Source organism: Selaginella moellendorffii, unplaced genomic scaffold, assembly GCF_000143415.4.
Source record: "Selaginella moellendorffii unplaced genomic scaffold, v1.0 SELMOscaffold_13, whole genome shotgun sequence".
In the NCBI taxonomy this organism is placed as follows: domain Eukaryota; kingdom Viridiplantae; phylum Streptophyta; class Lycopodiopsida; order Selaginellales; family Selaginellaceae; genus Selaginella; species Selaginella moellendorffii.
Genome location: NW_003314274.1, coordinates 2400844 through 2522910, shown reverse-complemented (window position 1 = coordinate 2522910; position 122067 = coordinate 2400844). Strand labels below are relative to the sequence as shown.

The 122067-nt window shown below is 51.2% G+C and overlaps 35 protein-coding genes across 44 annotated transcripts; 18 read left to right on the top strand and 17 right to left on the bottom strand.

Moving 5' to 3' along the window:
• Positions 1-2601: 2601 nt before the first annotated feature.
• LOC9646390 (DNA-directed RNA polymerases IV and V subunit 2) lies at positions 2602-6208 on the bottom strand. The gene is made up of 5 exons (XM_024674783.1): positions 5846-6208; positions 5633-5797; positions 4695-5575; positions 4365-4638; positions 2602-4311 (listed from the first exon to the last, which is right to left on the bottom strand). Exons 1-5 carry the CDS (start codon positions 6185-6187, stop codon positions 2635-2637), a joined length of 3339 nt encoding a protein of 1112 aa, XP_024530551.1. The 5' UTR covers positions 6188-6208; the 3' UTR covers positions 2602-2634.
• On the top strand, positions 6179-10291 carry LOC9645714 (non-lysosomal glucosylceramidase). 2 transcript variants are annotated; one of them, XM_024674784.1, is made up of 18 exons: positions 6179-6339; positions 6395-6505; positions 6562-6618; positions 6674-6747; positions 6806-6905; positions 6972-7057; positions 7111-7214; positions 7274-7377; positions 7429-7482; positions 7538-7593; positions 7645-7683; positions 7732-7876; positions 7922-8103; positions 8159-8226; positions 8277-8349; positions 8406-8467; positions 8520-9849; positions 9910-10291. In XM_024674784.1, exons 1-18 carry the CDS (start codon positions 6274-6276, stop codon positions 10193-10195), a joined length of 2997 nt encoding a protein of 998 aa, XP_024530552.1. In that variant the 5' UTR covers positions 6179-6273; the 3' UTR covers positions 10196-10291. The 2 variants fall into 2 exon arrangements, with proteins under 2 accessions (XP_024530552.1, XP_024530553.1); XM_024674785.1 differs by lacking the exons at positions 6179-6339; positions 6395-6505; positions 6562-6618; ... (4 more) ...; positions 7274-7377; positions 7538-7593 and having other exon boundaries at positions 7428-7482; positions 7605-7683.
• Positions 10216-11793, bottom strand: LOC9646389 (monoacylglycerol lipase). Its single transcript, XM_002969837.2, has 7 exons — positions 11344-11793; positions 11240-11278; positions 11122-11192; positions 11013-11077; positions 10869-10958; positions 10731-10823; positions 10216-10675 (listed from the first exon to the last, which is right to left on the bottom strand). The coding sequence occupies exons 1-7, from the start codon at positions 11751-11753 to the stop codon at positions 10256-10258; spliced, it is 1188 nt and encodes a 395-aa protein (XP_002969883.2). The 5' UTR covers positions 11754-11793; the 3' UTR covers positions 10216-10255.
• Positions 11794-11810: 17 nt separating this feature from the next.
• Positions 11811-13572, top strand: LOC9646388 (SEC12-like protein 1). The gene is made up of 10 exons (XM_024674791.1): positions 11811-12024; positions 12071-12162; positions 12213-12342; positions 12395-12486; positions 12535-12634; positions 12698-12770; positions 12824-12944; positions 13001-13117; positions 13174-13244; positions 13315-13572. The coding sequence occupies exons 1-10, from the start codon at positions 11839-11841 to the stop codon at positions 13491-13493; spliced, it is 1161 nt and encodes a 386-aa protein (XP_024530559.1). The 5' UTR covers positions 11811-11838; the 3' UTR covers positions 13494-13572.
• A 130-nt stretch (positions 13573-13702) lies between these two features.
• On the top strand, positions 13703-14748 carry LOC9645713. Its single transcript, XM_024674792.1, has one exon. The coding sequence runs from the start codon at positions 13894-13896 to the stop codon at positions 14419-14421; it is 528 nt and encodes a 175-aa protein (XP_024530560.1). The 5' UTR covers positions 13703-13893; the 3' UTR covers positions 14422-14748.
• Positions 14443-16250, top strand: LOC112346239 (IRK-interacting protein-like). Its single transcript, XM_024674662.1, has 2 exons — positions 14443-14564; positions 14860-16250. The coding sequence occupies exons 1-2, from the start codon at positions 14443-14445 to the stop codon at positions 16082-16084; spliced, it is 1347 nt and encodes a 448-aa protein (XP_024530430.1). The 3' UTR covers positions 16085-16250.
• LOC9646387 (vacuolar protein sorting-associated protein 29) lies at positions 16126-16915 on the bottom strand. Its single transcript, XM_002969836.2, has 3 exons — positions 16745-16915; positions 16555-16692; positions 16126-16495 (listed from the first exon to the last, which is right to left on the bottom strand). Exons 1-3 carry the CDS (start codon positions 16874-16876, stop codon positions 16178-16180), a joined length of 588 nt encoding a protein of 195 aa, XP_002969882.1. The 5' UTR covers positions 16877-16915; the 3' UTR covers positions 16126-16177.
• A 10-nt stretch (positions 16916-16925) lies between these two features.
• On the top strand, positions 16926-18970 carry LOC9645712 (O-fucosyltransferase 16). 2 transcript variants are annotated; one of them, XM_024674789.1, is made up of 8 exons: positions 16926-17141; positions 17189-17341; positions 17389-17477; positions 17533-17707; positions 17768-17952; positions 18006-18108; positions 18176-18507; positions 18561-18970. In XM_024674789.1, the coding sequence occupies exons 1-8, from the start codon at positions 16941-16943 to the stop codon at positions 18856-18858; spliced, it is 1536 nt and encodes a 511-aa protein (XP_024530557.1). In that variant the 5' UTR covers positions 16926-16940; the 3' UTR covers positions 18859-18970. The 2 variants fall into 2 exon arrangements, with proteins under 2 accessions (XP_024530557.1, XP_024530558.1); XM_024674790.1 differs by having other exon boundaries at positions 16955-17141; positions 17194-17339.
• An 80-nt stretch (positions 18971-19050) lies between these two features.
• LOC9646311 (4-coumarate--CoA ligase) lies at positions 19051-21024 on the bottom strand. The gene is made up of 5 exons (XM_002969835.2): positions 19801-21024; positions 19594-19739; positions 19476-19543; positions 19303-19405; positions 19051-19231 (listed from the first exon to the last, which is right to left on the bottom strand). Exons 1-5 carry the CDS (start codon positions 20987-20989, stop codon positions 19124-19126), a joined length of 1614 nt encoding a protein of 537 aa, XP_002969881.1. The 5' UTR covers positions 20990-21024; the 3' UTR covers positions 19051-19123.
• Positions 21025-21570: 546 nt separating this feature from the next.
• LOC9646310 (DNA topoisomerase 2-binding protein 1) lies at positions 21571-25453 on the top strand. 3 transcript variants are annotated; one of them, XM_024674787.1, is made up of 20 exons: positions 21571-21677; positions 21722-21941; positions 21993-22035; positions 22083-22207; positions 22263-22370; positions 22428-22569; positions 22630-22721; positions 22777-22870; positions 22920-23241; positions 23302-23438; positions 23486-23670; positions 23719-23877; positions 23927-24217; positions 24261-24378; positions 24429-24703; positions 24758-24805; positions 24857-24921; positions 24971-25052; positions 25104-25270; positions 25316-25453. In XM_024674787.1, exons 2-19 carry the CDS (start codon positions 21771-21773, stop codon positions 25254-25256), a joined length of 2610 nt encoding a protein of 869 aa, XP_024530555.1. In that variant the 5' UTR covers positions 21571-21677; positions 21722-21770; the 3' UTR covers positions 25257-25270; positions 25316-25453. The 3 variants fall into 3 exon arrangements, with proteins under 3 accessions (XP_024530555.1, XP_024530554.1, XP_024530556.1); XM_024674786.1 differs by lacking the exon at positions 21571-21677 and having other exon boundaries at positions 21684-21941; XM_024674788.1 differs by lacking the exons at positions 21571-21677; positions 21722-21941; positions 21993-22035; positions 22083-22207 and having other exon boundaries at positions 22268-22370; positions 22428-22559.
• LOC112346238 lies at positions 25362-26498 on the bottom strand. Its single transcript, XM_024674661.1, has 4 exons — positions 26403-26498; positions 26293-26344; positions 25492-26241; positions 25362-25438 (listed from the first exon to the last, which is right to left on the bottom strand). Exons 1-4 carry the CDS (start codon positions 26403-26405, stop codon positions 25392-25394), a joined length of 852 nt encoding a protein of 283 aa, XP_024530429.1. The 5' UTR covers positions 26406-26498; the 3' UTR covers positions 25362-25391.
• A 138-nt stretch (positions 26499-26636) lies between these two features.
• On the top strand, positions 26637-27473 carry LOC9645711 (nudC domain-containing protein 2). Its single transcript, XM_002970089.2, has 5 exons — positions 26637-26755; positions 26806-26954; positions 27009-27057; positions 27110-27252; positions 27314-27473. Exons 1-5 carry the CDS (start codon positions 26707-26709, stop codon positions 27395-27397), a joined length of 474 nt encoding a protein of 157 aa, XP_002970135.1. The 5' UTR covers positions 26637-26706; the 3' UTR covers positions 27398-27473.
• Positions 27474-41730, bottom strand: LOC9646309 (dynein heavy chain 7, axonemal). Its single transcript, XM_024674923.1, has 41 exons — positions 41328-41730; positions 40815-41245; positions 40391-40750; positions 40122-40334; positions 39910-40061; positions 39644-39848; positions 39178-39582; positions 38870-39124; positions 38658-38810; positions 38351-38611; positions 38037-38300; positions 37725-37976; positions 37072-37662; positions 36855-37013; positions 36575-36805; positions 36022-36525; positions 35693-35965; positions 34689-35624; positions 34437-34634; positions 34166-34378; positions 33867-34114; positions 33522-33813; positions 33303-33473; positions 33008-33244; positions 32858-32956; positions 32702-32809; positions 32505-32648; positions 31715-32443; positions 31473-31654; positions 31201-31411; positions 30965-31147; positions 30665-30910; positions 30459-30608; positions 29615-30401; positions 29466-29561; positions 29258-29412; positions 28963-29201; positions 28803-28909; positions 28274-28742; positions 28122-28221; positions 27474-28066 (listed from the first exon to the last, which is right to left on the bottom strand). The coding sequence occupies exons 1-41, from the start codon at positions 41374-41376 to the stop codon at positions 27488-27490; spliced, it is 11637 nt and encodes a 3878-aa protein (XP_024530691.1). The 5' UTR covers positions 41377-41730; the 3' UTR covers positions 27474-27487.
• A 696-nt stretch (positions 41731-42426) lies between these two features.
• Positions 42427-44380, top strand: LOC112346282. Its single transcript, XM_024674896.1, has 2 exons — positions 42427-43988; positions 44043-44380. The coding sequence occupies exons 1-2, from the start codon at positions 42758-42760 to the stop codon at positions 44345-44347; spliced, it is 1536 nt and encodes a 511-aa protein (XP_024530664.1). The 5' UTR covers positions 42427-42757; the 3' UTR covers positions 44348-44380.
• A 29-nt stretch (positions 44381-44409) lies between these two features.
• LOC9645710 (probable histone H2A variant 3) lies at positions 44410-45114 on the top strand. Its single transcript, XM_002970088.2, has 2 exons — positions 44410-44644; positions 44711-45114. Exons 1-2 carry the CDS (start codon positions 44519-44521, stop codon positions 45008-45010), a joined length of 426 nt encoding a protein of 141 aa, XP_002970134.1. The 5' UTR covers positions 44410-44518; the 3' UTR covers positions 45011-45114.
• LOC9645709 (pyruvate kinase isozyme A, chloroplastic) lies at positions 45092-47571 on the bottom strand. Its single transcript, XM_002969833.2, has 7 exons — positions 46834-47571; positions 46672-46762; positions 46417-46610; positions 46240-46361; positions 45925-46168; positions 45622-45871; positions 45092-45559 (listed from the first exon to the last, which is right to left on the bottom strand). The coding sequence occupies exons 1-7, from the start codon at positions 47494-47496 to the stop codon at positions 45258-45260; spliced, it is 1866 nt and encodes a 621-aa protein (XP_002969879.2). The 5' UTR covers positions 47497-47571; the 3' UTR covers positions 45092-45257.
• Positions 47572-47688: 117 nt separating this feature from the next.
• LOC9646308 (isocitrate dehydrogenase [NAD] regulatory subunit 1, mitochondrial) lies at positions 47689-49384 on the bottom strand. Of its 2 annotated transcripts, XM_024674899.1 has the most exons (5): positions 49148-49384; positions 48631-49048; positions 48326-48565; positions 48189-48267; positions 47689-48123 (listed from the first exon to the last, which is right to left on the bottom strand). In XM_024674899.1, the coding sequence occupies exons 1-5, from the start codon at positions 49222-49224 to the stop codon at positions 47840-47842; spliced, it is 1098 nt and encodes a 365-aa protein (XP_024530667.1). In that variant the 5' UTR covers positions 49225-49384; the 3' UTR covers positions 47689-47839. The 2 variants fall into 2 exon arrangements, with proteins under 2 accessions (XP_024530667.1, XP_002969878.2); XM_002969832.2 differs by having other exon boundaries at positions 48631-49384.
• A 1096-nt stretch (positions 49385-50480) lies between these two features.
• Positions 50481-52480, top strand: LOC9645708 (pentatricopeptide repeat-containing protein At4g02750). 3 transcript variants are annotated; one of them, XM_024674893.1, is made up of 2 exons: positions 50481-50839; positions 50963-52480. In XM_024674893.1, the coding sequence occupies exons 1-2, from the start codon at positions 50588-50590 to the stop codon at positions 52406-52408; spliced, it is 1698 nt and encodes a 565-aa protein (XP_024530661.1). In that variant the 5' UTR covers positions 50481-50587; the 3' UTR covers positions 52409-52480. The 3 variants fall into 3 exon arrangements, with proteins under 3 accessions (XP_024530661.1, XP_024530663.1, XP_024530662.1); XM_024674895.1 differs by having other exon boundaries at positions 50792-50855; positions 51014-52480; XM_024674894.1 differs by having other exon boundaries at positions 50794-50850; positions 51009-52480.
• On the bottom strand, positions 52396-61713 carry LOC9645707 (spatacsin). Its single transcript, XM_024674888.1, has 24 exons — positions 60128-61713; positions 59996-60071; positions 59815-59937; positions 59581-59761; positions 59167-59520; positions 58932-59117; positions 58598-58882; positions 58030-58539; positions 57643-57976; positions 57464-57591; positions 57314-57409; positions 57117-57260; positions 56622-57068; positions 56510-56569; positions 56182-56453; positions 55795-56131; positions 55294-55743; positions 55126-55242; positions 54946-55067; positions 54224-54893; positions 53918-54172; positions 53668-53856; positions 53276-53614; positions 52396-53209 (listed from the first exon to the last, which is right to left on the bottom strand). The coding sequence occupies exons 1-24, from the start codon at positions 61650-61652 to the stop codon at positions 52478-52480; spliced, it is 7932 nt and encodes a 2643-aa protein (XP_024530656.1). The 5' UTR covers positions 61653-61713; the 3' UTR covers positions 52396-52477.
• On the top strand, positions 61709-67113 carry LOC112346281. The gene is made up of 14 exons (XM_024674890.1): positions 61709-61792; positions 61864-62548; positions 62631-62719; positions 62803-62901; positions 62952-63483; positions 63540-64214; positions 64265-64328; positions 64376-65782; positions 65834-66014; positions 66064-66147; positions 66202-66528; positions 66594-66689; positions 66750-66875; positions 66930-67113. Exons 1-14 carry the CDS (start codon positions 61736-61738, stop codon positions 66996-66998), a joined length of 4491 nt encoding a protein of 1496 aa, XP_024530658.1. The 5' UTR covers positions 61709-61735; the 3' UTR covers positions 66999-67113.
• Positions 66883-68906, bottom strand: LOC9646307 (3-oxoacyl-[acyl-carrier-protein] synthase I, chloroplastic). Of its 2 annotated transcripts, XM_002969829.2 has the most exons (7): positions 68415-68906; positions 67923-68354; positions 67660-67833; positions 67498-67611; positions 67348-67449; positions 67227-67296; positions 66883-67169 (listed from the first exon to the last, which is right to left on the bottom strand). In XM_002969829.2, exons 1-7 carry the CDS (start codon positions 68880-68882, stop codon positions 67102-67104), a joined length of 1428 nt encoding a protein of 475 aa, XP_002969875.2. In that variant the 5' UTR covers positions 68883-68906; the 3' UTR covers positions 66883-67101. The 2 variants fall into 2 exon arrangements, with proteins under 2 accessions (XP_002969875.2, XP_024530666.1); XM_024674898.1 differs by having other exon boundaries at positions 67227-67449.
• Positions 68907-68937: 31 nt separating this feature from the next.
• Positions 68938-70437, top strand: LOC9646306 (syntaxin-71). The gene is made up of 9 exons (XM_024674900.1): positions 68938-69173; positions 69229-69354; positions 69425-69602; positions 69668-69753; positions 69829-69897; positions 69958-70002; positions 70061-70123; positions 70183-70259; positions 70325-70437. The coding sequence occupies exons 1-9, from the start codon at positions 69018-69020 to the stop codon at positions 70338-70340; spliced, it is 816 nt and encodes a 271-aa protein (XP_024530668.1). The 5' UTR covers positions 68938-69017; the 3' UTR covers positions 70341-70437.
• Positions 70438-70480: 43 nt separating this feature from the next.
• On the top strand, positions 70481-74357 carry LOC9645705 (spliceosome-associated protein 130 A). The gene is made up of 3 exons (XM_002970085.2): positions 70481-73484; positions 73543-74034; positions 74106-74357. Exons 1-3 carry the CDS (start codon positions 70491-70493, stop codon positions 74241-74243), a joined length of 3624 nt encoding a protein of 1207 aa, XP_002970131.1. The 5' UTR covers positions 70481-70490; the 3' UTR covers positions 74244-74357.
• LOC9646305 lies at positions 74285-76801 on the bottom strand. Its single transcript, XM_024674892.1, has 11 exons — positions 76518-76801; positions 76362-76463; positions 76226-76306; positions 76060-76169; positions 75881-76010; positions 75705-75803; positions 75323-75643; positions 75110-75265; positions 74859-75056; positions 74527-74802; positions 74285-74464 (listed from the first exon to the last, which is right to left on the bottom strand). The coding sequence occupies exons 1-11, from the start codon at positions 76785-76787 to the stop codon at positions 74372-74374; spliced, it is 1836 nt and encodes a 611-aa protein (XP_024530660.1). The 5' UTR covers positions 76788-76801; the 3' UTR covers positions 74285-74371.
• A 661-nt stretch (positions 76802-77462) lies between these two features.
• Positions 77463-78644, top strand: LOC9645704. Its single transcript, XM_002970084.2, has 3 exons — positions 77463-77710; positions 77795-78411; positions 78475-78644. The coding sequence occupies exons 1-3, from the start codon at positions 77611-77613 to the stop codon at positions 78535-78537; spliced, it is 780 nt and encodes a 259-aa protein (XP_002970130.1). The 5' UTR covers positions 77463-77610; the 3' UTR covers positions 78538-78644.
• LOC9646304 (phosphatidylinositol 4-kinase alpha 1) lies at positions 78529-85708 on the bottom strand. The gene is made up of 26 exons (XM_024674889.1): positions 85019-85708; positions 84625-84948; positions 84422-84574; positions 84198-84368; positions 83993-84151; positions 83804-83931; positions 83436-83742; positions 83213-83381; positions 82955-83166; positions 82756-82905; positions 82523-82705; positions 81978-82469; positions 81575-81922; positions 81309-81520; positions 81072-81261; positions 80910-81016; positions 80709-80859; positions 80389-80655; positions 80258-80335; positions 80148-80207; positions 79926-80098; positions 79683-79878; positions 79495-79635; positions 79235-79443; positions 79016-79177; positions 78529-78930 (listed from the first exon to the last, which is right to left on the bottom strand). Exons 1-26 carry the CDS (start codon positions 85679-85681, stop codon positions 78672-78674), a joined length of 5664 nt encoding a protein of 1887 aa, XP_024530657.1. The 5' UTR covers positions 85682-85708; the 3' UTR covers positions 78529-78671.
• LOC9645703 (cleft lip and palate transmembrane protein 1 homolog) lies at positions 85699-88467 on the top strand. The gene is made up of 12 exons (XM_002970083.2): positions 85699-85976; positions 86042-86188; positions 86245-86362; positions 86417-86493; positions 86555-86649; positions 86712-86749; positions 86806-87041; positions 87096-87189; positions 87242-87432; positions 87490-87709; positions 87772-87939; positions 88068-88467. The coding sequence occupies exons 1-12, from the start codon at positions 85761-85763 to the stop codon at positions 88391-88393; spliced, it is 1926 nt and encodes a 641-aa protein (XP_002970129.2). The 5' UTR covers positions 85699-85760; the 3' UTR covers positions 88394-88467.
• On the bottom strand, positions 88401-90667 carry LOC9645702 (glucan endo-1,3-beta-glucosidase 5). Its single transcript, XM_002969826.2, has 2 exons — positions 90140-90667; positions 88401-89743 (listed from the first exon to the last, which is right to left on the bottom strand). The coding sequence occupies exons 1-2, from the start codon at positions 90511-90513 to the stop codon at positions 88627-88629; spliced, it is 1491 nt and encodes a 496-aa protein (XP_002969872.1). The 5' UTR covers positions 90514-90667; the 3' UTR covers positions 88401-88626.
• A 189-nt stretch (positions 90668-90856) lies between these two features.
• On the bottom strand, positions 90857-93691 carry LOC9646303 (E4 SUMO-protein ligase PIAL2). 2 transcript variants are annotated; one of them, XM_024674770.1, is made up of 15 exons: positions 93521-93691; positions 93393-93465; positions 93261-93326; positions 93137-93202; positions 92990-93084; positions 92880-92931; positions 92775-92828; positions 92615-92731; positions 92486-92570; positions 92342-92437; positions 92232-92283; positions 92126-92177; positions 91956-92072; positions 91483-91905; positions 90857-91426 (listed from the first exon to the last, which is right to left on the bottom strand). In XM_024674770.1, exons 1-15 carry the CDS (start codon positions 93631-93633, stop codon positions 90941-90943), a joined length of 1947 nt encoding a protein of 648 aa, XP_024530538.1. In that variant the 5' UTR covers positions 93634-93691; the 3' UTR covers positions 90857-90940. The 2 variants fall into 2 exon arrangements, with proteins under 2 accessions (XP_024530538.1, XP_024530539.1); XM_024674771.1 differs by having other exon boundaries at positions 92615-92728.
• A 31-nt stretch (positions 93692-93722) lies between these two features.
• LOC112346255 lies at positions 93723-95917 on the bottom strand. Its single transcript, XM_024674769.1, has 2 exons — positions 94355-95917; positions 93723-94287 (listed from the first exon to the last, which is right to left on the bottom strand). The coding sequence occupies exons 1-2, from the start codon at positions 95873-95875 to the stop codon at positions 93769-93771; spliced, it is 2040 nt and encodes a 679-aa protein (XP_024530537.1). The 5' UTR covers positions 95876-95917; the 3' UTR covers positions 93723-93768.
• Positions 95918-95958: 41 nt separating this feature from the next.
• LOC9645701 (conserved oligomeric Golgi complex subunit 1) lies at positions 95959-99794 on the top strand. The gene is made up of 6 exons (XM_024674768.1): positions 95959-98454; positions 98512-98703; positions 98759-98961; positions 99021-99203; positions 99269-99461; positions 99519-99794. The coding sequence occupies exons 1-6, from the start codon at positions 96346-96348 to the stop codon at positions 99705-99707; spliced, it is 3069 nt and encodes a 1022-aa protein (XP_024530536.1). The 5' UTR covers positions 95959-96345; the 3' UTR covers positions 99708-99794.
• A 1440-nt stretch (positions 99795-101234) lies between these two features.
• LOC112346237 (probable C-terminal domain small phosphatase) lies at positions 101235-102038 on the bottom strand. The gene has a single exon (XM_024674659.1). The coding sequence runs from the start codon at positions 102036-102038 to the stop codon at positions 101235-101237; it is 804 nt and encodes a 267-aa protein (XP_024530427.1).
• Positions 102039-102146: 108 nt separating this feature from the next.
• LOC9645700 (tRNA dimethylallyltransferase 9) lies at positions 102147-104216 on the top strand. Its single transcript, XM_024674852.1, has 11 exons — positions 102147-102317; positions 102385-102438; positions 102495-102537; positions 102604-102712; positions 102778-102979; positions 103032-103227; positions 103305-103411; positions 103474-103568; positions 103625-103700; positions 103784-103920; positions 103981-104216. Exons 1-11 carry the CDS (start codon positions 102177-102179, stop codon positions 104099-104101), a joined length of 1281 nt encoding a protein of 426 aa, XP_024530620.1. The 5' UTR covers positions 102147-102176; the 3' UTR covers positions 104102-104216.
• LOC9646301 (serine/threonine-protein kinase STY13) lies at positions 104132-105897 on the bottom strand. The gene is made up of 2 exons (XM_002969823.2): positions 104723-105897; positions 104132-104628 (listed from the first exon to the last, which is right to left on the bottom strand). The coding sequence occupies exons 1-2, from the start codon at positions 105607-105609 to the stop codon at positions 104286-104288; spliced, it is 1230 nt and encodes a 409-aa protein (XP_002969869.1). The 5' UTR covers positions 105610-105897; the 3' UTR covers positions 104132-104285.
• A 12573-nt stretch (positions 105898-118470) lies between these two features.
• Positions 118471-119828, top strand: LOC9646299. The gene is made up of 6 exons (XM_024674857.1): positions 118471-118578; positions 118686-118730; positions 118798-119220; positions 119288-119463; positions 119516-119612; positions 119659-119828. Exons 2-6 carry the CDS (start codon positions 118710-118712, stop codon positions 119683-119685), a joined length of 744 nt encoding a protein of 247 aa, XP_024530625.1. The 5' UTR covers positions 118471-118578; positions 118686-118709; the 3' UTR covers positions 119686-119828.
• The last annotated feature ends 2239 nt before the right edge of the window (positions 119829-122067 follow it).

The window sequence follows — 122067 nt, the reverse complement described above, 5'->3', positions numbered from 1 at the left end:
ATCCTTGCTAATGTTAGTACCATCATTGTAGTTTGGCTATGCTACTTTGGAAGGAAGCATTGATATTGGTTAAGCTATTGGTGGAAAGATCAGTTTGTATAATGGAGCAAGGTAGAGAAAAGCCATAGCTTTTCCTGTCTTGACACTACTTAAGATTTTCTGAACTCCTTATATGAGATTCAGAAATTTATCATGGATCTGCTCAACCAAATCCACCTATTGTCCTTTGTCCAGTAACTAGTAGAGTTTTGCAAGCTTGATGCTGACGCTCTTCGGATTCCTTTTGGCCTCAAGGATGATGGAGAGAAATTTCATTCTCTTCTAATGCTTCTTACAAATCCAAAAGATGCCCATCCCCTTCCCCTTTACATATGATGAGATCTTGTGTACCTAGATGTAGTCTATTGGGAATTTGAGATATTGCCATTTACCCATGTGTCCAAGGGTTTGGTTTTGCTTCATGGTTATTCTATGGTAAATCATCATAGGGTAAAGAGTGAAAACCATTTGCATTACAACTTGCCTATTTCTCAATGTTCCTTATTCCATTTAAAGAGCATGACTATGTAAATAAATCTAACTACTTGCTTATAATAGTTTATCTAAACCTTACTGATAAATTTAGTTTGTTTGCTCATGAGGGCTGGGGCTTCTCACTTCTCTCTTTATATCACCTATAGGCAAGGGTATATCATTTTTGCATATTGGGTGATACTTAGAGTGACAAGGGTGGCTAGCTTTGTTATTTTCTTGTTGACAACAACCAAAAAGAGTGGTAGTGCATTTGGATGAGCTAAAGAGGTTACCTATAACTCATTTAAGTTGATATATTTATCACAAAGTATGAACACCATAAACTTTTTATAAAGTTGTTTCTTTGGCAATGGTTTAAACTAGAGTATGCATTGACAAGGATGTCAATTTTCCCCAGGGAGGAGAGTGTTGCAAATGTGATTGTAGATATCGAAAGTTACCTATCGCAACATTTCTCTATAAGGATATTAAAAAAGTTTGTTTTTCATTTGTAGTGGTTCAGATGGTTAGTGATTAGTTGGGCTTATCGAAATAAAATATGCTCAAGAATTGTACAACTTTGCCACAATTAAATTGCTCCTAATTCAAAAAGTCAATTAAAGCATCTAGAGCTTGGTTACCTTTGGATTGTTCAAGTGTGACACCTCCATCCTCTTCCTCTCTGTGGCTCCACTCACAACCTAAAGACTCAAATGTGTGGAACACTTACAACAATATGGAATATTCTGAACCTCAAATATTCCATCACTCTCTTTAAAGATGCCCCAAATGGCAGCTTGACACTGTGCTGAAAGCCATAACTGAATGTAGAAGAAATCTAGAGCCTTTGGGGCATGTAATGCCAAGTCTAAGTATTTGATTATGAGTAAGGTGGTGGGGAGTGGTGGCAAGCCAAAGAAAGACAAAGTGAGTAGACAAGAGCAAATACCATAATGCATACGTGGTCCAAACAAAGAATGTTTGGAAGTCAAAATCTCATCAGCAGCAATGAATGCCACTGTTAAGCATGTGCATGGTTTGGCTGGCTCCAAAAAGAGGTGACTGGTTGGCCACCTATGGTGAATATAATGAGCTAGTGATGGGAAGTCTTCAGTGTAGTGCTCAGAATGGGGTGACTGGTCAGGTTCCTTCTTAGGCACATAAAAAATCATCTAGATAGAAACCCCAAGTGTGTTGGAAGTGAACTGCGCACGGTCTGAGGTTCAAAAGTGAACCTAAGGTACCCAACTTATTCTTGATCTCTCCCTAGTTGGGGTAAGGAGGCCAAACCAATTGTTCTTTTCTGCTGCAGCAAAACCTGTATCACTTGCCATTAGATATTAAGAATCCATGAATGATGTTAATGTTGAAGACCTCCATCTCTTGTAAGGAAAGGTTGTTGAGGGGTTCATGAAAGACAGCAGCTAGCTTGGTTGGTAAAGTTGAGCACTTTGGAGTTGGAGTAGGAATAGGGACTTGTGTTGGAGAAGGGGTAGGAGCCTTCTTCATCAGACAGAGGCCATGTCCATTGTATAGCTCTGCTTTGGTTATCTTGTCACTGATTTGCATCATCCCCTTCTTCCAATATATTTCAGCATCTACGTGGAGGTGCTAAGAGAATCCCAGAATCATGAAGTCCTTGAGGGAGGGTGAGTCAACATGCTGGAAATCCACTACCACAAAATCCACCAATGATAAGATCCCATCAATTGAAATTATGGTGTGGTTCACAAATTTTTTGAGGATGACTCCTAGGTCCTATGATGCCATGGTATCCACAATATGAATCTCCTAGCGAGCATGAAGAAAAGGCTCACCTGAACATGCAAGAGTCTCCAACTGTTGTCCAAAATCGCAAAAGTTCGCTAAGTGAAACTTCCTATTCCTAGCCAAATCTCTTAAAATTGAATTGAAAATCCTCATTGCATTTTGTCTCATAGCAAAGACTTTAAGCGCCCAACCCAAAATTATGGAGTAATATTCCAGTCTTGCCTTAGTGGCATGTACACTTCAAGGTTTAGACAATACAGTCATCAATCGTACCAAATGGTCAAATTAAATGTTCGAATTGACACAACTGATCAGACCAAGACAAGAAAAGATATTCTTCCATGACTTTTATTAGTGTTGTGATACTCGGAATCTCATGTCCACGCCCATGGATCTGAGCTCCATGCTCAAGAGCTTACACGCATGTGGCATGTCTAGTGTGGCAATGCGTTGCTGCGGGTTGCAAAAGAGGCAGCGAGGGTGCTGCTTGCAGTTGAGGATAGCAAGCCTATGGCAGTTTGTGCAGACTGGGACTAGGGACCTGTCACTAACAAAGAAGAGCCTCTCCTTGACAGTGGCAGAGGCACCATGGGAGATGAGGCAGTCCCTCTCCATCTCGCCAAACTTGGTTCCCCCCTCCCGCTTCCTGTCCTTGACTGGCTGGTGAGTAAGCGGGTGTACGGGTCCACTGGCACCCCTCCACTTCATCTTGTCCTCGGACAAGTGATGCAGACGCTGGTAGAAAGTGAGGCCAACCGTGGCCATGGCCTCCATCATCCTGCCACTGCGCCCGCTATAGACACGCTCTTGACCCCACTTGTTGTAACCACACGTGGCCAAGTGCTGCGCAATCTCCTCTGCGCGTGGGTGAGCGAAGGGAGTGGCCTGCACTCGAGCACAAGAAGCCGCGGCCGCCTTCCCCACCACGCTCTCGAGCATCTGAGCAAGTGTCTGTCGGCTGGCGAATGCATGCGGGTTGATCACCACGTCCGGCACGATCCCCTGCTGGGTGAAGAGGAGCTCCTCCTGCCTCAGCTTCATACCGACCACACCCTTCTGCCCGTGCATGCTGCTGAATTTGTCCCCGACTTGCGGACATCGGGCCTCTCGAAGCCTAACTCTGACGTGCCTCTCCCCTTCCTCGTCGCCGCCACTGCACACCACCTGGTCCACCCACCCCTGCTCCAGCTTCCGGAGCTTGCTGCTGTGGTCTACAAGCTTGGAAGCTGGCCTCCGCCCGGCCTTCCCTATAACCACGTCTGCCGCCTTCATCTCGGCACCAATGAAAGGCAGGCCATCACTGTCCAGCTTGTCAATGCCATCAGTGTTGCTCCGCGCAACTTCCGTCTCCGGCCTACAAAAGCGTATGTCCGAGGAGCTATAGTCGAGGGTGGCCCTGTGGACACGGAAGTGAGTGGAGCGGAACAGGCCCCTGTCGAGCGACGACTGGTTGAGGATGAGCGAGTCCTCCTGGTTGTATCCACCGTAGCAGGCAACCGCTACAACGCAGTTGACTCCGTTTGCGAGCTCGGGCCTGGCCAGGAGCTGCGCCAGGCGCGTGCACACCAGGGGCTGCTGCGGGTAGTAGAGCTGCCTCACGCTGGTATCCATTCTGGACAAGATGTCGCACATGTAGAATCCAATGGCCTGCTTCCCGTGCTTCTGCGCTTGGTGTGTGACCCTGGCGCTCTGGTTGTGGTTGAGGAAAGGTATGGCGCTTGCGCTCACCCCCAGGAGGGACGCCGGATGCATCTCCACGTGAGTGAAACTGCTGCTACTCTCGGCCTCCCTGCGTGTCACCGCGATCACGGCATTGCTCTCCTCTTGAGCTCCCAAGAGCTCCACCAAGCCGGTGTCGAGCATGTAGTCGAATCTCTCGTGCGCAGGCCTGGCCCGCAGCTCGCGCCTGTGCTCCCGTGTCGACAAAAGCACCCGTTGCTTGTCAACCACCAGGAGGGGTCTCAGCAAGCGGCCACCATCGGTGAAAATCCGTATCTCCGCCCGGCTGGGAGCCCGAGCCAGCTCGGTCTGCAAGCTTGGTCAGGAAACAAGAGACAAGCAGGGGAAACAAGCACGCCAACCTCTGGATGGATTAACTTGTTGCGCCGTAGGTTCCGCATTGCCTGCAGCAGCGTGCCTGGCTTGTCCGTCGCTCCCACCCATTCCCCATTCACAAACACATTGTCCCACCCCACCAACGGCCCCTGGGAGCTTTGCATTTGGCAGTGGGAGAGCTGCTCCAAGACATTGTCGTGGCTCCTGGGAGCAGACACGGTGGCGAAGACTGCCATGGTCTTAGCGAGGTGGTCGTCAGGAGTTTCCACGGGACATATCCTGCCATAGTGGGACGCGTTCCTGCACGGGGCGCCACAGTGAGCGGAGCTAACGGAGGAGATAGACAATCAACGTACGGAAGTCTAGCAGCGTTGGCAACAAAGCGCGATGCCGAGCGTAGCTGCCGCAACTGAGAGAGGGTGTGCATGGGATTGTCCCGCTGCAGGGTGGCGACAACCCCACTTGTGCAAGAGGAATACCTGTTGAGGGACCAGATCCCCGTGGAAAAGGCCGCACGCAGCCCATTGGTGATGACAGACTTGTCCACGATGAGATTGTCCGTGAGGCAATCTAGTCCCCCAGCCTCCACATGCTTGAGCACCCTCTTGAGCGTCGTCTTTCTGAAGCGAGCGCTCAAGTGTCTCATCTGCTTGAACATGCAGTCCCCGGCCAAGTCCACCCTCTTGTTCTTCAAGCTGTGGATATCGTCCGCCGTGCTCCTCCCGACCACGCACAGGCACAGGCAACGCACCATGTAGCCCATCAGCAGAGCCTTGTCTGCCGGCCTGCTGCTGCTCGTGTTGCACAGCAAGCTGACAAGCTTCTCTTGTGCAGGGCCTGCCAAGGGTGTGACCGGCTTGATCCTGCTCCCCACAAGCTCCACAGCCACGCTTGTAACGTCCCTGCCGCCGCCGTGGACACCGCTGCTGTTAACAAACTCTTGCATCTGCTCCCTAGCATGCACGATGGACGGCCGCACCAGCTCCGTCAGCTCCACGTCTTGAGTGTCATGGACCATCACCTCCAGCAGCTGCCTGTCCGTCGACACTCCGAGGGCTGCCAATACGATCACCAGCGGAATGGTGTCCAGCCCTGGCGCGGACAGTAACAAGACGCCATCGCCGCGCTCCAGGTCCACCTTGACTTGCTCCAGCTCCACTCTCCAGTTATCCGAGCCGGTCTTGGGGCACAGGACGCGCAGCGCCTGTGGCCACACCAGCTCCTGAGCAAGCACTACCTGGTTGCTCTCTCACAGAGAGTTTTAGTGTTGGTGGCAGGGAGCTATACGACTCACCTTGTCGACACCCTTGACGATGAAGTAGCCTCCACAGTCGAAGGCATCGGCGTCGTGACCGTTGCAGAGCAGGGAGTTGACCATGATGGGTATGTCGCCAATGTGCACGGCTGGGAAGACGCGGTTGACGACGGGGTTGCGCTGCTCTCCTGCGACCGCGTCAACCTAGGAAGGTAGCGTGTGTGACTGTGCCTGCCACTCTTGTCACCATACCATACCCACCTGGAGCTCAACGTCCGCGCAGAGGCGCGCCGAGTACGTGATGCCCCTGAGGCGCGCCTCGCGTGGGAAGAGGGGGCGGCCTGTGGTGGCATCTGCGGGCTTGTGGAGGACTAGGTTGCGGATACGGATGGTGGCGAGCGCGGGCACGGGGTCGCGGCATGGCGGCATGGCTGCCATCCTCACCTCGCCCTTGATGTCGGTGAAGTGGGCGGGGGAGCCAAAGAGGAGGGCCAGCGAATGGGCACCTGCGCCGCAGAAGCGATTGAACGAGTCGAGCTGGTGCGCCACCAGTCCCCGCGCTTGGAACCAGGCATCACACGCCTCCTCCTCCATCCTCTTTATTTAGGTCAAGTGAATCCCCGGCTAGGTAATGCTGCTGATGCTAGCAGAGGCGGAGGCGCAGCAGGAGGAAGCGCAGCATGTTTCACGGCCGAAGGCATTCCTGGCCGCTCTACGACTATGTGCCCAAGTCCACACTCCAGCTGGTACGATCCATCCCTCTTTTGTTTGCCTTAGCGGCCTTTGTTCCTCTTGTTTCAGCTGGAGAACGATCCAGGGGCTCCTCCCGCACACGCATGGAGGCGTAAGCTCAACTGTCACGCAAATTTTCTGACCGAGTTCCGGGTGACGTTCACCGAGGCACTCAAACTGGTAGTCTCTTCTTTGTCTTGGCGGCCATCTCGTCATTGTCATTGTCATTGTGGCAGCTCGGGCTGGGGCTGAGGTTGTGGAAGTTCATACAAGCCGAGCGCTCTCAGGGAAGAGTAAGCATCCCCTTGCTCATCACCCTTCCTTCTCACGTCTTGTGACACGTGACAGACACCTCCCATCGACCCGTTCAAGCGAGGAACCAAACCATCCGCTTGCCACGGCGTGCCACTTGGTGGAATGGGGTATGGTCCAGCAAGCAGCGCTTTTTTATTTCTTTTTCCTTTTTCTACTCTCAAACAGTGGTGGAAGCATTGGAAGGGGGTTTCGTGGCGAATTCAGGCGGTGGCAGCTGTTGCCTTCTGTCACCAGTGAAGCTGCAGTATTAGCAAATCAATTCTCAGTCGGTGCTGCCTGTTTCTTTTTTTCTTTTGATTACTGTCGTCACCACACTGACCGAGCATGGCAGGTTTTCGTCACTCGGGACAAGGACCATGGAGAAAAGAAAAAGATCGCATCTGTTCTTTCGCCTCGCCCCTCGGAGCTTGATGTCGGGTAAGCGTAAATGTTCTCTCTTTCGCTTGCTGGGAAACACATGGTGCACACAGGAAAAAGGCTCAAAGTCCAGAAATCTGTGCGTGGGACTGGAACCTTGACGGCCAAAATTCAACTTATCATGGCTTATTTCCGCGGGCGTGGACTATTTATGATGGTACGTAAGACCTTAGTCCTGATCAAATCATCTCTTTTCTGTGGTTTGTTGATCCGAAGGCGAGCCAGATCCGGATTTGAAGATCTCATGCCGCCAAGTCTCACCGTTTATTCCTCACGATTATCGAGAAAGCAGCTTGCCAGTCTGTGTCTTCTCTTACGTGGTACGTTTGTGTCCTCTCAAGGTCCGCTTCTGATTTGAACGCCCGTCGTAGATAGTAAACACGGGGAAGGAATCGGCGAGTGTTAGTCTGTTATTTACCTGGGCGGTAAGTCCACTTTGGAGTTTTCCCCAGTCACACTTACTTAGACGACGCGTCTCAGAATTCCGTTGGGGGAGACTCTCACTTATCCGGTGGACATTCTAACAAGCCTTTTCTGTGAGTGTCAGTTTCTTTTGTTACCAGGTCTGATCAAGTGATGTTATTCAGCGAGGACGATGGAGTTGCAGGTGTTGTCCTTCACCATCGGTAAGATGCTCTGCTAAATTTCCGCGAGATCATAACGTTGGATTACAGCACCGCGAAAGGACAGCCAAGTGTGGAGTTTGCGATTGCGGCCCGGCAAAACGCCGATGTCGCTGTTTCTGTTTGTCCGAGCTTCTTGGTTTCGGGAAAAGGAAGCACCATGACGGCGAAGGAAATGTGGAACCAAATGAGAGAGGTGAATGCAAATTGTTGATTTATCTTTTCCTCATTTGGTGTTCAGAAAGGATGTTTTGATACGGATACTGTCTGTGAGCCTTCTCTTCCTTCTCTCGTAAATTCATCACTTGGAGCTGCTGTGTCTGCTTCAGTTACCATTGCACCGCATGGAAAGAAGGTTATTGACTTCGCTCTGTCGTGGGATATACCAGAAGTCAAGTTCCCAAAGGGCAGATCATATCACAGGTAGGGGTAGGCGGCTATACCTGCTTGATAGTGAACCGTCTTGTGATGTTTGCAGGCGCTACACTCAATTTTATGGCTCTTATGGAGATGCTGCTCCAAGACTTGTCCACGATGCACTCTTGAGTACGCTGGCTTGCTTGCATGTAGATGAGCCTTGACTTTGATTTGAACAGACTATCCAAAGTGGGAGGCCGAAATTGAAAAGTGGCAGGAACCTGTGCTCAAGGACGCTAATCTTCCCGAATGGTATGGTTTTTGCTGTGTTTTAAGCGTGGCTAACCGTATTATGATGGCGGGTCCAGGTATAGATTCACGCTCTTCAACGAGCTTTACTATTTAGTCGCTGGCGGGACGGTGTGGACAGGTTGAGTATCACATCTCTGCGCTGGTTGGCGAGCTCTGAGTGAATTTTGCAGATGGCAATCCCCCGTTGCAAGGGAACGCGGAGCTGGCAGTCCCGGACACAGCGTTTGTCACACCCTCATTTCGATCAAACGGTTTCACGTCTAGAACAAACAGCGAGAGCAGTATCACTGGTGCTGTGGAAGAGCTTGTGGAGATGATCCCCCTGAACGGAGGAACTACCGGGAACGGTGGCGTCGATGCCATTCTGTCGGAGACAGAAGAGGAGATTGCGGAGAAGCTGGTGAAAGCGATGGAGGCTGCTATATTGGACAAGCAGATCAATTCGGCGCCTCGCGATTTCCCATATGGCACGTACTTGCTCGAGGACGGGGAGGAGAACGTTGGGCAGTTCCTCTACCTGGAGAGCGTAGAGTACGTCATGTGGTGCACGTACGATGTGCACTTCTATGCGTCCTTCGCTCTCATTAGCTTGTTTCCCAAGCTTGAGCTGAGCATCCAGCGAGATTATGCGGCCGCGACACTGTCTCACAACCCTGAGCTCGTCAAGTTCCTGGCTGGGGGCAAGTGGGGTATCAAGAAGGTGCTAGGGGCAGTGCCTCACGACCTGGGGATACACGACCCTTGGGTTGAGGTGAACGCGTACAACATCCACGACACGAGCCGGTGGAAGGACCTCAACTCCAAGTTCGTGCTGCAGATATACAGGGACGTAGTGGCGACGGAGGACCTCAACTTTGCGAGAGTGACATGGCCGGCCGTGTACACTGCAATGGCATACATGGACAGATTCGACCGGGACAGGGACGGCATGATAGAAAACGATGGTTTCCCAGACCAGACGTACGATACGTGGACCGTGCATGGAATCAGCGCCTACTGTGGGGGCCTCTGGCTGGCGGCGTTGCAAGCAGCAGCGGCCATGGCGGAGAAAGTGAACGAGCCCAACGCGGCGAACTACTTCCTCAGAAAGTTTCGTGATGCCAGAAAAGTATACGACAAGAAGCTGTGGAACGGTTCCTACTTCAACTACGACAGCGGCAGCAGCAGTAACAGCAACTCCATCCAGGCCGACCAGATGGCTGGCCAGTGGTACGCCTGGGCGTCGGGCTTGCCCCCCTTGTTTGACGACTACAAGGCGCGGAGTGCCCTGCAGAGGATCTACGACTACAACGTGATGAAGGTAAAAGGTGGCAAGCTGGGTGCTGTAAACGGGATGCACCCAAACGGAAGGGTGGACGAGACCGCGATGCAGTCGCGAGAGATTTGGAGCGGTGTCACGTACGCGGCTGCTGCGGCCATGATACACGAGGGGATGTTGGAGCAGGCCTTCACGACCGCAGAGGGCATCTACAATGCTGGCTGGTCAGACAGCGGCTACGGGTAAAGCGCCTTGGCTCTCTCATCACGCCCCTCTCACCATGCTGCTTGCTGCCTTTCCAGCTACTGGTTCCAAACTCCGGAGGCCTGGACTACCGACGGCCACTTCCGGGCGCTCACCTACATGAGGCCGCTTGCCATATGGGCCATGCAATGGGCACTCTACCCGCCAAATTGTGTCGCCGCTGGGCCTCGCATCCCGTCCAAGGAAGAATCTGCCGGCGGTTCCACTTCCTCGTCCTACCTCTATGCAGGGTTTGCGAAGGTGTCGGAAGCGCTCAAAAACGCTCCACCGCAGATTGAACAGATCCGCTCGCTCTTTCATCGCCTCTGCTGCTGCTGCTGCTAACCGGCACGTAGGCCAAGCAATAAAACAAGTGAACCATTTGTATTGTGTAACAATATTATTTTACATGGGCAGAGCGTTGAAGCTCTCCAACCAGTCGATGATGTCCTTGGTCACCACGTCCCTGTCTGTCTCGACTTCAAACAACAAGTCGTGTAACAGCCCCTCGTACAGCTTGAGCGTCTTGCGCTTGGAGCGAGCATGCTCGTACAACCTCTGCGATCCCGCTGGATCGGTAACCTTGTCGTCCGTCCCATGCAGCACCAAGAAGGGAGTGCTCACGTTTTGCAAGTTCTTTTGCAAGAAAGCGGTGATCTTCAGAATCTCGGTACCCGTTCGAACCCGGATGGGTCCAGTGTACACCAAGGGGTCGGTGTACTTAGCAACCTGTTCAACGGGATCACGAGTGACGGGCAAGCGCCGCCTGTTTGCAGCCTGAAACTGGTACCTGGGAAGTACCATGGAAAAAAAGGGTGCGACAAGCTGTAAATCTAAACGCGTGAGACGCTGCACAAAAGACTTCCTTTTTGCTGCCTACCTCTACAACCGGGTGAAACGATTGTACACGAAGTGCCGGAGATGTTAGTATTACCCCAGCCAGCAAGTCCCGCACACTCGGCCGCAGCGCTGCCTGCAAAGAAAGAGGTTGCTATTAACTTACCACGAACGATCGAACCTTTAGAGCGATGGCACCGCCAGTGGAGTGGCCAAAAAGAAAGACCGGAATGCCCGGCAACTCCGCAGAAACTCTATACAAGAGCTCCTCCTGGTAAACGTATGAGAAACAACACTAAAAGGACGAGAAGAAACAAATAGATACCGTGTCCAAAACCGCATAGTCCAGGGATTCGACGTAACCGTGAAGCCCGTCAGTGCCACCATGCCCTGCACGGCAGCAGGTTAGCGAAGTCACTGAGGTACATCCTTACCAATCCAGTCCATCCCGTACACAGAGTAGGCATGTGCGTTGAGTTGAGTGGCAAAGCGCTCGTAACGTCCACTAGACGTATCACCGATCAACATGGAGACAACAAACAGCTAGAGTACCTGTGCTCGTTCAGCCCGTGGAGTAGAACGACTAATCCCCTGAAAGCCAGCGGTAAGTCACAAAGCAAAGAAGGTGATGGTGCAAGGCAAGAGCAAGGACGAACTTGATACGCTTACAGTCAGTGGGAGTCCATGACTGCGTGAAGATGGTCTGGCCCCTCGAGTTGGCAAACGACCGATCCTGCCAAACCGTACTGGCTTGCAAACTCTTGCGCCTCCTACGGGCTACAGCCCTCCGCCAAGATCCATCCTCCTCTTGCACGCGCAACGACAGGAGTCGCATCCACGACCAGGAGGAGACCTGCAGGCTGGTGGCGGCGGCAGTGGGGGTGCCGCTGCTGCCGCCGCTCCCGCTGCTGCCGCTGCCGCTGTCACCAGCAGCTGTTGCTACCAATGCCACTCTGCTGGGCAGCTGCAGGAAACGGGCCATGAAGATGACCCAATACAAAACCTTTCGAACGATCCTGAAAGAGGCACGCCAGTCCAGCACCACACCTCCCACTGGAGGAGCCATTCTTGCATACCCTTCCCTGCACGCCCTAATACACCTTTTATTTAATCCTGCCTAAAAGGTAAACGCACAAGGGGGCTTAGTTGCTATGGCGCCGCGTCGGCGCTACTTGGGCGTGTGCTCCTCCACCACCGGATCCGCCACTTGCGCAGGATGGGCAGCATCCCGCAGCATCGACCGCGACGCGCTGCTGCTCATCGCCAAAACCGACGGCGGCCACGGCCGCCTCGAGCTTGCCAAATACTCGTTTGACGAAAAGCTTCTCCAGGACGAGGTAAGCGGATGCAAATTTGGCCCCGTTCTCACAGTCGCATCGCTAGGCCTGTGTCCTCCCCTGCCAAGAGGCCCCTCAGGCTCTGGCGTTTCATCCCTCCGGTGATGGAGCTCTTTGCTCATTTGCGGCGAGCTGCAGGCAAGAGGGATGTTTTGTCTTGGAAAAGTTTTTGTATCGGCCACCTTCAGGTTTGTACAGGTTGAACAAGGCAGCTTGAGCTGGTCGCCTGACATGGATCCGCAACGATTCCATGGTTTTGGGGAGCAGAAGAAGATTTGTTTCAGCGCAGATGGGTCTCGCGTCGCATTTGGAGGCAAGGTAATTGTCTGCCTTTGTCCACAATTCTGTTGAGTGGTAGCGCTGTGCACAGGATGGCCGGCTGCGTGTTTTGGACTGGCCCGGCCTTACCACTCTGATTGACGAGCCCAAGGCACACAAGAGCATCAAAGACTTGGACTTCAGGTAATATTCCGCGAGTTGACGCGCCACACAAGACGCGTATGCTTGCAGCCTGGATGGAGCGCTGCTGGCTTCAACGTCGGAGGATGGCCCCTGCCGCGTATGGGACCTTGACAAGGCCATGCCGTTGACATCGCTACACCGGGAAAAGGTGAGCGCTGGTTCAATGGCGAGCTTCCTCATACACAATGCTGTGGGTTTTGCATTTTCCCAGGCCGAAAGCTTTGGATTCTGTAGATTTTCACGAAATGGATCTCATCCGTTTCTTTTTGTGGCTGCTTTCAGAGGTTTTGCTTATCCTCTTCCGTCGAGACTTTCTGTCGCTGACACTGTGTTGCAGATGGGAAGGGGTACGTTGCAGTCTGGGAGATTGCCAAGTGGAGCAGGCTGGGATCCAAGAAGTTTTTAGACTGTGAGATATCAGCCCTGGCTACCTCGTGCGATGGGAAGCGCTTAGCACTGTAAGCAAGAGCAAGGGTGTGATGCGCTTACGTAGAATGCTGTGAGCTGTGTGCAGTGGTGGCATGGATGGAGCTGTTTCCGTGATAGAGGTGAAGAGCATGCAGAAGCGGCAGTATGTCGAGAGAGCTGACACATGTGGTATTACGTTGTTAGAGATGTCTCCGAACTCAAGGTTTTTGTCCACCCGCTGGAAGAAATATGCTGGTTAACTGGTGCCCACGTACGCAGAGCTTTGCTATCGGTGTCAGCGGATGGAAACGTGCGAGTAACCGCAACCAACGTTCCGTGGCCATGGAAAGGCAAGCACATTGTTGACCCTGATTCCTGACTTTTGACGATTGTTTGGTTGCATGCTTGCTTGCGCTTCAGATTGGCAGGTATATTTACTTCTGGCGGGGCTGATTGCCATGTCTGCGGCGCTCTTTTACATCTTTTTTGAGTTGTCCGATTCATTCTGGAGATTCCCGCTCGGAAGAAACCAGCCGGCACGCCCATCCATGAGAGCAATCTATGGGAGCAGCGTGGACACTTCCACGGCCGAGGGATGATTCGTCCGTCAAGTGCTTGTCTTTGTGGTGACACCACAACGTAAATAATGCGTAGAAGTCTTTGTGGTGACACCACAACCTAGATAATGCGTAGAAGCGCAAGTTGCAAGGGCGTCACGAGGGCATGCAGCGCGGTGCGTCACGACTCACGAGACGTGAAAGCAGGCACACACGTTGGGCATTGGCGGGAGCGGATTGAAGCGGAAGAAGCAAGCACGTGATCAACTAGAATGCAGAGGCACAAGGTGGTGCCTGGCAATCGCCCAATGCAGTGGATTCGTGTAAAAGGCTCCGGGAACACGTGCCGTGCTTCTCAGCCAGGAAGCGAAAAGATTCACGGCCCGCACCCGCAGCGGTATATAAGAGGGGCCAGCCTCCAAAGTGGGAGTGGGGGTGATCGATGGCAAAGATGGTGGCCTCTAGTCCCAAGCAGCGATCCAATGGCTTCATCTACCGGGTGGTGTCGGACTCTGTCATCGCAACCGCGGCTGCTGTAGCCGCTGCAGATGCTAACAAGAGAGCGGTGGCGACCAACGTTACCAAGTGTGAGTGCTGTGGACTGGGAGAAGAATGCACCGCCGGCTACGTGAAGCGGGTACAGCAGCAGTTTTGCGGCCATTTCGTGTGTGGCTTGTGCGCCGAGGCTGTCAAGGAGGAGCAGGCAAGGATCAAGGGTGGTGGTGGTGGCAAAGCAGTGGAGGACGCAATCCAGGTGCACATGAACATATGCAAGCAGTTCAACGTTACGGTGCGGGAGAATCCGGTGGCCGCTGCAACGAGCGCCATGAGGCAGCTGCTGGTGCGTCGTGCAAGGTCGGGACTGCAACTGTCGAGGAGCACCAGCTGCATACCCGCGCTGGCGGCAACAACCAAGGCGAGCAAGGCGGGGCATCCGGGAGAATATTCCTGGCTCCCCAGCTCTCCCTGACTAGGGTAGCACGCCTGGAGCATGGAGGTGATGCAGTCGAGCTTAGATATGTGCGTAGCGTCCTTGTCCCTCGTCTTGGCCATGCTCGTCTTCACTCTCATCGCCTGCCTCTTTGGCGCTATCAATTTCGTCAACAGCCTCATGTAGGAGGTAGGCGTCCAGTGAAATTCGGGAATCGGGATGGGGTGGGCTCAATCAAGAGAATAACTTGGGGAGATCCGAGATCTGGATTGGAATGCTCTCTCTCATATCTGTCTGAAATAAATAAAAGGGATGGCGTTTTCCTTCCCCTTGTGTAAATGAATGCAGCGGAAGGATATTCCCATATCTCGTGAGATGTATTTAGCAAGCGCGGATTTGCACAGCCAGCGAAACCGATCGGCGCGGCCTCCCTGTGTACAGCAAGAGGAGGTAGGCTTTTTGCATGGATGGTTGCAGGAGCGCAGCAGCAGCTGGCGGCAGCGACACCAACTCCGACAGCTTGTGCTCCTTGGAACAAGTCAAGACGTGGAGCGCGGAGAGGACAAGGAAAAAGAGCATGAGCATTCCAGGTGGGGAGAGTTGCTTCAACGAGAATCCCCTCTTCTACAAGGAGGGGGAGGATGAGGCGTGCAGGCGGCCTCGTCGACGTGCGGGGTTGCAGGCGCTGCGGGCACCCTTGGGGGTCATCACCACCCTCATGTCGTGCTGGCAGCAGCAGCAGCAGCCGCGGGACAGGAGGCGGGCGGCTGCGCTGGTGGAGCTAAGCAAGAGGCAGCAGGCGGCGCTGGCGGACAAGCAGGATACCATCGACATGCTCGAGTGGCAGCTGGAGCAAATGCAGGTGATGGCCAGCAGGGAGCGGGAGCAGCTCCACGAGATGGAATGTCGCTCCTCGGCAGCCTCGTCCACGAGCTGTAGCAGTGTGTCGACGGTGACGACCGCGGGTGAGGGGCCGGCGGAGTTGTCGGCGACGGTGCTCCTGTTTGAGATGGCGGTGGTACGGGCCCGCTTGTCCATGCGCTACTTTTGCAACGTGTTTATCAAGCAGATGGAGGTTTCGGGGTATCCGGTGTGCCGCACCCTGGCGGACATGGAAGCGTCAAGCGGATTCCTGAGGAAGGAGCACACGGCGTTCGTGCTCGACTCACGCATCAACAAGGCTTTCTTCCACTGCTTCGAGAACGACAACTTTGATGAGAGCGGGGTGACGAGCATCTTGGACACGGGCACCCGGTGCGCGGCGCGGCTGGGCGAGTACAAGCGAATGAAGCTGGTCAACGTGGCGGACGCGGTCAACAGCAGCAGCCGCTGCTTCGAGCCCGACTTCTTGCGCTTCTGCCAGGCCAAGACCAAAGAGATGTGGGGGCTCTTCCACATGAGCATGCTGTTCAAGAGCGTCGAGGAGCGGGAGGCGTTCACGGCCGCGTTTCTGGACGTTGCCAAAGGCGTGTGGCTGCTGCACAGGTTGGCCTTCTCCATGAACCCGCCCGTCGTCATCCTTCGGGTCGGCAAAGGCTGTGAACTCAACCCGCTCTACGTGGAGCCCGTGGCTGTCCCCGACGACCCCTGCCGCCGCTGCTCCTCGCCGCTCAAGGTGGAGTTCATGATCATGCCGGGCTTCCGCGCGCACCACAAGATCATCAAGTGCCAGGTCTACCCCCACATTCACTGCAGCTCGTAAAGCCCCTCCCCCTCCACTCACCAGCTTGCAAGACTGACTTACACATAGCCAAAGTCGTGTTCATCATCATTCAATCAATCCCAACGTGCTTGTTTATGGCGATGCCGCGGCAGCAGCACCGGCAGCAGCAGCCGGCTTCTTGAAATCGATCTTGTCCACTTTAACCTCTCCGTCGAGCAGCTCGTACACGTACACCACAACTCTGGAGCCATCAATGTCCATGAGCACGAAGCTGGGGCTGACATCGTAGCTGATGCTGCTGTATGCTCCGGTGGCGGAGCCTGGATTGATTATAACACCACCTTCGTGCTTGTACGCCTTGAACTGGTGCGTGTGCCCGGTGATGAGGATGTCAACGTCGAGCTGCCTCTGGAGCATTGCCAGGGAATCCAAGTCGCCCCAGGGGATCACCTGAAGAGCACAAGAGCACAGGAGATGGATGGAGATCAGGGGCGATGAATGAATTATACCTGGTGGCCGTGGCACAGGCCGATCTTGAAGCTTCCGATGCTCAGCTGCTTCGTCTCTGGGTAGCGACTGTCCTCGTCGTATTCACCTCGCACGATGTGCACGTCCGGAGACAGGCTCTTGAGGTAGTCGTGGATTTCCTAGGCTTAGCAAGCTTTAGCGCGCGCACCAAAACCCTGTTTCCTTGCCTACCTTGATACAAAGGTTGCCAGGGCTGAGGATGTGCTGAATCTTGCCGGGCACCAGCATCGACTTGAACTTGGGTGGCAGATCTGGCGCCCGGTGCGGAATGTGGAGATCCCCGAGCGCCAGCACCAGCACCATCGCCTCTCACAGCCCTAACTAGGGTTTAAGCTATGGAGTGATCTCGCCATGGGTTGCGGCGAGCATGGCGCGAAGGGAACGCAGCTGGCTCCCGTCGATCAGGCTCCTCTTGTGTGGCCTCACGCTTGTGGTGGTAGCCTCGCTCTCCATTCTGGCCACACGCTTCCTTGATCTGGATCACGACCCCCGGCAGCTGCGATGGACCCAAGAGGAGCAGCGCGTGCCACCACTCACTCCAGCCCAAGATCTCAGCGACGTGCCCCCGGTAAGCAGAGCTCACTGGCATTCCTTTGTTTCACGGCTCCTCTCCAGAGCAGCACCAGCGATAACATTTGGAGTTCCAAGCTCGCAGACTACTACTACGGTTGCAACAAGCCCAGTAGCAACTATTCGGCCCCGCCCTACGCCACCAATGGCTTCTTACTCATCCAAGCAAGCGGAGGGCTCAACCAGCAGCGAATTGGTGTAAGTCGTGCATCCCAGAGCACCTCTCACTCGTCGGATGCTTGCAGATAACGGATGCTGTTGTTGTGGCGAGAATTCTAAACGCGACGCTTGTAGTTCCGAGCTTGGACCACACCTCCTTTTGGAAGGACAACAGGTTCGATCACTTAACTTGCCTGCATTCACAAGACAGACAAGCTTCCCGTGTGCAGCAACTTTAGCGACATATTTGATATCGACTGGTTCATCGCCACCCTTGCGCAGGACGTGAGGATCGTCAAGGAGTTGCCAACGCGTCTCAAGAACCCCATATCTCTGCGAGTCCCCCGTAAGAGCACCCCTCACTACTACCAGAAATCGGTGCTCCCTACCCTAGTCAGGAAGAACGTAAGAGAGATGTCCTGGGAAACGGATCCGTCCTAATGCGATCTACACGGGCAAGTGCAGGCAGTGCGCCTTACCAAGTTCGACTACAGGCTTGCCAACAATCTCTCCACGGACCTGCAGAAGCTGCGGTGCCGGGTTAACTACGATGCGCTGCAGTTTACAGGTCCAATCGAGGGCATGGGCCGCACGCTGGTGCAGAGGATGAAATCTATGAGCGGCGGCCGGTTTATTGCTCTACACCTGAGGTGGGCATGGGCTGGTTTGTGTGCTTGTTTCACGACGCGCTAACTGCCTGTAGGTACGAGCCTGATATGTTGGCGTTTTCAGGGTGCTACTATGGCGGGGGCGACAGAGAGGTCCGGGAGCTGGCAAGCATCCGGAAGCGGTGGAAAAACTTACGTGTAGGTGGACACCTTGTGTGCTTGGTAGCCGACGCCAACGGCTTGTGCTTTGTGGGTGGTTCTTCAGGTCCGAAGTCCCGAAAGGGAGCGGAGGAACGGCAAGTGTCCGCTCACACCCATGGAAGTGGGCCTGATGCTGCGGGCGCTAGGCTTCAGCAACGAGACGTACCTCTACGTTGCATCGGGTGACATCTACGGAGGGGAATCGACGCTAGCCCCCCTGCGGGCCCTGTTCCCCCACTTTTTCACCAAGGAGAGCCTGGCCAGTGACAAGGAGATGGAACAATTCTCCAGATACTCGTCGCGAATGGCGGCCATTGACTACATCGTGTGCAATCAGAGTGACGTGTTTGTGACCAACAACAACGGCAACATGGCACGCATTCTAGCTGGCCACAGGTGAGCTTGTCACACGCGAGAACTAACGTGATTCCGTGCTGTCTTGCGCACAGGCGCTATGCGGGCCACAAGAGAACTATTCGTCCCAATGCAAAGAAGCTGGGCTCCTTCTTTGGTCTGAGGCAGGAGATGGGGTGGGAGCAGTTCGCAGCCAAGCTCCGGAGCTTGCAGAAGGGGTTCATGGGGGATCCCATGGAGAGGTCGTCGAGGCGGGACATATTTGAGAACCCCCGGGTGTGCATCTGCGACAAGACGCACGAGGTTGAGGAGAGGGGCGAGTGGATGGGCGACGAGGAAGACGAGCTGTTTAATATCGACGAGGTGCTGCTGGAACACGAACCAGACGAGTAGAGAGAGGCGCGCGCCGGCTTTTATATATACACGCAGCGCAGTATATATACTGGCTAGCCACCGTGTACATGTAGCTAAACAGCCAACAAACACACCTAGCCTTACCGTGTAACCAACCTGACCACCTCCACCGCCGCGCAGGCAATGTGATTTTGTTCTGTGGTAGCTAGCTACCTTGCCCTGAATCAAATGTACAAGCAAAAAGAGCGTGCGAGCCCTGCAAGTATAAAATAAATAGTCGACTTGTGACAACGAATCGTAACACCTAAGAGGAAAGTCTACTTCTGAGCTCCTTGCGAAGGATCTTGCCGGATGGATTCTTGGGGATGGAATCGACGAAGTAGACGGAATGTATCTTCTTGTAGAACACAACCTGACAGAGAGTGCGGTGAGTACACGGGACGGGGGATGCGCTCGCTCGCTCGCTTTCCCAAGCCAACTCACCTGCTTGGAGACGAAGCCCTTGATGTCGTCCTCTGAGATGTGAGAGTCGGCCGCCCGCACGACGAACGCAACCGGCACTTCGCCCGTTAGATCGTCTTTTTTGCTGCCAAGGTGACGTGCACGCGTTAGAGAGCATTGCAGCAAGCAAAGACAAAGACACGGGAGAGGCTTACGCAACGACTGCAGCGTCGGCAATGGATGGGTTGGAGATGAGAAGCGCTTCCAGTTCCGCGGGAGCCACCTGAAGGTAAAAAATGGTCCCGCGTGAGAGGGAAAGCGACCCAAGATTACCTGGAAGCCCTTGTACTTGATAATCTCCTTGACCCGGTCCACAATGAACACCTCGTCGTCATCGTCGATGAGAGCCACGTCACCAGTGTGCAACCAGCCGTCCTTGTCCACGGTGGAGCGCGTGGATTCGGGATCGCCGAGGTAGCCTGAGCATTTCATTTACGTGAATTTTAGGTTTCCGGGGTGGCAAATGGATTGATTAAGTACCTTTCATGACCTGGGGGCCCCTGATGCACATCTCCCCCGGCTGGTTGCGCGGCAGCGACGCGCCGGTCTCCGGGTCCACAATCTTGGCGTCGGCATTGCGCACGATTGTGCCGCAGGAGCCGGGCTTGACGGTGAAGGGGTGCTTTGCAAATGCCAGGCACAGCGCCACGACTGGGCCGGCCTCGGTCATCCCGTAGCCCTGCCCGATGGTGGCCCGCGGCAGACGCGCCCTGAATGCGTCCTCGATCTCCTTGCCCAGCGGGGCGGCGCCCGACTGCACCATCCGGATGCTGCTGAGGTCGTAGGCCAGCACGGCGGGGTTCTTGGCCAGCGCCAGCACAATGGGGGGCACGATGGGCGCGATGGAGATGGAGTAGCGCGTCACCAGCTCCAGGAGCTGCGTGAGGTCGAACTTGGGCATGATGACGATGGTGGAGGCGGTGCGCAGCGAGCAGAGGAGGATGGAGTTGAGCGAGTAGATGTGGAACATGGGGAGGACGCAGAGGACGGCGTCGCTGGGCGCCATGTAGAGGTTGGGGTTGTCACCGTCCACCTGCTGGGCGATGCTGGAGACGAGGCTCTTGTGCGTGAGCATGACGCCCTTGGGCAGGCCGGTGGTGCCCGACGAGAATGGCAGCGCCACCACGTCGTCGGGCTGGATGTCCACGGCGGGGCACTCGCCCTCGTCCGCCTGCGTCAACGCCGATATGTGGAGGCAGCCCTCCACCTCCCTGTCGATGCTCATCACCTCTGCAATGCCCGACACCTTGTCCACATACGTGGACAGCGTCACAATGAGCTTGGTGCCCGACGCCTTGGCCTGCTTTGCAATCTCGGGCGGGGTGTAGAAGGGATTGGCGGTGGTGGCGACGCAGCCCCTCACCGCACAGCCCAGGAACACGAGCACGAACTCGATGCTGTTTGGAAGCAGGAGCATTACCACCTCGCCCCTGCCAATTCCCAGCTTGGCCAGCCCAGCGCCGACCCTGCGGATGGCCACGCCCAGCTGTGCGTAGCTCATCTGCGTGCCCGTCGGCCCATCGATGAGCGCCGCCTTGCCGCCCAGCTCTGGATCTGCCGCTGCACGCTCCAGGCAGTACGTGGCCAGAGGAACGTGATTGGGGATCTGAATATCGGGGAGCTTGGACCTGAATATGTACTCCGCAGCCACATGCTGATCCGTCGCCATGGCAACAGCTCCTCCACTGGATGCAAATCTGACAAGGAATGAGCGAGAGCAACAAGCTCCCTGCTCAACTCTCCGGAATCGCTCTCGTTTCTAAGCACACGCAAAGCACGCAGCCGACTGGATTTGTGGAACCACCACGACGCCACCCACGAGAATCTCGGCCTCCTCCCTGGGAATTGATTTTTACCCGGCTCCTCTCAAAACTATAGTTTTACGGAGATGCCCCTGGCTCTGCTAATTAACACTCTGTTTCTCTCTCTCTCTCTCTCTCTCTCTCTCTCTCTCTATCGAGAAGCCATCTGCCCGTCTGGGTGGCGAGAATTGGTCCACGCTGCGCTGCTTTCCTTTTTTCTTTGCTCTCTCCGTCCCCGATCTCGATCTCTCTCCTTCTCTCTCTCAGTCGCCTCCGCCGCGCCAAAAGGGAGAACTGGGTGGAATGCTCCGCCAAGGAAGCATTGAGGAGAAGAATCGTGGCAGTCTTTATAAAGATACAGGAAAAGAAAGAAGCATACTTACTGGTCGCTGCGACCACCTACCCAGTTCACTCCCAACGCCACCACCAGCAGCAGCAGCAACAGCAGCACACGTTTGACTTGGAGCTGGACCACGTGGCCCACGTTGGACCGGTCACTGGTGCGGCCATCGCTCGGTCAACCCCTTGGTCCGATGCTAAATGCGCACACTTTTAGTATGGCTTGCTTGCCCAGTACAAACACTCAAAATTCGATGCAGATTCGCTGCGGATCTTCCCGCGCTTTGTCTGCCCTAATAGGGCACGGCCATGGCGCTCTTCGCCGGGGCCAAGCTCTACCTCTCGCGCAATCTGCTGCCACCGGATGTCATCGACAGCCTGCACGACATCCTGCGGCAGCGCGGCGCCCAGGTCAACATCTGCTGCGATCCATCCGCGCACTCGTCGCTTGATTTCCACGTCCTCTTCGCGCCCGACTCGGTATTTCTCTCTCGCTCTCTCTTTGCCCTAGCTGCCTTAGCTCTCGTGCAGGACAAAGCCCGCTCGTTGCAAGACAAAGGGTGTCAGATCCTTGGTAAGCTACTTAGTTTTTCGGCCTAGTGCTACTCACTCCATGCGCAGGCCCTCAATGTGTTTTCCAGTGCGCCAAAATGAGCAAGCCACTTCCCAGGCGACCTTGTACTTGCTGCCTCGCGTTGGAGGGCATCCGTGTCCACGCAACCGGCTTTGATGATTCAAAGCTCAAGGTAGCCATCCCTCGTGCCTGCCTGAGACGATAGCAATCTTTACATTCCTTGACAGTCCAAGATCGAGTGGCTTGTGACGTCCATGTGCGGAACTTTGGATGCCAGCGTCTCTTCGTCCACCGACTTTGTAATTGCTAAAGGTGTCTCCAGTCCAGCGTATCAGGTTCTTTTCTCATTCATACATGTATCCCACCCAGCTCCTGGGCAACTTACATGGCAGGTAGCATGCCAACAAAAGAAGCCTGTTGTTGGTTTGAGCTGGCTGGACCTGTGCTCTCGGGAACACCAGCTTGTCCCTCATCGACCTCACAAGCTCTCTCCCCTGTCTGGTCTCAACATTTGTGCGACACAGGTACCCGTTGGTACGTGTTGCTGCTATCTATCGTACATGGCTAATTGAGTTATTGCGACCGTTGTGATAGACGTGCGGGTGCGGATAGCTGAAGCTGCAAACCAGAACGGGGCATCCTACTCCCCTAACCTGACCAAGGAATGCACACATCTCATAGCTACCATATCCATTGCTGGTTTTTATCGTTCATCAAAGAAAACTCCTTGACATGAAACACTCGCCCGACGGGGAAAAGTTTTTGGCTTCAAAAACGTGGGGGACGATCAAGGTTGTTAACCAGGATTGGCTATGGCAGAGTTTAGCCTCACAAGGTATTGATGATGACAAAGGATGATGCGCTAACAGCATTTCCTTAAGCAGTTTGTCTCGACGAGGACTTGTTCCCAGTTACAGTACAAGCGAGAAATGACACTAGCGTGGTCGATGACATGCCGGAAAGCATCAGTTATCAGGTTGTGGCCAATCAGTGTCATTCAGGTGGTTTACAGGTTGTCCAGCCTCTGCAAGGAAGCGGCCGGACAGAAGCTGATTCGTACCTTGCAAACTGTCGCTTCTATATAGTAGGCTTTCAGCCGGATGACATGAAACGTCTTGTAGATATTGTTTTGGATGGTGGAGCCACAAGGTACATAGAGCTGAATAAGACAGTTACTCATATTGTTCTGGGAAGTGTATCCGACAGGTAAGCCTCCCTTTTTTTCCTCTCTCTCTATTATGTTTTACATCCTATTTGCGAAACCAGTGAGGTTAAGAGCGTTCAACGGGCTACTGCAGGGGGTGCAATACAAGTTGTCACCTCAGCCTGGCTTGAGGAGTGTGCACAAACTCGGCAAGAAATTGGTGTAGCTAATACACACGTTCCATCTCAAATGCTGCCAGGTACTAAACCTTTCTCTGCATCTCATAACCTTTTGTGCTTTCGGCAGGGAGCCTTAGATCCGATGTGCTTCCTCAGAAACCTCACCGTGTGCAGTCCCTCGACATATCTCCCGCAACTGCAGTCGTCCTAGAAACTGTTTCTGCTGCAAATTCTGATATGAAGGAACAGAAGGAGAAAGGCGTGTTTTTCGGTGTCACTTTCGCATTCTTAGAAAAGTCCAGTTGTTACGAGGTATTGATCTTTTCTTCTTATGAGGCCCGACATTGTTCTTCCAAACAGGTGATCAAAAAGGAAATTGTTGAAGGTATTAAAGCGGCTGGAGGGGCTTTTGAAGATGCATGCAGCAAAGCTGATTACTTGATCGGTTTCCACGGTTCTCCATCACCAAAGCTCAACGTCTCCATCGTGTCCATACATTGGCTACAACAGTGTCTTCTGGTGAGAGTTGTTTTCTGTGATTTATTTTGTACCAATGGTTATCTTTTAGGAGGGGAAGCTGCTTGACACTAAGGGCCACGTTTTGTACCGTCCCTTACCCTGCAGAATACCGCTACCTGGTTTTGAGAGCTTCAGACTATGCATTTCTCAATACGATGATAAAGATCGGACATTATGCCGTCACCTTTGCGGTCTTCTGGGCGCAAAATTCAACAACACCTTGACGAAGAAGGTAACGCATCTTTTGTGTAAAGCGGGCGATGGAGACAAATTTCAAGCTGCAGTTCTACTTGGTATTCCGGCTGTCACAATCGAGTGGCTTTACGCTTGTGTTGGCCAGGTATTTGCACGTAAACTGTAATGCTTACTAACCTCTGCTACAGAACGCAGTGGTTTCTCTTGAAGACTACTCAGTGCAAGCTCCTCCTTCAGGTCGCTCTCGCATAGAAGGCTCGCAGTGGGTGGTGACACAGAAATGTCGCTCCGAAGGAATTTGCTCAGGTAGAGCTTTACATTAGAAAAACCAAATTGACCTTTTCGTCTCACGCCAGGGAAGAGGAAGTCATCTAACAGCAGGAGCTCTGATACTTGTAAACGGCCAGCTGCGTGTGATGAAGGTGGTTTTGACGCCTGGGAAGTGCTGACCGCTAGCTGGTCAACGACTGGTGCGGAAAGTAATCGTCCAGACATAGCAAAACACACACAGGCTACACCTGGTGGCGACGCCAAAGACTTATTTCAGTTAGGGGTCGAGATTGAGGACAGTATGCCGTCTCAACCAGATGTCGCGGCTGCCATTGAACATCTTTTGGCTCAAACAGGCAAGGTAGATTTCATGTCATTAAACTGTTCCGCGCAATTTCATTCCGCGTGTTCTCAGGCTAAATGGGAAGGAAATTTATCAGGAGAAGAGGAGAACGAGTACGACGTATCCTTTTGTTTGAAATGTTTATGCGCTGCAAACCTTGACGGTTGTCAGCTCCTTTCTGAAGCTGCTGTCAGGGATAAAGGAAGCCTTCTGTCTGAGAACGCAAAGGCGGGAAGGTAAGCTTGGTGGCGTCGTCCTGGTGGCTGTAGTCATATTTTTTAGCAGATTCCTTGAGCATGAAGGCGATTCAAATGCATTAAGTAATGGTGGCGACAGTGGGCATGAGGAGTTTCAGATTGAGTCACAGGTACTTTCTTCTGTCCTGGTACTTCTCGGTTGACCTTTTTCATCTCTCTAGATTGTTGCGTACGATGAAGATCACTCCGGAAAGCAGATGATCATGGAGAGGGTACGAGCGGGATCAACCACAAACATCAGCTGTAGAAAGACAAAAAGTTCGAAAAGTTTCGCATTGGGTCGGCTCTTTCAAGCTGCAGAGGCCAACAAGTAGCTGCCACGCAACAGGTATTCTGTGTTTTTATAGAAGTTTACCAATGTTCTTTCACATAGGTGGAAACGCTATGGCTAGCAGTCCATTTCCATGTCGGCTTAGACATGTTTACACTCTTGGCCAGTTACATCAGGATCATTTTCTGGAATCTTTCATGTCACTTGTCATGACGAAATCGACGTCTGCATTAAGGGTGATACGATCAGAACGCTCGGCAACACGAAAGTACACTCACAGTCAGAGTTGCTGTTGATCCAATATTCCGGGTCGGAGGCGCTGAGCGATTTCCGAAAGGATCGTTTCTGAGGTGAAACTTGGACTGATTCTGAGGCAGCAGTAGGGTGGGAGGGGCTGAGAAATCTGTTTGGCGCTTGAGCTGGATTAGGAACCTGGGCTGAGACTGGCAACTGGTGGTTGCTAGTGCCGGTGCTGGTGCGACAAGATGAAAAGCAGGCCCGCTTTTGCAGCCTGGCGAGCACCTGTGGAAGATAAGTGTGGAAGCACCGAAGAGCACTAAAACATTGTATTACCTTTTGGAAGCTGGCACATTTTATCCGCGGCCGACTGGAGCTTCTTTTGTGGGAGTGGCACTGTGGCCATGTCCACTTGAGAGGAGATCGGATGACAGAAAAGAGGCACTTCACTCGCCGGAGTTTGATGCTGTTGGTGCAGTTGGCAGTGTCAGCAGCGGCAGGACTAGGAACGGCAAGCTGAGATCGGCGTTGCGCTTGCGCTGCAACCATGCCTCGTCTCTGCGTCGGGAATACTTTGCCGCTCATGATCAGGCGGCCTTGGGTGAGTTGTTCGTCTGCTCTTGGATTTCCTGGGTTAGAGAGCTCCTGCTCGGGAGCATCTCCACAGGCACAGCAGCTACTGCTGCTGCTGCTACTGGAAGAGCTTTTGGATGTGCTGCTGGTGCTGGAGCTGGTGCTGCCGCTTGTGACTGGTGCTGCTAACACCCTCGGCTTGCTGCTGCTTGTGTCGGCTGCAGCAAACATTGAGCTCTGTTGGAATGGAAACAAAAGTAGGCCCTCACCTCGGTTGGAATGTTTGGGCTCAAGGAACTTGCGGTGCAACCACCTGAAGATCTGATACCACGCCAGTTGGTGTCATGCCAAGACCAAGACCAAGGAGAGATTAGTTTACCATGTTGAAGCTGCACGGTACATGAAAGCGCGCTGTGAGTGTGCACTCTTCCGCGCTTCACTCGCCTCACTCGCTCTCCCCGCCTTGCCGAGCTTATAATATGACTTGTCATGGGAATTGTTTGTTTACTGGATTCGGTGGTCAAGGTGGTAGGGAGAATCGGGAACAGCACACATGGTTTAAATCGCATGCTTTCACGTGTGCTGTTTGTTTTAACTAATACCGCCGGAAATCGTTTACTTATTTCCAGAGACACATCAAGTAGGGCACAGCATTTTAGGGCGCGTCCTCCTCGAGAGCAGCTATGTCCGACAAGCTCGCCCCCGACAAGCGCCACAAGTTCGTCCACAATGGTATGCCCGCCTCCCTCCACTGCCGGGCACTTAGCTCTAACTATGTGCAGGGCAGACCATCTACGAGTGGGATCAGACGCTGGACGAGGTGAATATCTACATCGATTTGCCCAAGCAAATTCCCAAGAAGCTCTTCTCCTGCAATATCCAGCTGCAACATGTGGAAGTCGGCATCAAAGGGAATCCGCCATACCTCAATGTAAGCCGAGTTTGAGTTGTATGCGCTGCCTGACCATGCTATGCCGCTTTCCAGCACAATCTAGGGGGCCCTGTCAAGCTGGATGGCTCGTTCTGGACAATAGGTACGCCCGCCTCCATTGAGAGCGCGGTCCATTCTCACTCTTTTTTCCTCAGAGGACGAGACTCTGCACATTAATCTCCAGAAACGAGACAAGGGCCAGCCGTGGCAAACCGCGATTGAGGGACATGGACAATTGGATCCTTACTCGGCAGATTTGGAGAAGCGTCGACTAATGCTTGAACGCTTCCAGGAAGAGGTACAAGTCAAGGGCCTTCTCTCTCCTTTTCTCTCTCTTATCGTTTCCATCGCGTGTGTAGCACCCGGGATTTGATTTCTCGCAAGCAGAATTCAGTGGCCAGTGTCCTAACCCGAAAACATTCATGGGTGGTATGAAACACTAGCGCTAGGTGGCTCCTTTCTAACGTAACCAGAGCATAGATATATATATATATATACATATGTACATTCTCTAGCGCTCTTACGTCTGGGTTTTAGTCTGAGAGCGAGCAGAGCATGGCGACTCCTCGACGTATCCAATGATCGGCCGGCTCCTTGCTGGGCATCTTGAGATACATCAAGAAGTTGGTGGAGTGGCCAGTCGTGGCAAGAACACCTCGCCTCTCCATTGTCCGGTACACCGGACAGTTGTAGTGATTGAAGTCCCGCATGTCCGACTGGAGCACGGGCTTGAGCCAGATGATTGGCGCCGGCACGAAGATCACCTTGGGCTGCGACTCACACAGGCACTTGTTGACGGGATCCCAGGCGCAGCCCTCGAGGTAGAGGCCCTTGATGTACACTCCCTCCCGCGGTGCCTGCGTTGGCTCGCCATCCACCACGAAGTAGTCGAAGCCCAGGGTGTCGATGGCGTAGCGGTGCTTGCGGGCGTAGTTTTGCATGGCCGCCGTGAGGAAGGACTGCGCGAAGAAGAAGCCGCTCACCCAGTGGACTGCGGGGACGCCATGGTCGTACCAGTCTTGCAAGTAGTGCAGCCTCTCCATGAGATCGGTGATGTAGGAAGAGAGTGGCTTGAGGGATGGGTACGACACCTTCTGCCACAGCGCGGGTACCTGGTCCACAAAGAGAGTTCGGGAACATTTCGTCAAAGTGACAAGAGAAAAGCACCTGGTTGATCATCATGCTCTTATAGGCCGTTTCAAGCTCGGCAGACATAACCACAACTCCGCGAATCGCTTTCTCCATGTTGATGAGCGATCCCCGAATCCTGTAAAGGAGAGCTGTAGCAAAAAGAAGAAACACAAGATTGCCAAACCAACCTGTCGAGGAGCTTGTTAAACCGAGTCATCTCCTGGCTCAGCACCGTGTTCATGCTTTCCTCGTAAAGAACCGGGTACTTCCTCTCGCAAGCCTCGATATCAAAGTTGGGAGGAAGAATCCTGAGTATCTCCCTCACCACCACCGCTACTCCCCCCTCGCCACCACCCCCGTCACCCCCGCCGCCCCCGCCACCTGCGCTCACCATAGCGGCCGAGGTTGCGAGCAAGGAGCTGAGGATTAAAGCCGTGGCGTTCATGTCCTTAGTTATGTCGGCATTGGTATGCAAGCCAAAGACCTCGGGCCCCGGGATAATTGGGAATGTGTCGATGGTTTTGGCGTAGGATTCCCAGTTCCCAGGCTCAGGTGTCTGGTAGATGCCAGACTCAGAGAGCTTGTACCCTGGCTGCGGCATTTCAGGGCAGTAAACTGTGCGGAGGATGGTGTTTAGAAGCAGCCTATCCTTGTCATCTGCACAGAGGAGAGATTTTCTTGAGCACAAGAGTCGACAAAAGACTGTACAATCCAGACCTGTAACTCGTCCTCCATAGTTGCATTCTCCAGTCACGTATCTCAGTGCCTCCAATGGAAGTTGACCAGGAGTGCTCTCATTGATGAACATATGTAGCTGGCGAACGCTGTAGAAGTCACAAGTTTCGAGTTCAGTCGCTAAAACAGTGTCAAGCTTTACCTTATTCTCAGATCTCCGTCATCAAACCCATATGGAATGTTCCACCCCAAAGGTCCAAAGTTACGCCTCTCTTGCACAACGGCATGGAAGAAAGTGAGACCGAACAGGAGGCCTTTGAAAACCTCGGGCTGGTTGGAGCTCTCAAAGAACTCCTCGTTTGATATTGGATCCAGGCCGTATGATCTTCGCATGTTGGCTCTGAGGCCTTTCGGGGGCTCATTCGTCATCTTCACCCCGTTCTGGATCGATCATGCGATTAAAGAGATCAGGCACACATTTGAAAGGAGCACCAAACCTGCAAAACTGTTATAGGGAACTTGGGACTTGGATAGGAAGTCATCCAGAGCCGGAAGTCCTGATGAACTTCAGCAGGAACGTTCTCGCAAATCCTCTCGAGCTCGGGCATCCAGGACGGAGCAAGGTGACAGTTCTGGAGGAGGACCCATGAACCTGCTTGCAAGTCCGCCGCGTTAGAGTTAATATTGTCTTATAGTTTTGAGAACCTGTTGCCATGGCATCGGTGATCATCGTCGCGGCCTTTGGCCCTTGGCCTTGCCCAAGAGAAATGGGAGCAAGCCTGTCTCCCATTTCCATGTCGCCTGCAATAACAAGAGCTGTAGAGATCAAGTTCAGGGTGAAGGACGGACAGTACCTGCAAACTTGAGGAGAGCAGCGGTGGGATCACTCCCCGGCGACAAGACGAAGATGAGGGGGCACGTTGCACTCGAGTCCTTGTAGCAGGAGGCAAGGTTGAACTGCGGCGGCTGGACGAATTCCTCCCCCAGCTTCTCAGTCACAAAGCGTTGTATACCCGGAATAACTTTGTCTGGTCGAATGCAGTGAAGAACGAGCAGCTTCTGGAATGAGGTGACGTCGTCGTATTTTCCTGGAATTCTTTCCATGTGTGGCTCCGGTGATGAGAACATGGCCTTCCACGCGGCCGTGTTGGCTATCACATGGTCACTGAGGTCGGCAAATGCGGGAAACTTGGACACCCTGCAAAGTTCACCCCATGCTTTGTCCAGCAACCATTCCGGAGCAGGATTTGGACGATCGGGCGACGATGCCACCCCTCCTGTGAGGAAAAACATCCACTCTGGGACCGAAATCTCACCTTTCATCTCAAGGATCCTTGAAGCTAAAAGGCACGAGAATAACAGCTTGTCCTTCTCAAACAGGGATCTGCACACGTTGTTGTAGAGGACGTATAGAAAGAAGTCTTGAATAATCTCCAAGCGTTTAATCAGGTCCGGGTTCTTCTCGCTTGAAGCGATGGATATGACGAAAAGCGATGAAAACCATGGTAGACTGTACTGGTACATGGGATCGATGTTTGCAAGGTCCGTGATGCAGAAAAACAGTATGGCAGCATACTCTCCACAAGACTGGTAACCCTTTCGAGCTTCGTCAATATTTTTCTCCGTTTGCTCAGCCAGGGTCTGCGAGACACGATATAAGTTGACAGCCACGAGCTGGACAGTAGATTCAGCGCGCACCTGTTTGACGGTGATATCATTACCGACGACTTTGGCCTCTGAGATAATCTTCACAGCAGTCTCATCTTCCAGAATGTTGCCTTCACTGCTAGACAGCACTTCCAAGATCTTGTCTTCTAGCTCTTTCAGCCTCCTCTTGTTCTCCGCGCCCTGAGAAATACACAAGAGGCTGGGGTTGAACGATGGTGACTTAGACAATTATTCACCTGAACCACAAGCTCGTTCTTTTGCTGCTCCAAATCGGGCCTCTCTTTGGCGACAACCACACCTAGGAGTTGGTCTGACAAACCATCTTTGGTGATCATGAAATTCAGGAGGGTCACTTTGACAGCCGTTTCGGGCAAGTAATGCGGGTTGCGGTACTTTGTAGTTATGTAGAATCTAAAGTCGTTGTTGTACTCAATGACCGTGTCTCCCAGTTTTATGCACATCATGCCTCCTGATTTGAAAATCTGCACGACAGATGTTGCTCCTCAGAGAAGAGGTTTCCAAAGGCTGTCTCTTACCTGCCGCAGCAGTAAAGGTTCCAGGGATGGATCCAACTCCTCGCCAACGTTTTCCAGGAGCACTGGCAATCCAAACTGGATGGCATTTTCGAGGATCCGCATGTAGTCACCACCACCAAGCAGCTTGATTATCTGCAGGTTTCGTTCCCTCTCCATATTTCTGATCCACTTGTTGGCTTGTCCCTGGCAAACAAAACCATCAAGTACGCAGACAAATGGCCAACCACAGCAGATACCTGCGGATCGATCATAAGCGGCCACCGCCTAGAATTCGCAACTATGATGCCGTTTTCTATTGAAAACGAATCGTTTGGCAGCCCTGCTATCATCCATTCGCGGACATGCACTGGATTACCCAGTATATCAAAGAAGGAGAAGGATGTCGAACGCGGAATGTTTTCACTGCGAACAAGCTTTGTCCACAGGTCGACAATTTCAATCCGGTACCTGCGTCACACACACAGGGATGACTCTGCATGGGAAAAGAAACACAAAACCGAAGGCATACCCGGCAGTGAAGGCACCGAGATAGGCAATTATCCCTGAAGCCACTAGAACATCGCCTGTGAGATTCACGTACTCGATTCCTAGCTGCTTCGCCGCAGCAATCCACCGTGTTTTCTCCCCTCCAAGTCCTCCGATGAGCTGTTCAGCTCTCTCTAGCTTGACAGTACACATTTTCACTTCATGCTGCAGAAGTGAAAAGACAAAATGTAGAGGTGAAAGTGTGTATGGAAATCAAGATTTTACCTGAAGGTTTTCTTTCTTCAGCATGTTCGCATCAAGCTCTTCTTCGAGTTGACCCAACTTATCTAGTAAACCTTTAAGCTCTGTTTGCTTAGCCCTTAACCCCACCATCACCACTTCGTATTTACCCTCCGCTTCTCTAAGTTTTGCTTTCTTTGGTGCCACAAACTTAGCCACTGTATCATATTTGTCCATTGCAATGATCCATTTGCAAAGTCCCTCAGCGGCAGCCGACGCATTAGCAGCTTTTGCAGGTGTAAACTCTGGATTGCTCGTATACTGACTTCGGATCTTTGCGATAATCTTGGCCTCGATATTGTCTTTGTCATAATCTTTCAGATTTTGAAGAAAGTCTTTGTTGTTCAGCAAAACGACTGATGGTTTCCAGTAATCCATCAGCGTCCCACCCTTCCCGTCCGGAATCTTTGCAGGCTTGACGTCGAGAATCACACAAACAGCTTCCATCACCAGCTTCACTGCAGCCGGCGGATTTGAAAGCTTCTTCACGTAATTGATGTCGTTGGCTGATAGCGTGTCCAGTGCCGCTAAAGCTTCTTCCAGCACAGGCATTGCGACGGCCAACACTGCCTCGCACTCGTCCTTAATTCCTTTAGCTTCAGCTGCCTGCTTGCTGGCTTCTGCCTCATCCTTCATCACGATTGCCTTCTTTGGTTCGACCACTTCTTTCTTTTCTCTCTCGACTTTTGCCATAAGTTTTTCCACTTCTTCTACCTAAGGTAAGGCGGGAGTCATCATTAAGTAGAGGATGCAACATACAACGCGCAATACTTACTGTAACTATCAGCTTCGGCATAAGATCTTGAAGCTCTTGTTGCATGACCGCGACCTGCTCTGCACTAGATTGGAGCTTCTCGAGTCCTACTTCGTACCTTCTCTTCTGTTTTAGTTTTTCCTCTTGTTTGGTTTGTAGTAGCGTCTGCGGTTCACATTCATCAGACAAATGTGGATATTACCGCGCAAACCACGCACCTGAAATGTCGAGATAAGTTCAAGGTAGGACGTAGGAGTCACATAGTTATGCCGCCCCTGCTTAAGCTTGTATTGAAGAGAGTACTCGCGCACATTCTCATGGAATGCCTGGAACATATCCAGTATTAAAACATATCTTTAGACGAAAAGAAATACCTTGCAAATCTTTACAATGCTTGCCCTTGCTTTATCCTCCAGCGGCATGTCCTTAAGAAACTTATAGGCTACAGCCTCAAGAGCATCCACGGGCCATTCCTATTCAAGGATGAGCATAAGTAACTCCCAACAATATCTAGCAGTCCTTACCTGAAACCAGTCGATAGTGCAGCAGTTCACCAACGAAGGAAATTGCCTTAATCGATCCCTAAATGCTTGTCCCACGGGACTCATGCAGAAGATGACATGGAGCTTTTGCCTGCACTGCTCGACAAAGTATCTCCATTGCTCCATTGGCGAGTCGAGTTCTTTCCCCAACTTGGCCGCCTTTTCCTTTGTCGCTTCAAGTACCTGGGCTTTTTCATCGCTAGGAAACATGTTCGGGACCTGCATGCAAGCAGAACGTCTTGCGTCAGAGCCCACTTGCTGATTCAGTCAAGGACACCTCTCCGGAATTCAGAAGATTATTCAAGTCTTCAACAAATCCCTCATCTGTAATTTGGGTATCACTGAAGAGAAAAACGCTTGGCAGGCCAGGAGCTGCTCCTGCCTTCTTCAGAAAGCTTATCAAGTCTTCTCGCCATTCGACTTTTGTATAGCTTTTACTAATTTCCACCTGGTACAAGAGCTAGTTAGAAAGTTGTCATTTCGAAACGCTGCTTACCTGAAAGACTTCCATAGCAGACACAGAAGCACCGAGCCTTGTCAAGCTTTGCCTGCCGCTACCACCAACACCAACCAGCAGCATGTGACCCCCAGGTTGCCTTAAAACTCTACATATCCTGGAGACATGTTCCACGGCAAACAAGAAAATTGCGAGGTTCATTGGGCGTTTGCTGACGCCATTGTAATCCGTGAGATAGTTTTCCATCAAACTTATGATCTCGGGCACGTCTGTTATCTCCTCGTATACTCTTGACTCAACGTCTTCGTTCATATAGACTCCAAAAAAGCACCTGCGTGTGTTTTTATTATAGATCATACGCTTTAGGAAACACAGATACATTACCTTCGCATCTCGTTTTGTCCAATTTCAAGCTCGTTTTCGCCAAGAAGATGACCAAAGAGCTCGTCGAATTGTTGTTTAAACCGAGTCTGTACGAGCTCTTTTAAGTACTTGAGTAGCCAGTCTCGGTCTTGATCATCAACCAGGCGATCGTAAAAAACACGTAAGACCTCGTGTACCCACAACCGTACGTGCTGCCTTGCACCTTCTCGGCCAACCGGGACTTTTGAGGAATCTTGCAACATCATTCCCTGTCATATGTACGAGTCAGGATAATGTTTTCTTAAAATCGATTTAAACACCTGTATGACTTTGGCATAATCTCGGAGGTTGAACGTGTAGTGGGATTTCGTCGGCGTTGGCAGTAGCTGTGCTTTCGACTCGTTGAAGACATCCATCGTAGCGTTGATCACCGCAGGTTGCAGGTAGATGACATCTTTAGGAAACTCGTTGTTTATAGTGAGATGCCAATTGAGAATAGTGTTAAATATAAGACGCAAGGAGTCCTCCGCCACCTGCAGAAACTCATGATCCCTCAATGTTATACACACGCTCAGACAGCCAAACAGATACCTGAGCGACGCCGACGACATTGAAATGACGCAAAAACCTTTGAGTAACAAAGTTTCGTCCTCCCCCCGGTGGACCCATGCCGGCAACAAACAGCACGTCCACAATCTTTCTGAACACATTGTCACGCCCATACCATCCGTCATGGTCCATATACTGCCTCAAGAGCTCAATAGGCGGTTGTGCACCATAGACTTCGGGCTGCAGAGTTACACAGACTCAGTAAAGGCACGCCAAACACACTGCGATGCTCACCTGTGGCATGTTGAGGTCGTCCACAAAGATAATGCACCGCTTTCCAAGAACAGGGCCGTAAATGCCTCTCTTTCTTCTGTCGAGTTGGCCATCGATCTGATTTTGTGTCATGTTTGCTGAGGTACGAGCCGAGAAACAAACGAAGATGGTTGTAAAGAACTCTTTCGGCAGGCCCAGAGAGAGGTGGCGATTGATGTAAACGGACTTTCCCGTTCCAGTTGAGCCGACCAGTAGCACAGGATAATTGGCCTGTATACCTTTGTCCAACAAGAACGTATATCTCACCATGTCCTTCGTTGGGATGATGATTTCGCTGAAGATGGCGCCTTGGGGAATCTCCAACGGGACAATGGTAGCAGTCCAGAGGAGCCAGGCCGCATTTTCTTTGTCGAATAGAAAGTCATAGACCGTAGCACCATCGTCATCGGGCATGATCTTCGTAAAGAGATCAACGTGTGTTGATGGCACCCACAGCTCGTATCCTTCAGGAACTTCACCGGCAGCCAGCTGCCTCAGAAAAGCATCAAATCCTTGGCGTGCCTCGTTATCACCGGTGGCACCAATAGACCACACCAGGGAGAAGAGAAATATCGAGTCCACCCATATTCCAAGCTTCTCCTTGCCAAATGCCTTGCCCGCTTCTTCAGGTTTGAGCTCGTCAATAAGCCCGTAGAAGTTTCTCATCAAGCTGACCACGATATTTGCGTCGGATGTAGGCGATAGCTCTTTGACGCTCTTCCGGACAAATCTCAAGCAAGCCGTCACCATCCATTCGAAGAGGCCTTGCAGATGAGTCCTTATAGGACCTTGAAGCGATGCAGGGAGAGTGTCCAGCCATGACAGCATCAGTGGTTGCCATCCCATTTGATGGGGTTCAAGATAAACCATTCCACATCTGCTTACAGTTGCCGGAGACGCGACTGCGAGGTCGCCAACCTGCAGCGAGCTTGAAGAAACAAAACTTGTTACGTTCCATCTGAAAGCCTAGAAAGCTTGCGACTTACCTCAAATATCATGTTCATAGACGACGACATTTGGATAATCTCGCTGTTTGGAAGGCACAGCTTTTTGTTGTCGTCCAGCACAGTGTTCATGTTCTCGATCCAAATAGCATCCACCGGACCGTCAAGGACGAGCCACTTTCGGTCGTTTGAAGGATCTGACGCCTGCTCCCGGAAGCGCACTGCCAACACTCCGTCCAGCCATTCCTGAGTCATGGGATCTGCTTGACCGTAAAGCTGTCCCATGGTGACGGACTTGGGATTCACCGTCGCAATCTTCCAGATGATAGAGAAATGTTACCGAGAGAGAATCTTAACAAGCAGGTTAGTACCTGAACTCTCCTCTCGTTATCAAGTCCCTGCTCTGCCAGATCTGTTAGAGCGGCCTGGAGCACTCGCAAAGCGCAAGTCTTCCCCGAGAACGACAAACCGACGAGCATGAGTCCGTGACGAACAATGATCATTTCATAGAGCTGGATGATCTTGATTTTGAAATACGGTGTTGGTTGGAGATTAAACTTTTTGCAGTTATCTCTAATGACTTTGTCCAGGTTCGTGTAGTCGGGCTCTGGCAGCACTACCCCTGGAAACAAATCCGAGACAATGCCGTTGAACAACGGAACGTCCTGGGAAAGGAATTTGCACAAGTTCACGTCGATGATAGATCGGAGCATCAGTATAAACTCTTCTTCATCAGGATAACGTTGCTTCAGGTTCGAAGCAGCGCGAAGCACCGCCATCACTGCTCTCATACCGTAGTCATAATGGTCCTGACTCGACAACTGCTCGCTGCAAAGTCGATACGTCGCGACAATTTTTCTGGCACAATCCCTTGCCTGGAAAAAGAAATAAGTTGTGCTTTTAATGTCTAGTAAATGGCCTTACTAGCAAATAGCCGCTACTGTAGAGCATAATCTCGCTTATCATAGCGTAATCAGGAACCATCATCGCCACCGTCCGGAAAAGGGCCTTGAGATTATCCGGCAGCTCGCTTCTACCAGCATATCCAGGATTCATTGTGATGAACACATTACAGGTAGGCTTCAGAGTAAGCTCAGTTCCCTCGAATACAAAAGTTTTCACTTTGTTCTGCACGGCAAGTTGAACTTCGAGAACCTGCATGTGGGAACTTAGTCGCGAATAGAAAAACGTCGTGCAGACCAACCTGTTGCGCGACGACGGACAAGACTTCCAAATCAATACGATTGAACTCGTCAAAACAAGCCCATGCACCGGCAGCAGCAAGACCTTTGAAAAACTTAGCCATGGCCAGGTAGTCCAAACTGTCACTGCAATTGAACACCACGCATTGCCTTGCAAGTGCCTGGAAAATGTTGCATATGTCAAAAACCGGATTTAACACGAGAATGAAACCTTCAAACCTTTGCCAAATCCTTTGTTGTCTCTGTCTTTCCGGTTCCTGCAGGACCTTCTGGAGCCCCACCCATATTCAGATGTATCGCGCCCATTAAAGTCCGGTAGCACCGGTCGGTTAGAGGAGTGATAACTAGCCGGCTGGAGTTTCCCAGATACTCGTAGCCATACTCCACACCAGCGTTCATCATCCGCACGAAGCAAGTGTCCTTTTCCCAGTATATCCTCAGCTGGCTTTGCCACAAAAAGTCCGTCTCCTTCTCAACCTTAGCGTTGGCTAGAATGGTGACGACATCTCGAGCATGGACGTCCATCACCACGAGCGCGCTGAGCGTTGCACGGTTGAGCTTTGTTAAATTTCCTCTGACCAGATTAACGATTCGACCAAGCTGCTCTGTGCAAGCCTTTTCACATTCTCTGACAGCATTGCCTCCTGCTAGAATGCTCTCGGTAACCATTGTTGTCCAATAGATGGCACTAACCACAAGAACTATCTGTCCGGGCCACTCAAGAACCCATTTTTCCCTTACCGTTTCCGCGTATGAGATAACTGAGCTTGAGCATTGTTCCTGAAGGGACTGTAGCATTCCTTCCTCGACCTGAGTTCCCCAAAAAGGAGGGGTAAGGAATTTGAAAAATAAGAAACACGGAATCGCCTTACCTGTAACAACCATTTCTCTACGGCCCCTTGCGCAGCCTTAGGATTGAACTTTTCGACAAGAGGAACTACTTCACCCTCTGCAGAAATCATTCCCGTGACATCCATATTGTGCTCAAATCGAAGTGTGTCAATCCCTTCGAAACACTTTTTAAGATGTGGTTGCACTCGAAGTGGATCCTTAGTCTCGGAGAGAATCTCAAGCATTTCGTCGTTTGAAAGAAAGAAGAAGCGGGGGAATGCCACCCGTTTGACCTGTAGACTTTACGTTAAAGCCCTCATGCACGTCAACAAAGAGAGAGAGAGAGACAGAACCTCGAGATATGACGCCAGTCCCTTATTGATAATCTCGAGCAGCCTGTTTGCTTCTTTCAGTTTCTCCAATCGTTCCACATCAACTGCAGTTTCAATGCAGCCTGGAGCGGCAACCGTTCTCTTCATAACATCTCGCCAGGTTGCATCTACCGTCTGAAATTTTTCTCCTTCTTCGGGCATCTGCCTCATGATATCCTTGGACCCAAAGATAGGCCCAAGATACTGCCAAGTTGCTTGACACTCTACCCAGTTATCAAGAAGGTCCTGTTATGAACACAGTAAGATCTCATCAAATAAAAGAGTAGGAGGATTACCTGCATGTTAATCATAAGCGTCTTCCACCTTACAGCCCTGCCTTCAAAAATCTTAATGAACGGAGAAGCACACATGGACATAATCTTCACGAGTTGATCATCCAGAATAGTTTGTATGTCATCAAGTCCTCCAAGGATAAAGGTTCCAGAGTCCTTGTACGGAAGAACAATAAACTCGACACCTTCCCAATCTTTTTCCATCTTGTCCAATGTTCTCTGGAACGAAAACTCTTTGCTTGCAACCCCTCCAATGACACGAACCTACAGGACCAAGGTTTAAACGCTGTTGTCACACACAACCTTTTACCTCTTCGATTTTATCCATGATTTTGTAGTCAAGCATGTCGTTTATCGAGAAAACAAGTCCGTCCTTGTACTCCTGCCCAACTTGTTTGAAGATTTGAGTCCAATGGCGATCTTTCAAAGCGGGATTTGCCAGCTCCTCTATCAAGGGTAGCAACTACAGCAGGAAGACATACACATGTTAGACGAGCACCGTAAAAGTTTGTGAAGAGTCACCTGCTTAAAATCGTCAATCGCATCCTTCAGCCTGAAAACCACCGTATCCTCTTTGTTTGCTTTTCCCATCTTGTATGCCTCTTTCGCGTATTCATCTGTTTTTCCCTGGACTTCTGGTGCTTTTAAGCTTGCCACCGGACCCTCCCGCCATTGCTTAACCATCACTAGCCAGTCGCGGAGGGCCTTCCACACTCCATATCTCAAGTTGTATTCTTTCTCCGTCATGAGGAAGTTGCTCATGTCTTCCATGTCCATCTGAAACATTTATAACAGTAGATTAGCGGCCGTTGCCACCAATAACACCTCACCTGGAAGAGCTTCTGATAATCTTTATAAATCTCCAGTGTATCACGTATTTCCACCATTCTGTCCCATATTTGTTCCATCTCCGTCACAATCTCAAATGGATCGGACTCCGATCTCAAAAACCTCTCCTGGTGAAGCATGCCTAAAATCGCAACCAGCTCCTCGTTGAGTGAATTTGCCTTCGAATCAAGGTCGGCCATCATGTCCGTCCTATTTTCTTCAATATAGATGGTGGCTGCCTCGATCGAGTCACCATACTTCTGGACTATCTCGTGTAGATCGTCTAGCTTGATCTGGTCATCTGTTGGGACTTTGACTTCATAACCCGCCAAAAGAGAGTACATTTCGTCAACAATGGTTGCTTCAGCAAGCGATGCTTTTTTCTTTTCCATTGTTGCATCGAACACCTGTAAAGACAAGCATGTCAGATCGATTCTTTTTCACTTCCTAATCAGCTGACATACATACCCTGATAAAAGCCACAAAACCATCCAGCTCGTCGGGCCGAACTTCAAGGGCTTTCACTTTCTCCTGAAAATGAGCTAAGACTTTAATAGTCTCTTCCCTTGCTGCAATAAGCAGGAGACCCTTGATGGCGTCCAGCGTTCGTGAGGTCACGGGTAAAAGCGAGTTTCTCAGAGACTTAGAGTCTATATGAAGTACTCCAATCACACTACATTCAAGGATTATGCGTCAGTATCTAAGGATCCAGCATTCTCAACGTCCCAACTCACCATCCGATACGCATTCGCTCCAGCTCAATTCTCCACTCCCTCTGTTGAGCCAATTCGTCTCTAAATTGACGAACTGTCCGTTTCTCCGATGCATAAGCCTCTGGATCCCAGCATTGCCCAAACAGATGCAGATCTCGATACTCCTCGAACATCTGAAGACAAGACGAAGACGGCTCAGTTGGAGCAAACAGAAAATGCCGCAATCAACTTACTTGTGCGTACCTTCTAGCCTCTTGGAAGTCGTTTTTAACGACCTGGTCTATTCTACTCCGCAGCGAACAGAACCGTTTAGTCTCTCTGATAAGGCCGACAGGATTCAGTCCCTGGTACTTGACTTCAAAAAAGGACGAAAAGACTCTCATGTACAATATCCGAGGTGCTTGTTGAACGATCTGAATTACGCCCTCAATGACAGTGTTGAGGACCTGCACCAATAACGGAAACATGTCAGGCATTGAATGACGAGATGGAAACCACTTACGCTTAAAATGTTTGCCTCGTCGGGGTTGAAGGTCATCATGGACTCCGCGAACGACACAGTGCTCAGGAACACTCCCTTGGATGCCTTCTCCGTGTTGGTTGCTCTCGTTGCTTCTAAAAGAGCCAGCAATTCGTCAGTTGTGTTGATAGTACGAGCAATGAGGCCTTCAACTAGCATGTAATCAATGAGACGGATAAAGTTGCCAAGAAGTTTCTCTTCAGCTATAACACGACGATATGTCTTAGCCCTCTCAATCTTTTCGTGTTTGATGCTCACCATGCTCTGAGCTTTATTGGCACGGGATTGATGCAAATTAACCCCCACTACATCATCTAGCTCGGCCTCGTCCCGAACACTTTCCTGCGTTAAAGATAACAAACAAAAGAGTAGAGTGATACAAGATCGACCTTTCAAGCTGGCTTACCCGAAATATTTGTGCCTGCTTCTTAACCTCTTGGCAAAGCTTGCCAAGTACTTGCTGAATCCTTTCTGAGATGTTCTCCACAGACGGCATCGACTTGTGGATCCTCTGTTGAAACTGGAGATCGAGAAACTCTTCTACGGTATGCAGGTGGTTTGGAATAAGGTGCAGCATAGCCAACCCAGTGAGCTCGTAAACGTATCCGTAAATCTGCACCATAGCCGCCAGGAAGCCAGGCTTGGCCACAAATATCCTGGACATGAGGGAGTTTCTTATCCGCGCGAAGTTGCTCTGGCCGATGTGCTTGCGCCAGATCGTGAAAGACTTGTAGATCAGATACTTTCCGAAGAACTTAATCCTGCAGAGTGACGAGAAAATAGACTTCTCGCGAAGCCATTCCTCGTGAGCAATAAACGTGCACTCTTTTTGACCACCTGCATCCATCGCGGACACATACACACACACAAACAAACGTAAGCATGGTCATTTTCCTCAAACCATGTCATTTCTTCTCACCTTGTGTTTGTGGAATCATCAAACCTGGCGTGATCTCGATGTGGATCATCCCGTACGTGGAGATGGTAAAATACTCGGCCTTGGCAACCTTGTTCCGCGGAACAACATCCAGGTCGTATGGCCGGAAAACCTTGCCAGACTCGACACGGTTGCAGTAGAGGAACTTAGCCGGCTTGGACTCCTCCCGCTCCGCAAAGAACTTGATAGCCTCGTCCCCGTTGGTGATGTGCGCAAGCTCTGGATCGCCCGCCGTGGAGGCATCATCGGAGAGGCCGGCCTGGACGAGGATCTTCTGCGCTTCAACCTCAGTGTGCGGCAACTTTCTCGAGCCGGAGCTCTGTCCCGTCAAGACACGCTTGGTCCCAACTTTCCCCTTGACGAGCACCTCGTTCCACGCCCCCCGGTCCGGGAGCTCCCCCTGAACGGAAGCACCATCCTGGACGATACATTTCTGCGGGACGATCTCTTTGACACCCTTGGGAGCGAAGCCGTGCTCTTGGAACATGATGGCACCCCCGGCATTGTCTTCCCTGGCTCGGGGCCGCTTGATGGGCAGCCGATACACAGCCTCGAGCTCGTCAACCTGTGGCAATTGATACAATCCCCCGGGCTCCTGCTTGACAACCGAGTCCTCTGGACGCCACACCCCATACCTCCCCAGCCAGGTGCTCCGCTCGCCCCCTTGCTCCTCCTCCTCCTCGCTCACCACAAGCTTGTCCTTGCCTTTGTGGAGCCTCCGGCTGGAGGGCTCCGGCGGAGGTGTGGCGTCGGGCGTCCGCGGCGACAGCATCTGAGCCGCCTTGGATTTGGACGACTGCCATCCGCCCGCCGCGCGATTCGCCTTCTGCACAGCCTCCATGAGATCCTCCATGTGCTCCGCCGTCGCCGACGAGATGCGGTGCTTCCGCGCATTCTTAGCTGCGTCGCCGCCGCCCGACGCCATGGGCGCTCGCTCCTTCCCCTCTGGAACCTGGCGCCCCTCCCCTAACCCTCAACCACCTTTAGTTTCCTCTAGGGGAAATAAAATGCATGGTTTTAAGCCAACAACGATGGCAGCTTAGGAGATGAAAATTATAAAAACATTCCACTACCTAGGCAGTTTGTTGTCTTGCTGCGAGCAATACAATATTCGTTTGATATAACAGATGATTATTCTATTCGCAATACAATAGCTGCCAGATGATGGTTAGCATCTCGTTGGTTGGTTGCTCTCATACCTGGATAGGCGATAAGACCTGTATTATGTAACCCAGCTCTTCCTTCTTTTTCTTTGCTTTTCCTGATAAAGCTGGGCGCACTCTAGTACAGTGTAGCAGCCTGTCCCCAACCGGACATGTAGACACGGGATCTGCAGCCGTGCTTGAAGCAATTCTGTGCTTGCATCTCTCCACTCCACCTCTCCCTGGTAGAATCTAAGGAGGAAGTGGGATATGCCGCGCACGGAGATGAAGGCGAGGGACGGCCAAGAAGCACGCAGGTCATGGTGGAGTATGCTGGCCAGAGCAACGAGCAGCGGGAGAAAGGCAAGGGAGAAGAAGAGCGGGGCGGAGCCCAGATTGGCTGCTGCTCATTCGGACGCGTCCATCAAGGAGCGCGTCCTGGCCAAGCTCGCGGAGCCTCTCCCCGGTGAGCTGAAGCAGGCAGCCCGGCATTCCGTGGACGCTCCAGGGGTCGCCAGCTACAGAGAGGATCTCTTGTTGAGCAGCACCTCATCCAGACACTCCACCTCCTCCTCCACATCCTACTGGACTAGCAGTCTCGACGCTGCGGACGATCACGCAGCTCCACTCCAGGCAAGTGGTCATTTCCACAGGGCGCGATCCGGATCCACGAGCGCCATCCATAGCTCATGCAGCTCGCCCACGTCCAATGTCATTGCCCGGCTCATGGGTCTCGGGACTCCCTACTCAACAGCATCTCCTTATCCACTGATGAAGATGAAAGATTCCAGGAATCCGATGGAGCCTACTTATCCTCAAGGTTTTCTGGATGAGATGGAGAACCACCTGAGACAGTGTGACCAGGCTCTAGAACGCATCGAGGCCGTGATGCAGCTCAAGAAGAAGCTCCTCTACCTCAGCAACAGTACCTCGGCCGCCATCGCTGCGACTAGCAACAGGCACGATGTCTATGGCGCTTGCACGAGGCGAGACGATCCAAGCGACAGGACCAGATCGACATGCCGGCACGCTCGATCCAGGTCCGTGGATCACACCATGGCGAACTCGAGGGGATACGATCATATTCATCATCACCATCACCGGGACAGGGCCGTGATGGAGAGTACAACGCCTCGATTCCAACACCACCACCACCGGCGAAGTGTTTCGGACGGAGGAACTCCAGTTTACCGTCCTCCCTACGACATGGAACTGGACATGACGAGCATGGAGCGTGATCCAGTGACAAAGTCTGCGAGAGCCAGATTGTGCGACCCATCGTCGCCACCGCGCAGCAAGACCATGAAGAATGCCAACCTCATCACGAGGGCGAAAGAGGAGATTGACGATATCATCCGCGAAAGCTGTTTCCAAACACCTCACATAAGAGATTCGCAGCAGGGGAAGATCGTGTCACTCAATGGCGTTGCCGAGAGCGAGCAGCCGAGCCCAGTGTCGGTCCTGGACAACTCGCACATCGACTCGAGCGAAGACGATCCAGGTAACGCGAAGGATCTTACACAGTTCATAGCTGACAACAGTACGTTCCTGTCAGATTGTCAAAGAGAGCGAGAGAGCAATCGCAAGAGAGGCGCAGTGGTAAGAGCTCTGTGGGCGGACGAACCAGCAGCGGCAGCATCCCGAAGGCCCGTGCCCCACCAATGCGGGGACGAGGAAGACAATGGGAGCGCGATCGTCACGGCGATGGATCGGCGGTGGTCAGTGGGAATTGGCGCGGAGACGAAGGAGGTGGCGGCAAGAGTGGAGTGCATCATCTTGAGGAGACTAGTGGAGGAGACGATCGTGGCTGTTGCCCTAGCCTGCGCACGCCATCGCGGCCGCACACGTGGCGATCCGTGATAGCAATTTCAAAATCCACACTGTAGGCCTTGCTTTGTGACCTAAAAAAGAGAGAGAGAGAGAGAGAGAGAGAGAGAGAGCTCTCGTGCTCCATAGCCAGGGCCCAGGGGGGGGCACACACTCACGTTGCTCTTTGTTGGGCTGTGTGGTGCTGGGGAGAAGCAGGCAGCGATGGTGGTGCAAGGAGGGGGCAAGGGCGCAAAGGGGCTGCTGGGCAACAGACCCTCGGCGGTGTCCACAGCTGCGGACAAGGACAAGAAGAAGCCCTTGTCCAAATCGTCTCGAGCTGGGCTACAGGTTCGTCTTTGTGCCCCAAACAGAGGTTGCTGGCTACTGAGATGAGTGGCGGGTGTTTGTGTGCAGTTCCCAGTGGGTCGGATCCACCGCTTGCTCAAGTCCCGCGTCACTGCCAACGGAAGGGTGGGAGGCACCGCGGCCGTCTACTCGGCGGCGATCCTCGAGTATCTCACCGCCGAGGTGCTGGAGCTGGCGGGGAATGCGAGCAAAGATCTCAAGGTGAAGCGCATCACTCCGCGGCACTTGCAGCTGGCTATTAGAGGGGATGAGGAGCTCGACACCTTGATCAAAGGGACCATCGCCGGCGGCGGCGTCATCCCCCACATTCACAAATCGCTCATCAACAAGCAGGCCAAGAAGGACTAGACAATGTATCTCGTGTTTTCCAAGCTGTAGCTAAACTCGTTTGCCTCCTTTCTTTGCCTTTGCTGTTCTACACATGATATATGACAGGGAAGGAAATTTATTCTTGTGATCTTCTCCTCTGGGAGCGACAGAAAAGTAAAACGTAGCTAGCCAGCTCGCTCAAAAAGCTCGCGTGATGTATGTGAGCAATCCAAAACCGGGGAAGCAAAAAGCGCCGCGACGATTTCAAAGAACAAAAAAAAGCCTCTCAGGGGATTTTCCGGATCTGGATCGACTGCAGCATGTCGGAGACGGCGATGACGAGGTCGCCCGAGTTCATCATGCCGCGGGCCTTGAGCAGCGAGAAGGTGCGCAAGATGTTCACCTCCATGTCCGTGGAGAGGTCGAGGCGGAAGGGGATGAGCCCCCACTGCAGGTTGAGCCTCCGCCGCACCGCCGTCGTGTCAGTGAAGGCGAAGATGGGGCAGTCGGGCCGGCACCGCGACAGCAGCGACGCCATGTGACCGTCGCGGGTGTAGACGAAGATGGCGTCCACCCCCAGATTGTTGGCTGGTACAGACACTAGACTGGTCAGCCCGTAGCTGGCACGAGAAAACAAGAATGCTTCTCACCCATGTGTGACGCCGAGTTGCAAATCTGCTCCGACACCCGCTCCGCCGACTGCCTGTCTGACGATGGCGGAGACAACTCCCGCAGCCGCATCATCTCGTGCCGCTTCTGCTCCCGGCACCACCGCTCGATCCGCAGGCTCACCGTCCGGAGCACGCTCAGGGCCTTGAGTGGGAACTGGCCCATGGCCGACTCCCCCGACAGCATCAGCGCGTCAGCTCGTTGGCGCACAGCCTCGGACACGTCCGCCACCTTTGCATGCAACAGTCGTGTCGTGAGCAGCATTTACCTTGTCGTTTGCTTACCTCGGCCCTGGTGGGTGTCGGGTACTCGATCATCGACTCGAGGAGCTGCGACGCCACAATGACGGGCTTGTTCAGCTGCCGGCACAAGGTCACTATCTCGCGCTGGACCGACGGGACCTGCTCCAGCGGTATCTGCGCTCCCAGGTCGCCACGAGCAACCATGGCTCCATCCGCCACGCGGATGATGTCCTCGAGGTTCTTGAGGGAGTCGCAGCTCTCGATCTTGGCAAACACACCGATCTGCCTGCTTGCCACAACACCACCGCGCAGGCACTCTCAGGGGCTATGCAGGTGAGGAAAGGCTATGACGCGTACCTGTTGGTCGACCTCGACGCAATGTAGCTCTTGAGGTGCTTGATCACGTCCGCGGTCTTGACGAAGGAGATTGCTATGAAATCCACGCCCTCGGAGATGCCAAAGTCGATGTCCAGCCAGTCCTGGAGCCAGAGGCGAAGCTTGGAGAGGAGTGACAAAAAACGACAAGCGGCAGACCTTGGAAGAGATGGTGGGAAGCATGGCATTGCGCTCACGAACCAGTCGGCCATTCCTCCAAAAGGTAACGTTGGCCCGAGGGAGCAGCAGTCCGGGATCGATGCAGCGGCACTTGACATCGGGTCCAATCTTGTCCACCACCTCAAATCTCACCATCCCTCCGTCCACAACCAGCTCGTCTCCAGCCATCACGTCTGTATGCATGCAGCAGCAATCGCATAAAAAACCACTCTTTTTCTCTTCCTCTTTCTTTACCTTCGGCAAATCCCTCGTAGTTCACCTGGAGAGTGCCCTCGGGAAGAGCTCCATCGAACTTCCGGACCGAGAATGTCCATTCCTCGCCATCCTGCGGCCGGCGAGCTCACACTCGGTTGATCTCGAAAAGCACGAAACAAAAAATGAGAAAGAGAAACCAACCTCGGCTTTTTGGGACGTGACTCCACCCAGATCGCCCATATGGATCTCGCTGCCTTCGGTGTCGATCATGAGCGCCACCGAGTAGCCCTTCATCTCGTTGAGCTGCCGGACGCTCTTGATGACGCCGCGGTGCCACTCCCTCGTGCCGTGGCACATGTTGAGCCGCGCCACGTTCATTCCCGCCATAGCCAGAGCTTCCAGCTGCTCAAAGCCACACGACGCCGGCCCAATCGTGCAGATGAGCTTGGTGCGTCGGGTGCTGCGGAAGCCATTCTCCTTCAATTCGGCCTCGCTCACGCTGTCCACGTCGATCCCGGGAGCAATGGAAGGAAACGAGCTCGCCAGGCCAGTCGCACGGGACGGAGCAGCAGCGCCATTGCCTCCATCGCTGCCGCTGGTGCCGCTCACGGCGGGATCTGCCAGGCCGCAATCCACTGCACCGCTCGAGATCCCATCCTTTTTGTACTTTGCAACCATAGCCAGCACGCTCCTTTGCCATGCTCTACTGCTGCTGCTGCCACTGCTGCTGGCAAACAGAGGAAAAGATCGAGGAGCCCTCAAAACCACCCGAGATGGCACTGATGGCGATGAGAATGGCCGCCACACTCCCCCACCTCCGCTTCCAGTCCCGGCACAGGCCGCCGCAGCCGCCGCCGTCGCCATGCCCACCACCGCCAACTAAGAGCGACCTCTCTTCCTCTTTTTCTCTCCTCTCTTGTTCCTCTTATTTAGATAGGTTTAAATCACTCCACCATGCAACCACGCCTCGCCCCCTCCGTCCGTTGCCCCTGGCCTCGACGACGATACAAGAATTGCCCGTCCGTCCATCCCAAGTCCAGCCATGCATCGAAAATATCTACTCACACGCAGACACGAGGTTTGCGAAGTTTTATTCCTTGGTCATCTCGGCGTCTCGTCTCGGTTAAGAATAAAGAAATAGAATCTGGATCCGCGACTACGCAAGCTAGGTGATAGTTTTGGAACACCAACATACCCAGCGGCAGTATTACTCGTTGTCGGCAAGCTTGGCGATGACCGCGTCCACCACCTTTTGCGTCGTGCTGCTCCCGCCGAGGTCCTTGGTGCGGTGCTTGCCATCCTTCACAACGCCTAGCACCGCCTGCTCCAGCCGGTCCGCAAACGAGGGGAACTGCAGGTGCCGCAGCATCATCGCCGACGAAAGTAGCAGCGCTGTGGGATTCGCCGTCTTCTGCTGCACAAGCTTCTCGTTTCCTACGTTACCGGCCGAGGCACCCTGCTCGAATATCGCGTGCTCCGCTCCAACGTTGCCTGCGAGCAAGACAATCGCTCGTCTGTCAATCAAATCTTGCAAGAGAGGAGGTGTGCGTGGTTACCTCCGGGCATCACTCCCGTGCCACCCGCAATGCCAGCCGCCGTGTTGGCCACAAGGTTGCCGTAGAGGTTGGGAGTTACCTGCACAGGTTCGTGGATGATAAAACACTGCAATGAAATGGAAGGAGCAACTGGTTACCATGACATCGAATTGCTCGGGGCGAGACACGAGCTGCATACAGCAGTTGTCGACGATGATCTCGTTGTACTTGATCCCGGGATACTTCTTGGCCACCTCGCGGCACGACTCCAGAAACAGGCCATCCGCGAGCTTCATGATGTTGGCCTTGTGCACCGCCGTCACCGTCTTTCTGTTGTTCAGGTAGGCGTACTCAAACGCGTACTTGGCAATCCGCTCGGAGCAAAACTTCGTGATCACCTGGTGCGCAAGAAGAAACGTAGCTGGAGCGGCCGAGCAAAGCAGAGGAGAAGAAATTGGAGTACCTTGAGAGACTCGACAACACCCGGGACGACCTCGTGCTCCAGGCCGGCGTACTCCCCCTCGGTGTTCTCCCGGATCACAACAATGTTGACGTTGTCATGGCGGGTCTTGAGGCCGGGGAGATTGAAGCAGTGGACGAGCGACGCAAACAAGTCGAGCTCCTTGCGCAGCTGCACATTGAGGGAGCTGACGCCTCCGCCCACGGGCGTGGCGAGCCCCCCCTTCAAGCACACCTTGTTCTTGCGGATAGAGTCCATGAGCTCGCGCGGCACCTTGTCCATCTTGCCCGTCACCTCGTACGCCTCGAAGTAGACGGGCGCGTGCAGCGCCTTCATCACCTCCACCACCGCCCCCGTGACGAGCGGGCCGATGCCATCGCCGGGGATGAGCGTCACGGCCCGCGGCGCGCCATCGCCAGGCCTGGGCATGTACGTGATATTACGACGCGAGCAGGAGGATGAAGAGGGAGATCCACAAAACCCTAATTCTCTCGCCTGGGGAGGATGGAGAGGAACCGACCCATTGGAGAGCCCCTGCTGCTGTTGCTGCCCTCCTCGCGCCCGCCGCAGCAGTGACACCACACCCCGCCGCAGCATCGCCTTTAGCCGATTGATCGATGGATCAATGGACTGGATATCTCACCCGCGCACGCACGCGCTCCCCCCTCCCGATCCGATCCACAAAGAATTAGCGGAGGCAGCAGCGGCGCCAGCGCCCTCCCGGTGGTGCCATCGCTCGCCTTTTTCTATGGGTTTGACTGGTTTTTAGGGTTAGGGCTAGAGCGGGGGATATGGCGGGTGTTGCGCTCCAAGCATCGCCTCTGACCTCACACAAGATCACGCTCACGCCCGCGCTCATCATGCTCCCCACCGGCAAGAAGAAGAGAAGGAGCAGCCACGCCAAGAAGACCGACCACGCCACTGGAAATGGAAATGCTGGCGATCGCGATGCTCCTCCGGCCGTGGACAGGCTCAGCATCGCGATCCAAGCTCACGTCAAGCTCGATCCCAGCGATCCATCCGCGAGCCCCGTCTCGGTCACCGTCTCCAAGCCCAAACCACTGCCCCACACGAACAGTATCAGTGCTGATCGAGACGAAGAGCGCAAGAACGAGACCGCGCCAAAAACAGGGCTGGATTCCAATCCCGGTTCCAAGGTGGCAGCGGCGTGGGATTCACCGGCCGTCGCGGCTGCTATGGCTCCTCCATCTTCCAATCCCTATGTCGAAGCAGCAGTGGCAGCACGGAAGAGCAAGCACAGAAGTGGTGATCAAGCTCTGCTGCTGCTCCTGCCGCCAGAGATTGTTCCGGAGCGCATCAGACAATGCTTGCTCTCGCGATCTCGCTCTCGCAAAGCTGCATCATCGCCCTCGGCCACCACCAAGTCTACTACTCCCGCAGCAGCTTCTCGACCTCGATCCACTCCCACAGCTGCTACGCCTCGCTCGTCTGTTTGCAAGCAGCACAAGAATCTCAGCGCCCTTGCTGAGTTGCAAGCAAATGATCGCGAGAGTGGCAGCAGCAGGAGTAGCAACGATACCTTGTTGGCTCCTCAGTTCTTCAGGCGCGCAAATTCATCTCCTCGCGATAACAAGACATTGAGCAAAACCAAGACGAAGAAACAATTCTGGGAGTGGGAGGACCGATCGTCGTCAGACAGCGGCGATCGCGTGAGAGCCATGGCCAAGCCGAGATCAATGCCAAGGATTCCATCTAGAAGAAAGCACGCTAGCGCTGCATGCAGCGCTGCTCCCGCGCGGCATGCCGAGGTTGATGATCATCAGGACCCCTACTACTATCACAGCATCCCCAGGCGCAGGATGAAATACCGCTCCATGATCCAGCCACTGCATTCTAAGATCCAGGAGGTGGCGTCCAGAATGTATGGCGGCGAGCTCCGGGCAAGGGATCGGGCGAGGCATCAGCGAGACCGGAGGCGATTGAATCCGTGATATCCTTGATGAGGCCAGTGATCAACAGCAGGGGCCGCGTGGTGGTGAGCTTTGGAAGGCACAAAGGCGAGGAGCTTGCGCGTCTCCCAGACAGCTACTTGCAATGGATGGCCGGCACTCTCCAGCAAGATCAGTGCTCCATCTGGGGAGCGCTCGCCCAGCAGGAGCTCGATACTCGCACCAGCAGTAGCAGCGGCAAGGAGAGAGTCTCCGACGTGGTGGACGTGTTGGAGCGATGGAGCGCGGACAAGCAGTTGGACATCAACAGCTATGGATTCCTCCTCCGCCAGGCGATGAGCATTCAAGAGGGCCGGAGGATCGTGGCGCACATCGTGAGGAGGGGTCTGGCCAAGCACACCTTTCTCAAGAACCTGGTGATGGACATGTTCAAGCGCTGCGGGGAGCCGGAGGAGGCCGTCCGTGTCTTTCTGGATCAGATGGAGAGGAGGAACCACTTCTCGTGGAACATCGTCATGTCGGCACAGCTGCAGCTGGATCACAGTGGCGAGCGAGCCAAGCGGACCTTCGACCGGATGCCAATGTGGGACGTTGTCTCGAGGAACGTGATGATCGCCGCATTTGCCCAGGGCGGTAAACCAGAGCAAGCAGCGCAGCTCTTCCAAGCTTGCGGCGATGGTGGTCGCGACCGGGTGTCTTGGAATGCAATCATCGCAGCTCACAGCCGCTGCTCTTCCACTGCCAGGCGCGCGTTGGAACTCTTTAGCCTCATGGACGCCCAAGGTGACTACCACCCGCCCGATGTCTTCACGCTCGTCAGCGCCTTCGAGGCCTCATCTTCTTCTTCTTCGTCGTCGTCGTCGTTGTTCTTGAGAGTTTTCGGAAGAGCGCTTCACCAAGAGGTGGCGGAGCTTGGGATCAGCGACGTAGCAGTCGGGAACAGCCTGGTGACCATGTATGGAGCGTGGAGGAGCAGCAGCAGCGCCAAGGCGGTGTTCGACGGCTTGAGCGGACGCGACGTCGTGTCGTGGAACGCGATGCTGGCAGCCTTGGTCAGCAGTGAGGAGATGGATCTAGCAGTGGAGGCGTGGCACAAGATGGCATGCCACAACCTCGTCTCCTGGAATGCTGTGATTGCTGTGTGCTCTCGGCGGGGGGACTTGGCTGCTGCTCTGTCCGTCTTCGAGTGGATGCCCGATCGCGACTTGGTGTCGTGGAATGCCATCCTCTCGGCCTGTGTCCAGAACGGTGAAAACGAGCAGGCTCTTGAGCTCTGGGAGCGGATGCAGCAGGACGCCGTCAAGGCCGATAAGATCACTCTCACCACGCTGCTGGATGCCTGTGCAAACCTGGGACTGGATGCGCTGGGAGCGTCACTGCTACAGTGCACCATCAAATGGAACAGCGGGGAGCCGGACGTCGTTGTGGCCAACGCGGTGCTCAACTTTCACGTCAGGTGTGGGAACGTGAGCGATGCCAAGGCGGTGTTCGAGACGATCAAGTACCGGAGAGACGTGGTGTCGTGGAGCAGCATGGTGGCAGCGGTGCATGACGACGTGGCCGAGGCTTTGGACCTCCTGCGGCTCATGCTGCTGGATGGAGTTGCTCCCAACAAGATCACCAGCCTCGGCGTCCTGTCCGTGTGCAGCCATGCCGGAGCCTTGGACGCTGGCTGCTCGTTCTTCCTGAGCTTGGAGGCCGACTACCACACCCGGCTGGCGCTGGAACACTACATTTGCATGATCGATCTCGTCGGCCGAGCAGGCAACTTTGATGGAGCGCAAGAGTTGATGCACTCGATGCCGTTCGAAGCAGACAATGTGGCATGGAGGATTTTGATGGCCGCTTATCTGCAATATTATTCTGCCTAGAAAAAGCAGCAAAACGAGCTGTTTACCTCATGACTCTATACACGCCGACCGATCGATCGACATGTTTATCTACATGAGCGAGACGTAAGTTCCACCGTGTCCCCGCTTGAGAACCAGTGGACCAGCTATGTCCGGCACCTTGTCTAGAATCCGAGCGCACATATCAAGCACGTCGGGGAAGCCCGAGGCCAGAGTTGTGAGCTGTGTTCGTAGCCTGAAGTCGCCTACGTGCTTGAGTATACTCCTGAACGACTTGGTGATCTCGTGTGGCATGCCAGAGGTGAGCCACTTCGAGAAGTCCAGGTGGTCGCCTCTGGCCAACACTTCTGACCGGTAGATTCGAGCTAGCTCCATGAGCATGGATGGACGGAGCGGCAATGACGCCACAAACTCGGTGAGGAAGTGCTCGATCCAACCTGGTGACAGCACCTGGTTCCACAGCACAGGAACCCACTCCGCGGGCTGGTTGAGGCCGTAGGCTTCTGCTACTATCAATGCTTCCTGGAACCGGCGCTGGTCTACTAGCAGACGTCGAGCATTTGTTTCCGTCAGGTTGAGCCACATGATTTCTGGCATTCTGAGCTGCAACGAGAGCAATGAGGCCTGAGCGCAGCACCACCTTGTCTTGTTTCCACAATCAATCCCCGCATACACCTCCGACGCTTCCACAAAGAACCTCATTATCTCCAGCACCTCTTCGTTCTGCTCTGGATCGTTCCTAATGGACCGAGTTAAGCCTTTCCGTCCTCTTGATTCCAAAAGATTAGCCATCTCGTGGGCCATGCTGAAATGGCTGAACACCTGCGACATACAAGAAAAACGAACGCTTAGGCAACAAAGCAGATGACGGTGCGAGAAGTTACTAACCATTCCAAACGCGTCTAAATCATGCGGGTTGAAGTGCTTCAGAGCTGAGATAACGGCCATTCGGAAGCCTCGGACAGATGCCGATGACTCCTTCAACGCATCAACAGCAGCACGTTTCTTGAGCAGCAACTCCAGTTGACCGTTTTCTATCAGCAGATCCAGGACAAAACGCAGCGCTTGGAAGTTGCTCACACCTGTTACCAACCGGGCAAGGGCTGAGAAGTCTCCTTCAGCCACATAAGCTTCCACCCTAGTGGCTGCTAGAGCAACCAGTACGTCCATTCCATCAAGACATGCAGATGACTCATAGAATTGATGCGCTAGTATAAGTAGCTCCACCTGTGTGTTGTACCGAGTCAAGGATCGCACAAGACGAAAGAAAAAGTTTGTACCTCGCAAGCGTGCGGCATATCATGCCCACTTATTACTAGTCGCATCAAAGCATGTCCAAGTTCTGGTTCAGATGGACATAGCTGACCCCATTGTACAAAATCGGATGATCGCCATAACAGTGGTGCTGGTCCCTCCTCCTTCGAGGAAGACGAGTCCATGTATCCACCGCGATGTGCAGCAAGGAGACCCTGGATATATCACAAAAGAAAAAGAAATAACGAAAGAAATGAAAGACTTAAAAAACCACACCTTGAGAAATGACTCGGCCAAAATGCGAGCAATACTGGATGCGTTGATCGAATGGGTGGCCACCAAAAGTTTAGCTTCTGAAACAGCATCTTGGCCTTTTAGAGAAAGAAGCTGAAGCAGTTCAGTCGGATGCTTTTGGAAGGCTTCAAAGAAAGGCAGGTCCAAAAAGTTGGCAATCTGAGCCACGGCAGTAACTCGTCTGCAATGGCCACGACCACAGCCTTCTCGACAAGCCGCAGTCAAAGCCTCCATAGCCTGAGCAGAACAGCCAAGTTAAAACACAAAAAGGAACGCACGAGTTCTTACCTGAAGAGGCGAAGCAGACGAGACATCTTTCAACTTCAGTTTGTTGAGCGTCTTCATGACAGGTGCACCCAAAGCTGATCCTCTTATTGATCCCTTCACAGTAGGACTCGAGAGCATGGCAACGTTGTAAGCCGTCTCAGCCCAGACAAGCTCTGCAGGTACACGACTGGGTGACAACTTTTGTTGAAGTTGTCTTGCTGCTTGCACCTGACCAACTTCAACGAGCGCGAGAATCGCCCTTTCAACTTCCCCCTCCCCAACCTTGTCTTCCCAGCCAGCAGTAGAGTCTTCGTCAGTGATCTTCAACTTGTTGTCCATATCAGGTGATGTTTGTTCCTTCTCCTGGCCACGTCTAAGAAGTCTGCGTTTTGGTTTAGACCCTCCGTTTTTACCACCAGAACCTACGGGGCTGTGAACCTGCCGAATATCGTCCATTATGTCTGCGTGCATAGAGTTGAAGACTTTGAGGTGGCCATCAACAGTTGCAATCTTAGCTGCCGTGCGATCAACAGGGCTCCCGCTGTGCATGCTGAATGGACTTTCCAGATTTAATGCTCCAAGCCTAAAAGTTGGACTGTTTGAGCTGCTGCTCTTCATCAAAACTTCAGATTCCACGGCCAAGAGCCACACTCTAGTCTCAAGTTCACGGAGCAGAGGAACCGGATAGACACTGGAAAGAAACATTAAAGTTAAACAAAGAAAATAATGTGAATATCACATACGGAGCTGATCCAGTGATCGAACCGCTAAGCCATTGAAGTGCCAGCAGCAGTACTGCATGCAACTCTGCAGGTAGGCCATGTTGCTCAATGTCCTCAGCGTGCTTCAAGAAAAACATACCAGCCTGTAAAAAAAACACAAAATGTCGGCAAGGCTATAAAACAAGCAACTAAAAACACTACCTTGAGCGGAGGGTACGAATGTTTAGTGAAAAGCGCCTGACAGTGCCGCCATAGTGCTGCTCTTTGCTCGGGTACATCCCAAAGCAACTCCTTCCATTCGGCAACCATTGCCTCTGCCTGAAAAACATATCAACACAAATTACTAACCAGAGTTGTTAAGCCGTTTACCTGCATCTCTGTTACGTGATGAACTGCACCCGAATTCCCTTGATTGCTGAGATCAAGTTGCCTCGCCCAACTACGAGCGTCTTCCCATTGACCACTCGCTTCGAGATCTTTTAAAAGAGCGTCGTCATCCAAGTCATCAACCTGCGTTCCCGACTGTCTCCCTTGACGCAATGACGGATCCGCAAGCTGGATTTTCCAGTAAAGCTTTCTGTATCCCATAGCAGCAACACCTCCATCACCAAAATCTGCTGCAGCAAGCAACTGCAACATGCAGCGCTTCTCATAGGCAGAAGGACACGCAGCCAATATCGCATTGGCCCCAGCAATAGCTGCTTTACTGATCCATGTTGTTCCACTTCTTCCACCCCTACTGTGAATTTCTTCTTTCAAAAATGCAGAAAAGTCGGCCAAATGAGCTGAAGCTTCAGACAACCTCATCTGTGAAAAGGCCTGGACACAAAATATGGTTAAAAGCTTGTACAGAAAGAAGAGTAAACTTACCCGCAGAAATCTAATGAAGTGAAGCAGAGGTGAAGACGGAAGAAATAGCTCGAATGCTTTAAGCAGAGGAATGAACAGCTGCTTTTCGCACAGAGTTGCAACCATTTTTGCCAAAGACTCTTGAGTGCCATCTGCAGCATGAAGTATCTGGGTTGGTTGCATAGGCTGGCTGGACTCGATAAAATCATCCTCGTTCTGACTTGACAAAAGACGTCGTCTTTTCGCATTGATGCGAGTGTAGACTGGCAACCGATGGTGCGTATGATATACTGCATTTGTAGCATCCACAGCATAGCCCACATTAGATGCCAAAGCAGCTCCTACACCATTGGTTTCTCTACAATGCAACTGTTAACTATCTGCAAATCCATAGCCAACTTGGCCTACCTTTCTGCTGTTACTTCCAGCCATGCAGCCACGCACGTGAGTGGAGATACGTCGTTGAAGCAAGAGGCCACTACAGCAAGTAGTGGCCAACGCATGCTTTTTGCCTTTTGAATCAAATCTGCTCCAGGAGTTTTACGACTCTCAATTTCCGCTATCAGTGAAAATAACTCGTTGTGGTCCAAAATTTCCGTGTGATCAGATTTCCCGGACATGCTATTTAAAACAGTCAAAACGTGACTTCGTAGTTGCTCATCTTTAAAATTCTTTGATGCCTGAAATACAGAATATTACGACAATGGGAAAAAAAAACAAATAAAAGAGGACTTACCACCCCAACAAGTATATCGAGCGGACAACCTTCAGACTGAGCTTCAGCTAGGAATCCAACCTGTCAAAATTTCAGATGTTACGATGCTTGAAGCAAAGGAAGTCCTACGTACCCAGTCATCATCTCCAGCCAAGTGAGTAAGGTAAACTGTACTGAGTGGCAAGTGATGAACTCGGCAGAACGCCGTTACCAAACTCCAACGTTCACTCATTGACATCTGAGACGTACGCAGTTCTTGTCCATTTCCCTCACCTGTCTTAAGCCATAGCCCGTTTGCGTCTTCTCCAGTCATACTGGCTCTTTCTAGGTGCTCTAAAATAAGTGAAGTGCAACGCTTGTCCGCTTCACCAGCTACACCTGTTTCCGTATAACTATTGGATAGCGATTCTGCAAGATAGTTTGACACATCTTCGCCAGAGGATTCACTTTCAGCGATTCGACGAAGAGCGGCTATGTCAGTGCGTAGGACGGTAGCAGACACGCCACAGAGCTCTAGCAGCAGAGAACATGCAGCGGTGACCACATCGTTTCTAAAATTACGTACACCAAGAGGCTTCACCTGCACAACACCGGTTTTACAAAAAGCGTCCAGGCGGGAGAAACTTACCAGGCAAAGCAGGTATTCCTCAACGTGAGAAAGCACACCATCATCTCCAGACCTTCCTTCATTAGCTCGTAGCGACATTAAATAACTAAACGCAGCGAGTGGACATCCTTGAAGGAGTTGAAGTTCAAGCTTAGATTCTGGGGTCTGAAAGACAAAACAACCGTCATGAGGAGGAAAACGACATAATAAGTTCAAACCTCTAACGAGTTCAAATGAATCTGCTTGTCAATCCTCTTTTTTATCGATTCCTCCCAAGACGCTGGGCTCATGAAACTTTCTCCAACACCGCCTCCCTGTTAAAACCAGGTCTTACACGGGTCGGAAACCAAAGATGGATAATCACCTACCTGAATGGATAGATACAAAACTCTTTTGAAGCTTTTTGGAAGCCATCTCGGAAGTAAAGTTAAGAGCGATGTCCCGTAGTCCGCTGAAGAAAACAGGCTCAAACGCCACTGTAGATAACTAGGCAAATCTGCTTCACCGGTGTCATCATAATGGCAAAAAAAGTACCCAACTATCTTACCGGGATCAACTTTGACCTTTTTCCCAAGGCACCAAAACTTTAAAGTGTTCCAAAGAGTCGGGAATGGTTTCAGACCTGCTTGAAGTTGCTCGAGACTACACTGCCAGCTGTTACCAGACTGCTTTTTCACCCCCGAGTATAAACATTTTTGAGGTAGAACAGGAGCATAAGCTAGAGTCGAAAGAGCCATGAGCTCACTTCCAAACGTAGCCATGTCGTCTAGTGTCAAAATCGACTGACCCGCAAAGATTGCCATAGCATTTGCAAAAGAAGCTTCATATTCGTACTTGTTGTCACGTGACAAAAGAAGCCATCTTGCCCAGTGGCAGTCTTCCTAGGAAAACCAAAATTCAAGTGACAAGAACAAAACAATCCGAAATAAATTACCGCAATCTCCAAAAATGTTTCCGCGTCTTCATCGAACCCTGACAAATGCTGATCAAGATATAACTCGAGTAACCACGGTAGACGATACTGCACACAAGACCGTACTACAAGCTGCTGGATGGCTTGTACAGTATCAACTTGTTGGACGTCTGAAGCCGAGTGAGAAAATATAAGACCGGCACGTGAAAGCAATGAAAGCAGCTCGGTTGCACCAGTCCATAGCGACCGCAAGAAAATGTGACCTCTTGCTAGATCCCGTTCAACCAGATAACGAAGCCAGTTGGAGCAAGCATCTAAGTTCGGCGCGAGCCGCTTGACCTTGGGTATTGTCACCACCACTATACCATTTCTTGAAGTTGGCACCTGAATCTCCAGCTCAGATTCTTGTAATTCCGAGGAAGGAATATCACTGATCAAGCTTGTTGAAGCGGACCACGAGTGGTGTACCACCGCATACTTCAGCTGAGAATCCCATGCAACATTTGATGCTTGAGATTGCTCCAGAATCATCTACAGGTAGCAAACATTAGTCACGAGCGAGAAGAAACTGAAACTTGAATCTAGTTACCCGATCAATAGTTAACTCATCCAACGATTGAAGCCAAACCAGCGCACCAGCCCAGTATGCTGCAGAGCGCTCTTCTTTGTTCACTTCATCCTCCACGTCTTTAGCGATAATTCTATTCCATGATCCCAATACCACACCATCAATCTCACCACAGTCAATCGAACAATCTCCAACGGGCGATGTACACCAAATCTGAAGCTTTCGATCGCTAGGCATTGAAGTACCAACGGAATCTTCATGTCGTATGTGGTAACTTTTCCAGAAGTTGTTGCTTGGGTACACACTCTTCAATAACATAAAGTCAGAAAACGAAGATGCAACAAACTTAGTTTACCTCAATTCGCGAAATAGTTTGTAAGAGGCGATACTCTTTTGGATCAAGGTGACCGTGCCTCCGCAGCTCTTTCGTAGTATGAGCTCGTAATGACCGCCGTACGGTTCCAAATGCCAGATCATGTAGCACCGTTGGTATGTCTTCTCCAAGTCTGCGCAACGCTGCCAATGCAATTGGCGTCTTTCCCTGTACCAAAAATCAGAATGCTACCACCGTAACCAAAACCGAAAGTCACCTTGCAAAGCAACTCATAGACGATTGATCTGCCGATGTCACGAACTTCCTTAAAAACGTCGGCCTCCAGTTGCCTCTTACCAGTCTCTCCACACCTCCGGTGGTGAAGTTGTACAACTGCCAAAGGTATGCGTCCTGCACGTAAAGCATCCTTCACGATACCAAGAACATCAATGTTTTCACTGTCCCAACGGGCGATCATCTCTTTCGGAGTTTCCTGCGAAGGGTGTCTTCTACTGTTTTCTTCGTCCTCAGGTGACGCTATAACAGTAGAAACCAAGCGGTCGTCATTATAGTGTGGCTCGACTGAAGGAGTTGCTTGCACCCGCCTTTCCACCTCTGGTACAGCCTCATCCTGCAAAAAGTAAAAGAAACAAAAAAATTCAAGGAAGCAGCCAATTCCAAAACTGCTTACCTTTTCAGTATTTGGCCTAGTCTTGCGTGAATGTAGATGGTCTTGCAAGGTTCTAATAGTTTCCAGAAACTGCGAAAGTTCCAGGAGAGGCTGTGACGTCTGAAGGTTGTCGTCGGGAAAACTTCGAAGTCCATAAACTTTAATCAATTCCCTGGTGAAACGTGCACCAAGGGCAAGCAACCTGAAACACAAAGTAGATGATATCCATCGATAAGTAACAAGGAACATATTTACCGCGCTGCTTGAGAAAGCTCGTTATCACTGCCGAATTGATTCAACATAAGTTCCACAGCAGTAAACATCAGACGTAGCACACCTGTTTCAGCTCCACCCACAGGAATAAGCTTATTCAACAACCTGGACAGGAGCTTGGTCTGTGTAAACTTTTGTTGAGAAATGAAATAACGAAACTTACGGTGCAATCTCATTTGTTCGCTGATAGTCTAACGCCAACTGTAACTTTCGCAGTCGTGCAAGTCTGATGTTCCAGCCTACAGTGTTAGAATTAATCTATTTCCAAGCTTCAACGAACTTCACAAAAGCTCACCATTTTCAACGAACAAGTGCTCCGCCTCATCCAATCCGTCATAAATGAGGCATCTGTCCAGTACTGCCATTTGCCACTGCTGTAGTTGCGGGACCGGAGTTTGGCATGACAAAAAGCTAGGAAGCTCTCTTGTGGACGTACACCACCACTGCTGTCTAGGTGCCTGATGACTTGAATCAATGACTGGAGGAAGAACCACGGTCAGAGAGTTTGCTGATACGAGATAAAGTGACCCTTGAAAGCTGAAGCCCACTGTTTCGTTGGAGTATGTCCAAGTCTTGGTCGCGGCATCTGTGCCTGTCGAGCAATACAACGGACTCTGCACCACTGTGGCGGAGCCATCCCTTCTGACCAACCGAGTTATCGAGCACGAACTTATTGCAATGGCAGCATCGGAACTGGAACTGGAAGAAACACAAGGCAATACAACCTTCCGGAGCTTCCTGCCTTTGTAACCGGGTGATTTTCCCGCAGCCAAAAAGTGCTTGGGAGTGAATCCACTGGGACTAAGCGTCGGCTTAGTCCCAGCCTCGCGGATCCAAACTTCGGAATCGGCAAGCTCCCAGCTTGAGCGCCAGTTACCGATACCAGGCTGAGAGAAGTGACTCTCCAGCGAGACGAGGAAAATCTGTCCGAGCTCGTCCGCAACACCTACAAGTCCCCGAGGCTTGGCAGGATATAGTCGCGAAAAGGTGGCCGTCGTCCCTGAAACATGAACAACAGATAGAAACTTTCCCGTCGAAGCTTCCCAGATAAAAATCTTGCCACTGCCTGTGAGACCCAGGAACCTGTCCAGCACCAGAGAAAAGTCCACCCAGTCTTTTCCCTGCACGTCGAGGAGAATCCGAGCGATCCAGCGTACGTCCCATTCGGATATCCTGGCGATCACTACAGCTTGATCGCCACTAGAAGCCTCTTGCAAGATCATTGCCACCAAGCTGCCGGAGAAACTTGAAACCAAGCTAACCAATCCATAGCTTCTTCCATCAAGACATGCTTGGTCGGTACCAGAGTCCTTGATGGCGAACTGAACTAACTTCGAGAAAGAAGGCGAGTCTCTCGCGATGCTCAATGGTACGAAATCCGGCCATGCCTCGGCTTCCAAAAAGACGAGCTTCGGTTTGTCGACGTCGTGATATCCCAGCTCAACCTCGTAGATAGAGCTAGAGCTGCTAGAATCTAGGCCATGCTCGCTAACCTTGCTTGCGAACCCGTAGATCATAAGACCTCTATCGCTGCAAGTGAAGAGCAGCTCCTCAAATGGCCCCGACGATCCCCCATTGCTCGTGTAACAATCTGTCTGGCATCCCCACGCGAATGATCCCATCGGCTGTGGCAAACTTACCGAGAGATTTTTCTTCAATGTGAGCAAGCGCGCTGATCCCAACGTCCTCGACACAAGCAGCAATCGCCGGAGCGATGGCGATAGAGCTGCATCGGTCAGCTGCTGGACTTCGCAGAGCGGGACCTCCGGCCAGCTGTGGAGCTGCATTACGGCAATCGGATCGTCGTCCTCGTCCTCCATGATTGCCTCGCCCTTTCAAGAACCCTATTTCACCAAGCAAGGGTTTTTAGGGCTATGGGGGTCTCCTGAGCGGGAGAGCTTGGATGGAGGATCTGTGGAAGCACCACAGTCGACCGCAGCAATCGTTTGGCGGAGCTCAGGTAAGCCTACATTCATCTCCCCTTGGCCCCGGGAGCCTCACATTGTGATCCTCGCTGCGCTGCAATTCCAGGTCAATGCGGCCAATGCGGCTGGCACCGTGAGCCAGCTGAATCATCCGCCTCACCATCACCATCATCCCTTCGTCGCGCAGGAGGTGTGCGTGACAATCCGGCAGGAGACACTGGGCGCCAATCATCTCATCAACTTCGGCGGCCTGGAAGGAGGCCTTAAGCAGCAGCAGTCGATTCGTAGCAGCGATCAAGGCAGCAATCAGCTGCTAGCTCTCGTCCAGCAGCAGCAACAGCACCATCAGCAGCACTCTCTCCATCACTCGGCCGGAGGGATCGTCACTTCTCATCATCCACACTTGCAACATCATCTAGTTTCCTCCACTGCGAGTGCCAATGCTGCCGTGCCTTGGTCTGGCGTCCAGGAGCTCCATCCCGCTACTACCAATCGTGCCCTTCTCACCGACGTTGCTACCACTGCTTCTCTGGACCGGGACTTGGGCTTGCTCAAGAACAGATCAAGGACCAAGAAATCCGACGTCGACTTCTTCAAGGACAGCTCTTTGTCTCGATCAACCTATGACGCCCAGACTAGCTGCTCTACAGACTTTCGAAACCAGCAGCAGCTCCACGGACAGGCGCTGCTACCTCCACAGAGAAAATCTATCAACAGCGCGAACTCTACTTCGCATGCCTTCCCGGCGGGTCTGCGAGTATACACTCCCGGCGCTCAAGGATTGATCGCCAGTAAGTTTTCTCTTCCTCTCTATACCTTGCGTCTTGGATCATCTCTTTGACGTCATCTTGCTCGGGCTTTTCCCGACAACAGATGGAGAGCTGCTTCTCACTGATAGGGGTCGGCTGGAGGTGGTGTGTTTGTGTCACGGCTGCGCGATGACAGTTGCCAAGTTTGTCCAGGCAAGTGCCGGTAGAGATTTAGACGATCTGTGCGTTCTTTTTTTATTCTCTCTCACTCTCTTACTTTCTTTTCATTGCATCAGCATGCTGGTTCTCATTCTGTCAATCCCGGCAATGCTGTCTACTTGGAAACGGGGGAGACACTAGTCCAGTGGCGCAGAAAAGTCTTTACACGAGTCGGGGTTCGTGTTATCATCTTTTCCCGTCTTTTCTAGCTAACGTATGCGCACAGGTTCCTGTGCCGGATGATGAAGCTGGATGGGACTCTGGTGATGGAAGTGAAACGAGTAGAAACGTACACACTCCTAAATTGCCTGAAACTTTTACCAGTTGCCAGCCCGTTCAGATGACAAACCTCCCTGCGAGTCTGAACTATGGGAATTACCAGGACGCTGTTTTCCAAGGCTGCAACAGAAGCTCGAAAGGCGCTGAGCTTCTTTCACCGCAGTTTCAACGGATTGTGGGTGCCGTCAAGCCAATGCATTTCGACTTCATCAATGGTGGTCGAGCCTATTCGTCCGCTGAACAACAGCTTGGTTTGCGGGAAAGGATCTTGCATTCTGATCAAGCAAGGAAACCTTGGGACGAGAACGTCAGACAGGACAAGGACAGTTTTGCGTCGAGCTTTGAGTTGAGGCTGGGGCAGCCGTCACAGCAAGCACAGAAAGCAGGAGCATCATTCGGCACAGCCTTCCGGTCACAGATGCAGACTACAGAGATGGATCAGCCAACCTCACTCGTTTATGAAAGAGCGTATCAAAAGAGTACGTAATTCCGCTTGACCATTCGGCTGACAAGGTTTCTGTATATGTTTGTGCAGTTGATGCCAGCCTTCACCCGGGATCAGTACATGGCTATGGTTTCCAGCCACAGCAAGATGTTCAGCAGTTTACCCAACAACAACGACTGGAGAAAATCAACGTTGTGAACTTCGGTCACTATGGCCCGGCCGCATTGGAAAGAACAGTACTCAGTGAGAGGACAAAGTTCTGGACGGAGCCACCAAATCAGAATGGGAACAGAGTTTCGTCAGAGCATGGGGACTCTTTCTACCAGTTAAAACCTCACGTGCCAGAAAACTCGCTTGAACTGCTATCACAGTCACAGATGAAGCAGAGAATGGTGAGTCATCGGCTGCTTAACGACGTTGTTGGATTTACTCAGATGGATAGTCAGCAATACGTCTCACAAGAATGCTCTCAAGTGGGATGGTCCAACAATGGGACTCGGTATTTGCAAAGTAAAGAGAAGGAGGTGGTACACTGCTTTGGGGGTGATGGGACCCGGGCTGCACCCGCACCCCAGGAAACTTTGGCGTGCCGAATGAGCAGTAGTAGCTGTATACAGCAACAGGGTATGGAACACAAAGCAACAGGATCTGTGCTCGATGGACAGGAAGCTCTTCAGATCGGCGAGCAATTTAGAACCAAAGCACGTTTATGTGACATCGGGAGAGCTGAAACAGAACCAGCGAATCCTTCGATTGCCACTCCAGGTATAATCTACGCTGAGGATTACGTTTCTAAGTTGTATTCTTCACTTCAGGAAAAAGTGCTTTGGATCACAAGGCGACAGTGGAGCATCCATACATTGTCGACGAAGCAAACAGGTCGGTTAAGTCTGCATATGCTTAAACTATATCAGCTCTTTCTGCAGAAACTCTACCGCGCTCTTAGTACCAGGTGAAAGAAATAGTCATGCCACCAGCTCGCAAAATCTGACAAGGGATAGTCTTCTAGAGGGGAAACCAGGCCAGCACCACGAAGATACATCGTCAATTATACCGGCAAATTCTGGGCTACTAGTATCGGTTGGTGAAAATGAGTTGCCTACAGGCGCAGTTCATTCGGAAAAAAACGTGCCGCTTGAAAATGGTTCCTTTGCGTGGAACGCCCCTGCAAAGCCGTGTGATGGCTTAGAAGTCCCCAGTGAAACCACGGGTGAAGGCATTCTAGCTGGCAAGACCACCTCACTCGAGGACGAGGATGAAACTAGCGAGGTTTCAACTAAAAGCTCGGAGAACGTTGCGAGTTTTTCAGATGCACACGACGACGTGAATGATGAAGCCTCGACACTGGAGTCGGAGAGCCGAGAGCATGACTTAATTGATGAAGGCTCGGGTATTGGAAAATCCAGCTCCGAAAAGTTTGAAGCTGGAGATACTCGGGAGTTATCACTCTCACCAAGCGACCGCTCTTCCAGCGAGGCTAATGAGTCCGTCATGATAGAAGGGTTGCAAGAAGTGCAACATGAAGACAAGGTTGAAAGAAGAGGCCGGAAAAAGGTGGCGAGCCTCAACGACACAATCATGGCTAGGAATTCCAAGGGTAATGATTCAGGCGTTTCCGAGCTCCCTGCTTCGAACCGACGGCAGCAAAGGGATGATGAGGAACAAAACACCGCTCTATGTAAGCTTACACCGAAGCAAAAGCGATCGAGAACAACTGTGAGGAAGACCCGTTCTGCATCTCTCCTTCTCAAGGACTCGCACGGCGACATAGCCGGGGGGAAGCAGAAAAACACTCTCTTGAAAATCAAAGTTAAGAGTCGAGACCCACCAGCCGGCACAGACGAACAGGATTCCGACAGTAGCGATCAAAGAAAACACAACCGGACGGGGAACGGTGGAAACGGGAAGATGATGTCAATGAAGTCGATAATGAAGCACGCAACTGAACGGAGAATCAGTCTGGAAGGATTTCCCCGTTTTTCAAAGAATGCTGAAGGACAGGGGTGTAAGGAAGATGGTGGTGCTCTACGCAAAGAGATCCGCAAGCGTAAGCTGTCTGAGCTCAATTCGTCAATACCTGACCCTTCTGCAAACGTAACTTGTCGGCCTTTCAGAGTGGGACAAAGTATCATTCCTCGTGGTGAAAGGTCTCCAAGAGGAGCTACCAGGAAAACGAAGTCTCTAGCAACTGAAGATGATTCCCAAAGACAGACATCGTCGGTTGCGAAAAAGAAACTGGAGTCAGGGCAGACAGGGAAGAGCTCATTAGCAGAAACCGAAGGCGTAAAGCGAAGGAGGACTACGAATCACCAACAAACAACCTCTACTTTCAGGTTTGGAGTTTCAAAGTTGCGGGATGGACTAAAATTGTTTTTGCCATGCAGCGGCAGTCGTGAACCTGGAACAACGCAGACAGTAAAACTGAAGTGTGTAGAAGATGAGTTGGAGCTGAAGAAGCATTGCAAGAAGGCTCAACCTGTCAAGGAAAACGCTTGCTCCGTTTGTGGGAGTTCAAAGTCCGAATCACACAATCAGCTCATCTACTGTAGCGCGTGTCCAGTGAAGGTAACGAAATTTGTTGTTAAACGATTTACGAATTTTGCGCTCAAAGCAGGTCCATCAAGCTTGCTACGGAGTTCCTAAGGTTCCAAAGTCCTCGTGGACGTGCCGTCCATGCAAGTCCGAAGTCGAGAACATCGTAAGTAGTTTAACTTGTTAGCCAGTTGCTGATGGACGAGTGGTTTCATTCCAGGTGTGTGTCCTCTGTGGATATCGCGGCGGGGCGATGACTCGAGCTCAAAACGCGCAGACCGTCGTGAAGGGACTACTTAAGGCATGGAAGGCCGGAAGCGGTGAACGGCCCAAGCCCGGGCTTAAGCAGGTACGCCGATCGGAGAGAAACAGCGCCAGGGAAATCGAAGAAGTCAGCAACACCATCACGGCTTCCGTGAGTGATCCGAGCGTCGCACAATGGGTTCATATGGTGTGCGCCCTGTGGATGCCCGGGACGAGGTGCCTCAACCTTGGAACGATGGGGATGTTCGACGTATCTGGAGTTTCGGTTTCCAGGAGACGACTGGTACGTAGAGAAAAAACTTTGGTCTTATGGTCTTATGTTTTTCTCTGTTCGGGGTTCTTGTTTAGACTTGCACCATATGCAAACGAGAAGGTGGCTCCTGTATTCAGTGTCACGAGGCGAAGTGTGCTGTTCCTTTTCATGCCTGGTGTGCTCATTCCAAGGTTAGGACATTGTTTGCTTCTTTCTTTTTTTTTTCGCAAAGTGATGATCCTCCATTACAGGGCTTGCTCCAGATCGAAACTGTGAACGACACGGATGGCCACGTTCGTTTCCATGGAAAATGTATAAACCATGCAGAAGCGAGCGTCTTAGAGTCGAGACGCAATAGCAAGTGTGCGCGAGCAGAGGTAAGACTGTCCCAGAACCAAAGTTTTTTCTTTTCTTTAAAGCCTTCGTCACAGGAATACAATGGCAAACCCAGTTTCGACGATTTGAGAAAGCCGACCAGAAAGGACTCGCAAAAGACTTGAGAGATTATTTCCAGCTCGCTTACTAGACTGTATATTTTAAATCGTCTTGCTCTCGCCAGCAAGACGTGTTGGCTGTCTGGGGAAACTGAATAGATATTTTTACTTAGTGAACAAACGGTGCGAAGACGACCACCGAATTGTGGCCTCCAAAGCCAAACGAGTTCGAAATAGCTGTTGTGTGGAGTCGTGTTAGTACTGCCTTGCTTCCAACGACGTAGTTTTACTTACCAACATTGATCTCGTGCTGTTTCTTCACGTTTGGAACCGTATCAAAACATGTTACTAGCGGGTCAACATTCTGCCGAAAGGATTGTGAGTGATCGTGAACAAGCAAGCTATTCCGACTCACAAATTGGTTGATAGTTGGATGAACCCATCCAGTCTTTATAGCCTTGATGGTGGCAATGGCTTCCAGGCCACCACAGGCTCCAAGAGAATGTCCAATCATCGACTAGAAAAACTCAAGTTACAATAGCAGCATTGCAGCAATCAGACGTACCTTGGTAGCGTTCATCTTCATCTCCGACGTATCCTTGAATACTTTTTTAATGGCATTCACCTCAGCCATGTCGCCAACTGGAGTGGATGTAGCGTGAGCGTTTATAAAATTCACCTGAAGACCTTGGTGAGAATGATCGAGACGAGCGCAAAGAGATAATACCTCTTCTGGATGTACACCCGCGTCATCTAGTGCACGCGTAATGCACGTTGAAACTCCCAATCCATCGGCTCGAGGGTCAGTCATGTGGTAAGCATCACAAGTGACAGCGCCACCCAAGTACTCCGCAAGAATGGGCGCGTTTCGCCTCATGGCGTGATCCAAACTCTCCATCACCTGGTACAAAGTTGGAAAGTTGGAAAACCACGCCAGGAAAAAACAAAAGATGGGAGATCATACTACGTAAGAAAGATGGAAGATCATACCAGAATTCCGGCGCCTTCTCCAATGACAAATCCATCTCGATCTCTGTCCCATGGCCGAGAAGCTGTCTGGGGATCGCTGTTCCTCTGCGACAGAGCCCGGCAAGCAACGAATCCGCCAAGCCCGACTGGGATGATCGGGGCCTCGGTGCCACCGGTAAGCATAACGTCGGCCTCCCCGCGACGAATGTGATTGGCCGCAGCGCAGAAGCAGTAGTTGGAAGTGGCACAGGCTGTGGAGATGGAGTAATTCGGCCCCATGAATCCCAGCTCGATGGCGATGAGCGCCGAGCCCATGTTGGTGATGGTGTAGGGAATGAAAAAAGGAGTGATGCGGCGGTGGCCTTTGTCACCGAGCGCCTGGACAGCATCCGAGAACACCGACAGACCTCCCATTCCCGATCCCACCACGACGCCAACACGCTCCTTGTCGATCTAGACAGACAATGCAGCGATCATATCATCGAAATATTTGAGGAGCTCGAGAGATTTTACCTTGCTTGTATCCAGCTCCGCGTTCTCTAGCGCCTTCTTCCCACTCACCAGGCAGTAGCGCAGGCAATCGTCGAGGCGCCGGTCGTTCTTGCCATCGATGTAGCCCTGGGACGAGAAGTTGCGGATCTGGCCGCCGAATCGCGTCGGGAACTTGGACGCGTCGAAGCGGTCGATGAGCGTGATCCCGCTCTCGCCCTGGAGGAGCTTGTCGTAGAAGGAATCCACATCGTTGCCGAAGACGGACACCAATCCCATGCCGGTGATCACCACGCGCTTCTTGGGATCTCTCTCGCGCTCCACCGGATGATGATCGTCCTTGGATCTGGAGAGCAGCAGTGACGAGAAGGAGCTGCAAGACATGGCGATATTACCATGCTTTCTCGCGATGGCGCCGAGAGGAATGCGTCCATTGCTCTTCTTCTTGTGCCAAATCCCTGCTTCCCACGACGATGGTGCTGCCATGGCCATTTTCTTATAACACCCGGTCGTGGTTCGATACCCAGAAAGTTTAGGTTAAATAGAATCGAGCTCCCCGGATTCGAACCCCCGACGAGGGGAGCTTGCGAAGAGAGTGAGGGCTTTGGTTTTTGAGGGAAGCGCAAGATGAGCGTCATCGACATTCTCACGCGCGTCGATGCGCTGTGCCAGAAGTACGAGAAGTATGACCTGGATCGGCAGCGGGACGCGCAGATCTCCTCCACCGATGGCTTCCTCAAGCTCTACACGGTGCTCAACGCGGATGTGGAGACCACGCTCCAGGTAACACCAAAATTTCCACCGCCGAGCGCCCAGTGAGGCGATTATCCCTGTCCAGAAAGCGAACGAGGCCGCCACGGAGAAGAATCGAGCTACTGTAGCCGCATTGAATGCCGAAGTCCGCCGATCCAAGGCCGCGCTAAGGAATGAGATCCCAAAGCTGGAGAAGCTCGCTCCTAGAAAGGTAAGCTAGCATAGTTTGTGTATGCCCGCGGTGGTATCATAATCAAGGAAATTTTGGTTTGTTTGTCCAGGTGAAGGGACTTTCCAGGGAAGAAATGGAAGCTCGTCCAGACCTCGTTCTTGCGCTTGCTGAGAAGATTGAATCGATTCCAGAGGGAACAAACTTGGGGAACAAACGAAGCAGCTGGGGCAACAGCAAAAGCGCGTCCAACAACAAAATGGAGATCAAGATCGACTCGGTTAGTCCCGGTATGTTTCTAGAAAAAGCTTCTATCATTTCTTCGGAGGTTATAGTTCTTTCATGCAACCTCTAGAGGACGTGATGCGTCCCGAGCAGTACGAGCACTCCGAAGAATCGAAGGGGTTCCGACAGGATTACGAGACTCGGAAAGCTAGACAGGTAAAGCTGACTTGCACTTTGCTTTTATTCTTTTCTATTGTCTAACGGTGAAGTTGTGTTTTTGTTCTTTGGTAGGATCAAGGCCTGGATACAATAGCCGAAGGTCTCTCCACTTTGCGAAACATGGCTCAAGATATCAACGAAGTAAGATCTATTCTATGCCTTCTTTCAAGTGCCGATTTAAATCCGTGACTATTTCTACAGGAAATGGACAGGCAGGTCCCTCTGATCGATGAGATTGACAGCAAGGTGCGGCATTCATTGTTTGTTGATCTGGAAGAAAGCTGAATGTTGAGTGTTGCCGCAGGTGGATTACGCCAACGCTGAGCTTAGAACCACGAACGTGAGATTGAAAGATACTGTGAACAAGGTACCTCTTGCTTACTTTCTCGAAATTGTGGCTTCTGACCGGGACTTTGTTCGCTGTAGATGCGATCTAGCAGGAATTTCTGCATCGATATCATTCTTTTGTGCATCGTTTTAGGAATCGCTGGATACTTGTATAAGTAAGTCCAAGATTTCCTTCCCTTTGCACCGTCTCATTCATGCTCTCTGCTCGCTTGATTGGCAGTGTTTTGAAGAAATGACTAACGAGGCAGGCGAGGTTGGGTTGGCGTTTGATTTGTTGATAGTGAAAGAAGAAGTAAACGTTTGTTGGTTAAATGAGTTCACAGGATATTCTCTTTTGATGCGTTAGGGCTCTTGAGCTCTCGGGCTAGGGTTTTAGCTCAGCGGCAATGTTCTTGTACAGCCTGACGCTGCAGCGCGCCACTGGGATCGTGTGCGCCTGCTACGGCAACTTCATCGGCGGCAAGAGCCAGGAGATCGTTATCGGCCGCGGTAAGATCCTAGAGCTCCTGCGCCCCGACGACAATGGCAAGCTCCAGACGCTGCTCGCGGTGGAAATATTTGGCGTCGTTCGCTCGCTCGCGCAGTTCCGCCTCACCGGATCCCACAAGGATTACCTCGTCGTCGGCTCCGACTCGGGCAAGATCGTCATCCTCGAGTACAATCGCGACAGGAACGCCTTCGATCCCGTCCACAAGGAGACGTTTGGGAAATCTGGGTGCCGCCGCATCGTGCCCGGCCAGTTCTTGTCCGTGGATCCAAAGGGCCGGGCGGTGATGATCGCCGCCACCGAGAAGCAGAAGCTCGTCTACGTGCTCAACCGGGACAACGCGGCCAGGCTCACCATTTCCTCTCCTTTGGAGGCTCACAAGTCCCACACCGTCGTCTACTCCCTCGTCGGGGTGGACTGTGGCTTTGAGAACCCGATGTTCGCCGCCATCGAGCTCGACTACTCGGACGCCGACCAGGACGCCACGGGCCAGGCGGCGCTCGAGGCACAGAAGCACCTCACTTTCTACGAGCTGGACCTGGGACTGAATCACGTCGTTCGCAAGTGGAGCGAGCCCATAGACAATGGTGCCAACATGCTCGTCACCGTTCCCGGCGGTGCCGATGGACCCAGTGGAGTCTTGGTCTGCGCGGATAACTTCGTCATCTACAAGAACCAGTCCCAAGAGCTGAGAGCTCTGATCCCCAGGCGAGCCGACTTGCCGGCGGACAGGGGTGTGCTCGTCGTTTCGGCCTCGACGCACAGGCAAAAGAGCGTCTTTTTCTTTCTCCTCCAGACCGAGTATGGGGATGTTTTTAAGGTGACGCTGAGCTTCAACGATACGGATATGGTGGTGACAGAGCTCAAGATCAAGTACTTCGACACCTTTCCCGTCACCTCGGCAATGTGCGTTCTCAAGAGCGGCTTCCTCTTTGCTGCTTCCGAGTTTGGAAACCATGCGCTCTATCAGTTCCAGGGTATTGGCGACGACCCGGACGTAGAATCCTCTTCTGCAACTCTAGAGGAGACCGAAGATGGTTTTAAGCCCATCTTTTTCCAGCCCCGCAAACTCAAGAACTTGATCCAGATAGACGAGGGGGAGAGCCTCATGCCAATTATGGACATGAAGATTGCCAACTTGTTCGAAGAGGAAACACCCCAGATTTTCGTGGCTTGCGGGAGAGGTCCTCGTTCGACGCTGCGGATACTCAGGCCGGGTCTTGCAGTGTCCGAGATGGCAGTGTCACAGCTGCCGGGAGTACCGAGTGCTGTGTGGACGGTGAAGAAGAGTGTCACCGACGAGTTCGATGCCTACATCGTGGTGTCCTTTCTGAACGCTACGCTGGTGCTGTCCATCGGCGAAACAGTGGAGGAAGTCAGTGACAGCGGATTTCTGGACACGACACCTTCTCTTCAAGTTTCTCTGCTCGGGGACGACTCGCTAATGCAGGTGTATCCCAATGGGATCCGACACATTCGGTCATTAGTGCGCATAAACGAGTGGAAAACTCCCGGCAAGAAGACCATCGTCAAAGTTGGCTCCAACAGGATGCAGGTGGTGATAGGCTTGAGCGGCGGTGAGCTGATTTACTTCGAGATGGATCCGACGGGGCAGCTCATGGAGATAGAGAAGCGAGAAATGTCGGGGGATGTGGCCTGCTTGGCTATAGGCCCAGTTCCAGAAGGCAGGCAGCGTTCTCGGTTCCTCGCTGTTGGCTCCTACGACAACACCATTCGCATCCTCTCGCTCGATCCCAACGATTGCATGCACATCTTGAGCGTCCAGATGGTGGCTTCCCCACCAGAGTCACTGCTCTTGCTCGAAGTTCAGGCGTCAACAGGTGGAGAAGATGGTGCAGTGTATCCAGCGAGTGTTTTCCTCAACGCCGGCCTTCAGAACGGCGTTCTTCTCAGGACTGAAGTTGACATGGTCACCGGGCAGCTGTCTGGGACTCGAACGAGGTTTCTGGGCCTGAGAGCTCCCAAGCTCTTTGCGACGTCTGTTCGGGGCCGTCAGGCACTCTTGTGCCTCTCCAGTCGGCCGTGGCTCGGTTACATTCACCAGGGACACTTCCTCCTGACTCCACTTTCTTACGAGACCCTGGAGTATGCGGCCTCCTTCTCGTCGGACCAATGCGCAGAGGGTGTTGTGGCCGTGGCTGGCGAAGCGCTGCGAGTCTTCACGATTGAGAGGCTCGGGGAGACTTTCAACCAGACGTCCATCCAACTTCGATACACGCCCAGGAAGTTTATCCTGCATCCCAAGCGGAAGTTTCTGGTGCTCATCGAGACCGACCAGGGGACGTTCACGACCGAGGAGCGCGAGCACATGAGCAGGAGCGCTGCAGCTCAAGACAACGGGATGATGGAGATCGACAACCAGGAGAAGTCCGAGGAGGAGCCAATGCCTGACGAGCAGTATGGCTATCCCAAAACCGACTCGAGGAGGTGGGTGTCGTGCATCAGAGTCCTGGATCCCAAGGCAGCGGCCACAACGTGCCTGCTGGAGCTGCAGGAGAACGAGGCGGCCTTTAGCATCTGCTGCGTCAACTTTCACGACAACAAGAACCTCGGAACAGTTCTTGCTGTGGGTACTGCCAAGGACTTGGAGTGGTGGCCCAAGCGGAGATCGATGGGTGGCTTCATCCACATATACCGGTTTGTCGAGGACGGCAGATCTCTGGAGCTGGTGCACAAGACACCCATCGACGGCGTTCCGACCGCTCTGTGCCAGTTCCAGGGCCGTCTGCTTGCCGGCATCGGGCAGATACTTCGGATCTACGACCTTGGCAAGCGGAAGCTGCTGAGGAAATGCGAGAACAAAAACTTCCCGAACACCATCACCTCCATCCACAGTTACGGCGACAGGATCTACGTGGGCGACATCCAAGAGGTAAGAAAACACATTTGCTCGCGTGCTGCCAGTGGCTAACGCTCTGTTTTGGTTGCAGTCCTTCCACTACGTCAAGTACCGGCGAGACGAAAACCAGCTCTACGCCTTCGCCGACGACAGCAGCCCCAGGTGGCTGACAGCGTCGCTGCACATCGACTTCGACACCATGGCCGCGGGAGACAAGTTCGGGAACCTCTTCTTCGTGCGGCTGCCGCAAGACCTGTCGGAGGAGATCGAGGACGACCCGACGGGTGGCAAGATAAAGTGGGAGCAGGGCCGGCTCAACGGAGCTCCCAACAAGGTGGAGGAGATCATCCAGTTCCACGTCGGGGAAGTGGTGACGTGCATGCAAAAGGCGTCGCTCATCCCAGGCGGAGGCGAGAGCGTGATCTATGGCACGGTCATGGGCTCTGTGGGGGCGCTGCTGCCATTCTCGTCGCGAGAGGACGTGGATTTCTTCTCGCACTTGGAGATGCATATGCGACAGGAGCATCCACCGCTGTGCGGCCGCGATCACATGGCTTTTCGCTCGGCCTACTTCCCTGTCAAGGTCAGTAGACTTCTTCCTTTTTGTCACTCTTTTTTTCTTCTTGCTCGTACTGACAAGTGTCTAAAATCCAGGATGTTATTGATGGAGATCTATGCGAACAATATCCCACACTTCCGCCAGACTTACAGCGCAAAATTGCCGAGGAGCTGGACAGGACTCCCGGAGAGGTGATGAAGAAGCTAGAGGACATCAGGAACCGGATCATCTGAGCCTCCCGCGTGATCTTCAAGCTCCCCTCCTGTACTACCAGTTTGTGTCTCTTAAAATTTTGGTCTTTGATTCACAGGATCTATCCAATGTAACTGTGCTTTTACTCTGAAGAAGAAGACACTGTTTTCTAACCCATAAGCTGTGCAAAAACCTCCTCCACGCTCCCATGGTAATCCACCAAAAGCTGGATGGCATCTCCACGAGGCAATGCCATCCACTCCTGCAAAAACAAAAGCCCCGAGGTTTCCACAAGATGTAAGAAAGAAAAACTCCCAAAGTTACCATGATTGTCAAGATGGCGGACTCTTCAAACGGTGGCTTCTCTTGCGGAGGAACCTGCTGCTGCTGCTGCTCCTCCGCGCTGCCGGATTCCGCTTTCTGTGCAGACACCTTGGACGGTGCGCCTTCTTCCTCCTTGAGCAAGTTGATCTGGAGAAGGTCCGCGAAAGGATCCGAGCACATCTGGACTTTGAACCATTCCGTGTGAGCAAACAGGCACGTCCTCATTAGTTTCATGAGTTGAGGCTCCCTGATGCCCAAGCTCGCACTTAAAGTCATCTGTACGCGCCGACAAGATATCAGAGTGGATTCAGGGAACAGAGTTTTCGCTCTACCTGTACAGATGCGGCAAGAGCAGCGACTGGTGTTTGATTTGAGCACGCCTCCCCCGGGTTGCGCGCTAAACTCAACACCGTCTCCTTTAAAGGCTTGAGCAAATCCGCGTGCTTTGCAGCAAGAGGTCCCAAGTCCACCCTCGCGATCTCCAACGCCCGGCTATGATCTCCAGCCTCTATCAAAGCACAAAACGCTACCTGGAAACGAGATAATTCATGAATGGATTGAATGGATAATATCATCTCCTTACCTGTTTCATTTGGAACAGAAGCTGCGGGTGGTTCTCAAAGAAACACGGGTCCAAGTGTTCCACTTCTTGAATTGCCTCCGGAATCTTCTTCTCCGTGATCAGCTGCCGTATTTGTACCGATCGTCTGTATTTCTCAAAGGCTGCATCAGGTGTCCCCTATAAAACAGCCGATCTAAGTCTCAAATCCAATGCACGCGATAAGGAAAGACTGACTGAATTTTCTGCTGGCACCATCTCCACGTCGGCTTTTACCACAGCCATCTGTTGCTTGCTGGAACGTCTACCCTTCCATCTGTAGTTCTTGCTCCTACTACTATCAGCCTCTTCCGCTCTAGAACAGACTGTATCCCCAGAACCAATGCGCGGTGAGGAGTCTTCATCCATAGCGTCTGTCGTTCTTCCAGACGGCGATGCCACGGAATCCGCTGAACTCGAGACTTCTGGACTGGTGTTAATCAAGCCTCTGTAGACACAATATTCCCACACCAGCTTGTCAAGGATGGATGTGTTTATTCTTATTCTGCTCAGCTCATTCTGTGAGGTAAGAACGAGATTAGGAAAGCAGTGATGTAAGAAAAAAAAACGGATAATAAACCTTCAAAGCCGCCATGACATCTCCGCGCGTGTACCTTAGACTGTGGATGGCATCGTGCCTGGGAAGCTCCGCCGCCTGTGCTAGAGCTTGTACATCAACCTGGCACAGAGGTTGGACGCCTGAGACGTGACCATCTGGTTCGTGAACAGAAAACGGTAGCAGATGCAAAACAGTACCTCATTGAAAGTTTGCACTTCCCCAGACAGGTCTTGAAACGCCGGAGGAGGATCTCGGTCTTTAAGAAGTATGTCGGACGCGATATCTCCAAGCGGCAAATTCTTTCTCATGCAGTATGCGTTGTGTACACTGACAAACAAACAGGAGGTTAGGTAGCTTCCAAAGCAGTGACACAAACCTGATCAAGTAGCAAATCGTCAAGGAGAAAAGCGGATCATCGGCATGCATGTGAGCTTTCAAAGTGGATGCCACCGTTGCCGCCAGGTTTGCTCGTCTCGCTTCGCACCACTGCAACGAGAATGCAAATCAGTAAATCGAGGTGAGCGAAACTTTGCGATGCAAACCTCTTCAGCAACTGGAGAATTTTGATAATCACTATCATATATCAAGGCAAGAAGAACTCGCTTGAACTCCTCGTACGCTTCCTGCATATCGAGCAGCACTAAGTCGAGAGAGAAAGAAAAAAGAAGAAAAACCCACCGGATAAGCGTTAAGAGCGCAAGGCCCGAGCTGAGATCTAGAGCACTCAATCGCCTGCAAACGAGCAGCGTTTCCACCACCACGGAGAATTTCTATGAAGTGCTGGATGGAGAAAGCAGGAGCTGAATCAATAGAACAATCGAAGAAATCACTCACCTGCTTATAGAGCCAGAAAAGAAATCGCTGGTCCTGCATCAGCAGCGAAGCATGCTTGGTGAGGAGCGCCACAGACTCGGTGATGGCACCACACTCGATGAGAGACCTAATCTGCCGAATGGCGTCACGAGCAGCGACGTTACCGCGACTAGAATCATCCACTAGATCGTCCTCCACGACGACTAGCTCCTCCGCGATGCAGTAATCCAGCACCAGCGCATCTAGCGCGCCCCAGTTCACCGCCGTGGCCTCCATCGCTCCCTCGCTCATAGCCTAAAGCCCTAACAAAGCGCCAAAAAACCTAATGGTTAAAAGAGAGAAATAAAAAAATGGGGAAGAAAGCTCCCCTTGGAATTCATCGCCGATGCGTCCGATCGGAGAGCTTGCTATCGCCGGAGGCGCAGGTTCTTTGTGGAATCCGCCAGGGCGCTCGCGATTCTCACGAATGCGCGCGTCTTTCTCCGGGTGGCAGACGAGGATGGGAACAACGAGGTCACCTACGACAGTAGCGCGCAGGAGGGAATCCAGGAACATGGCAGCGCGATCGATGATCATTCCGGCGGCGCGGAGCCGCTCAATCGGGCTCGCGGTGGAGAGGATTTCGGCAATTTCGGAGCTACCGATCAGCAGCACGGCGATGGAGAGGAGAATCAGGAGCGCGGCGATGCGATAGCGGCGGACAATCCACGGCGCAGCAGGGAGGAGGAGGAAAGAAACCATCGCGAGGGAGAAAGCGCCGAGCTTGGCCTGGAAACGATCACCGAGTCCCCCCTCACCGAAGAGGATTACGCCGCTCTGGTAAGCACGATCTCAGATTCACGGATTTCTAGCAGCTCGCAAGATCTAACGCAGCATTGTTTCTCGGCATTGGTATCTGAGCCATCCCGGACGCGAGGAACCCTAGATTTTGCTGGGCGGGAAGGAATATTCTGCTATCATTAGGGTTAGAAATTCGCGTTTATTAGTGGTGAGTCCCCACCAATTTGGCAGAGCCCCTTTTTGCGTGTCCAAAACAGAGCGCTATCATAATTAGCTAGAGAAGAGAGTGAGCGAGCGATAGAGATAGCGAGAGAGAGGGCGGGAGGGAGAGATAATGCCGTCAGGCCCTAAGAAGCGGCAAGCAGCGCGGCGGCGAAAGCAGCGCGAGCAGCGCGCTGAGGAAGAGCGGCAGCACCACAATGGCAATGGATCAGGTAAGCGAAAGGGCTCACGCACAGCGCGAGCTCACTGTTGTGTGAAGCGATGGCTGCTGATTGAGTGATTCTTCTTTCTCGCAGAGACGGGTAGCGAGTCCCTCCTGGACGATGACGATCTGAGCAGCAGCGCGGCCACGACGCCGACGCCGAGATCCCAGCACCACCACCAGCATCACGAGCCCCCAAATCTGGATCTGGAGCACCATCTTCACCAACATGGGGACGATGAGGAGCGGCGCAAGCAGCAGGACCGCAAGCACAGCAACGTGGAGGAATGGGTGAGGCAGTCCGTCGAGTTTGATGTTGGCACCCCACCGCCGCAAACTCCCACCAAGTTCCACGCTCACGAAGAACCAGAGGACGACCACCATCATCTCGCAGACCAAGAACGCCATACGGAAAAAGTCGATGAGCTCGAGCCTCCTCCTGCCGCTGCTAAAGATCACAACACCGTCGCTGCTACTCCCACTGAAGATCACAACATTCCCACTGAAGACCGCGATACTCGCATTGAAGATCACGACCCTGCTGCTGCTGCTACTGCCGCTAGCTTTGAAGATCAAAAGTCCACTGCTGCTGTCGAAGATCACAAGCCCGTGGCGGCTACCATCGACACATCCAAGCCCATCACTGCTGCTGCTACTACCAGCGATGGCGACCAAAAGCTACAGGCCGGTCACGAGTCCACACCCCAAAAGGTAACTTTTTTTTGTCTCGCTCCCTCTTTCCCTGTTCTAACAGTGCCATTCGATTCTCTTCAGTTGCCTGAGAGAGCTTCCGGATGCTGCGGAGTGCTCGATTGGTTGCTCGGCAGAGGTTCTTGAAGTTCTGACTCAATTCACGAGAAGAGCTCTGTTTATACACGATTATGATGATGTTGATGATGAGAAGCCAGAAAAAAAGAAAGAAAACGTATCTTGTTTCTTTTCTTCGTTCGATTCACGGGCTTCTGGCTCGGCTACTTTTCGATTCCTTGCTGGAGGTACTGGATCAGATCATACCCCGCAGTCGACCATTTGTTATACGCATCTGCGCACGTCCGGATCATAAAGTTGGCGGCCTCTCGTTCGGTCATATCCGGATGAAAGCGCCTGCGTAAGTTGCCAATGGGATCTCCTCGGCTAAAGCACGGCAATCCGCTGTCGATCATCAGCAGCACTGTGTTAACAATGCCATCCATATGCTGCCTCGCTGCCAAGTATCCTTTCACGCACAAGCTGTCCAAGCACCGACAAAACCATAAGAACACGTCTTTTAATTGCCGGGGACGCGGACACCTCAACGGAAACTAGAAACACAAACCTGACAAACCGGTTCCAGGTCTCGCTTCTCATGACGCCGGATGGATCGATCAACTGGGTCATCTCGTGGCTCAGCTTGAACTGCGCGCTCTCGAATCGCAGGTTTCCCCCTGGCGATGTCTCGAGGATGAATCCGAAATCTATGTGCACCAGTCTGCCTTCACTGAAAAACGGACCCCATGTAAAACAGCTTAAACGAAAAAAACGGGTTTTAACTTACTTGTCGAATAGAAGGTTGCCGTTATGCCGGTCTTTGGGTTGTAGCAGAAGGCTGGCAACTGCGTATCCAGCGCTACTTACAATAAACTTGTCGCGAGCTGCTTCAAAGCGGACAGAACCCACTGGCCCATAGTCCTGCTGGAAAAGCTCATACAGTCCACCGTCGCTAATCTCTCCCATTTGATTACGGCTTCGAGTATTTGGTACCACCTGGAAAAAGTAAAAGAAACGTGAGATTTAAAAGTCTCATAAGTTTGTCACCTCAATTATTCCTCTGCCATAGCCAGTCGGTAGAACACCATAAGGAAAAACATAGAGGTCTAGTCCCACAGCTTGGAAGATATCCCTGAGCAGAGCAATGACTTGAAGAGCTAGGACATCTTGACGGCAATCATCTCCAACCTGCATCAACCGAGTCGGACTAAAAGGTCTTTAGAAAATCACAAAACCTTGAAAATGCAGGCTTGTTGTATGATATCTTTGGAATCTCCCTCCTTATCCACGACATTAAATGTGATCATGATCGGAACTTTGGCAGCTGATTGCAAAGGGATTCCACTGTCCAATTGTATGCTTCGGACAAGCTTGTTCGGAGCGGTTGGCAAGTACAAATCGTCTCCCGTCACTTCAATCTTTTCTAATTGCCTGAAATGATAGTGAGCTACAGCGACTAAAACATGATGGAAACTTACTGTCGGATTGCACCTCGACGTTCTTCCTTCGGTAAGGGATACAGGAACCCCGAGATCGAGGTCACTTGGTCAAAAAATCTAAATTCCCGGATGAAAATGTCGTACGTCTCAGCTGTAAAACTGTCGATGATTCGTTGTTTAACTCGTGGTACTATTTCGGACAGTGGTACACCCTGCGAGTATTCCACATTAGAACTTTACATTCTTCATAAATACTCCAACCTTGGGTCCCAATGAATCTTTGGCATCCTTGTTTAATTCTTCAGTTGGAACCTCCTCACCCTACCATTTACAAGAATAAGGATAAATTACTAAGCAGTATGGAAGCCTACCTGAAGCTCCCATATCAGAATATGTGCAAAAAGGTTGCTTCGCTTAGCAGCAACCATAAGATACCCTTCGACAAGTCCCTAAAAGGTATGCCGCATATATACGTTTTATGCTCACAGAAACTATTCCTTACCCCATCATCGTAGCGAAGCGCTTGAACAAGTTGTGGCATGAAAAAGGTAACTCGTTCAGGTGGATAGGACTCCATTACACGAAGCACGTAGGCCATTACTCTGTGATGGCCCTTGTAAGGAGGAGTCAAGAACTCCAAGGCGCGAGTTATCGAGCACAGAGCCCAGTGAGGAAGTTGTTGCAAAGAAGGTGAATTTTCATCTACAGCCTTGGGAGTCACAAAGTATGGTAGAGCTTCCGGAATTTCCCGTAGTTCAGTAAGGTGTTCCTGAACAGAAACCGTCACAAAGATTTAAGAATTTTATATTTTCGATAACGAACCTGCACCATGACAGCCACTTCCGATCTCAAATTGTTGAAAGCTGGAAACCTCGCGACCAACGATAAAGCAATGCGAGGATCTATCAGCCACGCAGTTTTTGCGAACTCTAGTAACCTATCTGCATGGACGCGGAGCCTGGGGACAAAATCCCTGCAGCCATACAAGTTTGAATATGAATTAACAGAGTGTGTAGAGCTTACTTTAAAGGGAACGCCCACGTCTCAAGCCTATCAGCTTCGTGTTGAGATAACATCAACAGCAGCTGCTTTACTCTCTCCTTCCCCGTCTGACCATGTTTCCCGTCAAGCTATTAGAACGCAGTATTACACATGAATGAAAAATGGCAATCTAGATAAAGATACCTGTACATTCCTAAAATTTGATATATAACCATTTTCCTGTGTCCCAGATTTTAAATTTTCTGATGGCTCATGCTGATACGACGTTAGATAATACACAAATGTTGACACGGCCTGTGCTTCACTTTGAGCATCACCCTCGGTTTTCCAGTCATACCAGCCTGGTTCAGCGGCAAACCAGCTCAAAGCAGATCTACAAAACTAAGAAGTTAGTTCGTGTACACGAGAATTTGAACTTACCTGTAGATGCGGTCTTCCAGGAGAAATATTCCTGCAGTTTCGATAGACTGCAAGTTTTGTAGCTGCCACGCGCAAAATTTGAATCCTAGCAGCATAAGTGTAAAAAAAGTCCCAGTTGCCGCAGGATGGGACGTAAAACGAGGTTTCTTCACAGACCCCTGAAGTAATCTCCCAATTAAAAGCAGCTCCTTTCTGCTATTATGCTTGACAACCTACTAACAATTATTGCATGAGCAGAAATACCAAAGTTGAAACGCGTTTTTCACCTCAAAACGGTCCAGAAGAAATCCTAGCCACAGGCGATGAGCTAATATCCCTTCAATCGAATCCTTCACTGTTACGGGCTCACCCGGTGTGAGGTGAGGTCGTAGTTTGGCTGCAGGACCACAATTTTCTGCACCAAATAAACCATGACTAGTGTCTACAGTCCACAGCCAAGCGTCAACTAACTCCGAAAGTAATGAACATCTTAACTGTGGCGCTGCAGAAAGGAGCCAGGACCATACAAAAATGCCAGTTTCCATAGCAGCGGGAGTGAAAATGTATGCGGGACACCAGCATAACAGACGCAAAAGTTGCACGAAGCTCTCAGATGTCGTCATTCTGCATAAGGCCTTGCAGGAAAGAAGAAAGTCAGTAACAATTGGTACAATGAAACAAGTGCATTACCATGTCTGAGAGCAGAAGGGCCGTGGCACGGAGGCAAGCTTCGTGATATTCTGCAGCATCGACACTTTCACCGCGTTCAGCCGCAGTAACGAACTGCTGTAGACACAACAGAAACCTGGAGAAGAGCAAAGCTGAAAGGGACGCGTCTTCCTCTTCCGGAGAAGATTTCCCATCCACTTTGCTGCTTAGCCAGACCGCTGTCAAGGCCTTGGTATCTTGCAGTTGGTTGATGTTGATCCCAGCATATAGCTTCTTCATGCCCACAATTTCGCCCACGTAATTTGACTTCACGTTCGCGCTAATCACACCGGTGGAAAGGACCTCCACAGTTGTTGAATTTGCGCCTGCGGCCGCTGCTGCCGCAGCCGTAACAGCAGGGATAATTGCAGCTTGTCCACTCATATCCATTTTTGTCACGTCGAGATGTAGATCAGAAAATAATATGATAAGTTCACTCGTATGTGCAGTTTTCTTCAGTTTCCGAAATTGTTCCTTGCAAAAATAAAGGAAATTTTCAGTAACGTTTAACATCAGGATTACCATACCTCTAACAGCCCCTGCGTCGTGGCAGGAGCGAGGAGCAGCGAGTAAGTTATCCATTCTCGAACTCTCTGTTGCACAAGCATTCGACAAGCGACCATGGCACCTGGATCAGATGCTAGAGCAGAAGATGATATACCGCCAAGCAAATTTAGTAGCAGATCCACACAACGAGGATTCCAAAGAACCTGAAAAATACTAGTCGTTTTAGCTTGAACTAATAAGACAGTATACTCACTTGTGGAAATCGATTTCTTAGTTGGCTCAACAAGCTATCTGCCATTTCTCTAATGTTCTCGTTGCGATGAGTCAGCTGTTGAATTAAAAATGTCGCATGAGCCATTAGCACTGAATCTTTCTCGTCTTCGCTGGCGGTAGCTTTGTCACACTGGAACACTCGAATGTCAGCAGAAAACAATAGCGACCAGCGTACTTACCAGCCATGTGATAGCTGCATCAAAAGCTCGGTGAACCATTGCAGAAAGACACTGATAAACATCAGGAGTTAATTGAGGTGTCTCAAGGTACATGAAGGTGCATATTAACGAGCTCCGAGTCTCCGGATTTTGAGTTCTCAATATGCCACCATTACAACTAAATCGCAAGACTTCAAGAAAGGAGACAGCGAGCAAATATGTAGCCTTGACGCCTGCTCAGAAACCCGTTAGCAAAATTACAGAAGGCGTAACAAATACCTGAAATCGTGCTCAATGAAGAGATCTCCACACGACCGCCCAGCGAGGCCGCTAGAGCCGCTCTTTGTGCTGTAACGGCTTTTTCGTTGCCACTACCTCGCCGGCTACCGGGATTATGAAGTGCATTCAGCTCCAGCTCATCTTCCATCCATTTTACTGAGCTGACCAGCTGCACAAACAAAGAAAAGATCACAAATTTGCAGCATAACGAAACTCTTCCTACCAGCGGTGGTGTAGCTTCGGTTAAGCGTTGTACAGCTGCTGACCACTGCGCATTCCAAAGATAAGGTCCTGCCACTGCTTGTAACGCCATCGCACTCATGCTGCCCATACTACTTGTGCTTATGGCGTACGATTTTAAGGACGATTGTTCTCTTTGAATTGGAGGTGCTAAGCCAAATAGCACGATATAAAACCACAAGTTGCGGAACAGCTTCAGAAGAGAAGGCTCAACTGCTCGAGAAGGTTGAAAATCGGAGCATATTTCTGCTACAGCGGGAAGCAGAGGTCCAAGCAAATCAGCACCGCTTCTGCAAAAGAAATTTTTTAAACCATTAACACCCACAAATATGCGCAGGACTAAGTACCTACCTTCCGCTCTTAGCTTCAGCAACAAGCCCCACTTCCGAGCACAATATGAGCAGGCGTTGCCGGTAGTCATTTCGCAAAACGTGATCCTTCAGACCGCCTGCAATTACGTAAAACGCAAGAGGGAGTGTCTGCGGAGCACTTATTAAGACAGAAAAATTACACTTCACCTACAAGATAGTTTTTTATTACCTCAACACGTTCAGTTGTAGCTTCAGGAGCTAACGTCCTGCTATGTGTAGATCCCACAGTTGAAAGCTTGTCCTTATAACTCTTCGTAAGTAAGGCTATGGCTTCTCTGTACGACTTCTCAAAGCCCAAGCCAGCCATACGAGCCACTGCGTCTAGCAGCTGCATGATCGATTAGTATCTTCACAAAGACAGATTAAAACATTACCCGAAGACGTAACAAGGATGGCGCTGAAGCCTCTCCCTCTTCTAAACACTCTATGAACATCGGCATCAACATATCCACCGCCTCTGATTTATTGAGCATCGCTGCAATTTCAGCAAGAAGAGGAATCACGTTCAGCTGCATAACAGCTACTGTAGGCTTTTCTTTGTCTTCCTGATCATGTTACCAGTTAGAGAAACGAGAATTCTTTCTTCTTAACGATTAACCTGTTCAGAATGTTGTCGAACATGTGCAGCCAACGACAAAAGAAAAGACTCGACTGCAGACCTGTCCTCGTTCCATCCCGCTTGAATGATAGAACAGGTTGACCTGACAACGCTCTTGAACAGAGCTCCTTGATTTGTTCCCCATGTATCAGCCTGTGATACAAAATGTGAGCGAGAAGAAACAACAAGAGCAATGTACTTACGTAAGCGCAAGTGCACAAGATCAAAAGCCTCAAACGATGTAAAATTGTTCGGTTCCCATGAGCACTAACAATCTCGGCGACGCTGGATAAAAGGCTCTCGAACAGCACCTCACAAGCCTGGATCCTCCGCCAGGGAGACGTAACGCACGAATCGGCCACATCCATAAGCAATGTGACGGTCTCCCACACAAGCCCGTCCGAGGAATTCCGAGAACTTAACAGCGACTTGGTTTGCAAGATTGCTGCCACTTGAGCCACCTCCATCTTCAAGCATATTGTCTGTTTCAAAGGAACTTCGCCACCATTTAACTCTCGCTTTCGGATCTGGAGCGAAGAAAAGGAAAACATCAGTTCTAGTATCAAGCATCCACGAGGAAAGTGTCGCGATCGCTACCTTGAGCAGTGGAATCAATGTCTTGAGCTGCCTAACTGATGCTGACCGGAGCTTTAAAACCTGAGCGTCCTTGGACTTCCCCATGATGTTTATAAATAACCTTAGCCCGATCTTATACCTCTCCAAATCGTCAATGGACTCGTTCCCCCGAGGAGAGGAACTATCTTCGTCACTGGAAATGATCCACTTTCGCAACAGGCAATCACCAATCTGATCCACGGCAGCTTCGTCCACTCGGAAGCAATTCATCGACACTGCGCAGAGGAAGGCCCTGCACGGAGAGGTCGCCCCCTGCGAAGGATCGAAGCCTTCCAGCACGATCGCTAAAGATTTGCTGAGGGTGGAGCAAGCAACCGGCCACTTCTCCACAATGCTCACCAGATATCTCGCCAACTCCGCGAAGAAATCAGCCTCGGAGCTCCCAATCGCCTGCATTGCCATGGCCGGGAGCTGATCGATGAATCCCGCGACGTAGAGCAGTAGATCCCGCTGCTTATCGCTGCCAGTGACGCTGGTTCTGGCGGCCAGATATCGCGAAGCAGCGACAATGCCATGGAGGCCACGCTTCTGATCGATCAGCAAATCCAGGCGATCCTCCATGCCCGCCTTCTGCCGAGCGAGGACATCGCTCAGCCGGCGCACGGCCTCCAGCCCTACTCCCATTGCTCAAGGCCAAAATCCCACTACCCTAAAAAAGGGCTTCCAAAAGCCCTAGTCCTTCCTCTTAGTCGCTTCGGTTCCAATGGCGAATCCAGCGCCCATCGTCGCGGCGCCAGCTCCCGCGCAGCGGAATGCACAGCAGCAGCAGCCGCAGCAGCAAGGCGTTGGCCAGATCCTGATGGGGATGATCCGAATGGCCTTGTTCTGGTACCTGGCATCTCAGATGTTTGGATTCAAGAAGCAACCAGCTGATCCTGCGACGTCGTCGATCAATCTCTTCTCCAAGGGCGAGAAACTGGTAAGATTTTCACTGAATTCCAATCGAACTTCACTGTCTGTCGACTGATCCTTTGTTTTTTTAAGGATATGTGGTTCTATCTATCAGAGGATCATAAGTTCGCAGATTTTGGCAACGAACAAGCGCTCGTGTGGCACGAAACCAACGTACCATATGCTGCGTGGACGCCCGATAGCTCTCGCCACCATGTCCTTACTTATTCTCCCTCCGAGGTACTTACCGAGCCATGATCTCCGCTGCTAAGTTTTTTTTTTTTTTTGTTTTCTAGGCTGTGATGAAGCATAATGGCACCGTTTATGGGCATGTATTCTTTACACGATCCGGCTTCTCACCGAACCCCAGTGACCCAGACTACGACCATTTCTCATCGTTTAGCAGAACAGTTTGTAAGTTTAGTGATGCTAGATACCATTCTTTCCTTCTAACCTTCTATTTCATAGCTTTGATCAGCTATCTTCCAAAACCAAAGACAGACAAAAGGAAAAGTCTGTTGGAGGCCAAAGATGAAGCGCCGGAGGTTTGTGCATTGGGCTTCTCTTTGAGTTCCGAGCTCATGAAACGTTATGTTTCAATCTTAGGTGCTCCCAGAAGTCGTAGAAGACGAAGGAATCACCGAGTGGGTCTCTTTCTGGAAACCGAATGTGACTATGAATCTGGTGGACGACTTTACAAAGTATGTAAAGCTAGTGATTCTTTCATTTCAATACGTCTGGCTGATGGTTGGGTCGATTGCAGGTACTCTAGGAATGCTCTTCCACCTACCGTAGCAGAGTGTATCCTTCCTTGGCCTGTTATTGCGCATCCTTGGTTATCCTTGACATTTTTGCAGACTTAAACTTTGAAGAGACATCAGGAAACTATTATCCTACCGTTTTCTTCAACGAGTTTTGGCTACTGCGCGACAAGCTGATACGCATCAATGAGACGACGACAGAATTGACACTGAATCTGGATCTTTCTCCGATCAGTCTCACTCGGTGGCAGCTTTACTTACAGATTGACCAGTCCTTTCAGATACATCGCTCATATGGAAGCATGCTCGAAGGTGAAGCCGACGAACTCAAGGTACTATGGTCTACTTTACACTAAATTCCAGTGTTTGACTTTGAAACCGTGCAGAGAGTTTTCCTAGAGGGCAACCCCATTTTGTTGGCAATCACGATGACTGTCTCGCTTCTTCACACTGTTTTCGATTTCCTCGCTTTCAAGAATGGTAAGTTTATTGTCTTTGCGGCACTGTTTCTTAACTCATGACTACGTTGTAGATATCCAGTTTTGGAACAAAAACAAGTCGATGGAGGGCTTGTCAGCTCGATCAGTTGTTGTCAACTTTTTCTGTCAGCTTGTCGTTTTCCTCTACTTGTTGGACAACGAGACATCGTGGATGATCATTCTCAGCTCAGGCGTTGGCTGCTGCATTGAATTCTGGAAGATTGGTAAAGCGATGCATATCGAGGTATGAATTCTTTCTCCTGTTTGCTCGTGAGTAATCCAGTGAATATGCAAAACCCAGGTGGACCGGAGTGGACGGTTCCCGCTCCTGCGATTCAGAGACCGAGACTCGTATGCCAAGAACAAGACGAAGGAATATGACGACCTGGCGATGCGCTACCTATCTTACGTCCTCTATCCGGTTGTGTTGGGCTTCGCGATATATTCCCTTATTTATGACCGTCACAAGAGCTGGTACTCATGGATCCTGTCATCGCTTACGAGCTGTGTCTACACTTTTGGTGAGTCCACTGTCACCGCTTTTCCTTGTCTGTAAGATCATGTGTGTGTGTTGTGTGAAAAGGTTTCATCATGATGTGCCCCCAGCTCTTCATCAACTACAAGCTCAAGTCCGTGGCGCACCTCCCCTGGCGCCAAATGACTTACAAGTTCCTCAACACAATTATCGATGATTTGTTCGCTTTCGTGATCAAGATGCCTATACTGCATCGGTTGTCAGTCTTCCGTGACGGTACGTTCTCTCACCACATACTTTTCTTCTTTTCTTTCCATTTTACCTCTTCCCGAGTCCCGGTCCGTCCCCCTCGTGTCACTCACAAAGTCAGGCAGAGGACTCACAATCTGCTGCTGCTTGCGCAGACATCATTTTCTTGATTTATCTGTATCAACGTTGGATATATCCCGTGGACCGCAAGCGAATCAACGAGTTTGGTTTCGGTGGAGAGGACGCGAGTGACGTGACCGCTACTACTACTACTACTCCTGATGCAGCAGAAGCAATCGATGGAGATGCTCCTGCGACTTCGATTCCAGAGCAGCAGCACCATAATGAGGACTTACGCCAGAGACATCATAACTCCAGGCAAGAGACGAGCAAATCCGGTGCCAATAGCAGCAGCAGCAGTAGTGACGATGACGACGACGACGCCTCAACGACTGAGGAGAACAAAACGAAGACAACGTGATCGTACGTGAAGCGAGCTAAGTTTTTTTAAGTTGTTACATATAGAAAACCAAACCAAACGCTTCTTTTTTTCTCTATCGTTCTCTCGTCCTCGCGTTCTCGTGTACCTAATTCGTTGTATCGATCCAGCCAGGCACGAAAGATAGGAGAGAGAGAGAGAGAGAGAGAGAGAGAGAGAGAGAGAGAGAGACAAAGAGACAGATAAGTTAACACCTCTCTCCTAGACATCGCTTTCTAGACAGCCAAGATCGCGAGCAGCAGTAGCAGTAGTAGCGGCAGCAAAGAGATTCTCGCGGTGGTGGCGATGGTGGCGGCCGAGTCGTCGGGCGGAATAATCTGCCTAATGAATCTACACGGTTGAATGCTGGGGTCAGTGGTGGTGACCACGGCCTGCCCCTGGAAATCGCAGCTCGTCGGCAGCTGGTTGGTCTTCTGGTAGTAGTTGTTGTACGCGTACGAGGCGTTCTCCTGCGCGGTGAGGAAGTTGCACGAGCCACCATACGAGAGGGCCGTGCAGTCGGCGTTCGCGCACGCAAACGAGATGCTGTTGGCGGACACCGCCACCCCGGGCCGAAGAACGCACCACCGCCGCGGCAAGTACTGCACCCCCTGCGCGTTCACCAGCCTCGCGTTGGCGACCCCCCGCCCGCTCATATCCAGGAAATACTTTGCCTGCCCATCGTACGTGAACACCCCCCAGTGCCGCTCGAAGTTGCCCGGCGCGATGCTCTTCTGGTCCTCGTCGATGAGGCCGAAGAGGTAGAAGTGGATGGGCGATCCGGGGCGCAGCGGCGTGCCGCGGTTGGAGAGGACGTGCTGGAGCAGCCCCTGGTTGAACCGCCGCGCGTTCTCGACGTTGGCGTTGGGGTCGCCGTCGGTCGGCCACCCGACCTCGCCAACGATGATGGCCATGTTGGCGTAGCCCGCGGCGTTGAGCGCGGCGACGAGGAGGTCATAGCTCGCATCGAAGACGTTCGTGTAGGTGTTGGAGCCGTCCACGATCGAGTTGGCGGCGCCCTCGAAGAAGGCGAAGTTGATCGGGAAGTTTGGGTCCCCGTGGAGGCTGATGAAGGGGTAGATGTTGATGACGAAGGGCGCGCCCGTCTGGCTCAGAAACTGGACGATGCTCACCACCAGGGCCTGGCTCTCGGGCCGGAAGATCCCGCCCGAGGGGAATGGGGGCCGCGAGTTGGCCAGCACGTCGGCGTTGAGTGGGACCGTGGCCTTGATCTGGGAGTCGAGCCCCGCTCGCGCCAGCGCGCCCTGGATGTTTTGAAGCGCCGGGAGCGTCACGCCCTCGAAGCTTCGATTGTAGGCGGTGAGGAAGGGCTCGTTGCCCACTGCCACGTATCTGCCATTGTCATCGATCCATATCGTCGTCAGCAATTAGAAAAAACTAGACCCAGCCAAGAACAAGAACAAGAACAGGAAGAACAGGAAAACTCTAGCGTCGATCCAGGCGACTCATCAATGCTCCAATGCTCTCCAAGACAAGCTATGTCGAACCACAGGCAAGATCATCCAGAAATATCGAGACCGAAGAACTTGCCAGGAATCGATCTGTCGAGAGAATATCGACGAATCCGCCAAGAATATCGATGCCCGCAAGAATCCCAAGGAATGGGAGAAATATCGATACAGTCCCAAATTACCGCGAGGAAATCGATGCTAGAGACCAAGAATATCGACCGGGGACCAAGAATCAAGAACAAGAACACCAAGAAAGAGGAGAGGTCCATCAAGATACCTGATGTTTGCTCGCCGTCGCCCCGATACGTAGCGCGACACGTTCTGCGACACCCACAGATCCGCGGCCTGGGAGCTCTGCGCCAGGCGCTGGAGCATCTCGTTGGGAATTCCCACCATGACCTCGAAGCTGGAATCCTTGGTGAGGGCGCGCAATGCGTTGGGATCCGCATCAAAGAGCTTGACGCGCGTGACATTGTTGCTCCGGAGCATCTGCACGACGGTATCGCCGGGGAGAGGATGCGAGAGCTGCGTGCCCCAGTTCACTCCAACCTGCTGCCCCTGCCCCAATGTGAATCCCAACGCCAGCAGCGCCACCGCCAGCGGCAGCCACCACGGCCATCGCTGCCGCGCCAGCAGCAATTCGGCCACCATCGCTCATGAGCGATCGCGCGGCATTCCAGAGAATCTTGAGATTGGAGAGAGAGAGAGAGGAGCAGCAAAGAACCAAAAGAGAAGGCGAGGAAGAACAGCGACAGAGAGGCTATCTATCCATCGAGCGAGTAATAAAAATAATGCTTCTAGGGCAGCCCTGCCAACGTGGCGCTAACGACACTACCAGTCCATGACATGACGGCATCCACTGGAGATTTTTACACTCGCCAGTTACCACCGCGCGGTCTTGCCAGTCAACCATTTTGACTAGAATGTTGACTCACCAGGCTTTATAGAAGCAGCTTTTATTCTATTCGATCCATCATTCCAATTTCATGCATTCTTACGTAAAGCCAAAAGAGATTTGTTTCACTCGTTCGAACCTTTAAGAAAATCCTCTGGAAAGACAGTGTTCTGTCAACAGAGCCTACTGTGGCGGATCATTGCTAGAGCCTGGAATCATAAGCCACGGATGAATTTGCCTCGGCTGGAGCTGGAACTGCGGAGATTGTTGCTGAGCGGCTTGCTGTGGCGCAGCTTGCTGAGATTGCTGGGCAGGAGCACGTTGAGAGTGAAGAGTATGTTGAGCATAAAGTATCTGAGCTTGCTGCTGCTGAGCTTGAGCTTGTCGTCGAGAGAAGCTACCCTGATGATGTTGTGGATGAGTCTGCCATAGCTGAGCCTGTTGCTGCTGCTGCTGTTGAGCTTGAGCTTGAGCGCGAATGGCCTGACTTTCCTGAGTTTGCTGCAGTAAAGACTGAACTTGCACTGGGTGAGCTTGCCGTAGCTGAGCATGCTGTTGAATCTGTTGTTGCATCTGGACTTGAGCCTGTGGAGATTGCTGCGCAGCTTGAGCTTGAAGAGCGTGCTGGGCTTGCACGGCAGCCAGTTGTTGCATCAGCCTTTCCGTATCCTGCACCGCAACATGTTGTCACTCAATCCAGCACAGAAGAGTTCTAAGTACAATACCGAGCGGTGGAGCCTGAGTCGAGTTGTTGGTGTGTTGCGCTGATGTTGTCGCAACTCGGAACCGTTTGGCGTTGATGGCAGAAGATTCGCAGGAAGCGATCGACTAGGTGCCAAACCGATTGATGACACGTTATTTGCGGACCAAGTTCTTGATAAGCTGGCAATGTCCGGCTTCCTGTCCTCCGTTAGAGCCGGCGAGCTTGAAAATATTGAGGAACTTCGGAGCACAGGAGTGGTAGTAGACTCCGGCGGACGAGAAGGAGAAAGTGATGGCGCATCCTCATTGTCGATCTCGCTAAGGTCGACGATCACTGGAACGGTTTTCTTCGTTCGGGAGCTTATAGGATGTGACTCCAGCATTTGCCACGAGCCATTGTTGGTGAGCATCACGTCTTTGATGTTCCCGTCGACCTCACGCAATATCTTGCAAGCAACCAAATCAGTTCAAAGACAGAAAACGAACAGCGAACTACCTTTGCCATTTTCATGTCGATACGAAGGTCTTGCAAAGTCACAACCACGTTGCAGTATGGGCATCGCCACGACGGTCGTTTTGTGTTCATTTCTGTGTAGTTCTTGAAATCGAAGCACTATACAGCCACCAACTGCCTTGAAAAAGCTCAATAAATCATAACTTCCTTACCTGCAAGTGTTTGCATGCCAGACCCTTCACAGGAGTTGCAATTCGTTGCCGGCTATCCATGAAAACGTTCTCAGTAAAATTTTGCGAAATGCCTACAAAAATCTACCTGATGGGACAACATAGTGAGACTTTAGACGCCCCTTCCATCAGATCGTCATCTGCAATATTGCCAAGCCAATTCAGCTGTCCTGTCTATCAGAAACAAAAGTCACTTGCCTGCCTGCGAGCCAAAGAGCCAGGTTTCCGGAAGGTCCAGCAAAGTTGGAACCAAGATTGCATTCTTCGTATGAGCCACCAGAATTACATATGAAGCTGGAATAACAATGGAATAAGCAAGCTTGAGCAGCCCCATTTACAAACCTGCAAATTCTCCCACAACTTGCAATACATTATTTCCTAACCTGCAATATCTTGCGCACTCTGCCGGGGGTTGGGGTCCACTATCCTGTACGGGAACTTGAGACTCAGGTACAACATTGTCGTACATACCATTTGAAGTGGTGTTCTTCTATCGACAGGATATCCGTTTAGGATGAAGCTCACTAGAGCTGGCGGAGTCAAGCACGACGGTTGTTCGACGGCGTCCCTTCTGATAGTAAAAAGCTTCTAGAAATGATCGTTACAAACACCATAAACTTTTAAAACATACCACTGGCGCAAGAGTATGGATGTAAAATTCCGAAACCACGGTCCTGTAGCCGGCCTAAAACCTCACCAAAGTTTAGTCTCTGTCTGTATAACAAGAATCACTGACCTCTGCCTCGATGTATAGCAAAATGTTACCCAGTTTCAGCCACGGATACAAGCTAGAACATTCCAATACCGTCAGGAAACGCAACGATTTGGGCAATACGATAGTCATACCGCATAAGGACGTCACCGGTGAATTTCTCAATGCTCGAGAAATCCGTTGGCGTTTTCACGCATGCAGACCCAAGTCTATCATACAGGTCGAGAAGCTGCATAAACCGAAGCGGGTGAGACCCTGGCACCAAAAAGGAATGTACTTACTTCGTTGACAACACAGAGAAGATCTCCATATTCCACATTGTTAAACCATCCTTTTTGAACAGCACCCTGAAAAGTAACTTGGAAAGTTAGCATTCCCCGAAAAATAGATATTTAATTCGAGCACCTTGAAAGATAGCATCACCAACACGATCGCAGGACGAACGTCGGCATCGTCTTTCTGTGTACACACCTATGGGAAGAAAAAAAAGAAGAAGACATTTGCTCACATTGCATAGCAAACGAAACAAAATCGAACCTGCTTGAGCAGCTGGATCACATCGTGGACACAATGCGGGCTCTGATTCGCAGCGACTGCGCAATCCATAGCCCTGCAGCTCCAAAACCTCTCAATTTCGCAGCTCCAGAAAAATCTTTCTCACTTACTTGGAAAGAACGACGCACATCCGATAAAACTCACGACGATCCACTCGCGCGCCTCCCTTGAGCTTGCCTAGCATGAGTTCCACCATCTGGCGCAGCCACTCGCGCTCGGCCATAGCCGGCGGGAACCGGAAGGAAAACCTAGGACGAGCTCGTCGCGACAGCTCGGGGGGAAATATTAATTCCTTAGTCAATGGGACGTGCAGGGATCGAATCTTTGTACTGCCTATTGTCAAATTAACTTAAGTTCTCTAAGTTGGAACCAAGCCAACATCGTGGGTGCTAAACCCCAGCATTAACACCACCATAGCCAGAGGAAGTAGTAGCACCACGACTAACAGTCCACCCAGTAGCCATTCAATCCATCCTCGAGCGATCTTCCAAGTCCTCTTCTTCTTGCTCTTCGTCACAACCGGCTTGATCGCTTTCGTCGACGATTGTGGTGGTGATAGCGGTGTGTTCTCGGTTTGATCTTCTTCGTCCTGGAACAGTGGATCATCACACTCACCATGCTTCTGCGGCTGTTGAAGATGGAAGCGGTGGCGATCGGCGAATAAGTCCTGCTCGGCGATGGGATTGTCCCGGACACTCCAAGCCGCTTCGCTGGATTCTTCTTCTTCTTCGGCCTCCCCGTCGATTAACACTGAGTCGTCCAGCTTCTCGTCGGGATCACTGTCTGGACTGGATTCAAGTGCCTGTAGCGACCGCACCAGCCTCCTCGGCGTTGTATACTTTGTGAAGTCTTCAGCAGTAAGAATCGATGCGCTTCGCTGCAAAACAAGAATACCAAACGAGAAAAGATGTTATGAAACAGTGGAAACCAACATGAAGGCTTACCTCGGGTGTCGCTGCGACATTGTTGGAGAACTTCGCAACATCGTCTCCATTGGCAGTAGTAACAGTGCTAGCCGGGCTCTGATCAACGAGAGCATACCGCGCATTCGTGCTCCTTGCGGTCGCGGTAACGTCAACTTCTCCAAAAAAGTTCCCCACCACCACCTCCTCGGAGTCGTCAACCACGCAACTCTCGCTGCTAGCAGCACACTGATCGTCCAGCTGCAACCCCTCTTCCATCTGCCCGTTCTCCTTGGATTCCAAGCCGGGAGCTTCGAAAGTCGCAAAGGAATCCGAGGCGTCTTCACTGGTGGCAATGCTCGAAGACCCTGAGGAGCCCGTCCGCTGCGCTGGAGGAAGCAGCGGATACCGCCGGCGGCGCCGGCTCCTCGAGACCGGCGAGGACGACTCGGGTGACGCCGGGGGTGGCGAGAGGCTCACAAGTTGCGACTCCTGCGACGTCGACGGCGCCGCGGCGGAGCACAGCTCGTCCCGGTGCTGCTCCCACAAGAAACTCCGGGAAGATCTCGAGCTCGAGCGGCTCAAAGAATCCATCCCGGCCACCGCCAAGTGGATCGAGTTGCCATTCGCGTCGTCCGAAGAGAAAGAGACTTGCTGGGCCTTGAGCGCCTGGAGCGCCTTGACGGCCTCGCTGCGTACGTGAGGCATCCGGTCCCGCCTGATGTGCTCGATGATCTTCCCAATCGACTCCGACTCCTCGGCCAGGGATTTCTTGTCCAGGCCCAGCAGCAGCGCTCTCACGAGCTGGAGCGCCGAGGCTTTCTGCTGCCACGCCGGTGGATTGCCGCGGAGAATCTCGGTGGAAGCGCGCAGAAGCGCCACTCCACAATCCGGCGCCACGGCACCGACACGCACCAGCGATCGAGCGAGCTGGATGTGCCCCACTGTCTGCCCGGAACGATCCTTCAGCACCGCGCTCGCCCTGGCGCACAAATCCGCGACCAAATCCCGGGGCGCGTACTTCCACTTCTCGGATTCCACCGCAGCCTGGAGGCAAATCGCCGCGCCCGCGGCCAGCGGCTCGATCTTGGCCGAGAGAACGTCGATGAGAGGGTTGCAAACGTCGGGGAAGACCTTGTCGGCGTCGGCCATGGCGCTGAGCGGCGAGATTGCGTACCTGAGCAGCGCCGCCACGACCCGGGCGCAAGATTCGTGGAGATGGATGGAGCTGCCGCTGGAGGAGAGCGTGCGCGTGATGGTGATCATAATGCGGGGGATCTCGGGCGCGATGAGCCGGCCATGGACGCGCGCCACGTCCGTATAGAGCGAGATGGCGTGGGGGCGCGACTCGGAGAGATCGCGGGCGTCGCCGACCTGGGACAAGAACCGGGGAACGCTCGAGGCGTCGAGCTTCTCCACGCAGGCGCGCAGCGACGCCAGGGCGCTGCGCCGCTTCTCACCGCCCTTGTCCAGCTTCGCAAGCTCCTGCCTCACCATCGGGCTCTCGTAGCCGCTAGCGCTGCCACCGCCGCCACTGCCAACCCCGCCGCTGTGGCTCGCCATTCTTCGCCCTTTCTCCCCGTTTCTCTCAAACGGTCCTCTTTCTCAAAATGATTGATAGATTTTAGGGTTCTTCGTTTTTGAAATGCCCCATTTCCAGATAAACCCTTACACACTTGCCAGATCGTGTCAGCTCTTCAGCGAAGTTTGATGTGAATGGTGCGCGATCGCAATTTGTCTTCGATCGAAATGGAGCTGTGCAAAACGAATCGAGAGCCTTGCATTGTCATTCACGGGGAAGACATCGCAATCGAAGGCTTGCGCTTTTTCCCCCTTTATCATAGCTTCTCCGTGATGGCGTGATTGGAGCCGAATCGATGTGAATCTCTGCTCGAGAGCTCATTCCTCTGCAAATCACTCACTATCAATCAAGCAATCCTCCAGGGAACCTCCGCTTGACCAGATTTTCAAGCGTACCAGACATTTTAGGGTTCCAACAAAATAGGTAGAATGGGATAGGGCCAGAGATCGCGATGAGGGGCGGCAGATTCGAGCGAGGAGGCGGGGGCGACGGCAATGCCAGGAATGCGGAGGCTCTCCTCGAGTCGCGATCCGTGGCGGAGGTCCGGGAGGTGGAATCCGCGACGCGCAAGGAGATCCAGGACAAGCAGGAGGAGCTGCGGCAGCTGGTCGGGGCCAGCTACCGGGATCTCATCGATTCCGCCGATTCCATCCTCGTCATGGGGGACTGCTGCCACCGCGTCATGGAAAATCTCTCAGGTATGGCGCAGGGATTGGATCGCCTCAAGGAGAGCATCAAGATCTCTTCCTCCTCCTCCTCCTTGGCGGCGGTGGCAGTGGCCTCGATCTCCAGTAGTGGCAGCAGCCGCGAGGATCTCTACGGGGTTGGCAGTCGCGTGAAGTATCTGGTGGACACTCCAGAGAAGATCTGGGGCTGCCTCGACGAACACATGTATCTGGAAGGCGCCGAAAGATTCTTGCGAGCTCGCCAGGTCCATGGATTGCTCCTCAGCAGCGGCGGCGGCGGAGGTGGTGGCGATTCCAGCGCCGCCACGAATTTCTCGCTGCTGTGGCACCACCAGTGGCCAGTGATAGAGACATTCCAGGGACAGATCTCGGCCAGGAGCCGAGAGCGCTTGCAGGAACCCGGATTTGCAGCTAGCGACTACGCTGTGGCGCTGGCGGCCATTGCGATCGTGGAAGATCTCTCGTCGGCACAGGTTTTCTCCTTGTTCGTCGAGACGAGGAAGTCGTGGCTGAGAAGCTACTTGAGAACCAAGGTGGTGATCACGAGCTCTTCGTCTCTACAGGACAGAGTTTTGGTACTCAACAAAACGGTGGACATGATCCAGCTGACGCTCTGCCACATTGGCCAACTTTTCCTGGAAGTCTCGAATGGAACGTCGCCGCTGCTCTTCACCACCGTCCTCACTGCACCGCCGTCGTCCCAGCTCTTTGGAGGGATTTACAATCCGGAGAAGGAAGTTCGTGCCTGGAAGCTCCACAGGGAGAAGCTGGAGGCGCGCATGGTTCCGCTGTCCGGGGAGTTTGTGGCTCAAGGCAGCCTCTCCTTCCTTGGCGTGTGCGCGCAAGAGCTCTTGGACGACGCTCGGCCGGTGCTCGACGGTGTCTCCAACGGGAAAGATCTCGCGGAGATGGAGAGCTCGATCAGGCTCCATATAGAGCAGCAGGCTGCTCTTCGAGAGGGCGTGGAGTGGCTCAAGAGCGCCTTTGGCCAGACGATTAGCTCGCCCTGGGAGTTCTTGAGCGCACTGCTGTTGAACAGCTCCGTCAACTTGTGGGAGACGCTCTTTGAGAGCATGTTCTTGAGGAGGATAAAAGCCATTGTAGACTCGCGGATCGAGAAGATAACGATCATGGCTGTCGTGGAGAGGCTTCTCAGCTCGATCGACGCTTCCTCCTGCTTGCAACAGCCGAATACAGGTTTACTACGAAGTTTGGTAGAAGATATTGGACAGCCTCAAACGAAAGGGCCTACGAGCAGGGAATGGCTTGGAGAGATCAGCTTGTACTTCGGTCCGGATGTTTGTCGTTTGAAGGAAGAGGTGGACGACGGGCTGAATGCCATCCTGCTCGATCTTCTCATGTTTCTTGGCGAGCCACAAAGTCCGACGAGGATCCTGGAGCTCGCACCATATCTTCACGAGAAAGTTCTTTCGTGCATGTCGCGCATCTGTAGCGAGCTCGAGGTGGAGTTGAAGAAACTCACGCTCAACTTTAAAGATCTGGGAACGGCGAATGGGCTGGATAGCCTCGTAACTTTGGAACGAGCTCTGTTCCTGGGAAGGCTCTCGCTGGCCCTGGGAACGCACCTACACTACCTGCCAGTGATCTTCGGGTCTCCAGAGCAGTGGATAACACATCACAAGAGATCGTCCGAAATGTTCTCGAAGGAGAGTGATCTTCCGGAATTTCGTAGCAGCAGAAGAAGAGCCACAGATGGGATTTCTTCGAGATTACAGACTTTGCAGGGTTCTCTTCGCAGTCAGTGGGACATAGCACACAACCTCTGGGTGTCCTGGAGCACTGGCGTCCTGGTAAAGATTTTCCTCAAGGATCTTGGCATGGACGATGGTCTCTTTGCTACGAGTTTTCCAAAGGTACATTGGTTAAGTTTTGTTGGTGTCACGCTGATATGACTTTACTTCTGCTCCAAGGGATGGGAAGAAACAGTTCTTAAGCAAGAGACGGACAATGCCGAGGGCGAGATTAAGATCTCTTTGCCGGGCATGGCTTCGCCTTACGCGGTGTCCTTGCTGTTCTTGGCGAACCAAGAAATATACAGAGTTGGGGGTCACGTTTTGGACAAGTCAGTGATCCACTCGTTTTCAGCAACACTTCTTGAGAAGGTAGTCGCTTTACTTTTCCACGATTTTCATTTGTGACACTTGATGACGACCCCAGGTCCTTGCAGCTTACGAAGGTTACTTGTCCGGAAGCGTCCAGATATCCGAGAGAGGATCGCTTCAGCTTCTCTTTGACGTGCGCTTCTTGGCTGACGTGCTCGTAGGCATCCAAGATGCAGCTGTTAAATCTAAAAGCCAGAAAGCGGTGAAAACCCTCTTGTCAAAACTGTCCAGCAACTTGGATCCGATTGATTGGGCTACGTAAGTTCATTTATCTACTCAATCATGAATAGCTCATGGTTTGTTTTACTTTTCTACAGTTACGAACCTCAGCTATGGGAGAATGAGCGCCGCTGTTATCATCGCTGCGCTGTTCTCTTCGGCTTTCTCACGCAGCTAAACCGTCTCTACACTGACGCGGCATTAAGAAACCAGCCTGTAACCGATGGCAACACTATCGGCTTGTCGGCCTCGGTTCCACGATTTATAACTCTCCCTATCAGGTAATCAAGAAAACTTGGACATTTCTCTCCTCGTCGGCCGTTGATGTTTCTTCTTTTGTTTGCAGTATGCCTCTCACAGGAGGCAACGTTGGTGCGAGAACCATCAACGGTGGTGCGGGTGGCAACCAAGAGGGAGACATTTCGAACGCCTGGAAAGCTTACCAGCAGAAAGAGCAGGGTGGAAACTTCACGTTTGATGATTCCACGGGGTTATCTTCTCTCGTCAATGCTCCTCTACTCAAATCTTTCATGGGCCAGGTAAGAAGGAAGAACACTAGTCTGTATACGTGGTGATCTCTATGTATGTTTACTTAGGTGGGAAGCCGACTTGGAGAAGGGACTCTCAAGTTCGGGTCGATTATTGGTGATGGACAAGTAGGGAGGCTCCGTGACAAGTCTGCTGCGGCAATCTCCTCAACGTTTGGAGATATGCTGCCAACGCTTTCGTCTCTTGCATCTGGCGCAAGCAAGTTAGAAGGTTATGAAGCCTGGAGAGTCCCTTGAATGCCTCATGTGCATCAGCCAAAATTTAAGTGAATCGCAATCCAGCAATTTTAGAATAACAAATTCTTATCTACAAGGATTTCGTGAGCGGCAGGATTCGGACCTGCGCGGGCAAAGCCCATAGTCATGCTCTGGCACGCTCACCTTTACGGGTGAAATCACCGCTTCTTTTTCCCAAGAAGCGCAGATTGATGTCACCAGATATTTGATGACATCACACATATCAGCTTTAAACCAGAAATATACTCGCGTCACTGTATATATGTGAAGTAAATTAATATTATTATAGATATGAAATTTTAATTTTTTTCCTTTTATATAAATGAATATTTAAAAGTCACTCTTTAGATGGTTTTATTAATTTCATTATTTCCATTATTTATATTTACATGAACATTGTTTTTTAATTACATTAAATAAAATACTATAATATATTTATTTTTCGTATCTATGTTTTGTTATAATATCAATTCAACTAAAATATAATTTTATTGTACATAAATAAATTTTAAAAAATAAAACTACATTATTACAAAAATCTTTTATGATCATTGTGTATATTGTTGTATCATTTTTCAGCACTATAGTAATTGCGAACTTGTGTATTTCCTCCCCTCCATATCATATACAATCATATTTTCAATAATTATTAATTAAATTTAAATTAATTTGAATATATCAAGAATTATTTTCTCTCTGTTTTCAAGTTAATTAATGTTAACAATTTTTAAGAGATAGAAATTTTAAATTGGAATTGTATGAAATCCATGAAAGTCTTCATTGCACTTTTCACCATAAAGTGGCATGTAAACAGACGTTCAAAGGTATGAAAAAGTTCACAACTCTTCTATATTTATTTCATTCTTTTCATTTTTCTTGTGCAAAAGGACCTGTAAAGTCACTCTTTAGATTTTTTTATTAATTTTATTATTTATATTATTTATGATTTAAAAATAGATAGCATTTTTATTACATTAAAAAACATACAATATAATATATTTGTTTTTGGATAACTTTGTTTTGTTACAAACTCAATTCAACTAAAATTTAAGTTTATTGTGTATAAATTATTTTAAAAAAAATTAAAACTACATTACTACAAAAATCTTTGATAATTGTTATGTCTATTGTTGTATCATTCTTCAACTATCCACAAAACCACCTCAAGGTTTGCAGCCATCAGCTACAAGATAAGTTTATTATACATAAATTATTAAAAAAATTAAAAATACATTACTATAAAAAAAATTTGATGGTCACTATGCCCACTATTGAATCATTTTCTAGCCTTGGGGTAATTTTGAGTTTGTAGATCTTCTTCCCCTATATAAAATTATACTTTTTATATTTATTAATCAAACTAAAATTAATTTGAATATATAAAGAAATAAAATTATAAAGGTACTATATATTTAGTTTAAATTTTTTAGATTAATAATTTATTATTTATTTCTCACCCTAGTTGTAATTTATTTTATCTCTCTTTTCAAGTTAATTAATTTTAACCATTTTTAAGAGATAGAAACTCTAAAATAAAATCATGTGTAACCTAAAGAAGTCTTCATTGCACTTTTCGCTGAGAAGTGGCACGTAAACGGGCATTTGAACTTCAGCTACAAAAGGTAAACCACTTTGAAGCTTGTCCCTTCTCCAAGAGGGCAACCACGGCATTGCTCTCTCCCCAATGCTTTTAATCGCATCGAAAAACCCCTCCTCCCTGAATTCGTCCAACCACTTCACGAAGTCCAATGGGGACTCCCTCAGAAGCCTGGTGGGCAACTGCCCAAGCTTTTGAAGTGTGACATCCTGCTCCTGCTCGTCGCTTCCATCCCGGATAAACCGCTTGATGGCAATCATGTTGTGCAGAAGCGCACTGGGAAAGTTGGAGATTTGATCGTCCACCACAACCACCATGCTCAAGTCCCGCCCCAGCCGGGACAAATCTTTCACGCCCCCTACGCAGTGCTGCCTGTAGAGCCTGTGCGCGAAAATCTGCCCCTCGGGATCCAGCAGTCCCAGAGCAGCCTCGGCATACGGCTGCGGAGAGGCCGTCCATAAAACCACCTCAAAGTTTGCAACAATCAGCTGCAAGAAGTCGTCAACGCAGGGCCTCTTGGCAACGTAGAAGCCATCACCCTCGCCACACTCGCAATTGACGAGGCATCCTTGCTCACACTTGATGTAAACCAGAGTCTCGTCTAGGTCGAGTACCAGAGTGCCTCTACCCTCGAATTCTCTCGAGCGAGGAGGCAGTAGCGAATGCTCGTCTTGAACAGCGGCGATCGTGGTGCACAAGTACCTAGATCGCTGCCCAAACTTGACGCGCAACATTTCCAAGAATTAGGGTTCTTCCGGCCCTAGTAAATCCTTTATATGATACAACCACAGTAATAAAAGGAGGCTTTTAACTAAACCCTCTTTCTTATGAGTAGTGGGGAATGCCATTGTGGCGGCTTGGCGCTGTGGAGAATGAGCTCTAGTGGCGCGAGCAAGACGAGAGCGCGGCGCGTGATCGTCATCTCCGGCCCGACTGCCGTCGGAAAATCGCGCCTGGCGCTGGCGCTCGCGCAGCGGCTCAATGGCGAGATTGTGAGCGCCGATTCTGTCCAGGTATCGATAGATTTCCGACATTTCTAGGGCCGATGGAGCGATCGTTGGACGGGGCTATGGAATGCAGGTGTATCGAGGGCTGGATGTTGGAAGCGCCAAGACGCCCTTGGAAGAGCGAGAGGTTTGTAGAGGTTTATTGGATTCCAGCAAGAAATTGTGTGTCACTGGTGTGTCCAGGGCGTGCCGCATCATCTGCTTGACATTGTGGATCCCACGGATGGTGAGTGGATTCCTTTTTCTCGTTTTCTTTGTTCGTGGAAAGAGGACTCAACTTGTAACAGTTTAGAATACACGGCTGGAGCGTTCTTCGATGATGCAAGGCGAGCTACTTACGAAGTGACTTCGAGGGGACAAGTTCCAATTGTTGTTGGCGGTACTGGTCTCTACCTGCGCTGGTAAGGATCCTTTCTGCCATTTCAGCAAGGAGTGGAGCTATAACGCCATGGTTTTTGTTTCGTAGGTACTTGAATGGTAAGCCGGGTACTCCAAAGGAGAGCCCGGAGATTACTGCTCAAGTTGATGCGGAAGTTTCAGCTCTACAAAAGGCGGGTGACTGGGACGGAGCGCTTGAAATTCTGGAGAAAGCAGGGGACGTCTTGACTGCCAAGAGCCTCACTCGCAATGACTGGTATCGCCTCCGAAGAGCTCTCTCAATCATCAAGGTAAAGAGTTTCGAGCGGAGTTAGTACGTGGTAGCGTTTGTCGAGTTTGCAGGCATCTGGACAGCCAAGAACACGATTCTCTCTGGGACAAAAACCTGAAGCTAATAGCGACGTGAAGGAGGATATTAACTCTGCTTCAGTTACCGCTCCAGAGACGGACTACGATTTCCTGTGCTACTTTCTCTACAGGCGCCGCATTGATCTTTACAGGGCGATTGATGCGCGATGCGAAGAAATGCTGGCAGCTGGTAATGACAACAAGATGATGATCAAATGGCTGGCCTGACGTGTGTTTTCTCTTTTTTTTTTCATGTTTTCTCTATAGAAAACGCCGAGAGTGGTCGTGGTATCCTGGCCGAGGCGTCATGGCTGCTAGACTTACGAATCCAACCAGGCTCAAGCCCGCCGTCCCGGGCCATTGGATATCGACAGGTGACGCGATCAACTCTAAAAAATCTCGGTTTCTTACCGCCTAACCCGTCATCATCGTACAGGCAATGGAGTACTTGAATGAATGTCGATGCGCTGGCGGTGTGTCATCCGAAGAACACTTCCTGAAATTTCTCTCTTCATTTCAGCAAGCTTCCAGGTAGTCTTGAAGTCATTGATGCGGTCGTAGTCTTATGATAAAGGTGGCCCTTCCAGGAATTATGCCCGGCGGCAGCTGACCTGGTTCCGTAACGAGCCTCTCTTCCAATGGATAGACGCTTCACAGCCACTGGTAAGTGAGCTCCTCTCCTCTTTCTCCACACCCATTTAATGATTCGGAAGCCTCTCACTCAATCTTCGGTTATGACTTCGCAGGAGAAGATCCTCGATTTCCTGACGGATGACTACTCCAGGCCGGCCGACGTAAAGATCGAGTCGCGGGTGGTCCTCTCGCCCGAAGCGATAGCCAAGAAGGAGCTCTCGCTTTTAAAGTCTTACGTCGCCAAGAACAAGTAAGCAACAACGGCCATGACCTTGACTAAAACACCCAGTCCGTTCCGTTGTGTGTGTAGGATCTTCGTGAGCTCCAGCGCGTGCATCCCTCCAATTCTGGAATGGATCAAACGAACACAGATTCAAGCATCACCTTGTCAGGATCAAGCGACAAACTCACTCGCATTCGCCGCGAGCTGAAGTATGTCCATTTTACATACACAGAGAGAGTACACAAAGAGAAGAGTTAGTAAAATTACCAACAATATACAATGCTTTCTCTCAAAAACCCGGACAGTTTTTCTTTCTTCGTTCACTCCACTGCTCTCACTCTTTTCTTCTTCTCTTTTGCTTATCATCACAGTTCTTCGCGAGATCTTGTCACTCAATCGTTGGTCAAGGGACGAGCCATGCAGCCGCAGCGAAATCTGGCCTTGCCAACCGAGTGCACGATCTCCGCCCGAGCTTCCTCGAGCATCTTGACCACCTGCGCGAACCCCGGCCTCGAGTCTGGGTTTGCGTCCCAGCACCGGCTCATTATCTCGGCCAGCGCCGGCGGGCAGTCGGCTGGGATGCCCGGCCTGTATCCTCGGTTCACCACCGCAAACGCTGCCTGCACGGCCGTCATGTTCTGGAACGGTAGCAATCCTGTGATGAGCTCCCACAGGACAATGCCAAAGCTGTAAACGTCCACCTTGTGTGTGTAAAGCCTGTGCTGGATCATCTCTCTGCAATGAATGAAACGGTTAGTGAGGCTTTGAAGTCTAGCTATGGAGGAAGAACACGAAAACGCGAAGAGAACGAAGAGAGAAATGCGCTTACGGTGCCATCCAGCGATACGTCCCGGTCTCGGGCGTCATCCCCTCGGTCTGGACCTCGATCCTGGCCACGCCAAAGTCGGCAATCTTGATCGACTTATCGGTGGCGATGAGCAAGTTGTCCGACTTGAGATCCCGGTGGATGAATCCCAGGTTGTGGAGGTACTGCATCCCCTGCGCGATGTCCAGCGCCTGCTTCACCGCCAGCTTGAGCGGCACGGGCCTCGACTTCCGCTTGCTCAAGAACGAGCGCACGGATCCGCCCTTGGCGTACTCGGTCACGATGCACCACACCAGCGGCTTCCGGCACGCCCCGATGAATCGCACCACGTTCTGGTGCTTGAGCGCCGCCAGCATCCGGACCTCCTGCGTGAACTGCTGCTCCATCACCTGCGCGCGCTCCGCGTTGTTCTTGGGCCGCTCCAGGATCTTCACCGCCACGTCCTCGCCGTCGTAGGTCCCCCTGTAGAGCCGGCCCGACGCGCCCTGCGCGAATGCGTGGCCCATGGCCAGCCGCCGGAGATCCAGCGTCCAGTCGTCGTAGCCCTCGAGCCCCTCCGTGGGCGAGCGCGCATCCATGAGCGCATTGGTGAGCACGTCCTCGTCCGTGGGCGGCGGCGCGCCCACGGTGCTGGGGTGGACAACACTGTAGGAGCCCGTCACGCTGCGGTTGCCCCGCTTGATCCCCAGCTCCGGGTGCATCAGGATCGTCCTGCTCGACCCGTTAGAGCCGACGCTGCTCTCCGCCGCTGTCATCGTCACGGATCCACCGCCATTGCTCGTGTGGAGGCTGGCGACGCTGTCCACGGACATGTTGTCCGACCCGGCCGCCAGGCGCTCGTAGTAATCGTCGGCCGTGAAGCCGTAGAAATTCCCATTGAGAGCTTCCATCCTCCCGCTCCCAGATCTCTAAAACCCTAGCCTCGATCCGGCCCCGAAATCCCAAACGCGCAGCGCGATTTCTCTGCTGCTCGCTGCCGCCGCGGCCACTCACCTCGATCCTCTCGCATGGCCAGCGGCACGCCGCGCGCGCGGGCGAGAGAGACGCGCTGCCGCCATAAACCCTAGGAGCTAATCGCTAAAAGAGCGCCTGCAATTCGCGCTGGCTCGCGTCTTTCTAGTCGCCATGGCCGGAGAGACAAACCAGACATTCAAGATGAATACGCGTGAACAGCAGCTGACACGTGGCGGTTGTCCTCTTGCTCTCGAATATTCGGCCTCTGTGCCCTAAACGCAGCGGTTAGCTTAGAGACCCCCTTTAGCTTTAATTTAATGTGGCTTTGATCCAGTCAATGACATGGCATATGCTTCTCTACTCTAGCTAACTAGTGAAGTGGAAAAGCAACTTCCTTACGCGAGCTCGCGAGAGGGAGGAGTAGAGGAAAGCGATGGGTGTTAACTAAGTAATAGTTAGAGCACACTGTACTTACTAACTAACCCACGCCACTCCACTGTCACTACGCTATAAGCAGCTACTATGATGGTGGCTGTATGGGCCGTTTAGAAATGGCTCTTTGCCTTCTCCTTCTTCCACTTCCCTAAAGCTCTTTTTTGATCTTCTTTCTTTCGAGCTCCTCGCTTTAGCGCGCCTAGCTCTCTTCCGGGATCCAAAGATTAAATTAGCTCGATGTACTGATGTATGCTCTGGAATGGCGACGCAGCAAGATTTCGCTGCCGCTTCTCCTCCTCCGCCTTCTTTCCTCAAATCTTGGCAGCAGCGCGTCGAGGAGCTGGGATTGCTCGCCATGGCCGATCGGCCGGGGAATCGTCGAAATATCGGTGGCTTCTCGCAGGATATTTCCGACGATCGAGGGAAGAGTGAAGTAGCGACGGCGGCGACGGCCTGGAATGGAAATGATCAGGTCGAGCAGCGGCATGCAAGAATCTCGGCCAGGGACTGCCGCCTCGATCTTGGCCTGGGGCGATTCCTGGACGAAGTCCGTGGCCGGGATAGGATCCGTGGCATTCTTGGCGGATCGATGATCGATGGCGGCGGCGGCGTCATGCATCCAACCAATCTGCGAGATTCTCCTCCGCGGAGCCATCCCAAGCGCGGCCGGAGCTTGCGCCTGGTGGAGGAATCGAAATCGGAAGAGCAGCTCGATCCTCCAGCGCCAGATCGTTACGCCAATCTCCCGCGGCCGCCGCCGGCGATCAAGAAAGAAGAAGATCGTCCATCGCAGGAGCTGGGAGGAGGATCATCGCCGCCGTTTGCATGCCTGGAATGCCGCAAGCAATTCCCATCCGGTAAGGCCTTGTCTGGTCACATGAGATGCCACAGGAGATTTCCAATGATCTTAGGGCAAGGAGGAGAATCCTCCGATTCGTCAGGCTCGTCGTCTCCGCGAGCTGTCGATCGCGACCACAAGATCGCCACCGCCGCCGCCGCCTCGAGCTGGATCGACAAGGCGAAGAATCCCAAGCGAAAGATCGACGCCATCGATCAGGAGGAGGGTCCTGAGAGCAGCGACAGCATCGAGGCGACGTACGTCGCGGCAGCAATGGCGATGGCTGCCGCCACGACGATCACAGGCAAGGCAGCAGCAGCATCAGGCCCAGTGATCCCGCCTGGAAACAAGAAGATAATGACGGGACGGAGATCCGGCCGCCGCTCGTTACGCCAGAAGAATCGCTGGCGGACTCATGTTCTTGCCGCTCCAGCTGACATCAAGGACGAGAAAGATATGGCCAATTGTCTCGTCATGCTCGCGGGCGGCGGCGGCGGGGCTGGTGACACCGAGACGATCAGGCGGGCATCCTCGTGCGCGTCAGTGGCTGCCGACGATCATCATCGGCGAGCTCGACTCCATCGATCTCCGCTGGATCCAAAGTTGCTGGCGGATCCCGATGATCAAGGTGGCGAGGAAGTGGACTGGGTGCGCGCAAAGTCTTCCTCCTGCCGGACTACTGCTACCTCGGCGGCGTCCGCAACAGCACCAGGGAGGTACTCGTGCGCGACGTGCAAGCGTGTCTTTAAGTCGCATCAGGCGCTCGGGGGCCACCGCGCCAGCCACAAGAAGGTCAAGGGGTGCTTTGCGATCAAGACGAGCAGTAGCAGCAGCAGCAAGGCAACGACGACGCTGACCACTCTTGACGATGACTGCTACGATCCGGACGAGGAGAACCGGTACCACCAGTACGAGCAGCAGTACAGGGACTCCAGTCTCTCTAACAGATCTCTGGCAGGAGGACACGAGTGCTCGATTTGTCACCGAGTGTTCGCGACCGGGCAAGCGCTGGGAGGCCACAAGCGCTGCCATTGGGTCGGGGGAAGTAACAACAGCAACAATCCGGGTACTGCCACTCCTCCTCCTGCTGCTGACAGCAATCAGGTACTCAGGGTCTCAGCGTCCACAACGACGACTGATAACGACAGTCCGATGGTGTTGGTGGCAACTGCGGGTGATAATTGCGATCGTGATCGTCGCCCAGATCATTCCAGGCGGAGCAGCAGACACCTGGAGCTGGATCTCAACTTGCCACCGCCGCCGGAGGACGGGCAAGGATCTGAAAGAGGTCTTGAGAAGTTGCTGGCAAGAACAGAGACCACCAGATCTTGCGATAGTAGTAGCTTTGGTCTCATTGCTTAATGCTTAATATAAACCTCTTTCATCGCCACCTAGGGCTAGCCAGACGTTATCAAACGCATGGGCACCCACGGTTACATAAGCTTCCGCTACAAAGGTGTCTACTACTGCATCTACAATCAAATGGACTCCAATTTGGAGGTCCTCGGTAAAATGATCGTCGACTCTCTGAAGGATCATTCTGTCCAGCTCTTGAAATTCTTGATTGATCGTGCAGTGGTATTCCAGGTGAGAGTTCTCTGACACCCTCTTGCTGTGTGTAAATTTCCATCTGTAGTTTGGGAACGTGGAGTTTCCATCACCCCAATTCCTGGACCAAGTTTGCACTGCTGCCGGGTCACAGGAGATACGGAGAGAACTTCAAGGCGGGAATCCTTGGGGCAATCCCTGGGATCTTGTCTCCCTTGGACCTTCAAAGCTCTGGTACCGTATCCTTGAGCTCGGCTTTCTCCCGTGCAGTTTCATGTTACTATTTGCTCCTCGGAGAACCTATGTCCACTACAGTTATGTCATCGATCTTGACACGGCCAGCTTCACCATCAACACGAGCGATAACATTGTGTCCTCCAACATGGAAAACATACCACATAACTGGATGGCTTGCACGTACGACCCCCCAGAATGGATCGCTCTTGCTGGCTGGGATGACCGAGTTCTGCAGGAGACGATGAATCGAAAGCTGAGCAGCCGTGGTCATGAAGCTTGGAATATCATACTCGGCCATCTTCTACTCCCGCTTGATCAGTGCTTCGACACGGTCCGTCGCTTGTTGATCAGTGAGAGCGAGAGCGAACCTGACGTTGAGTTCCTGTTTAAGATGATTGAGAGTGCAGTGTTGTTGAGGCTGCTGTATGAGGCTTTCACTTGCGCTCCAATCCCTTCGTCATACGTGAGATTTCCCTCAGCAAAACTCATAACGTTCACAGTGGTTCTATGATCTCTCAAGCTGCGATCGTGGAGGAGCCGCTTACATCCGACCATGCAAAGCTCCATGCTCTAGTCTTCTACGGTATGGTGTGCCAAAACTACGTGTTCTTCATGGAGCTGCCTCTCTTGGAGCCGGACATGCAAGCGTTTGTGGAGCTTGCCAAGTATGTATTGGTGCTAGCTGAATGGGAGAACATCAGCTTCACTACGTGCGAGCCAAAGAAGCGAGTTCATAGTATATGGTATGAAAGCTGTTTCTCTTCAAATCTCCCTCTGGATGACGGACTGAACCGCTGCTGAGACACTGAAAACGCTGCAAGATTGGCTTCTCCCTGGATGATTAGCAAGGGTGGAGAGCATAGAGTTCTCCTTGCGATTCAGCTCAACGACGACGCTGGGGTCCAGAATGCTGTCTCAATGGCTGTGGAGCATTTCAAGTCTTTGGAGCCGAGAGTGGAGGAGATTTGCGTGTGCGCTTTGAGCGTCCTTCACGTAATGACTATAAAGGTTGCGAGGATTGGAGAAAGGATAACCATAGCTCGCTCCCAACCAGCTCCCTTGATTCGTTTAGAGAGGCCTCATACATTTCATGACTGGGAATTTGGCTACGATGAAGTAAAACTTGTTGAACCTGGGTTCAAACTTTTGCTGAGCTACTTGACAAGGTATGATCAATCTTTGTATGTTTCTTATGTAAAAAGATTTTGGAAAACCAGGATGAATCATATCGAGCTCCCGATCAATGTCTTGGATGAGAGTTACTGCCGCGTACAAGGAAGTATTGGAAGCTCAATTGTTCTTCTGAATCATGCTATCGTTGAGAAATCATGTATTTTATCGGCCCGGCTCCTCGAAGGCAGTCAAGGGCTCAAAGCCCAAGTTACTGGAATTGGCGATCTTTTCCTGTGGATGAGGTATGGAAAAGATTTTCGTGGACACAAACGTAATCTGGAGTGTATGGAAAGTCTGCAATTTGAACAGAATTAAAGGCCTCTCTTACAGTGATACAAATCCATTAGTGTACAGCTTCATTTGCTGGGAAAAGAGAGGTAATTTTAAAAAATCGTTTTCATTTCAATTTGTTTCTTGTGCTGCCTGCAAATTCAAGAGTAGCATCTATACAAATAGACTTTCGCGTCAAGGTTCCATGTCTCACAGGTGGAAATCCCTGTGGAAATCTAACCCAAGAAACGAAAAGGCTCGTACCTCGGCTCGTCCACTCGTCGGAGAACCATGCCCGGGAGCTGCCAAGAGAAATGGCCCGGTCATGACCTAGAAGAGACTAACCTGTGTTAAAAAGGTTTGATGCGGGGCTCCATCTCTTAACTGCATCTGCTTCTCCATCTCCACAGCGGAAGCAGATGCATAAAATCATGGAGATGCAAAGCCGCTTCTTTGCCATCTCCAGGATCAAACACGGTGTCAAAAGTCCTTGTCTGCCTTTGATAGGGGCACTGGAGCTCGTTTGCGGCCATATTCTCGCCTGCTGGTCCGATTCGAAATGAGCAGTCGAGAAGAATGAGTCACGACGATGGAGGAGAGTTGGCTGCGCGTGGACAGAGGATCCTCCTGGACCACCACGTTTTCCTCCTGATCTTGCACTGCAAAGAGTGGATCCACTGCGACCTTGTTTCCCGATCCCCAGTCATGGCAAGCACCACCGAGAAGAGCTGAAGGTGGCAGCCGCCTGCTGCAGGAGCTCGCGAATCCGAGGATCATTGGCGATCTTCTTTCTGCCGACATTCACTTGATGCTCCAAGGCATTCTCCACTTTGCTCTAGGGAATAAAATGCTGCGGGCACCACTGCGGCCAGGATGATGGCCACTCATCACACACCTTGCTTCTTCCCCTCTTGCAGTGTATCCAGATGCCGATGACGATGGCCACCATAATTTGACGATGCCTGCAGCGAGCAAACCCCCTCAGCAGCTCCATGACGAGGCGCCGCAAAGAGCCACAACGGCCATTCACAAGCCATCCACCGATGCCTCAAGCCGTTTTTAGGGAAGTACCTAAAGGGGCTTAATATAAACCACAGTTTGAACTGTTAATTTTCATAATTTCACCACATAAGCTTCCGCTACAATCATTTGGACTCCTACTTGGACTTCCTCGGCAAAAGGATCGTCGACTCTCGCAAGGATCATCCTATCCATTCTCTTGAATTTCCCGTTTGATCGTGCAGTGGTAGAGTTCTCTCAAACCCTCTTGTTGTGCGTAATTTCCAAAGTTTCCATCACCCGGATTTCTCGCGAAGTTTTCACTGCTGCCGGTTCACAGGAGATACAGAGAGGCGATGAGGGGCGTTCGTGGTAGCCATCCAGTTGTGTGGGTTGTTTTCCGTGTTGAAGGACACAGTGTTCTTGAATGTGTTGATGGTGAAGCTGGCTGTGTCAAGGTCGATGACATAAGTGACTCGATATCCCGAGGAGCAAACAGTGACTTGGAGGGGCACACGAGAAAGCCAAGCTCGAGGATACGGTGCCAGAGCTTCGTAGGTCCAAGGGAGACAAGCTCCCAGGGATGGCCACCTGGATTGTTCTGGCTGGGATGGGCCTCGCGAAGCTTGGACTTCCACTGGAAATGGAAATGCTGGGATCCGCACTCTATTGCCTTAAAAAAGGTGAGACACTGATTCTGGACAGTGAGCTTCGACAAGGTCCATAGTGAGAGCTATCCTGACGTTGAGTTCCTGTTTGACATGGTTGAGATGGCTGTGTTGTTGAGGCCTGTATGAGGCTTACCATAATAATTTAAAGCATAAATGAATAACCCAGTTATAAAATATTTATATCTATTTTTAGAAATTTAGAAATTATTTTTATAATTTCATGTTGTGAGGCCAAGTGTACGGCTACGATGCCGTATACTAATATTAGCGTAGTGGATTTTGGTAGCCGTCGGATTGGTTTCAATCCGGACCACTCGCTCCTGTATATAAGCTAGGGTTTTGGGGTTAATTGATATGCACATTTCTGTATTTCCTTTCCATATTCCATGCACTCACATTGGTGGAGGTGAGGGGCACCTTTGATTGTCCCTGGGGAGTGCTTGGATTTGGGATTTCGGTTTAGATCTAGCTTTTGCATTGTCTAGATCTAGCTTTTTCCATTTCCTTTCTTTTGTTCTTTCCTTTCAAGATTTTGGTTTAGATCTAGCTTTTTGCATTGTCTAGATCTACCATTTCTTTCTAGCTTTTTGTCATTTCTCTTCTTTTGCTCTTTCTTTCTCATTCATTTTCATGGCCGATCCGCAATCTCCTCCTTTGACTCTAGAGCAGCAGTTGGTTCAATTGCTTGATGCTATGCGCCTGCAATTGAACAACCAAACTCAGTTGATGGCGGCGTTCACGGCACATGGTACAACTCCTCCTGCTTTTGGTGCCAATCCTCGCGTTCGGCCGGAGTTCTTTCGTGGGAATCCTGGGGATGATGTGTACCATTGGTTCGATCACTTCACGGTGATTGCCACATATCATTCTTGGGATGATGCTCGGCGTTTGCGTGAGTTCCCCACATGTCTTCAAGGGACAGCATTGCAGTGGTACAATGGATTGAGCGCAGCTACTCGTGGCGATTGGAGTGTTCTTCCGGACGTCTTCAAACGCGCCTTCGGACACGCCGACGATTGTGATGATGCCTTCCAACAATTGCATCGTCTTCGCCAAGGGCCATCTGAGTCGGTGATGCAATTTGGCGTTCGTTTCCGAAGTCTTTTGCTTCGTGCGGAGCCAAATATGTCGGAGCGGATCAAGCTAGGAATGCTGTGGCCAGCACTTCGTCAAGATCTTGTCGGACTTGTGCATGGACTTGCTCCTGCCACTCTTGACGATGCTCTTCGCTTGGCACAACGTTATGAGACGTCGCCTCTTCCACTTCTTGCTACACGTCCTTCAGCTCCACTTCCTATGAGTGATGGTCCTGTTCCCATGGAGGTTGATGCTGCTGCTACTCGAGTCCAAGGACAAGGGCGAGGACGTGGTCGTGGCCGTGACATTCGTTGCTGGGCGTGTGATGAAGTTGGTCATACTTATCGGCGTTGTCGGCGCTTTCCGGATTAGCGACCTCCATTTCCTGGGTGGAGACCTTGGCGTCAGCAACGTCCCGTTGGTGCTGCTGCGGTGGAAGGTTTGGATACCGAGGTGCATTCGGGAAACGAGGAGTCGCGCGAGTAATGGAGGGACCTTGCGCGAATAAGTTAGTGATCCCTCCATTTTTCTTTCGGGAGTATCATCAAGGGGTTCACTCGGCACCGGTTCATCCAGTGTTTACTTTCCAAGCTCGTTTTTATAACAAGAGGTCTCCTATTCTTCTCTCCGTGTTGGTTGATACAGGTTCGAGTTTATCTTCTATTGCTCGACCTGTTGCCACACGTTGTCGTCTACACTTGCGTCGTGCGGCGGATCCAGTTTTCATTCTTTATGGCAACGGCCGTACACATGCATGTGCACGAGATGAGGCGGACCTGGTTGTGCGTGTGGGCGATCTCGAGCTTGAGTTGCAGTCGTTGCAGGTGGTGCCGAGTCAAGCTTTTGACCTCATTCTTGGTATGGATTGGTTGCAGCACAATCATGCCAAGTGTGACTTTGAGGCTTTTCCCCCTTGTCTCATACTTCCTTATGTTTCATCCATTCCTCTCACTTCTGTACCTCTTCGTCCCTCTACTTCTACCTCTGCTTCCATTACTTTTGTTCCCCCATTATTTCCTCTTGTGTTTCCATCTTGTTCTGCTCTTCCCTTTTTCGATCCCTCCGATGATCTTTGTGTTGCAGCTGTTGATCAGCTCATGAAGGAGTATTCTGATCTCTTTGAATTTGACCTATCGTCTGGGGCCAAGATTGCCACACGTCATCCCATTCCAACCGGGGATGCTCGTCCAATCAAGGTTCCTGTTCGTCGTCGGTCACCCAAGGAGATCAAGATTTTACGTGCAAACGTCAAGGAGATGTTGGAGAAGGGTGTTATTCGGAAGTCGCGGAGTCCTTGGGCATGTGAACCTCATCTTGTGACAAAGCCTGATGGGAGTATTCGTTTCTGCATCGACTATCGTCCGTTAAATGAAGTGACGATCCCGGACGTGTACCCTCTTCCTCACACTGCTGATCTCTTGGATCATCTGGGGCGAAGTCGTTGGTTCACCAAGCTAGATCTTGCTTCTGGGTATTGGCAAGTACCGATGGCTGAAGACGATATTCCTAAGACTGCTTTTTGTACACCATTTGGTTTGTACGAGTTTTTGGTGATGCCGTTTGGTTTGAACAATGCTCCAGCAACTTTTCAGCGCATGATGGACGAGGTTCTTTGCGATATGCCAGAGGTGACGGCCGACTTCATTGATGATGTCTTGATCCACTCGGAGGGGACGTGGGAGGAGCATGTTCGTGATGTTTGTAAAGTGTTGGATCGGCTACGCGACGTTGGTTTAAAGCTGAAGCGGTCGAAGTGCGTGTTTGGGTCCAAGGACACAACTTATCTTGGGTACCGTATTTCTCGTGAGGGTTTGCAAGTTGATCCTGACAAACTTGTGGCTGTTCTAAAGTTCCCTACTCCGAAGTGTGTGAATGATGTGCAGCGCTTTTTGGGTAAGGTGCAGTATCTCGGTCGTTTTGTGGATCATTTTTCCGATCGCACTTTACCATTGCGAGCGTTGCTGAAGTCATCAACGTCATCTTTCATCTGGTCTCCCGATTGTGAGCGGGCGTTCGTGAATCTCAAAGAGCTATTGACAACTCCTCCGGTTTTGGCATATCTTGACTACACTCGACCTTTTATTTTGCGCGTGGATGCTTCTGACATTGGTCTTGGAGGTGTGTTGATGCAAGAGAGCTCGAGTGTGCCTGGTCAGCGCCATCCCATTGCATACATAAGCCGTACATTACAACCAGCGGAGATGAACTACTCCACGACGGAGAAGGAGTGTTTAGCAGCAGTCTGGGGTTTCGAGAAACTTCATGCCTATCTACATGGTTCTCGGACGTTACTTGAAGGTGACCATGCTGCTGTTACTTCATTATTGAAGCGGAAGAACCTGGTTGGTCGTATGGCTCGATGGGCTTTGAAGCTTCAGATATATGATTTCGATGTTGTTCATCGCCCAGAGAGTTCTATGGCTGATGCTGATGCCCTTTCTCGAGCTCCTCTTCCTTCTCCACTCACTTCTCATGTTTCTGATGAACCTGTTGTTCCAGCATCTGTGGATTTTCTAGATGAGGATTCTGTGCCGTCGGCGGTTGCTGTCCTTGACGTTCAGTGTCCACAGGGCGTAGAGCAAGATCTACCTTCTCTGGATGAGGTTCGCGAGGCTCAAAAGATTGAGCCGTGGATTCGAAGGCTTCGAGATGGGTTTGAGAATCCTGCATCACTTGCTGATGACTTGCCTTTTCGGCATTTACATTCTCAATATCGCCTTGAAGATGGCCTTGTTTATTTTGTGGGGACGGATCCTGATGCTCATTTACGGCTGGTGGTGCCTTCGGTGTTTATTCCGCGGTTTCTCCATGCCTACCATGATTCTCCTATTCTAGGTGGGCATATGGGACACCGTCGTGTCACCGAGAAGTTGCGCAGATCTTTCTATTGGCCAGAGATGCGACGTGATATTATCCGGTATGTGCGTAGCTGCGTTTGGTGCCAAGCTCGTAATACTCCCCCTTGTGTTGCGGAAGGACGGTTGGAGTCAATTGCAGTTTCTCGTCCGTTTGAGTTGGTGGCGTTTGATCTTATGGGACCTTTTCCGCGATCGACTGCTGGCAATGAGTATGTTATTATTGCTTCTGACTACTTGACTCGTTGGGTGGAAGTTGGTGCTCTTGCTAGTGCCTCTGCAACTGCTGTTGGATACTTCCTCCTCAATCGAGTGGTGTTCCAGCATTCTTGTCCAGAACGGATTCTTTCGGATAATGGTCCTGCATTTATGGCTGAGGTATTTCATGTTTTGACATCTCGGTTGGGGATACGCCACACTTTTACGAGTGCTTATCATCCACAATCAGACGGTCTGGTGGAACGGCTCGTTCGGACATTCAAAGGGATGATTGCGAAGTATGTGAACTTTCAACATTCGGATTGGGATGGTTATTTGCCGTTTCTTCGGTATGCTTATGTCACAGGGGTGCAGAGTTCTGTTGGTGCTTCACCATATAAACTTCTATATGGTCATGATCCAATATTACCAACAGAGCTAGGTTTACCTTCGCGATTGCCACGAGCTCCTGATGCTAGGTCATGGGATCAATATTTGACAAGCATTCTTCTACTTGTCCGAGCAGAGTCTGCTGAACACTTAGGCCGCGTACAAGTGGGACAACAACGGCGCTACAATTCCCATCATCGTCCACCAGTGGAGTACAAAGTGGATGATTTGGTGTTAGTCCGTTTTCCCCATCTTACGGTATGTGGTTTATCTAAGGGGCTCCTTGTGCAGTGGAAAGGACCGTATCGGGTGTTGCGGCAAGTTGGACCACAAGTTTATGAGGTTCGGCATGACGTTCAGCAGGCTGATCCTCCGGAGATTGTGCATGTGCAGCGGTTAAAACGCTTCATACAGAGGGATCAGGAGCAGTTAATACCGTCTACAGATCCACTGATGCCTCCTCCTGACGTTCCTCCAGATCCCGGCCCATCTACAAGAGAACCCTGACGGCCTTCCATTATTCCGAGAGGAGGGGATGATGTGAGGGCCAAGTGTACGGCTACGATGCCGTATACTAATATTAGCGTAGTGGATTTTGGTAGCCGTCGGATTGGTTTCAATCCGGACCACTCGCTCCTGTATATAAGCTAGGGTTTTGGGGTTAATTGATATGCACATTTCTGTATTTCCTTTCCATATTCCATGCACTCACAATGTCTTTATATTGTATATATAAAATATACAAATATGGCTAGGGTAATCAACCTGTATTTATAACTTGGTAATCCTACTTTATCCCTCTCATTATGTTTTAAGTTTTTTAGAACATAAATATATTACTATTCAAACAAATAGTTTATTAATGGGAACTAAGATCTTAAGTATACTAAGTAAAAATAATTAATAAGAATAATTACAGATAATATAAATATTTTAATGTAAACTTACCTGATTCAAAAATTATTATTATGAATAACAATTACTATAAATAAATATAGTCTGGAAATATTATAATGAATAAAAACATAATATTAAGTCCCAAGTTCAAGCAAAGAACATTACCCAATCCTCTGTAAACAAAATCCTAGATTGCAAGCAAAAGAGTTATATCACGAGCTTATGGGAGTTGTAACTAATAAACTTATAAATATATTGCATTCAATTAGTAATATACACATATATATCATGTGTTCTTAGGTAGATTAAAATCCTTTTAAGACATTTAACTTTAAATGATACCTGTCTACTTATTTGCCATCTTTTGTAATACTTACCTAATTAATTTACTCAACTAATCTTGTAAGATAACTGCATATATAAAATAGTGCATTAGTCAGTGTCTTCAGTGTCTTCATATATAAGAAGTAGACAAAAAATTTGTGGTTTAAATGCTTGATAGATCTTCAAGAAACTAAATTTAACACCATGTAAAGAGTGACCCAAGGTATTTGCTTCCTTTTCTTCTGTGTTTTTTTTTTTCCTGATTTTTATTTATTATTTAATTTTTATGGCTAAATGCAGTTTTTTTTTTTGTTTTTATAATGTAAAGCAATTATACTAACTTCTTTTTTTGTGACTTCTTTATGTTGCTTTAATTTTGTAACCATGTTATATGGGCCACGCTTTCATCATTCCACATTGGCTGCTATGCTCGGCAGGGGTTGCGGCAGGAATCCCAGCGGGACACTGGCTAGCACGAGGAAGGCCAAGTGCTTCGTTTGCGCAGTTCAGGCTATCGCGTTTGGAGCACAGACGAACTCGCTGCTTTTTTGCGATGGTCGTCACTGTTCCATGGCAAGGCGGGGAGATGGCGGGTTGTGCATGGCGAGAGGGCCCTCGCGTCCAAGTTCCTAGCTGGAGACATTCCCGGTCGAGGAAGGGGCGCTCGAAGAGCATCTGGCGGAGACGCTGGGCCGATCACCTGATGCTTCGAGCCGAATCCAGCAGCTGGATTGCAAGGTATAGCAGCATATGCCCAGAATGGGTATTTCTCCTTGCGCCAGATCTCCGATGCCCAGATGCCGGAGTACACGTGGCTCATTGTGAGCCGTTGAAAGGGCTTCATGGAGTTTGAATATATAGCTTGGGGGGAGTTTGCTGGGAGCGCTGGGGAGCGCGCTAGGGCTTCATCGGTGAGCATTTAGCACAGCGGCCGCCGCGGCTCGCAGGATCGAGCGAGTCTATGAGAGAATTGCCGTCTAAGCGCGTGACAAGGTATGTAGTCCCTTTTCGCCTTTCCTTCCCTTTGAGAGCTACGGAGTTTGAGCGCCCGAGTTTCTTCTTGATGATGCCAATTTTACTATCGATGGTGGCTGCTACAGAGTTGGCCAAGTGAGGAATCCACGATGTCTAAGTGCTGCGATAAGGTAATCCTGGTAGTCCCTTTTTCTTGCTTTCCTACGAGCTTTCTCATCTCTATCCTGTGTGATTTAGATGAATGTCGACTTCAGCATGGAGAATGAACCATGGTGGAGAAATGTGGTTGCAGAGATGAATGATATCAAGTTCCCGATCAACCAAGAGAAAACAAGCGAGCAGATGGTAGCTGTGCTAGCAGGTTGTATTGGGCGTGACAAATTCGCATCCAAGACGGCATTCGAGGAGGCACTCCTCAGAGGCAGAATAACGGAGAATGATATAGCGGAGATTCACAGAGCGTTGAACGTGACAGACTTGGACATGGATGGAGAGCGTGGAGAATACCGCACACAGATGGTTTATACCATTAAACTGGAACTCTCTCAAGGTCAACTCCGGAAGAAGGAACAACTCCCCTATCTTCATCCAAGTTTGGTGCGGCAAAGAATGGCATCATTTGTGGACTCCTTCAACTATGCTCTCAACACCTTGAACCTGGTAAGAGCATACTTTGTTTTCATTTTAGTTTGTTTGGTCTTTTTATTCTTTGTTTCTTTTTTTGAAGGAGTTGAAGGCTTCTTCCCCGGAACTAAGAGTTTCTGCTGCTATCAAGCTTGCTGCTGCTGTAGCAAAGGAGTTTCTTGAGATTCATCCTTTTGTTGATGGAAATGGGAGAGTGTCTCGCGTGATGATGGCAGGCATTATGTTCCATGCTCTCGGTATTCACTTCACCATACCAAGGTAATATATTATCTCAATATTCAACTTGGTATTCATCCATTTGTTTTTTCAGCGGCCTGTTTTTCGGCTGGTTATTGCAAAAGAGTCAAGTGAGGAGGACTCCACCGTATGAAGTGGCAACATTCATGCTGGATAAGTTCTATGAGCAGGTTAGTAGTGAATTGTTATGGTGAATGGATTCCAACTGTTCTTCAGGTGACTAGTGGATTCTGCCAGCAATAGCACACCTTGACCAAGGACCTGCAGCATCAAGATCATCCATAAGCTTGGATCACACTCACCTTAGAGTAGTCGTACTTTAGCTTGCTGAGACACAGTAGCATGTAAGTGTCATTTCTTTAACCAGGTAGCAGTGGATTTTTTTATATGGACATCTTATGGTGGCATTGATGGTGTTCCACAGCCAAACTTTTGCAACAGATCGAGGCCGTGCTCCCAAGGTGTTGGAGGTAAGTGCAGCTCTCGGAATTCCTAGACCTGTGTGCGTCTCCGCGAGTGTTTACGGTGGAGCTCAGAAACGTTGCTTAATGCTAGGTGAGTTCCTCCAGGTCGATGCAAGGTTGATTGCAACGTCCTTTACCAAAGGATTAGGCCTTGAAAAGTGTAAGCGTCTGCTTTCTTCTGCATTGTTTCACAGTCAACGTTGTAACTCAACGAGGATTTGTCCAACGAATGCAAGTGTTATTATCCTTGACGAGTTCTATAAACTTTTACGTGTTAGGTACCTCATTTTGTGTTGCATCGGCGATGCAAATGGAAAACTGCCCAGAGCATTCAGGTGACTGTGGGAATGTCGAAATGTTTTCGTGTGATTGTCGCTTGTGCAATTATTGAGCAACTCGCTGGAAACGATAATGTTCTAAAGTATACCAGCATTTTTTTGGGCTCGGATTCCCACGCTGCGAGTCCCTTCCTGCTTCCAAGCCAGAGAAGCTGTGCAGGACTTAGAGCAAAGGAATTGACCATCGATTCTGCTTGGCATGCCAAGATCTGGCATCTCAATAACAAAGGCCACAATTCTCTTCAGGCGGATCCACTTGAAGCTCAAAGTAGTCGATAGGGAGTCACCATATAAACCCTTAGAAGAAGCAGTGAACAATTAAAATATTTGGGGGTCCTTAGATTATATTACACTAAAAGGACTATCCTTTTTACCAGCAATCAGGCTTCCCACCTCCCGCAACTTGCCCGATCATCAGCCACTGGGAACCACAGCTTGATACTGCATAAAAACCAACAAAGCAAGGAAACGAGAAACGAACACACAAACCAAAGATGCGGAAAGAAGCGATGGATCGAAAGCTCAAGAAGAAGAAAGATGCAATCCAGAGATTCTGAAAGCTGAAAAGACAAAACGCCCTAAATTGGACGGCTAAGATCGCAAGCTAATCCCAGCCGTCGGATTTTGCGCGAATCTTTCCACGAGCACCTTTGAAGATGCTGCGATTGCCCTTACTTGTATAGGGTTGGATCCCTAGAACATCTTATGGAGTGGGCGACAGAGCTGCCTGGATGGCATCGGCGGGGATGCAAAAGAGCGTGGGCGTATGTTCCAGAGGTAGGCACCTCCAAACTCTTGCAACAGATCGAGGCCGTGCATCCCAAGCTGTCGGAGGTCCCTGAGCCTAACCTTGGAAAGCAGATGCAGCTCTTGGAATTCTTAGACCTGTGTGTGGCTCCGCGAGCCTTCACGCTGGAGCCAGGCGCCACCAGGGCCAGGATGCTACGATTAAATTACGACCCCAGGGAAGTTCCCCGTGCCATCCCTGCCGGCCTGGTTGCTGCTGCAGATTACATGGATACGAGGCAAGAAAAGGGAGACATCATCAGCCTGGAGGATGTTGTCAAGGTGCACAAGCTTGTGATGATGAATCACGGTGGTGGTGAAGAAGCGGAAGCTGATAGTGATGCCTTGGGCAAGTATATTGATGAGCTCCACACCAAGGTGGGAGCTTTGGAGAATGATCCGAGCCTCAGTTGGCAGCAGCGTGCCCAGCGCCTGATAACAATCGCTGCAGAGACTTTGTTGTGGTTTTTCGGCCACAGGCCATTCAAAGACGGCAACGCAAGGGTGGCAGAGGTGGTGTGCGTGTGGCTCTTGGAAAGCTTGGCACCTTGTGTGCCATTTAGCATCAATCTGTGGCTTGCATTAGATGAGGGAAAGATTGGAAGTTTAGTTGGGTGCCAGAAGCAGCAGATGCATAAGAATTGCTCATTTATACCATTACCATCAGGCATAGAAGATATATCAGCATATATTGTGGAGAGGTTGTGGGTCGCTTGGAATAATGTGCTTCGTTTTGATTCTGGACCAGTTGAAGATGAGAATCCCTTTGAAAGTTTCTCAAAGTTAAGTGGTACTTTTAAATAGTTTGGCATTTCAAAATTATATAGTTTTACAAAAAGAAAAAAAGTAAAGTTATAAATTAAGATTGGAGAGATTAGTGCTTTTAGTTGTACTAAATAATTTAGAAGAAATAAATTAAATAAATTTTATTCTCTATGTCTATGTCATTAAAATTTATATTTAATTAATAGTTTGGCATCATTAGGGATGAGTATTGTCAAGAGGTTGTATGCTCTCAAGGTAAAAATAATCTAAAA

Excerpts from the sequence above, each read along its gene's own strand:
- LOC9646389 (XM_002969837.2), bottom strand. The coding sequence starts at position 11,753 with ATGGCTCCTCCAGTGGGAGGTGTGGTGCTGGACTGGCGTGCCTCTTTC. Across the intron at positions 11,279-11,343 it reads ACTGACTGTAAGCGTATCAA|GGGATTAGTCGTTCTACTCC; the intron begins GTTCGTCCTTGC and ends GCTGGCTTTCAG. Across the intron at positions 10,824-10,868 it reads GCGGTGCCATCGCTCTAAAG|GCAGCGCTGCGGCCGAGTGT; the intron begins GTTCGATCGTTC and ends CTTTCTTTGCAG.
- LOC112346281 (XM_024674890.1), top strand. The coding sequence starts at position 61,736 with ATGGAGGATCTGTGGAAGCACCACAGTCGACCGCAGCAATCGTTTGGC. Across the intron at positions 61,793-61,863 it reads AATCGTTTGGCGGAGCTCAG|GTCAATGCGGCCAATGCGGC; the intron begins GTAAGCCTACAT and ends CTGCAATTCCAG. Across the intron at positions 62,549-62,630 it reads CGCTCAAGGATTGATCGCCA|ATGGAGAGCTGCTTCTCACT; the intron begins GTAAGTTTTCTC and ends TCCCGACAACAG.
- LOC9645711 (XM_002970089.2), top strand. The coding sequence starts at position 26,707 with ATGTCCGACAAGCTCGCCCCCGACAAGCGCCACAAGTTCGTCCACAAT. Across the intron at positions 27,058-27,109 it reads TGGCTCGTTCTGGACAATAG|AGGACGAGACTCTGCACATT; the intron begins GTACGCCCGCCT and ends TTTTTTCCTCAG. Across the intron at positions 27,253-27,313 it reads TTGAACGCTTCCAGGAAGAG|CACCCGGGATTTGATTTCTC; the intron begins GTACAAGTCAAG and ends TCGCGTGTGTAG.
- LOC9646303 (XM_024674770.1), bottom strand. The coding sequence starts at position 93,633 with ATGGCCGAGCGCGAGTGGCTGCGCCAGATGGTGGAACTCATGCTAGGC. Across the intron at positions 92,829-92,879 it reads TGCTATACATCGAGGCAGAG|GCCGGCTACAGGACCGTGGT; the intron begins GTCAGTGATTCT and ends GTGAGGTTTTAG. Across the intron at positions 92,438-92,485 it reads AGTTGTGGGAGAATTTGCAG|CTTCATATGTAATTCTGGTG; the intron begins GTTTGTAAATGG and ends TTGTTATTCCAG.
- LOC9645702 (XM_002969826.2), bottom strand. The coding sequence starts at position 90,513 with ATGGTGGCCGAATTGCTGCTGGCGCGGCAGCGATGGCCGTGGTGGCTG. Across the intron at positions 89,744-90,139 it reads CGACGGCGAGCAAACATCAG|ATACGTGGCAGTGGGCAACG; the intron begins GTATCTTGATGG and ends TGACAATGGCAG.
- LOC9646299 (XM_024674857.1), top strand. The coding sequence starts at position 118,710 with ATGTCTAAGTGCTGCGATAAG. Across the intron at positions 118,731-118,797 it reads TGTCTAAGTGCTGCGATAAG|ATGAATGTCGACTTCAGCAT; the intron begins GTAATCCTGGTA and ends TGTGTGATTTAG. Across the intron at positions 119,613-119,658 it reads TGGATAAGTTCTATGAGCAG|GTGACTAGTGGATTCTGCCA; the intron begins GTTAGTAGTGAA and ends ACTGTTCTTCAG.
- LOC9646305 (XM_024674892.1), bottom strand. The coding sequence starts at position 76,787 with ATGAGCGAGGGAGCGATGGAGGCCACGGCGGTGAACTGGGGCGCGCTA. Across the intron at positions 75,804-75,880 it reads AAGTGCAAACTTTCAATGAG|GTTGATGTACAAGCTCTAGC; the intron begins GTACTGTTTTGC and ends CCTCTGTGCCAG. Across the intron at positions 75,644-75,704 it reads ATGTCATGGCGGCTTTGAAG|AATGAGCTGAGCAGAATAAG; the intron begins GTTTATTATCCG and ends CTTACCTCACAG.
- LOC9645701 (XM_024674768.1), top strand. The coding sequence starts at position 96,346 with ATGAGGGGCGGCAGATTCGAGCGAGGAGGCGGGGGCGACGGCAATGCC. Across the intron at positions 98,962-99,020 it reads GATCCGATTGATTGGGCTAC|TTACGAACCTCAGCTATGGG; the intron begins GTAAGTTCATTT and ends ACTTTTCTACAG. Across the intron at positions 99,204-99,268 it reads TTTATAACTCTCCCTATCAG|TATGCCTCTCACAGGAGGCA; the intron begins GTAATCAAGAAA and ends TTTTGTTTGCAG.
- LOC9646309 (XM_024674923.1), bottom strand. The coding sequence starts at position 41,376 with ATGATCCACATCGAGATCACGCCAGGTTTGATGATTCCACAAACACAA. Across the intron at positions 39,583-39,643 it reads GTTTTGTGGCTTTTATCAGG|GTGTTCGATGCAACAATGGA; the intron begins GTATGTATGTCA and ends TTGTCTTTACAG. Across the intron at positions 38,612-38,657 it reads TCATGGATAAAATCGAAGAG|GTTCGTGTCATTGGAGGGGT; the intron begins GTAAAAGGTTGT and ends TTGGTCCTGTAG.
- LOC9646306 (XM_024674900.1), top strand. The coding sequence starts at position 69,018 with ATGAGCGTCATCGACATTCTCACGCGCGTCGATGCGCTGTGCCAGAAG. Across the intron at positions 69,603-69,667 it reads GATCGACTCGGTTAGTCCCG|AGGACGTGATGCGTCCCGAG; the intron begins GTATGTTTCTAG and ends TGCAACCTCTAG. Across the intron at positions 70,124-70,182 it reads TGAAAGATACTGTGAACAAG|ATGCGATCTAGCAGGAATTT; the intron begins GTACCTCTTGCT and ends TGTTCGCTGTAG.
- LOC9645700 (XM_024674852.1), top strand. The coding sequence starts at position 102,177 with ATGAGCTCTAGTGGCGCGAGCAAGACGAGAGCGCGGCGCGTGATCGTC. Across the intron at positions 102,318-102,384 it reads TGAGCGCCGATTCTGTCCAG|GTGTATCGAGGGCTGGATGT; the intron begins GTATCGATAGAT and ends TATGGAATGCAG. Across the intron at positions 103,701-103,783 it reads TAGACGCTTCACAGCCACTG|GAGAAGATCCTCGATTTCCT; the intron begins GTAAGTGAGCTC and ends ATGACTTCGCAG.
- LOC112346255 (XM_024674769.1), bottom strand. The coding sequence starts at position 95,875 with ATGGCGAGCCACAGCGGCGGGGTTGGCAGTGGCGGCGGTGGCAGCGCT. Across the intron at positions 94,288-94,354 it reads ATGTCGCAGCGACACCCGAG|CGAAGCGCATCGATTCTTAC; the intron begins GTAAGCCTTCAT and ends CTTGTTTTGCAG.
- LOC9645713 (XM_024674792.1), top strand. The coding sequence starts at position 13,894 with ATGGCAAAGATGGTGGCCTCTAGTCCCAAGCAGCGATCCAATGGCTTC.
- LOC9645714 (XM_024674784.1), top strand. The coding sequence starts at position 6,274 with ATGTTTCACGGCCGAAGGCATTCCTGGCCGCTCTACGACTATGTGCCC. Across the intron at positions 6,619-6,673 it reads CCGAGCGCTCTCAGGGAAGA|ACACCTCCCATCGACCCGTT; the intron begins GTAAGCATCCCC and ends GACACGTGACAG. Across the intron at positions 8,468-8,519 it reads TGGCGGGACGGTGTGGACAG|ATGGCAATCCCCCGTTGCAA; the intron begins GTTGAGTATCAC and ends TGAATTTTGCAG.
- LOC9646388 (XM_024674791.1), top strand. The coding sequence starts at position 11,839 with ATGGCGCCGCGTCGGCGCTACTTGGGCGTGTGCTCCTCCACCACCGGA. Across the intron at positions 12,771-12,823 it reads TTTTGTGGCTGCTTTCAGAG|ATGGGAAGGGGTACGTTGCA; the intron begins GTTTTGCTTATC and ends ACTGTGTTGCAG. Across the intron at positions 13,118-13,173 it reads GAGATGTCTCCGAACTCAAG|AGCTTTGCTATCGGTGTCAG; the intron begins GTTTTTGTCCAC and ends CCACGTACGCAG.
- LOC9645705 (XM_002970085.2), top strand. The coding sequence starts at position 70,491 with ATGTTCTTGTACAGCCTGACGCTGCAGCGCGCCACTGGGATCGTGTGC. Across the intron at positions 73,485-73,542 it reads ACGTGGGCGACATCCAAGAG|TCCTTCCACTACGTCAAGTA; the intron begins GTAAGAAAACAC and ends TTTTGGTTGCAG. Across the intron at positions 74,035-74,105 it reads CGGCCTACTTCCCTGTCAAG|GATGTTATTGATGGAGATCT; the intron begins GTCAGTAGACTT and ends TCTAAAATCCAG.
- LOC9645703 (XM_002970083.2), top strand. The coding sequence starts at position 85,761 with ATGGCGAATCCAGCGCCCATCGTCGCGGCGCCAGCTCCCGCGCAGCGG. Across the intron at positions 86,363-86,416 it reads ATCGTTTAGCAGAACAGTTT|CTTTGATCAGCTATCTTCCA; the intron begins GTAAGTTTAGTG and ends TCTATTTCATAG. Across the intron at positions 87,940-88,067 it reads GTTGTCAGTCTTCCGTGACG|ACATCATTTTCTTGATTTAT; the intron begins GTACGTTCTCTC and ends CTGCTTGCGCAG.
- LOC9646308 (XM_002969832.2), bottom strand. The coding sequence starts at position 49,224 with ATGCTGCGGCGGGGTGTGGTGTCACTGCTGCGGCGGGCGCGAGGAGGG. Across the intron at positions 48,566-48,630 it reads GTGTTGTCGAGTCTCTCAAG|GTGATCACGAAGTTTTGCTC; the intron begins GTACTCCAATTT and ends CTTGCGCACCAG. Across the intron at positions 48,268-48,325 it reads CCGAGCAATTCGATGTCATG|GTAACTCCCAACCTCTACGG; the intron begins GTAACCAGTTGC and ends GAACCTGTGCAG.
- LOC9645710 (XM_002970088.2), top strand. The coding sequence starts at position 44,519 with ATGGTGGTGCAAGGAGGGGGCAAGGGCGCAAAGGGGCTGCTGGGCAAC. Across the intron at positions 44,645-44,710 it reads CGTCTCGAGCTGGGCTACAG|TTCCCAGTGGGTCGGATCCA; the intron begins GTTCGTCTTTGT and ends GTTTGTGTGCAG.
- LOC9646387 (XM_002969836.2), bottom strand. The coding sequence starts at position 16,876 with ATGGTGCTGGTGCTGGCGCTCGGGGATCTCCACATTCCGCACCGGGCG. Across the intron at positions 16,693-16,744 it reads CTGGCAACCTTTGTATCAAG|GAAATCCACGACTACCTCAA; the intron begins GTAGGCAAGGAA and ends TGCTAAGCCTAG. Across the intron at positions 16,496-16,554 it reads GCCTGTGCCACGGCCACCAG|GTGATCCCCTGGGGCGACTT; the intron begins GTATAATTCATT and ends TGTGCTCTTCAG.
- LOC112346237 (XM_024674659.1), bottom strand. The coding sequence starts at position 102,038 with ATGTTGCGCGTCAAGTTTGGGCAGCGATCTAGGTACTTGTGCACCACG.
- LOC9646390 (XM_024674783.1), bottom strand. The coding sequence starts at position 6,187 with ATGGAGGAGGAGGCGTGTGATGCCTGGTTCCAAGCGCGGGGACTGGTG. Across the intron at positions 5,798-5,845 it reads TTGAGCTCCAGGTGGGTATG|GTTGACGCGGTCGCAGGAGA; the intron begins GTATGGTGACAA and ends CTACCTTCCTAG. Across the intron at positions 4,639-4,694 it reads GCCAACGCTGCTAGACTTCC|GAACGCGTCCCACTATGGCA; the intron begins GTACGTTGATTG and ends CGCCCCGTGCAG.
- LOC9645704 (XM_002970084.2), top strand. The coding sequence starts at position 77,611 with ATGCCGTCAGGCCCTAAGAAGCGGCAAGCAGCGCGGCGGCGAAAGCAG. Across the intron at positions 77,711-77,794 it reads CCACAATGGCAATGGATCAG|AGACGGGTAGCGAGTCCCTC; the intron begins GTAAGCGAAAGG and ends TCTTTCTCGCAG. Across the intron at positions 78,412-78,474 it reads ACGAGTCCACACCCCAAAAG|TTGCCTGAGAGAGCTTCCGG; the intron begins GTAACTTTTTTT and ends GATTCTCTTCAG.
- LOC9646310 (XM_024674787.1), top strand. The coding sequence starts at position 21,771 with ATGGCGCTCTTCGCCGGGGCCAAGCTCTACCTCTCGCGCAATCTGCTG. Across the intron at positions 24,379-24,428 it reads CTCCGAAGGAATTTGCTCAG|GGAAGAGGAAGTCATCTAAC; the intron begins GTAGAGCTTTAC and ends GTCTCACGCCAG. Across the intron at positions 24,806-24,856 it reads AAGAGGAGAACGAGTACGAC|CTCCTTTCTGAAGCTGCTGT; the intron begins GTATCCTTTTGT and ends GACGGTTGTCAG.
- LOC9645708 (XM_024674893.1), top strand. The coding sequence starts at position 50,588 with ATGAGGCCAGTGATCAACAGCAGGGGCCGCGTGGTGGTGAGCTTTGGA. Across the intron at positions 50,840-50,962 it reads GCGCGGACAAGCAGTTGGAC|ATGTTCAAGCGCTGCGGGGA; the intron begins ATCAACAGCTAT and ends CTGGTGATGGAC.
- LOC9646304 (XM_024674889.1), bottom strand. The coding sequence starts at position 85,681 with ATGGGAGTAGGGCTGGAGGCCGTGCGCCGGCTGAGCGATGTCCTCGCT. Across the intron at positions 81,923-81,977 it reads CCCTTCTGCTCTCAGACATG|GCCTTATGCAGAATGACGAC; the intron begins GTAATGCACTTG and ends CTTTCCTGCAAG. Across the intron at positions 80,336-80,388 it reads CGCTTCGCTACGATGATGGG|GGACTTGTCGAAGGGTATCT; the intron begins GTAAGGAATAGT and ends CATACCTTTTAG.
- LOC112346238 (XM_024674661.1), bottom strand. Across the intron at positions 26,242-26,292 it reads GCCCAAACATTCCAACCGAG|CCGACACAAGCAGCAGCAAG; the intron begins GTGAGGGCCTAC and ends TGTTTGCTGCAG. Across the intron at positions 25,439-25,491 it reads GATCAACAGCAACTCTGACT|ACGTCGATTTCGTCATGACA; the intron begins GTGAGTGTACTT and ends CCCTTAATGCAG.
- LOC9645712 (XM_024674789.1), top strand. The coding sequence starts at position 16,941 with ATGGCGCGAAGGGAACGCAGCTGGCTCCCGTCGATCAGGCTCCTCTTG. Across the intron at positions 17,953-18,005 it reads TTTATTGCTCTACACCTGAG|GTACGAGCCTGATATGTTGG; the intron begins GTGGGCATGGGC and ends AACTGCCTGTAG. Across the intron at positions 18,109-18,175 it reads AGCGGTGGAAAAACTTACGT|GTCCGAAGTCCCGAAAGGGA; the intron begins GTAGGTGGACAC and ends GTGGTTCTTCAG.
- LOC9646311 (XM_002969835.2), bottom strand. The coding sequence starts at position 20,989 with ATGGCGACGGATCAGCATGTGGCTGCGGAGTACATATTCAGGTCCAAG. Across the intron at positions 19,544-19,593 it reads TCAAGTACAAGGGCTTCCAG|GTGGCTCCCGCGGAACTGGA; the intron begins GTAATCTTGGGT and ends TTTTACCTTCAG. Across the intron at positions 19,232-19,302 it reads AGGGCTTCGTCTCCAAGCAG|GTTGTGTTCTACAAGAAGAT; the intron begins GTGAGTTGGCTT and ends ACTCTCTGTCAG.
- LOC9645707 (XM_024674888.1), bottom strand. The coding sequence starts at position 61,652 with ATGGAGGACGAGGACGACGATCCGATTGCCGTAATGCAGCTCCACAGC. Across the intron at positions 59,118-59,166 it reads TCTATGAGTTGCTTTGCAAG|GGAAAGACGCCAATTGCATT; the intron begins GTGACTTTCGGT and ends TTTTTGGTACAG. Across the intron at positions 53,857-53,917 it reads TGGCCGAGTCATTTCTCAAG|GGTCTCCTTGCTGCACATCG; the intron begins GTGTGGTTTTTT and ends TGATATATCCAG.
- LOC9646301 (XM_002969823.2), bottom strand. The coding sequence starts at position 105,609 with ATGGAAGCTCTCAATGGGAATTTCTACGGCTTCACGGCCGACGATTAC. Across the intron at positions 104,629-104,722 it reads ACGTATCGCTGGATGGCACC|AGAGATGATCCAGCACAGGC; the intron begins GTAAGCGCATTT and ends CATTCATTGCAG.
- LOC9645709 (XM_002969833.2), bottom strand. The coding sequence starts at position 47,496 with ATGGCGACGGCGGCGGCTGCGGCGGCCTGTGCCGGGACTGGAAGCGGA. Across the intron at positions 45,872-45,924 it reads CGACACCCACCAGGGCCGAG|GTGGCGGACGTGTCCGAGGC; the intron begins GTAAGCAAACGA and ends TTGCATGCAAAG. Across the intron at positions 45,560-45,621 it reads CAACTCGGCGTCACACATGG|CCAACAATCTGGGGGTGGAC; the intron begins GTGAGAAGCATT and ends TGTCTGTACCAG.
- LOC9646307 (XM_024674898.1), bottom strand. The coding sequence starts at position 68,882 with ATGGCCATGGCAGCACCATCGTCGTGGGAAGCAGGGATTTGGCACAAG. Across the intron at positions 67,834-67,922 it reads GAGAAGGCGCCGGAATTCTG|GTGATGGAGAGTTTGGATCA; the intron begins GTATGATCTTCC and ends ACTTTGTACCAG. Across the intron at positions 67,170-67,226 it reads ACAGCACGAGATCAATGTTG|CTATTTCGAACTCGTTTGGC; the intron begins GTAAGTAAAACT and ends TCCACACAACAG.
- LOC112346282 (XM_024674896.1), top strand. The coding sequence starts at position 42,758 with ATGCCGCGCACGGAGATGAAGGCGAGGGACGGCCAAGAAGCACGCAGG. Across the intron at positions 43,989-44,042 it reads CTCGAGCGAAGACGATCCAG|ATTGTCAAAGAGAGCGAGAG; the intron begins GTAACGCGAAGG and ends CGTTCCTGTCAG.
- LOC112346239 (XM_024674662.1), top strand. The coding sequence starts at position 14,443 with ATGGAGGTGATGCAGTCGAGCTTAGATATGTGCGTAGCGTCCTTGTCC. Across the intron at positions 14,565-14,859 it reads AATTTCGTCAACAGCCTCAT|GAGCGCAGCAGCAGCTGGCG; the intron begins GTAGGAGGTAGG and ends GGATGGTTGCAG.